This window comes from Phocoena phocoena, chromosome 1, assembly GCF_963924675.1.
Source record: "Phocoena phocoena chromosome 1, mPhoPho1.1, whole genome shotgun sequence".
NCBI classification, from domain to species: Eukaryota; Metazoa; Chordata; class Mammalia; order Artiodactyla; family Phocoenidae; genus Phocoena; species Phocoena phocoena.
In genome coordinates, this window is record NC_089219.1 from 89338497 (window position 1) to 89445504 (window position 107008).

Here is a 107008-nt window from a genome sequence, read left to right on the forward strand (position 1 = left end):
TCTATAATATGTCATGCACGTTTTTTCTCAGCTTCAGCACTATTGACATTTTGGGACAGTTAATTGGGAGCGGCAGTGCTGCAGCATCCTCCCTGTATGCCAGTAGACTGCTCCCATTTGTAACAACCAAATGTGTCTTCAGACATTGCTAATGACCCCTGGGAGGAAAATCAGCCCAAGTGAAGAACCACTGCTGTAAATTAAAGCTGCTTCCTTCAGATTTATTTATTTATTTATTTATTTATTTATTTATTTATTTATTTATTTATTTATTCTGTGGTACACAGGCCTCTCACTGTTGTGGCCTCTTCCGTTGCAGAGCACAGGCTCAGGACGCGCAGGCTCAGCGGCCATGGCTCACGGGCCTAGCTGCTCTGTGGCATGTGGGACCTTCTCGGACTGGGGCACGAACCCGTGTCCCCTGCATCGGCAGGTGGACTCTCAACCACTGCGCCACCAGGGAAGCCCAGATTTATTTTTTTTAATCTACTTAAGTATTCTGACCAAAAATTTTGTCCTTTTTCTTTTTAAATAAAATAAATATTCACATATGAAAAGAGAAAGAGCCTTGAGTCATCTCTAGTTTAAATACTTCATTTAAATATTTCATTCTGAGCCAGAGCTAATAAAGTGGGTTCCTTAAATTGTTTTCGGTACTTGCATATTTATTTTCACTTCTTTTTATGTGCTAAGGTATAATTTTGACACAGCTACTAATTCACAACCAAGTTTTTCTCACTCTCAGCTGAGCTGCTCTTTATTTGTAATGGCTTTTAAAAAATTCTTTCATTTTCCTGATACTGTAAAGTTCTTCCTACACGTTGTGCCCTTTGAAACCAAAAACAACCAGTGAAATTTTAGGGCAGGTACTTTCAACCCCACTCAGCAGATTAGGAAATTTAGTGGAGCCAGGACTCAGTGCATGTTTCCAATGAATCAAATGCTCTTTGCGTTTCATCCACAATAAGTATATTTTTGAAAATATTTGGGTTTTATATTGAGAGAGCCTTCATGAATGGAGAGGAGGTGGAAGGGGAGAGAGAGAGAAAGTTGGAGGAAACTAGCAGAAAAATAAAAACTGGCTTATGAAATAGCATGCGGTGGAGGATGATCAGATCTCACCATTTATGTCCTCGTAGCTACCAATGAGATTTAGCACCTCTGTCTTCCTCTTCCATCACAGCATTGTCCTCCACTCCAAACCCTTCCTTCCCACTCCCTCTACCTCCTACCCTCCCCACTGTCACCACACGTGCACGTAGGTGTGCACATACACACACACATTCACTAATCCACTCCTGACTTTGTGGTCAAAGCCCTAGGTCTTTTTCAGAGGAACCATTGTGAGCATTTTTTGTTGCTTCCAAGTTCTTTTTTCCTGGGACCAGCAAAGAGCCAACAATTCATTGCCTATACTCAAGCCTGGGAGCAAAGAATTTCTGGAAGCACTTCAGGATTCCTGAAGCTTACACTGTCCTGGAATCTTTCATTTGACAGTTGATTGCCTGCTTTTTCAGTCTTCTCAACATGGAGCTCTTAACACAGCCAGAGTCCTTCCAAATTCTGCAGCGTTTGTGCATGGCAAAAGAAATTAAGGAAATTTAAAATAATACGCAATGTTGGGAATCTGATGAGAAACAGGTGCTCTCAGATGTGGTAATACTATAGCTATGGCAATGTTTCTTGGTTATATATAGCAATATGTATTAAAACCCCTAAAAATACGAAGACTAGATAGATCCAGGCATTAGACTTGCTGGACTTGATTTTAAAGAAATCATTATAGGTAGGCTCAAAGAGACCTGTTCATGGCAAGGACACTTACCCAAATGTTGTTACAATAATAAGAAATTATCAAACAGAATAGCAATATGATTGATTATATAAACTATGGTTTACCCATCCAATGAAATACCAAACAAATCATGCTTTTAAAATATATGCCTAGAAAAGTCAGGAGGAATAGACACAAAAATGTTTAGCCATCGTTAATGCGGTTGGGGGCTTTTCATTTCTTCTTTATACTGGTCTGAATATGCCAAAATTGCTAGAATGAATATGTACTGTTTTAACTAGAAAAAGGGCATTTGAAATAAAGAAAATGAGACGAAAATTGCCATGATTATGCAGAAACACTGTTACGTAGAAACAGTTTCCCAAATATCGCACCTGGTGGGTCCGGGGGCCTTTCTGATGCTTGAGAGGTGAGTTGAGTAGAATGAACTGCCTTTACTCTCAATGACACACCCCAACATCTTTCCTTTACTGACCATTTAAAATGGGCAAGGCACTGTGTTCATACTTACACAAGTTATCTCCTTTATTCCTTAAAACAAACCCCTACGTAGATATTATTCTCATTTTTGCAGACGAGGAAGTTGAAGCTCCAAGAGGTGAAGTATACATGAGATGCAGGAAGGATTTGAGCCCAAGGACTCCACTGGCACATTTACCCCCTAAGCTATATTGCTTTTCTGATGTAGCTTTAAGCCTGAGCATCCTCTCTTCTCCAGATCATTTGGAGCAAGAATAAGAGGGTGCAGGGAAAAAGTTTTAGTATATGTCTAGCCTCAATCAATGCAAGAGTTTTTGTAACACAGACTGAACTTCACTTTGCTTTCAATTATGCTCTATAAGGTCTGAAAAATATGAAGTGATGCTGAAGATAAGTTTAAGAATGCAAGATGAGAAATAAAACCTGAGAATATTTTCCCACTGGAAAATTTTCCCATGGGCAATGTAGTTAATACCTCTAATCTTGGAACAAAATATGAGAGTATTTGAAAATCTGTGTAAATACCGACCACGAAAGCATGAGTCTGCTTAATTAACATAGAACATCTGGATGGTAAAAGTTTATTTTATTTATCTGCCAATCTCAAGAGGCAAAATGTCACTACCAAGGTTGGACAAAGCAGATAATTAACACTATAAATTTTTAGTGAGGCTGCGAGTTCTATTGGCTTTCTCTGATGGCATTAAGATACATACACATGCCCACGTAAAGGAACAATATACACTGAGCTAATTGCACAGAGACCTCATTGTTGGAACATTAACCATGATTATTTTCATAGCTTTGCAATTTTGAGAATATAACGGCATACTGGGAGAAGGAGGGGGCATAGGAAGAGGAGAAGGTGGCAGAAAGAGGCCTGAGTATTCCTTTCCACCAATAGTGAACGAGGAACAAACACAGACACCGTGTGGAACAGATACTAATTCACATAACAGGAAGTGGGCAACTTAACAATCAGCTGATGCAGACTCCCTGTGGAATTCCTCTACTATGACTCAGGTCTCTTATTTTTTCCTGTATCTATGTAATTGAAATGATCTCTGGATCTTTTGCTGTGTGGAGGGAAGAAGTTCTGAATGCAAGAGATTGACTTAGTGCGTAATACACACGTTTTAGTATCCAGGAGATAACCTACGCTTTTATAACAATAAAGATCATTTGATAGTAAGGGTTGTAATTTCTGCCAGTTCCTACTTAAACATTCTTTCAAAAGAGTTATTTTATACATGTTTCTTAAACAATACATACTTTATGTAAAATCTAAGAATTAATGTGCAATCTCAAAGTCAGATTCAGTGACAAAATGCACGACCTGAATCTAGTAACACATTTACTCCTCACTGCATATAAGTTGCATGTAAGAAACAGAGGCTGCACTTGTGATCCATGCAGTAAATGTTCACAAAAATCAAGTGAACAACTAGACATCCTTTAGCTACTAAAATTAACCCTCCCAGTCACAACAGATATCCACAGAAATAAAAGCACTGATGGTTACACCAAAATCATGCTGGGATAAGTTAGTCCTGGAAAGGGCTGGTTGGAAGGACCACAAGGGAAGTACTGATAGTCACAAAATTTCCACTCGTTTTTATATGGGATTGAGACTATTCTCTCCTCACATGGCTTTTCCCTATACTACAGGCTTTTGTTGAAGAGGCATTTTAGGCTTCAAATGAAAATAATCATCCTTTAATGAAAAAGCTAAGAAATACTTGTCCTGAGTTTCTGATCCTGGAAACAGCTTGCTAAAGGTCCTTAAGGCAAGTGCCAGGAGTCAAAAAAATTGTAGAACATTATCACAACACTGTAAATCAACTATACTTCAATTAAAAAAATTTTTTTAAATTGTAGAACGGTCTCAGGATGTAAACAATAAAATTGTTGACCAAGGAATCATATCTGCGGATGAAAACTTCTCACAGGAAGACCTATCTGGGTAATACCAGCTTCTTGGGTTTTGAAGTGCCTGTAAATTTTATATGCTAGAAGCCCTAAGCACTTTTTCCCCCTTGTAGAGACTTCTGGAGTAGAAAAAAGTTCATGATGTGCTTAAAAATAAATAAATAAATAAACTGACCATAGCATGAAGAAGCTACTCAAATACCAAGCAGTTTTGAGGTTTGTTTTTGTTTGTTTTACTTTCACATTTTACTTTTGTGGTTGGCATATGGAAAACCAAACTGAGAAATCATAATGTTGGAGTATTTTAAGGGCATGCTGTCATAGATGTTAACAAGCTTATTTATACAATAAGACCTCTGCAGAAAGTGCTCAGCTCGATGCCACATTCCAGAATAGCCACCATTGGTTTCTTTTTCTAAATTGTCTATGTTTACAGCTTTCACAAATACCCCCGAAGTCTTCCCAGTGTGCTTGGCAATGATAAAATTCATGGCAATATCATCACAGTTTTGCGTTTCATCTAACAGAGCATGGACAGCTGCAGGTTGCCTCTGAAAGAGTTCAAGGTATTTGCTATGGAAGAATGAGGCTCCAATCAGCACCAGAGAGTAATGGTCACCATTTCCAAACCCCGGTGCTTGCAGTTCAAAACCTCCGTAACTGTAGACACCAGAGGAAGTAGACACATGCTTTCTTGGAACAAATCCTACAATTTGATCAGGAAATTGCTGAAAAGATGGAAAAAGAACAATTAAGTGTGGCATTTCTTTAAAGCTGACATGGTGAAAGGCAATGATTTACTACAGAAAGAATTAAACTGATTTGTCAGTGTTATTTTATTCCTGGCTTCTACATCTCAATTTCCTTTAACTCCAGACAAATTCATAAATCTATGTACTGATAAGTTTAAAGGTCAATTCATCATAACCAAATCTCTAACAAAATTTCTAACCTCACAAATATTCTCCTAATTTACACATTATCCAATATTAATAAATTCGAGTTACCAAAGAGTCTGGTTTTTCAGTTTGCTATAAGAGAAGTTGACTGTATGAATGATATTTATTACAGGAGATAAGAAGATATAATGTGATTATTTTGAAAAACTGCTTCAATCTCTTAGGCATATATAAAATTATGGATTTACATGTATCATTTTATTGTTTTTCCATGTTGATTTCAATGTTTTTGAAAGTCACCATTGATTTTAAACGATGTTTATTTTTATCTCTTTTCAGCTTGGGTGTCCCTTTTTTAAAAACATAAGAAAAAAATATATATACACACACATATATACACAACACACACATATACAGTTGAGCCTTAAACAATGCAGGGGTTAGGGGCACTGACCCCCCGAGCGTAGTAGAAAACTCGTCTATAACTTTACAGTCAGCCCTCCATATCCACAGATCTGCATCTCTAGATTCAGCCAACCACCGATCATGTAGTACTGTGGTTTGTATTTATTGAAAAAATCTGAGTATAAATGTACCTGTACAGTTCAAATCCATGTTGCTCAAAGATATATAGATAGATAGATAGATGGATAGATAGATAGATATAGACATATATATAGATATATGAGATGTGTCAGGATCTTTGAAGGATAGTATTAAAACAATAATAGTAGGATGAGAGTGACTAAAAATAAAACAAAAATCAGCAAAGAAAAGCAGAGAATCATGGAAAAGAAGCATGAACTTATAGAATTAAAAGGTTTAGTTCAATCTCACAAATAAGTTGAGTTTCATTCATTTACAGAACAGACACTAAACTAGGGACCCACGCACACAAGTCAGGGTGGGTTAAATCCCGTTTCAAAGAACGCATAGTCTAGAGAGGGTATGATACAGATATGTGAACCAGGAACTACCACACTGTGAAAAAGCTGTAAATGCAGCTGTGCAATTCTCAGGGGGGCATCGAGGACAGGATGACAATTGTGCTGCTGGGAAGCAAAGGGGAATGTCAAGGGTTGGGTGTAAAGGCTGGGAGCCTTCAGAGAAGATGTGCCACTTAATCTATGTGATGAAAGAGATTTCACGGATGAATGGAGGTGGAAAAGGTAAAGCACTGCAAGTGGAGGTGATGGGTGAGTGCAAAGACACAGATACCTGTCTGCTCTAATCTTGCTTCTCTCTAGGCCCCAAATCACTACACTATGCAGGGCACTGATGGGACAGAACTTTAGGAGTCAAATTATCTTGCGCAATGGATTGAAACTGTTCTTGATGGTTTTATGAATAAAACCTAAAGTCATATTTATCCATCTTTAATTATGGTTTACTTGGATTGTTCTAATTAACCGCAGTTCTCATATTTCCCCCCACCCTGATATTTTCAGGAAATTGATTTTTTACCTGAAATAGAAATCTCACAGCTGGAGTATTACATTAGAACTTTTCGCCTAGGAAGCTTTTATTTATAGGGCTGGAAAAACTGTTGATATGGAAAAAATCTGTTGATCAGTACACTAGGCGTGAAGCTGAAAACTGAAGTTTTGAGAATGATGATATCTGCAGAGTACTGTGACCACTTACCATTAATACCTAATGTTCTTACATCCCAAGTCGCTAATTAAGGAGAGTTACTATAGTGCAAATTAGACCATTTATTGGGTAGCACAGTGTTTAATTATTGGACAGGGCTTCAAAGTATTTGTATGCAGTTCTGGTTTCAGGTACTTGTAGTGCAACTTGTAAAAGCTGTCTACTATTAACACATATTCAGTAGGAAAAAGGAGTTTTTATAGATACCAGGTAATTTATGCCTGTTTACCCCAGCTTGGAATTTAAGGGGGTGGGGGTGGGGGAAACTGCCACCACAATGGTCCATGCAGAATTATTATCAGTATTATTAATTTTTAAACAATGGTCTCAGAATCAGACTTAAATTTTATGGATGTATAAATTGTTTCTTTCAAAGGAAGTTCTGTGCAATATTAATACAGAAATACACTTCTCATTTGAGATACAGGCGAAAGTGCCTCTGGATTTTAGTCTTTGCTCTATCATATACCAGATCGTTTCCTCATTGTTCTTTGGAAGTCAGTTCTAGCTCTTCTTTCCAATATACCAAATATAAATCAAATACAGATAAAAGATACTGTAACTTTCAGATTAGCTTAACTGAGCTCAGGAAATCTGATTATGACAAATTCATCTATCTTTTAGATAAATACTGTCCACGCTGGTTTGGGTGACTCTCACATTAAACCATGCTGCTCTGGTTAAACACTAGATCAGACTTTATACTGGTGATTTCATAAAGGATGTAGCAACATTACCTGCCACACGGAGAAAGCAAAAACAAGGTCTTGGGTGCTAATTAGCATGTCATCATCTACCATTAACACCGCTGAAATGAAAGGAAAAAAATTTAAATCAAACAGTTTGGAAATGAAAAAAAAGTTATAAGATACAGTGGTGTTTTTATAAGTCATTCAAATGAAGTATTTTCTGAATGAAATTCAGTAAATAAAAAATGTATTCTTGGAGAGATTTGTCTAGCAGAAAAAGTTTTTACTTGAACTGTATTTGATTTTTATAATTTCCTGAGGGGGAAATTATCATGTATTTATCATCCATTATCCTAGAAACTAATGAACCTATAAATAAATAAAACCAAGGTTCTTTTAAGCAAATTACAATCTCAGTAACTGCTGAGTGGGAGGAAAAGGAGGCAGCAAAAAATACATTAAGCATAAGTTAAATGGCATTTTACTAACTTCTGTGATGCAGTAATATGTAATCATAGCATATCTTCTTTCACAATATTAACCTCTTTGTCACTGTTGCAAGATATATGCGATTTCTTCCCCAGGAGACTGCTTCTTGACATCTTGGAAACTGCCCCTTAAGTTTTTCAAAATGCTCTCTTATGATTAAATTTCCCTATTTTCTCCAATTAAGACAAGTAGAAGGCCCAAAAGCCACGCACCCACCCCCAGCTCTGGTTAGCTGCAGCCCTGCCAGACTAAGAACCCAGCTGCAACTCACCATTGGTTTCTAGTTCAGGAAAGACCTGGAGTCGATTTCTCATCCTGTTTGTTGTCTGTACTTTGAAGATCACAGGGACAGGGTGAGGCCCTAGAGAGTTCCATAACTCATCTGGTCCCTTCTCCCCAACATTGTTCCACACCACAATCACTTTGTGCAGATATGGTACTGCCTGATAATGATTTAAAAGTCTCAACAAGAGATCTGTTCTGTTGTACGTCTGCATTATGAGAGTAAAGGAATCCTGGGTGGACTTGCCCTGGGATTTTATTTCCCTACGCAAAGTGAGCATCTTATCTTCTTTGATATTAGGAAGTAAAGCGGTCAAAGCCCCAGCTACCAGCAGTAACACAAGGATTACCACCAAAGAGAAACGAAGTACTCGAATCCCCATCACTCTTCCAGGGAGTTTGCAGATGTGGCAACACCTGGAGTAGAAATGGAAATAAAATGCAGAATCTTAGCATTCTTACTAGTTACCATGTTTTTGTTTTTGCTTTTTTGAGGAGAGAGGTTAATCATCTTTTAGCTGACTCAAGTTCAGTTTACCCTGCCTCTTTGATAAGGTGATTTGGCCTTAGATGAAAAGTACAGTGAATAAACCTTTCCTTCTGGGCCTGCTCACTTTGCAGCTGCAGACAAAGGGTTATCTACACACCGAACAGGAAGAATTAAGCAGTGCATTTTAAAATTTGCCCTCATTTCACTACTAAACATTTGGAACTGAGATTATTTTTTTCAGATGGGATTATATTTTTCTTGGTAGTATACTAATTCCTTAAGCAGCTTTATTGAGATATTGTTGACACACAAAAGTTGTATATATGTAAGGTGTACAACTTGATGTTCTGATATATGTATATTTCAGTACACTAACTTTAAACTTACATTTTGGTAGCAAACTTTTTTCCAAGTGAAATCATATGCAGAACCCTAATATATGAAATAATAGTAATAGCAGCAGAAGCAAACAATTATAGTGGGTTTATTACATTCTAGGCTCTGTACTATGTGCTTTGCGTGTCATAGTACGTGCTTACTCAGTAAATTAAACAAATAACCACTGAGCACTTACTGTACCATGCACTGTTTTAGATTCTGTGAGTATAGCAATGAATAAGATAGACAAAGTCTCTGCTGTTAGTAGCAGAGGAAATAGTAGGGCTAAACAGGTAACAAAGTAAATAAACTCAAAGCTAATTCAGCATGATGGTAATGAAGAGAATAAATCAGAATGACATGACAAGCAAGGGTCAGATTATGGGGGATCTTGTTGGCCTGAGTAAGGAGTATGGATTTTATTCTAAGTGAGATGGGAAGCCATTGGAGGGTTTTGATCAGGGGAGCAACAGAATCCTGTTTACATTTTACTATTATTCCCATTTAATAGTATTTGGATGCTTACAGAGGTTAAATAACTTTCTCAAGGTTACTAAACAACTGAAGTAATGGATCTAGGATTTTTATCCAGGAAAAAAACTCCTGCCAGAGCCCAGGCTTTTTCATCATCATGGGCTGGGGAGTGTACTGCCAGTTTCAAATGTGGGATGTGCTGAGGTAGGGCTCTTGAGCTTCCAAAGCAACCTCTGTCACAGAACATGAGGATCACCAGGTATTGTCATCAGCTCTGGACTCTCGTATTCCTCACTATACCTACAGGATCCGCCTGAGATGGCTACAGAAGAGTAGGCGAACAAAAACCAAGGGATGTGGCCTGGAGATTTATTGGTCAAAATTTTTTGTCTGATCAAAACTCAGTCACAAATGTAAGGAAAGGTTAAATCTCATACTGTTTTACAGATACCCAGAACTCTGATTTCTTGGCTTCCAATACAGTTTCATTATCACCCCTACTGCCTCGTTTTGGAGCACAGTTGGCTTTCAATTGCTGCTGTTGTTTGATTCTTCTGCTCTTTCTGCTTTTGATTTACTTACTTTACTTACTCCTCCACAAGCCTCCACAAGCCTCCACAAGCTTTTGAGGGATGGCCTCATTTTCTATGCTGGCAGCTGAGCCTTCAAATACATCTCAGCACTTTTCCTAGATCTATTCTACTACTCTACTCAAGTACAAAAGCCTGAAATGAGGAAAAAGAAAGCTTCAAGAAATTTACTTATAAAAAGACTGAAAACAAAAATCAACCAGGAGTTTCGAGACATATAAAACATATCTTTAAGAAAAAAAAATAGATCTCTCAGAACCAGAAAGAATGAGATATTATTATTCTTGATGACTTTAATTGACCCATGGTCTATCCACTCTTACTACTTTTAATACAATTTTTCCTCTCAGGCTATACAATAAACAGATACCCTTATCTATTCCTTATTACAGATAAATAATATTAAGTTGGAAAAGACTTCTCACTGCTAACTCACACCTGTGGTGTGCTAACTGTACAAGCCACTGTCACTGTTCTTCCTTGTATAACACTGGTTTATTTTGGTTTCCTTCATGAAAAAGTGCACTGTGTCTGTATGTAAGCTCTTGATTTTGCACCTTGTGGTTTCAGTTGGGCATCTGCAGCTAGGCCACCATTCTACAGACAATCCTAAGACTAGTCTAAATCTTCCTGTCTTAACAGATTAGGTTCCAAACGAAATCTCACTTGGCTATCCAAATGATGTCCGATCAGTCTTCCGTTTTTCATCGAGGAAACTTGGCAGTGGTGGAGTTAAAGTGACAGTCACATTCCCCTGATCTTGTTTCAAGTTGTGAGGCGTGTTTTGTAACTGTAGCAACAGTTTTTCTCTATACAGGTCAGCAAGGACATAGAGAGGCCATATAGACCATGCCTTTAACACCTCTCTTTAAAGTTCACAGAAGTGGGGACTGGAGAATTGCAAGGCTTATAGGGGAACACACCCCATGATGTGATAATGCGCTGAGGCCTGTGCAAGCAAAGGAAGAACTTATTCATAAGGACAAGGGAATGGTCATTGTCATTCAGCAACTCTCACTTTTCAAAAGTCCAGATTTGAAAAGAAATGTTCCCTTGCAGTAATCTTTTTGGAGAGCTTTCAAGGATATTGTCTCCTGGACTTTCTCTGCAGCCTGTTCTGTTAAGAAATTTTGTGTTTCTCCTTTTATCATAGCTTCACTCTAAGATACGAACAAAATGAATTATTTTTGAAGTAACTTCAGCTTTACCATGATTACTTTTCAAGGATGGTGATTTAAGGTTTGAGAGCACAAATCTTTTCACTGTATACACTCTTTTACTAAAACAACATATACTGTTAATGTGGTAAACCAAAGAGAAACCATTATGAATTAATAATCTTGGTTCAAAGGCCTTGATAATCCTTCTAATACTGACTCAAAAGCAGGTCTCATAAAACATATTTTCAGTTCTACATAAAAATGGCTGGTTATAAGCACTCAGAGTTAACAATCCTGACAACTGCATTAAAGTATACCCTGATTAAGATCTTTATGTTCATTTTCTTCAGCTGAGTAGGAGTAACATACTATAAAACTTACATAGCAGTGTCTCTAGTCTCTAAAACAGACATTAATAGCTACCTGGCAGTTTTAGTGGAGAAAAAGTAATGAAGATTCATCTCTATAGCCTACTATAAATATACATTGTCAAAGATAATCGTGAATGACTGTTTCACTTTTATCTATACTTTAAAGTGGGAGTTACCCCACTTTATCTGTCACAGAAATTTCCTCTTTCAGATAGCTTCTAATCCCCTATTTTACTTGTATCAAAAATGTTTTGAGAGATATAATTTATATCTTTGGAAAGACAATGTAAATATTTCATGTAGTATTTATTAAATGATATCGCCTGATAAAATTATGTTACATTTGTAGTCTACATAGAAAAGCAAGAACAAAAACTTTATAGACTGCAGTGCAAGTGGCATCTCTGTACTTTGAGAATAGCTGAAGTCTGGAACTTTATTGTAGGCCTACTGGAAACAGCCTTAGAACAGTATGGAGAGTGGTGATGACTTCATAGCTATCTGGATTTCAGTTTATAGCTTTCTTCTGTCCTTTGTCCAGAGAAGTATCTATCACCTAAATCACAGCTTTGAGTTTTGAATGGGGGGATATGAAAATGAATACATTCGGATAACCTATGTCTTACTTAGAAAGAACCAAGAATTAAAATTATTTAATTTAAAATTATATCTATTGATATATATATTTCCTGGCACCCTGCCTCATTCCAAAAAGGATCTGACAGTTCTTAGTCTATCCCCTTTCTGCCCTTCTTCCATCTATGACTATAGTAAACTAAATGTGACTTTGATAAACACAGTAAATGTCAGCAAAACAAAAATCCTTCTTTTTCTCCTAATCACCTGCAAAATCAAAGATCCCCAGATGATATTTTTTGCACATATGTTAACTTATTTAGTTCCTCATGAGTAGAGAGCACATCCTTTTAGTTATTTTGATATGGTTACATAGCATCTCCTAGACCAGCGGTTTTCAACCAGGGACAATTTTGCTCTCTAGGGAATATGGGGCAAAGTCGGGAGACATTTTTGATTGTTGTGACTGGGGCTAGGAGATGCTATTGCTCTCTGGTGGGCAGATGGCAGTGCTGCTGCTAAACATCCTACAATGGACAGGACAGGCTCCACAGCAAGGAATTATCCAGGCTTAACATGCCAGTGATGCCAAGGTGGAGAAGCCCTGCTCTACATATATTTTACCTTGAACACGAACACTGCTAGCCAAGTGGCCCCTGAAATCCCTACTGCTATGTATTACGCTCAATGAAGGATAAAGCAATGTCTCCAAAACTGCCCCAGTATCTATATGCCTTATGATACAAACACATCATAAACTCAGAAAACTGAAAGAGACCTCAGAGCCCTCCTAAGCCAGCTTCCTTGTTTCATAGATAAAGAACCCAAGGTCCAGGCATAAGGAATTTGCCTGAACTGATGCAGATGCAAATATACTGTCAACAGAAAATCACTTTAACAACATATACATGATCATCAGTAGCCAATCTACGTCCTGTCATTTAGAAAGCTTAGGACTATAGACTGCATGTTGAGTCTATAGTTCTGAAACAGAGGTGCTAAAACATATTGATAAATAGCTGAATTTCCTACAGTATCACATTTGAAAACCAGAAGTTGCTGCAACAGGTCATTTCTCACTTCAAGCTGTTAAGGAAAGAATTTCTGCACTGGTCGCATTAAATTAGAGCAAGTTCTTCTCCTGGCAGCAAGATTGAATGAGCCATTCCCTTACAGGTAAATCAGATTCAAATAAACACCGAAGACAACATTTAAAACAGACAGCAGACACTAAGTACCTGTGTCTCCACCTCCCTCCCTAATCTCACCCTGTTATCAGTAGCAAAGGCTGCCTGTCAGTCCTGGCGTTTTGTTTTTCCCTCCTAAGCATCCTGTACAAAGCATCAAATTGCTTCTCAATACTTCTACAGGCAGCTACTACCAATTAATTAGATTTGCTTTCTCATCATTGATTTAAGAGGAAATAACATAAATATTATGTATAAAGGCTTCTTAAAGCACTGCGTCCTTCAATCCAGCTATTTGTTACTGAGGCAGTGAGGCCTTCTCTACCCTCAAAGTGCACAGGTCTGAATTATGCTAGATGAAAGTTCCTTCTCGTCTTGCATCTTTCTCCAGGAATTGACAATTAATTGTGTGATAATGATGATGGTGGTGTTTGGAGATGACCAAACTTATGGACATATATCAGGGCAGGAGAAGGAATGGCCTTATTCTTAAGAGGAACATCCACGAATTATAACAATCCAAGGAGTCAATGCATCCTAAGAAGAAAGCCTAGAAATAGAAAAACATTTTTAGCTCAGTACAGTGCCATGCAAAATCAGTTCCAGAAATGGGTCAAAAAGAAGCCAAGTACATCTGCAAATACATTACTTTTACCATTCCAGGACACTGAAGCTTTTCACTTGAACTTCTCTCTGTTTTAGTCACAGGAAGATGCAGGGGAGGCAAGATTGTTGGGCAACAGAAACCTGGAATATTCTATGGAACCCTCTCCCTTTTATACAACACTGGTTTTCAGCAATAAACTCACACTGCAAAATCATTTCTCTAAGAGAAACAGATTTCATACACATGAACTATGATTTGTAAATAGCTTTAGATATTAAACCTAACAAAGACGTAATCTTAATTCATATGAGCTTCCTAACTTTATTAGAGGAAGGTCAGAATATCCATAGTAGTTATGTCAGTCCATAAACATTCCTAGGTGCTTACCATGCACGAGCCCAGCACTGTCAGGCACTAGGGATGGTAATGAGCAAGGCCATCAATTCCTGCCCTCACAGAGCTTAGCAATAGTAATGGAAGTTGTCAGACCTCTTCCCTCTTTATGTTACCTAACAACTCAAATCAGTAATGTTTCAAACCTTCAGAGACACGGGAATTAAAATATATCCACCCCATTTTGTAGATGGGCTAGCTGAGACTGAGAATATTAAATGATGTTTCCTGAGCCACAGAAAGAGTGGTGGGTCCAAACAAATTCCCGACTCTCACACTTGACCTACATTATATTTTTAGTGTCTTTCAAGTAGTCTCTGTTTTCAGCTTTGTTCTAGTCTACAAGAATATTTCAACTTTGTAGGTATTGACTTTATACTATAACCTGGAATACTATTTCAATGGATAAGATCTAAAACAGGCAATACAGTATTTTCTAACAGACCCTGGCTCAAGTAAAAACTCTTATTTCCAAGGAAACAAAAAACCTCTATAGGAAACAATTCTTCTCAGATAAAAATACTGGTATTTCACTTACGTCCATAGCAGCATTATTCACAATAGTCAAAAAATGGAAGCAACCCAAATGTCCATTGACAGATGAATGGATAAACAAAACGTGGTATAGACATACAATGGAATATTATTCAGGCTTTAAAAGGAAGGAAATTCTGACACATGCTACAACATGGATGAACCTTCAGGACATCATGCTCAGTGAAATAAGCCAGCACAAAAGGACAAATACTCTATGATTTCACTTACATGAGGAATATAGAGTAGTCAAATTTATAGAAACAGAAAGTAGAATGGTGGTTGCCAGGGGCCCGGGGAACAGAGAAATGGAGAGTTGTTGTTTAATGGTTATAGAATTTCAGTTTTGCAGGCTGAAAAAGTTCTTGAGATTGGCTGCTCAACAATGTCAATACACTTAACACTATTGAGCTGTACACTTAAAAATGGTTAAGATGGCAAATATTATGTGTATTTTACCACAATTTTTAAAAAGCAAAAAAAAAATACTGGTACTTACCTCATTATGGTAAAGTTTTAATTTTTAAAAAAAATTTTCCTTATGGCTTCAGTAATTGATAGGAACAGGCTCTCTTGGCACTATTAAGGGAAATCAAAGAATTTTCTGTGATGTTTTTGTCAATCACCAGGAAATTTTAAAAAAATGCTTTTTAATGCTATCGTCCATAGGCTTTGAATTATTTTTAGAAATTAAAATTTGCTATACTGTGTTCTAAAAACTACATTTAGGCAATTAGGTAGGTGCTACCTGTCAGGTTGGTGCTAACATTGCTATATTTTTTGTTTTCATCTTTCTCTTAGGTATCCAGAAGCAGAATAAACTCACATCATGCTGATGATCTAATGTGTTTACACTTTTGAAACCAGAACATACATGCCATGGAGCAAGACCTCTGAATGCATTAGCAACCTGCACTTGTATTCAATTTCTAGATTTTTAAGTATCTGTAGTTTTATCTACCATCAAAACTACTTTTTTCACTAAAGGTTCATAAGGCATTCAATTTGAAGTACTAAAAAAACTCAGGGTCTAAAATAGGGTTGCAGGTAAATGTCAGCGTTGATTACTGAGGAATGACAGATGGCATCCTTCCTATTCCTTACTCTTGCCCAAAAGGAGCTGGAACCTTGGCTGGAGGTGAGCTTCTGCCCCTTAATCTTCTTGGCTTTCATTTCTCACAGTCCTTAATCACATGTCTAAGAAGTTAGGGATTTTTTCCCCCATATAGTCTGCACAGTTAACCTAATGCAATTAATTAGTAGATGATCTAAACAAATATTTAAAAGTTCAGGGTAGAAATCCATTTATTGGTTTAAAATGTTCATTAATATATCTACCTATTTTATGATCTTATAAATCCATAACATATGAAGGAATTCAGAACTGATTGGAGACCAGCAAGATACTGCATCTGTAATGACCACCTGAATAGACCTGAAGAATCATTTTTGATTTTCCAAACTTATATTCTTTCATGATTCAAGTTACTGAAGGGGTAAAGGGATGGCTTAGCATGTATCTGGGCTCATCAGGTGACAGTTGTTCCTCCTCGCTACACCAAAAGCACCTCTTGTGCGCATCTTAAATATCATTTAGTTCTAAAATCCTGAACTGATTTGCCCTCTCCTCACATCCCGCTTCTTCGGTCCATAAAATTCCTCCAGGGAAAGAACTTTATCAGGCTTTTTAACCTACCTCCCTTCCCCCACCCCGTGCCCAGCACAGAGCTTAGCACATAGTAGACACTCATTAAATGATTGTTGAATGAATGAAACTAACTTTAATTTTGATATGACAACATATACTGGTTAACATATATGGGACAAACATTATTTCAAGATGACAAATCACGTGAGGCATGTCAAACATTTTCCACTCATAGCACTTTTCCTGATTTAGTGTCCAATTTATATTTCTAATAAAATATTTAGTATTGAAGTTGGTAATTATGTCGTCTAGGAATGAAAGATGTGAAGTGGCATTGCCACTTTTTGAAAGAAGGCCCTCACTGGAATAGCTATCTTATATTCTGGGGAGTGAGCAGTGGGGAATTTAGGAGTTCCAGGACCACTGTAACTGAAATTAAACTTCAATTTCTCCAACTTATTTCAAAACTATTTGAAAAAGGGTATTGCAGATTTCTCCATAACCCAGGTGAACAATTTCTCATCTGCAGCAATATAGGGCAAAATGTAGAATTTATTTTCAAAGGCAGAATACAAAAACACAGGCTCAGATGGCAGCTGACCTGGATGAGTTAAGAGAACGCTGGAAACCAGTTGCTGAAATTTAGTTATTTCCATATATGCACGCCCCACCCCCACTCCCAGTTACATCATACTGAAATAAAGCAGCGTTGGAGAAACACTCAATCGCTGTGGAAATATTTATCTTCAACCTAGTTTGTACCCACTTAACGTTTCCCCAGCAGTGCAGTACAGTAAAACTCAGTCTATGGCTAATATAAAAGCTTCCTAAAAATATAAGTAAATGTTACGAATTGAAAATATTTCTATGTTCAAATTAAAATAATGAAATATACGCCAAGAAAGACAAAGACAAAATACTCTTTCCAGAACTTAATTTCTGAAATCTAGCTGCTTTTACACAGCAGTTTAATTAACACGAACATTTAAAAAAAAAATGGTAGAATAAGTAAATTTTATTTTCAAAAATAAAACCACAGAATCAGTACCCCACACACTCACAAAGTTCCAAGAAGGAGTGCAAAACACATATATTCTCACTGCAAAAAGATTTTTAACACGAGAGCATTTTCCTATTTCCTTACCTCGAGTGCAGAAGACTGCAGTGGGACCTAGCCGATTTATTTGCTTCCAGCTTGGTTACGATGAAACGAAAGGGGGGTCTCGCTTGCTCATTTTTCATTTTTTTCCCAAACCCAGCAGCGTGCATTCAACCGGCATTACTCGCTGGATTGATAACCTGGATGAAACGCTGCCCACAAAGAGAGAGCCTGAAGCAGAGGGCAGTCCTGGGTGGCCGCCCCTCCCTTTCGGTGACGCTCCACTTCCTGTTAGACTAAAAAGCCGTTCCCAAGAATCTCGGTTTTGTAGTTTCTAGCCCACCTCCAAAAGCCAGTCCTCCTTTGCCCCATTTCTCCCCCCCAGGGTAACAACTTTTAATCATTCAGGTGACGGACCACCTGACCTTACCCAAACAATTTCCCAGAGAGGCGTTGGAAGAGGAGTTCCAACCACCGTGGGCGCCCAGCACTGGCCTGCAGGGCTCGCCTTTGGCGCTCCGCAAGCCCTCACGTCCCACCAACGAGTCAGTTTTCCCTGCACTTCCCTGAAACTGGTTATGGGGTTCTCACGAGAATTAGAGCCACGGCGGCGGCCTCTGGGATGACCTGGAAGTGAAGGGGACGTGTAGGAACTCGAGTTTTGGGTTATGAACGGATTGAGATTGTCTGGGACGCAATGCCTTAACCAAACCTCAATTTCAACACGGTCTCGTAGGATCTCCTTTTAAAAGACTCTTTTAAATACCTTTAACATTCTTTCGGAAGACATTTATTGATTGCCTCCTGCGTGGCAGTACAGAAAGGTCAGGCACTGTTTTCGGGGGCGGGACGGGGTGGATTACTAGGATTTGGGCGCCCATGGAGTCCATCCAGCAAAACCATTCTTTGCGCTTCCTGCGGACTGGCTGCGAGAGAATATGTCGCCGCCTGGATTCTTAAGCACTGCTCTCTAATGCACCAGGATTTAATGCTAATAGGGGCAATGGCGAAAGGGCAGGCGCTGGACGCCAGCGCATCCGGGAACAAGAATGGTAGGCAGTCGGAGTGGGCGTGAGTGGGCTCACAACCTCCCAGCCAGCCCAGTCTGTGGGTGGCCATCTCAGGATTTTCTTCCTGAGTCCAGGTGGCGGGACTCCACTCCAAGTCGGCCCTTTAGACCACTTAATAGTTGCCAACTCTTCTTGCCCCCAGCAAAACTCGCGCAACGCGACCCTCGTCGTAAGCCCCGCCCCACCGCGCACGCCCCTCCCTCGGCCCCGCCTTCCCTCTTTCCCGTCCCAGGACGCGTTGCGCGGCTTGGGCCGGAAGTCGGCGGGTTCTCCGGTGTGTGTCTGAGTCTGTCTGTCTCGAAGCCGCGCGCGGCCCGGGGCAAGCGGGATTCCCAGATTCCCATCTGAGGCGTCACCACTGTCACTACCATCACCCACGGAGCCACTACTAGAGGGGAGTAGACCCGGCCCTTCGCCGGGCAGAGAAGATGTTGCCCCTGTCCATCAAGGACGATGAATACAAACCACCTAAGTTCAATCTGTTCGGCAAGATCTCAGGCTGGTTTAGGTGCGGGGTGCCGTATTTGCGGGAATGGGGTGTCCGGCAGAAGGGGAAAAGGCCCAGACTTAAGGATGGCCCGAGGTCCAGGGAGGGAGCGTCAGGGACACCCTCGTTCGTGTGAGGACAGGAACGGGTGGACTGGGAGGGTCCTGAAAGGGGAACCCAACCTCCTGGTCCGGCACTCCTCTGACTTTCCCGGCTATTCCCTACTTGTGTCATGCTTAGGTCTATCCTGTCGGACAAGACGTCTCGGAACCTGTTTTTCTTCCTGTGCCTGAACCTCTCTTTCGCTTTTGTTGAACTACTGTACGGCATCTGGAGCAACTGGTAACCAAAGGGGAAAAGGGTTGGGGCGGAAGCAGCGGGTGGGGGAGACGAAGCACTGTTTGCTTAATGCCACGTAGCTCCTCACCAGGAGGTTCAGCTCTTGCCCTTGCCACTACCTCTGCTGCTGAGTTGCTTTCTCATATCCACACCAATCTGGCACGGTTACATTTCTCAAGAGCCGAGGCCATCACGTGCAGCAGTTAAGATTTAGGTCCCCTCTTCCTTTTCCCACTTCCCCCCACTCCGTCAAACCGGAGTGACAAGTCCCCTCCTCATTTTGACAGATGGAGAGAGTCTTTTGTCCTTACACACCTTAGTTTTGTCCACTTTCTTGGAATTGGGAGAAACGCGTTTCCTGCCACTCTGTGGGGGAGTGGCATTTGGGATTCACCCATAAAATTCCGAGAGGGAATATCTGAGATGTTCTACTTAGTTTGTTATTAGGTCTTGAAACCAGGAAGAGGTTTATAAAGGGGATATCCAAAGAAACATGTTTTCATTCTCTTTTAATTTTATGCTGAAACTGTATCATGATTTTCCTTTGGTCTTGACTGTGGTAGAAGATCCCATATAGTTTTCTAAAAGCCTTACATCTCTTGAGTTGATGGTTTTTGGTGTCACCTTTGGTTGTTTTTGTTTTTGTTTTTAACTGCAATGGAAAGAGGTCTATCCAGTGTAACTGTGAAGATGCAGTACTGTTATCCAGGTGTTTGCTGTTGAATAACTTAAGGTCTTATAAAATTGTTCAGCAACGATAAGATCATCTCACTTGTAGGTGTACTGATTTCTCTTTAAATATCATACTCATTTGAGAATCTCATAATAGCCAACACTTCAAAATTTTATATAAAACTTAAGTTTTTTCTTGGGTTTCTTGAGATAGGTCTTGGACCCCAAAATAAGAACATATACCATCTATGCTTTATTTACTATTAATTAAATAGACTTAGTCTCTGTCCTTTAAGGTCCATTTTCAGAGAGAATTGCTGTTCTTGATTTTTATCTCTATTGAGATTGAACAATGACATTAGGTGATACCACCAGTTTTTGTGACATGTATACTTTCATATGAAAACGTGGACTTTTAAATTCAAATTTAAATTAAATTCAGTTTTAAATTCAAATTTAAATTAAATTCAGTTTTATCAAAAATACTCAGCAGATTATGACAGTTATTGGTTTAGTCACCACTTAAGTGTAAAAGGCATACTGAAACATAATAAAATGTCAATATATGTCATAACCATTTTTAATCCTCTGGGAATCCGATATATGTGTCCTGTAATATTAACACCCTTCAATATATTACATGTTAATATACATGTTAAAAGCACTCTATTGTCTTAACTTGTATTGAAATAATCATACTTTATTATAAATATGCGATATTTATATTATATTTTATATTTTCTTTTTCCTAAATTATGCCATATTGTGGTATATGTGCTGGCTGTATTTTGGTTTGCCTACATACAGTTTTGCTACAATTACTTTATATTACAATACATTATATTTCACTATGGCTTTCCATTGCATAAATTACTATGTGAAATGTCTTGTTCAAGGGATTCATATTTGAAGTGCCTAAACCATCTCTTTATGGAAAGTAATTCTTTTGATCTGTAGAGATCCCTTGAGGAAATTACTAAAACCATTGTTTTCTAAGCCATTAATCTATTCATCAGTACATAAGGAAAACATCAGTGATGCATGACTTGTTCTGCCCTCAGGTAGCTTGTTCTTTTAATTTTAGGCCTTTTCTCCTCCAGTTTACTCCCTTTGTGTTATATCTTACAGATTTGCAGTCTAGCTCTGAACCACTGTCTGTCATGCCTAGATTAATTAGCAGGTATACATTTTTATGTTAACCTCCACATCCACAGTCATTTTTCCCCCAGTATTAATTTTTATCAGCTAATTGGGGGAACAAATGTGTTCCCGTTGAAGCCTTGGCAGACTTGGAAATTGCTTGGGCCTTTTCATAATCTGGCTTTTTGTCTTATTTAGACACAACAAATTTTGAGCCCCTTTGTTGACTGATCAACGATTTCTTTATATGACTAGATTATCTCTGTTCCTGAAGGTTCAATTAGATTTTAAGTTCCTTGAGTAAATTTGTTACCAAAACTTGTTTTTTGTTTTTGTCATAGTCATTTCTGTGTTCTTTTGCATTATGTAAAAGTTAAGTTTCAAGATGTTATGAAATGTCAAGGGTTTTTTTCCATTATGGAATTAAAAGATGAAACATTCTTTCTCTTCATGAATAAAGGTTCTTAGAAACATTTGATCTAGTTGCAACAAATGTTAAATAGTTTTGGTTCTTATTCAACACCTTCATTTTAAATAAGAGCTTAATTATACTTGGTTTATATTTTTGTTGGTGAAAATGTGTCATCAGTGGAGAATAGCTAAGCTCTTTGTATATTTTCCCTCATTAAATATCCAGTGCCTTTTACCTTTCTACTAGAATGTAAACTTTATTAAAATGGGATCTCTTCTGTCAGGCACCTTAGTACTTGGTGCATAGTATGCTTAATACATGTTTACAGAATGAAATATTGAAGGAATAATGAATATATGGAATTAATCTCCCTAAACTAACCATGCTAACTACCCCATTTGGGGCAGGGTGAGGGGGACATTAAACCCTTCCTATTCTTAGTAGGAAAATGGTGGGAATACCATATGTGATCTTCCCTTCTAGGGTTCTTTTCCTTCTAGCATTTATTTTCATTTACTTATTTATCGTTGAGTAACTAATCTCATGATAGAATGGTATATGTAAACAATGTGTTTTGTACCATCTAGGATTAAGTTCTTTCTCAAGTTTTAGAAAAACCCCAAATTAGTGATTGCCTAAACAAGATAAAACTTTATTTCCAAAGTGGCTATTAGAGTTCCAGCCATCCCTAGCAGCAGAATGTCCAGAATGAAAAAGTATGTAAAGTGTCTTTTAAGGAGATTTATCTGGACGCTAACACATAACAGTTTTCACTGATATTTCAGTGGCTCAACCTTTGTGACATGTTCATGTCCAGTTGCAAATGCCATATTTGCTCCAGTCAACCAGGTATTCTGCTGAAAGTCAAGGATTTTTCACTAATGAAGAAAGGGAATATGTAGGCTCATGAAGTGGGACTAGAAAGAGAAATAAGCCGGTCTGACCTCTTCTACAGGTGGAAAAGTATAGGAGGCCTAGGGAGTTTTTTACTTTCCAGAGTAGCAGAAGAGCCTAGAAGTACCTGTTATCCAAGTATTTTCTACTATACGGTGATTCTTTCCCAAGTATCTTAATATAGTTTGCTTTCTTTGTTTTTATGCTCTTCTATTTTATTTTTACTTCACTGTCTTAAAATTCTTAATTTCAGTGATACTTTCTACCAAAGCTGTTACAACCATTTTCCCCCTTAGATATAGAGGAAACTCATTTAACTCTAAAGGCAAATGTCTTTGTATTAGCGAAGTAATTATGTGTTAAAGAAATGTTTTAGGCCATACCAGTCACTCATTTGGTCCTACTTCTTATAAAGTATGTCATAGCATATGTTTGTAAAGTACTTCCTTGGTTAAGAAAAAGGCTTCCATTAGTTACGTATTTTTCTATAGCATTAAAAATTTTCAATGTCTTAGACTTTTATCAACTTTTCCCTTCTCTTCCCAAAAGACATTACTTACCAGGTTATGGTTATGACTTTTGCTTTTCTATAGTTTTTTTTTCTACTTTAAAAATGTAGATTTCGATTCCATTGTGCTGAGAATTTTTCTTTAGAGTAAAGGGTTATATGGAATGTAGTGGAGTTGTGGGTTTTTCATTGTAACTCTCATTAGTTTAACAACTTATACAAATATCAGGATTCTAAGGATTTTCTAATTCTTGCTAATTAATCAATAGTTGATAGTTTCTTTTCCCCTTTCTATCTCATGGAACCCAAGTTGATGATTCCCTTTCTTTGATTTTGAATTAATGTCTAACAACCACTGTAAATATTCTGTTAGCCTAGTTACCAGTAGACCTTTAAAAATTTTTTTATTGTGGAAAATGTATATAAAAGTAGAGAGTTTAGTGGACTTCATGTATCCATCACCCAGCTTTAATGTTTATTAACATGTGGCCTATTTTGTTTCATCTGTTACACTTGTCACCATTGAATTGTTTTAATGCAGATACCAGATATAGTATATTTTCTTCCATAACTACTTCAGTTGAGTCTAAAACATAAGAGCCCCCCTTTTTAACATAATCTGATGTCATTGTGACCTATAAAAATTAATAATTTATTAATATCAAATGTCCAGTGAGTGTTCACATGTCCCTTATTAAATAAATTCTTTTTAAAGTTGGTTTTACAAATCAGAATTTAAACAAGATCAATGGTATTTGGTTGATATGTCTCATACCTCTTAATTTATAGGTTCTTTCTCCCTTTCTTTGTTTTTTCCTTCATAGACCTTAAATAAAATCCATTTCATAAGTTTCTTTTGCCAAATGTTCTGTTCACATTTATTATATTTTGCTTCAGTGATCAGGTTTCTTTTTTATATCCTAAGAAGTTTTCTTTATAAAAATGTCCTTAGAAAGTGGTCACTTAAAAAAAATGTTTAAAAATACATTTTAGTATTTAGTGTTTAAAGATAGGAGCCTAAAATGAGGAGGCTGCTTTTAGCAACTAATTTTTTTAATCAAGTCACATTTGATGTGTAACTCATATAACCTTAAATATTCTCTATGCTACCTTTATTTTCTAAGGAATTTTGTGCCATGTAATTTAAGTGATAATTCACAATCAGAAACATTTACTGATATTGAAGATGAGCAGCAAAATTGACATTCCTCATGAACACTATTTTGACATATAATAAGTGAGCAGAGAACTAGAAGTAGACTTTTTTCACATGAGTTTGCCTACATAGTTGTAACTAAGTAATTTTCCAATCATGATATCAGGTTTAGGTGAAAAGATCTCATATCACAGCGCTTTAAGAGAACATGATGTTCTACCACCTCAGAAGAGGAAGTATTATTTCAGGTAGAATCATGTTTTATGTTATGCTAAAAATAAAATAACACTTTAATGACAATTAAATTTACTTAAAGTTTAAATGAAATCAAAATCTCATTTTGATGAGTATTAAAATTGCCATGCTATATCTAAGCCTCTTTAAAAGGGAACTTGATTGCTGTAGTATACAGTAGAAGTTTACCCTTTTCTTGCACTAATATATGTAGATCAATAAATCAGTAACTTTTAAAATTTATATTTATTTAGCATGAAAACTTGCCTTCTTCTACAACTAATTTACAGTTATTTAGAATAAAAGTCATATATATAATAAAACCCTCCAATTAAGAAATAAAAACTTTAAAAACCACATACACAGAGAAAAAAATAAACCTATTAAATATGTAGCCTAATGTCGTTGCTGAAATTGACTTTTAAATTCGGTTATAAAATCTCATGAAATCAAGGCAGGGTGGGTAAAGATTCTCATTGTCAGGTTTTACTGCAACACCACAACAATATTTTATCAGAATAGAGACAGAGTTTTCTTTTTTTTTTTTTTTTTTTTTTTTGCGATACGTGGGCCTCTCACTGCTGTGGCCTCTCCCATTGTGGAGCACAGGCTCCGGACGCACAGGCTCAGCAGCCATGGCTCACGGGCCCAGCCGCTGCCATGGCATGTGGGATCTTCCTGGACCGGGGCACGAACCCATGTCCCCTGCATCGGCAGGCGGACTCTCAACCACTGTGCCACCAAGGAAGCCCGAGACAGAGTTTTCTGAAACCAAATTTTAAAAATAGCTTACCATATCAGTCCTTTATCAGAGCATAGAAAAAATCCTAAACAATGTTTTTATTGGTTTTATAACACCTTACAGAGATATTCTTCGGGTCTTTCATACCTCAAAATATAATTAAATTATTATTTTCAGTGTTAAAAAGCTATTAAGGGCCAAGTGTGTAGTTTTACGGTGATCTAACTATCCAAGGAAAATCTTAAAATAACTAAATCTGAGAGGATTGCTTGGATAGCAAGAACCTTACCTTGTTCTCAGGTTTTGATTTTCTCACTCAGCCTTTTCATTTATTCACTATTTCTTATTCTGCTTTGAGTTGGGTATCAGATAAGTATAGACGATACTTAAACTATCTTATGAATCTATATATAGTTGAATAAAATATACAAGGTTCATGATAAAACTTAAGACATTTTCAAAATACTTTATAATGATTTTTGAGAAATTTATAAATTTTTGTTCCTTTCTGTGTGGGTGAGTAAAGTGCTTTACTTGTTTCTAATTTTATAATTATCCTAAATTATAAGGAAATGTAAAAACTGCTTTTTCAACTTCTATGAAGAATGTTTTTGACTTTTAGTTTGTAGCACTTACAATTGAAGAAAGCTGTAGCATATAACCAAATATTGAGAGCTATAGATCATACTGGGAATACTAGATATTATAAGGTATTCATATTAATAATAATAGTAATAATGGGAATATCGATGTGGCTTTAATGTGACAAGCACTGTGATAAGTGTTTCACGTATATTAATTCAGTTATAACGTTTATGACATTTTTTACTGTCACCTGTTTAAATGATGGCTAAGAAATTGAGGTCCAAAGTAGTTAAACAACTTCACAGTCACAGAATTAATAAATGGTAGAGCTGGGGTTTGAACCCAGATACTCTGACTTCAGAAGTAGTGCTCTTAACCATTCTGATGCTTCTTGCTTTTTAAAGATTGAGCTGCCAATATGCTTGCTTTCAGAAGTTGACCTAGCCTAAAGTTTCCTGATTTCTTTCCTCAGCTCTGTCCAGTCTGCTGATAAGCCAAGTGGAAGAATTCTTCATCTCTGATGCCTTGTTTTTTGTTTCTAGCATTTCCATTTAATCTTTTTTTTTTTTTTGTACTTCCCATTTCTCTGCTGAAATTTCGCATTGATTCATGCATTTTTCCCCACCTTTTCCATAGATCCTTTAATGTATTAATTATAGTTCTGATAGTTCCAGTATCTGGGCCAGCATCTTGGTCTGGTTCTGTAGACTGCTTTATCTCTTCACAACGAGTTATTTTGCTTGCTATTTTTTGTGTTTCTTGAAATTTTTGATCAAAGCCTTGACATTGTGAGTAGAGATCAGTAGATATTGAGGTAGTAGTATTTATGACTAGGAATAGGCATGCATCTTCCGACAGGCGATTAGGCCTTTTGTTTCCAGTATTCTTCATATGCATGTGTCACAGAAGTTCTCTCTTCATGCTCAATGCACCCTCCCCCTGCCGAGCTATAGACTGCTGTTGATTGTTACTCAGTGTAAGGTTTGTGGTGAGGGCAGAGGGGCATTCATTAACTTGACCAAGCCTCAGTCTTAGGCAGGCCCTGTGAGTCTGGGCCTCAAGGGTATGTTTTTTGGTTTGTTTTTCTTTTGTTTGTTTGTTTGTTTTTGACATTTTTTCCTTCCTTTGGTGACAGCTAAAGTCTGTCACATTTATGTAGATGGTCTTGGGTGAGAGTGAGTTTCCTGCTCCTTCTTTGGTCAGAGCAAAACATCTGCTTTGTGTTGGTACAGGATCCTCTGCCCAATAGGATTTCCTGCCCCACCCCCCCCAGTAGCTTTTTTTTAAAGCATGTATAATACAAATCTTTAACATCACAAATAATATGTTGCTTCATGTATCTTGTAAGAACTTTATAATAATACACTTCCATTTCCTTCTATCCTGTATGCTATTATTATTATTAATTTTTTTTTTTTTTTTTTTGGCTGTCTTGGGTCTTCGTTGCTGTGCGTGGGCTTCTTATTGCAGTGGCTTCTCCCATTGCAGAACACGGGCTCTAGGTGTGTGGGCTTCAGTAGTTGTGGTGCACGGGCTTAGTTGCTCTGCGGCATGTGGGATCCTCCTGGACCAGGGATCAAACCCATGTCCCCTGCATTGGCAGGTGGACTCCCAACCACTGTGCCACCAGCGAAGTCCCTGCGTGCTATTATTGTCATACACTTCACGTTTATGTAAACCCTACAATACAGTGTTCCTATTTTGGCTTTATACCGGAGGTTAGCAAACCTTTTCTGTTGACAGCAGATAATAAATATTTTAGGCTTTAAGGGTCATAAGATCTCTGTTACAGTTTCTCCATTCTACTGTTACAGCACAGAAGCAGCCATAGACAGTGTATAAGCAGATGAGCGTAACTGTGTTTCAGTAAAACTTTATTTACAAAAATGAATGGTGGTCCAGGTTTGGCTTGTGGGCCATAGATTGCTCACCCTGCCTTAGACTGTCAGATATGGTTTTTTAAAACAGCTTTATTGAGATACAATTCATATACCTTAAAATTCTTCCATTTATTGTCTACTATTGAATGGCTTTTAGTATAGTATTCACAGAGTTGTAAAACCATCACAACAGTCCATATTGGAACACTTTCATTACTGCAAAAGGAAACCTTGTACCCCTAGCCATCATCCTCCAATTCTCTCATCTCCTGATCTGCCCCAATTCTAGGCAATCACTAATCTATTTTCTATCTTTATATATTTGCCTATTCTTAACATTTCATATAAATGGAATCATTTGCATGTGATCTTTTGTGACAGTTTATTTCAGTTAGCGTAATGGTTTCAAGGGTTATCCATGTTCTACATGTATCAGTATTTCATTTATTTTTATTACCAAATACTATTCCAGCAGTGTGTGAGGGTTCCAGTTTCTCCACCAACACTTGGGATTATTGGGCTTTTTTATTGTAGTCATCATAGTGCATGTGAAGTTGTTTCTCATTGTTTTGATTTGCATTTCCCTGCATTGTAGTTAATTATGCTGAGTAACTTTTCTAGTGCTGATTGGGCATTTGTATGTTTCCTTGGAGAAATGTCTATTCAGATCCTTTGTTCATTTAAAAAATTGGATAATTTCTCTTTTTGAAGATTTTTAAGAATTATTCATATATTCTGGATACAAGCCCCTTGTCAGATATATGATTGGCAGATATTTCCTCCCACTTGTGTACTGTCATTTCACTTTGTTTATATGTCCTTTGAAGCATGGAAGTTTTAAAATTTCAATGATGTCCAGTCTGTTACTTTTTTTCTTTTGCTTGTGCTTTTGATATCATACATAAGAAACCATTGCCCAATCCAAGGTTGTGAATACGTTAGCGTTTATGTTTAGGTCTTTGATCCATTTTAGGTTAATCCTTGTGTATAATATGAAGTAAGGGTCAAAAATCATTTCCTGCATGTGGATATCCAGTTGTGTCAGTGTTGCAAACACTATTCTTTCCACCATTGAACTATTTTGGCATCCTTGTCAACAAACAGTTGACCATAAATGTGTGAGGGTTTATTTCTGAACTCTAAATTCCATTCTACTGATCTATACGTTTATTCTTATTCCAGTGCCACATTGTTTTGATTTCTGTAGCTTTATAATAAGTTTTGAAATTAGGGAGTGTGAGTCCTCCAACTTTGCTTTTCTTTTTCAATATTGTTTTGGCTATTCTATATCTCTTGCTTTTCCATATGAGTTTTAAGATCAGCTTGTCAATTTCTCCAAAGGGGTCAGCTGGGATTTTGATGGAGAGTGAGTTGAATCTGTAGATCAATTGAGGAAGTATTGCCATCTTAACAGTATTGTCTTCTGATCCATAAACATGGACGTCTTTCTATTTATTTAGGTCTTTAATTTTTTTCCAACAATATTTTATAGTTTCCAGAGTATAGCTTTTATACTTTTTTTTGTTAAATTTATTCCCAATTATTTTATTCTTTTTGATGCTATTATAAATGGAAATTTTTAAAATTTCATTTTTGTGCATCACATTATATAGGAATATAATTCATTTTTGTATGTTGATCTTGTATCCTGCAACCTTGCCAGACTCATTTATTAGTTCTAATAGTTTTTTAGTAGAGTCTTTAAGATTTTGTATATACAAGATCATGCCATTTGCAAATAGAGATAGTTTTACTCCTTCCCTTCCAGTCTGGGTGCCTTTCATTTCAGTTCCTGCCTAATTGCCCTTGTTACACCCTCTAGTACAATGTTAAATAGAAGTGGTAAGGGGACGTTTTTATCTTGTACCTGATCTTAGGGGAAAGCATTCAGTCTTTGGCCACTAGTGATGCTGATGTTAGCTGTGGGGTTTTCGTAGATGCCATTTATCAGTCCAGGAAGTTCCCTCTATAGCAAGTTTGTTGAGTGTTTTCATCATAAAAGTGTTGGATTTTGTGAAATGCTTTTCTGCATCTATTAAGATGATTATGTGGGTTTTGTCCTTCATTCCATTGATATGATGTAGTATATTGATTGATTTTCATTTAGTTAACCAACCTTGCATTGTTGGGATAAATCCCACTTGGTTGTGGTGTATACTCTTTTATATATTGCTGAATTTAATTTGCTAGTATTTTGTTGAAGATTCTTGTGTGTGTATTTACAAAAAATACTTGTCTGTAGTTTCTTTTCTTGTGGTGTCTTTTGTCTGATTTTGGTATCAGGGTAATGCTTATACAATGAGTTGGGAAGTATTCCTTCATCTTTTGCTTTTTGGAAGAGTTTGTAAGGGATTGAATTTTTTTTTTTTTTTTGCGGTATGCAGGCCTCTCACTGCTGTGGCCTCTCCTGTTGTGGAGCACAGGCTCCGGACACGCAGGCTCAGCGGCCATGGCTCACGGGCCCAGCTGCTCCGCGACACGTGGGATCCTCCTGGACCAGGGCACGAACCCGCGTCCCCTGCATCAGCAGGCGGACTCTCAACCACTGCGCCACCAGGGAAGCCCAGGGATTGATATTTATTGTTCTTTAAATGTTTGGTAGGATTTATCAGTGAAGCCATCTGGGCCTGGGCTTTTCTTTGTTGAAAGTTTTAAAATTATTAATTTAATCTGTTTCCTTGTTATAAATCTATTTAGATTTTTTTTTGACCCAGTTTTGCTAGATTGTTTCTAGGAATTTGTTTATTTCATCTAAGTTATCTAATTTATTGGTTTATATTTAGTTGTTCATAGTATTTTCTTATAATCCTTCTTATTTCTATAAAGTCAGTAGTAGTATCTCACTTTCATTGCTGATTTTAGTACTTTGAGCCCTTTCTCTTTTTTCTTGGTCAGTTTATTTAAAGGTTGTGAATTTTACTGATATTTCCAAAGAACCAATTTTTGGTTATTGTTTTTTCCTCTTTTCTTCTATTCTCAATTATCTTTTAAAGATACTAAAATAAAGTTATTTTTAATATTTTTACACCTATTTATCATTTTCAGTGATCATCATACAAGGCTAAGTTTCCATCTGGTATCATATTGGACTTAAAGAACTTTTTATTCTTGTAGTTCAGATCTGCTGGCAGTGAATTCTCTCTGTTTTGGTTGTATTAAAAATCTATTTTATCTTCATTTTTGAAAGATATTTTGCTAGATATAGAATTTTAGGTTGACGCTTTTTTTTTCTTTCAATACTTTAAAGACATTGCTTCACTGCCTTCTGCCTTGAGTAGTTTCTGATGCAAAATATGCTATTAATCTTATCTTTGTTTTTCTGTATCCAATTTTTCTTTCTTTCTTTTTTTTGGTTGTTTTCAAGATTTTCTCTTTCTGTTGGGTGTTCAGCAATTTGTGAGGTATGTAGGGTTTTTCCCTTGCTGGTACTTCATTAAGCTTCTTGGATATGTGATTTGTTTTTGTTTTTCATTAATTTTGGGAAACTCTTCAAACATTTTCTCTTTAAATGCTCTTTCTACCCTATTCTTTCTTCTCTATTGCTGAGAATCCAAATACCTGTATTTTAGTCTGTTTGATAGGTTTTGAATGTTCTTTTTTATTTTTTTTTCTTTTTCATTCCTTTTCTTCTTTGTGTTTTACTTAGGATAATTTGTTTTGACCTGATGCTTTCTCTCTGTGTCCTGTCTGCTCAGAAGCCCATGTATATTATTTTTAATCTTTAATACTATGATATTTTATAAGTTTTTATCACTTCCATTTGATTATTTTATAGTTTCTATCTCTGTGGAAAGTCCCTGTTCATTCATAAATTTTCTCCAGCTTTGTACCACGTCCTTTAACATATTAATCATATTTGTTTTAAAGCCCCTATTACAATCTAATCTCTGGGACTTTTCTGCTTCTGATTCTGTTGACTGTTTCAGCTCTTAACAATGGGTCTTATTATTTTGTTTCCTTGATCTTGTTATATGCCTTATAAATATTTATTGAGTGCTGCCTATTATGTTTAAAGAGTAATAGAGACTGAGGTTAGTAATATTTGTGCCCAGAAACGTGCACGCCCTTTTTGTTTTGTTTTGTTTTGTTTTGTCAGCATGGGGGTTTTGAACTTATCTGATCAATAGTTGAGCTGGGCTTTTGTGTTGTGGTATATTGGTAGTTAATGTCAACAAGCCACAGATGTCACATTTTTCCAGAGGCTTCTACCACTTTGTGCTTAGTGTAGGATTTTGAGTACTGGAGGGTTTTCTCAGTGTTCTTGTTTCACTCTCAGTTTTCAGCAAGCCCTGCATACCTGTGCCACAAGGGAGTCTCTCCATGCTCTTGCTTTACTCTCAGAGGTAGATTGCTGTTGTCTTTTACTTTAGGCAAGGCTTTGGGTGGGGAAGTGGGGGAATGAATATTTCATTCTCCTGTTGCAGCCTCAACATTAGGTAGGCCCTTTCCCCCTGAGTGTCAGAGTGGGTGTTATTAATGTTCCTGCCCCTTTCCCCACCCCTCCCCGCAGCCGTGTATCAAGAAAAGGAGCAAGGGTCCTGCACCTCTTCCAACAGCAGACCTTTGCTTTGTATCAGTGTAAGATCCAGGGCCCAAGCTGGCTTTAGCCTTGCCCCCGGTAGCAGATGGCTTTTTTTTCTGTTTCTCTTTCAGTGACAGCTGACCTTAGCTAGTCATCAGAGGGCGGACAGATGCCTATCCTTCTTTCAGTAGCAGCTGGGCTTTTCCTTTGGCAAGGGGTATGAGGGTTTCTTCTTTGATGCTTAAAAATTATCTTTAATGTTTTTCAATATATCATATTTTAATGTTGTCTTTTCAGAAGATTAGTTCTTGATGAGCAGAGGCTGGATCTTAGATTTTTAGAAAAGGATGACTACTATTTGGTTATTATTATAATATGCCAATGTGTTTGTTCTTTTCCAGCTTAGGTTTGATTTCCGACTCTTTTCACATGTTTTTCGATAGCACTGCTATTTTGGCTGGATTGGCAGCGTCCGTTATTTCAAAATGGAGAGATAATGATGCTTTCTCTTATGGGTAAGACTTTTAAAAAACATTTTTATTGAAGTATAAGAAATACAGAAAATAATATATAAAACTCAAGCTCAATGAATTTTCACAATTGAATACATTGTCTAACTTGAACCCTTGAAAACCCCTCATGCCTCCTTCTAGTTCTTTAACACTCACTTTCCCGCTTTCCTAACTCCATAGGTGACTTTTGCCTGTTTTTGGACAATATATAATTGGAATCTACAATGTGTACTTTTTTTTTTTTGCATCTGAGTTCTCTTGCATCTTGATTTTGCCAAAAATTTTCAGGTGAGATTGTTACTAGATAGGGAAATTTCTCAACTCTTAATCTATTTTTTTGGTTTTGTGTTTTTTTGAAGAAAGAGGAAAAAGAGAAAGTTTCAGTATATGAAAATGGTCATGTTTCTTTAGTTTTCTTTTTTGGTTGATATTTTGTTTACTTATTGTCTTCAGCTCTGCTTTTATGTAAAGTATTTCCCCTACTTTTGCTGAATATGTACAATTAACTAAATATTTGGAAAGTGTTTTTATGCCGAAGGGGCTGGTCTCACTTCTGAGCCTAGTAACGTTAGAGGCAGAGTTTGCTTTTTGCCATCTCTGATTGGGAGCAGCAATGGAGTTTCTATTATTTGATTTACTCTGCCTGAGTGTTCTCTCTTTTTTTGAGCTCATAGACTGTTTTACAATGTAATTATATTTATGTGTAAATAAGTAGCGCTCAAAACTAATATTCTCTTTCTCTTTCTCTCTCCCACCCACTTTCTCGTTCCTGCTCCCCCCCAACCTGCTTACTTATTGACTATTGCCCTGTCTCTTCCCCTCCCCTCGCTTTCCCTTGTGAGTGCTGTCTTGCACTCCCTCCTTTCTTTGCTGTCTTTCCTGTTTTCACTCCATCTCTCATTTGTCTCCCCATACTCATACTAATTCTCTCCCTTTTACTTCTAAACTCCCTTCTCTCCTTTCCTGTTCTTTCTTTCTAGTTACTTGGGTCTGTGCTCATGGTCTTTTTCTCTCCCTCTCCCTTCTACTCTCCATTCTCCCTTTCTCCCTCCCTCTCTTCTTTTCTCTTATTCTTTGCTTTCTCCTACTCTTCCTCTATGCTGTAGCACTGTATCGCTGACTCTTTCTCATCCCATCTTCCCCACCCCTTAACCTCTTCAGCTGTAGTTGTTGTTTTTTCTCCTCTCCCTTTCCCAGGCTCTCTTTCTTTCTTTCCCTGATTCTCCTTCCCTGTGCACTTTCTTTCCTGTGCAGTTCCTCTCATTCTCTCTCTTCCGTTCACATCCACCCTCTTACATGCACTGTTTCTTGTGCCCCTGGTTCTCTTTTCTACTGGTGCTCCCCTACTACTTCCTCTTTCTTTCTAGCTTTGCTTTTGTTCTTGAGTAATTACACACTCTCTGCTCCTTGCACGTGCTCTTGTTCTCTTCAGATGTTTATCGAGGGCCCAATATGATTTGAATACTTTGCTACTTGTAATGATATAAAAATGAATAAGATAGGATGTCTGCCTCGGAGGAGCTTGTGGTCTGATGGGGAAACAGTTCTGTAAAAATCCTGTGATAACTATACATTGTGTGACAAGTGCTAAAAGAGAGATATGTGAAATTCTGTGACAGGACTTGCTGATTTGGGGTATAACCCAAGTGATATGATTACTTGTAACATTATAAAAAGTGAGACAAAAAATAGTATTATGTTATATTTATAGAGCAAGAGATCCTGTTTATTTATAAATCCAAACAGCTCAAAAGCTCAGAAAAGAACCTATTCCATGGTATTGTATAATCAAAAGACTCTTAAGTATATTTTGAATTACTAAAGGTTGTATGTGAAGTTATAATTTTGTGTTGGAAAATTAGTAATTCATATATATTTTACATAAAAATATCTAATTAGAGTATCTTATTAAGCAATCTTCCTGGATAGACAGTAACTAACTATAAGAATTTTCCTCAATTCCTTAATTCTTAGGGTATCTATTGTTTTCTATTTAGAATGCATAATCTCCTGGTATAAGATAGTTTTTAGAAATAGCTTTGAATACCTTCAGTACCATAGCAGGTTTTACTGATTCAACTTTAACTAAAATATACGAGAGTAATATTCTTGACATTTTTAAATTTGTTTATCCTGTCTTCTCCTTATTTGCTTTTTTTTCTTTTGAGAAGGGAAAAATTAGGGGAAAAAAGCTGATGTAACATTTGAAACTATTAGTAATTGCTATAGTAGTAAGTAGCAGCAGTAAATGTAGGTGCCAGTATAACAGAATTACACTGAGTAGGCTAAGCCAGTGATGAGTCCCCAAACCCCTAACTCAGTATGATCAGAATAGCAGGCTGACTGCAATAGTAGAAACCATAGGCAGAATCTGAAAGGCAGCAAAAACTTTTCAGTATTTTTTTTATGTAAAGTCATCTCTGTGTATTGTCACACTCCTAATTTTGAAATAGCAAAGCTAGAATAAAAGTAATACATATCTGGGGCTTCCCTGGTGGTGCAGTGGTTGGGAGTCCGCCTGCTGATGCAGGGGACGCGGGTTCGTGCCCTGGTCCGGGAGGATCCCACGTGCTGCGGAGTGGCTGGGCCCGTGAGCCACGGCTGCTGATCCTGCGCGTCTGGAGCCTGTGCTCCGCAACGGGAGTGGCCACAACAGTGAGAGGCCCAAGTACCGCAAAAAAAAAAAAAAAAAAAAAAAAGTAATACATATCTGATAGGTAGATAGATGCATATGTGCATGCTTATATACATATGTACATATATTTGTATCTTTTTCTCCCTGGCTAAAGAATCCACATACCATCATACTAAATAGTCAATAGCACATTCATGGATCGTATGTTTTAATTCCAAGACTCAGTCTGTTCAGGTAAACACAGTGTGTTTGGAAAAGCAAGTGTGTCTAGATTTCACAAGTTTTTCATTTTAATCCTGCAGTCAACTTTAGCAAATATATTAAACCTAATTAAAATCACTTTAGCCCAACAATTTATCAGAATTTATGGAGCACCTACTAAGCTAAGCATTAGGGACAAAAAGATGCCTGAAAAACAATCCTGCCTTTGATCTTGAAATCTAATGGAACTCAAGGACAAAAGGCTTTCCATCAAGCATTAGCTATGGGATTAGAAGGGTGGGTTAAAAGAAAGTGTTTTTTATTTCTTGGACAGTAACACTGTTGATATATTAGATAAATTCCTAAGTGTGGATTGTGGAAAGCAGGCAGTGAATTCTTTGAATTTAATGAAAAAAAAGTGTTTACTTTGACAAATAAGATATTAATTTAATTCACATATATGTATTAGAAGGTAGACATATGCAGTATTTCTGAGTGTAGAAATATACACTATGTTGGAATGTACTTAACAGACAAGCTTCAACATAACCATATGGAGTATATTTTAAAGAGTTTTTTCTCTTTAAAAATATTTTTTGCAGTGAAAATTGTATTATCTAGAAATTAACATAGAAAGCTAGGAAGTCTAGCTTTTTGATGTTCCTGTTACATTGTTCAAGAACCAGAGTCATTAATTGCTGTCAGCACCCTTTAAATAATGTCTGAACATGTAAAACTGCCAAGTTAAAGTTGTTTTAATGACTTTAACTAAGCCAAATATACGTCATGGAAAAATAAAAACTTTCCCCAATGCTTCACACAGGTAGGAAGCAGAAAGCTTCAGAAGCCCATGGAGAAAAAGAGAGGTATTTTAAAAATAGTTTAATTAGCATTATGTGAAGCTAGAATTGAAAAGTTTTTGTTAAATTTATTAATCTTAGAAGAAGAGTGATAGAAATATAAATCTGAAGTTGTCTCTGGGATAATTCAGAAATAATTATGTTTTCCTTCAGTCAAAGCTCCCCTTGCCAAAGATTTGAAAGCTGAAAGGCACAAAGCAGAAGGCATAAGGAGTTCTTAGAAAAGAAGGAATTAACAAGTTATAAAAACCCCTTTTTCAAGGTCTCTTCTTCTACTTTTTATCTTTGTATCCTTCCTTCTTTGCCCACTTATCTTGTCCTGTCCTTCCTTCTCCACTGGCAGCTTGAGATTTACATTTCTGTGAAAGGTCTGTCTAAACCTACTTACTCTAAAAAGGTCTTTTGTAGAAATCTATATATTTTATGGCATTCTGCTGTTAAATATAACTCATAATAAATTTATTTTCTCAATTTTATGCTATATGTACAATAAAACATACTATAAACACTGGGACTTTGTTGGCTGCTTATAACCATATAGTATGGTTTAGGACCTCTGAATATATGTGAATTTGTGATTTGATTTTTAAGAAATAACTTAATTCAGTTGTTTGCTCTTCTTTAGGTATGTTAGAGCAGAAGTTCTGGCTGGTTTTGTCAACGGCCTGTTTTTGATCTTCACTGCTTTTTTTATTTTCTCAGAAGGAATTGAGGTATAGTAGATAATAATTAGAGTCAGTAAATTATGTTTCTATAATGAAAATGTTTACTAACTAAAGATACTTGTAATAGAGCTATTTTTCACACTATCATTATTTATTGAGGCCAGTCTTGGATTAGATAAAATATTATGTGTGTACAGGAGGAACTTATAAAGTAATTGAAAAAATTATATGTGAAACTACTTCAAATTGAAAACAAATAATAGTGCTTTACAAGCTGTGAATGAAGTGTTGACACTTTATGAAAAGTAAACACACAGTCCCTGTAGTGAGGTCTGTTGGAAGAGTTCTTAAGATAGAATGTGAGGATTTTGCCAATGAATCTTGAATGTTTTGTATATTAAAACAAGTAAAGAGAAAATTTAAAGATTAATCAACTGAAAATTAATGACAGTATTTTAAGATTCTGAAGAAGGATGGTTTTAGTCCAAATGTTCATGCTTTTAAATGTATTTATTTAAGAATAGTAACTTACCTTTTCTACAGTATGTGAGCAATGGTTTTATTTTTATTAGCTGTTTTGGCAGATAATTTTGGAGTGATTTTAATTCTGAAAATAACTAAAAATTTAAAAAAATTTACCAGTTGATCAGTCAGAAATTATATCAATGCAATTTGTTTGTATTCTGTATTTTCTAGAGAGCATTAGCCCCTCCAGATGTACACCATGAGAGACTGCTTCTTGTTTCAATTCTTGGGTTTTTGGTAAACCTAGTAGGAATATTTGTTTTCAAGCATGGAGGTCATGGACATTCTCATGGCTCTGGTATGATGGTTAGAACCCTTTGTTTCTTCATTTCTGGTTTCTGTCATAGTCACTTTTGAAAATTGATAATTTTTAAAGTTTAACTTACTATACTGACTTTTAATAAAGAAAGTAATATGTTAATAGACTCATATTAATGTCTTCCTGAACAATTCTTCCCGCTTCTCCATGTCCCTCCCTCTTAGTGGCTTCTCAGAGTTGTACATGTTATCAGCTTGGTGTGGATACTTCCAGACCTCTGTAGCTCATCTGTTTAGTATGATATCATTTATATAAAACAAACAAATATCAAAACCACAGTATAAATCTAGTTACTAAAAAGTTACAGTGTATGGGGGTATGAAATTTATCATACAATCTGTCTTTGAGATCCTTCCACCTGGTATCCATCAGTGTACCTTCTCTTGTTAACAGAAACACAAAACTCCATGGTGTGGGTTACCATGGTTTATTTAACCAGTCTTCTATGGATTTAAGTTGTTTCTTGTTTTTCGCAGTTCCATATGAAGCATATCCTTGTGAACACATGCAAGTGTTTTTCCAAAGCTGTGCTATCCTATGCAGTAGTCATTAGTCACATGTGACTATTTAACTTCACATTATGGTTAATTAAATTTAATAAAATTAAGAATTCAGTTCCTCAGTTATACTAATTACATTTCAAGTGCTCAGTAGTCACATAGGGCTACCATTTGGACAGCAAATGTAGAAGATTTCCATCATCACAGAAAGTTCTTTGAATTGCAGTCTGCTGGAATATGAGTAGAATTGCTGGAACACAGGATATCTAGTTTTTAGTTTCAATAGATGTTAGCAATTTGCCCTCCAAATGACTCATTCCCTTTTACCCCAGCAAAAAATTCAAGTACTAGTATTCTCTCACCCATATCAGAACTTAATATTATGGGTTTAAAACCATTTTGGTGATATTTTGATAAAAATGGTATCATTTTATTTGGTATTTCTTTGCCTAGTAGTGTGGTTGAAAATCTTTCTGTATGTTTTTAGGCCATTCAGATTTTTTCCTTTTCTGGAATTGTCCCCCCCCGCTTTTTTTTTTTTGCCTGTTTTTCTTATTGTTAATCCCCTTACAAGCATTTTTAATATATTTTGTATATTAATTCTTTGTTTTATGTGTTGCAAATATCTTTTCCCAGTCTATGGCTTGTCTATTTAAGCTTTTATATAGGGGTTTTTAATTTGGGTATAGTCTAGTTTTTCTGTCATATATTTTGTGGTATGTTTTCTGCTTTGTTTAAGGAATTTTCTGTCCCTGGGTCATAAACGTATTCTCTTATTATTTAATACTGTGAAAACTTCGGTTTTATGGTTTTTTCCCATCGACTTTGGTCCTTCATCTGTATGTAATTTATTTTTGTGATGGGGTGAGTTAGGACTTTTTTTTCTCGGTGTGAATGAATAAGCAGTTTTCTAAGCACCATTTATTAATCTGCTCTTTACATCATTGATATAAAAGGACACTTTTACCCTATATTAAATTGCTTTATGTATCAGATCTGGCCTGTTTATTTTTGGCCACCCCACTATCACACTGGAATAATTGCTGTAAACTTTATGTTTTAATATCTGGTAGGGTTAATCCCATCTCTCTCTCTCTCTCTTTTTTTTCCCTCCAAAGTTGTTTGGGCCTGTCTTGCTCATTTGGTATTTTTCATCAGCTAGTCAAGTTTTATGAAAAATCTTTTTGGGATTTGATTGGGAATGCATTGTCTTTATGTTTATTGCAGAGAATTAACATCTTATATTCTGAGTCCTTTATTAAATTGTCTTAGGCACTTTAATAAAGATCTTTATAGTTTTCATTTGGTTCATTTTTAGGTATTTGAAAAGTTTTTCTCACTATTAAGAATGAAAACAATTATTCCTGCTTGTCTTAATTACATAGCCAGGACCTCTAGAACAATGTTCATTAGAAATACTTATAGCTTATATCATTGTGTCAACCTGGATAATCACCTGGGTAGCTTTTAAAGAAACGTTGATGCCCAGGTTTAATCCCAGAATATTTACATCAGAATCTCTGGAGGAAGAGACCCAAACATCAGCATGTTTTGAAGCTCTCCAGTCAACTTTAGTGTGCAGTAAAAGTTCAGAACCATTGCTTTAATAAAAGAACGCTGCTAAAGTTTTACCATTGGGTCTGATGTTTGTGGTCTGTTTCTGATAAAACTGGTTTATCAAGTTAAGGATATTTCTTTATTTTTCTTTTCTTTTTTTGTTTTTGCGGTACACGGGCCTCTCACTGTTGTGGCCTCTCCTGTTGTGGAGCACAGGCTCCGGATGCGCAGGCTCAGCAGCCATGGCTCACGGGCCCAGCCGCTCCGCAGCATGTGGGATCTTCCCAGACCTGAGCACGAACCCATGTCCTCTGCATCAGCAGGCGGACTCTCAACCACTGCACCACCAGGGAAGCCCTATTTCTTTTTTTTCTGCATCTATTGAAGTAATCATTTTTTTTCCTGCTTTAGTTAATTTAAAATTAGTAATTACATTGATAGATTTTCTCATGAGGAACCGTCCTTAAATTTGAGGGTTAAAATTTAGGTCTGTGATCCATTTTGTGTCAATTTTGTGTATGGTGTGACGTCTGGGTCCAATGTCATTTTCTTGTATATAAATGTCTGCTTTTCTCAATAGAATTTGCTAAAAGATTGTTTTTTTCTTTGTTGAATTGTCTTGGCACCCTTGTCAACAATCAATTGAGAGTTTACTTCTGGACTCTCAATTCTGTTTCATGGACCTATATGTCTGTCCTTAGGGCTAGAACCACACAGTCTTGATTAAGGTAGCTTTGGGGTACATTTTGAAATTGGAACATGTGAATTGTCCAACTTTATTCTTTTTTAAGGTTGTTTTGGCTACTCTGGGTCTCTTCTTGCATTTCCATATAAATTTTAGGATCAGTTTGTCAATTTCTGCCCAAAAAAAAGGCAGCTGGGGTTTTGATAGGAATTGTACTGAATCTGTAGGTCATTTTGGGAATTATTGTCATCTTAACAATGTTAAGTCTCCTGATCCATGAACATGGGATGCCTTTCCATTTATTTGTAGCTTCTTTGGTTTCTTGCAACAGTGTTTTGTAGTTGTTAGGGTACAAGTCTCACACTTCTTTTGTTAACTTTACTTGTAGGGCTTCTTTTTTTTTGCCTGCCATTATCAGTGGGATTGTTTTCTTTGGATTGCAAAATGGGATAAGGGATACAGCTCATTTTTGTATATTGATATTGTGTCCTGCCACATTGCTGAAATAGCTCATTATTCTAACAGGTTTTTGGTAGATTCTTTAGAATTTTCTAAATACAAGCATACCTTATTTTATTGAGCTTTGCAGATTTTGCATTTTTTTACAAATTGAAGGTTTGTGGCAACCTTGCATCAAACCTATCAGCACTATTTTTCCAACACCATTTGCTTACTTCATGTCTCTGTGTCTCATTTTGGTAATTCTTGCAATATATCAACCTTTTTCATTATTATTATGTTTGTTATGATCTGTGATCAGTGATCTTTGATGTTACTACTGTGACTTGCTGAAGGCCCAGATGAATGCCAATCTGAATGCCTTTTTTTATAACTTGTCTAAATGCCCTGGCCAGATCCTACAGTGTTAAATAGAAGTAGTGAGAATGGACATTTTCTTTTTCCTGATTTTAGGGTGAAAGCATTCAATCTTTCTTTATTAAAGATGACTTTAGCTGTGTTAGCTATGGGTTTTTCAGAAATGCCCTTTAGATTGAGGAAGTTTTCTTTTTATTCCTAGTTTACTGGGCGTTTTCATCATGGAAGGGTATCGGATTTTATTAGTGATTTTTTTCTTTATTTTTGAAGATGATCAGTTGGGTTTTACCCTTTATTCTATTAATATGGTATATTACATTGCTTGATTTTCAGATATTAAAGCACCTTTGCATTCTTAGGATAAATCCCATTTGGCCATGGTTTATAATCCTTTTGACATATTGCTAGATTTGATTTGTTAGCATTTTGTTGAGGACTTTCGTGTTTATATTCTTAAGGGATATTTGTCTGTAGTTTTCTTTTGATATCTTTGGCTGGTGTTGGTATCAGGGTAATACTGGCCTTATATAATGAGTTGGGAAATGTTCCTTTCTCTTCTGTTATTTGGAGGACATAGGTAGGGGAGAGTTTGTGAAGTAGCGGTACTTTTTAAATGTTTGGCAGAATTTACTTGTGAATCCTGGGCTTTTCTTTGTTGGTGGTTCTAAAATTATTCAGTTTTTTTGCTTGTTATAGGTCTATTATGATTTGTGTTTCCTATTGAGTCAGTTTCAGCAGTTTGTGTGTTTCTAGGAATTTGTCCATTTCATCTAAATAACTTATTATTGTTTATAGATATGTATTTAAAAGTATGCCTTTTTTTTCTCATAAGATCAGCAGTGATTTTAGGAATTTATGCCTTCTCTCTTTTTTTTTCTTGGTCAGTCTAGTTATTCTTCCCTTTGGTTTTGTTGGTTTTTCTCCATTGGTTTTCTTGTCTTCATTTCATTTTATTTCTGCTGTAATATTTATTACGCACTTTCTTCTCCTTGCTTTTGGGTTTAATTTTTTTCTTCTTTTTCTAATTTTTTTAAGGTGGAAGATTAGATTATTGATTTGATTTTTTTTTTTTTTTTTTAGCACAGGCATAATAACTAAACATTTTTTTCTAAGCATTGCTATAATGTAAGTTTGGGTATGTCATGTTTTCATTTTTGTTCATCTCAAAGTATTTTTAAATTTCCCTTCTGATTTCTTCTTTGATCCATTATTTATTCAGGGGTGTGTTTTTTGATTTTTTTCATATTTGTGAATTTCCCTAATTTTCTTCTGTTGTTGATTTTTGATTTAATTTCATTGTGATCAGATGACATACTTTTTATCATTTCAAATTTTAAAAGTTTTGTTGAGTCTTGTTTTATGACCTAGCACTTGGTCTCTCCTGGAGACTCTTCCTTGTGCATGTGAGAAGAGTATGTATTCTGCTGTTAGGTGGGGTGTTCTGTAGCTGTCTGTTAAGTCTGATTTGTTCATAGTTGCTCAATCTTCCGTTTCCTTGTTGAGCTTCTGCCTAGTTATCTACTCATTATTGAAAGTAGGGTATTGAAGTCTTCAACTATTGTTGTTTATTTTCCCAGTTAATTTTTTTAGTTTTTGCTTTATGTATTTTGGAGGTATGTTGTTCAGTTCATATATTTCTATAACTGTGGGATATCTTCCTGAGGGGTTGAACTTGTTATATAAGATGTTCTTTTTCTCTCACAATAAATTCTAGCTTATTGTATTATGATAGCCATTATGGCACACGCACGCCATAATGCATGGTATTGGTATACTTTTCTTTCTGTCCTTTTTTTGCGGTACGAGGGCCTCTCACTGTTGCAGCCTCTCCCGTTGCGGAGCACAGGCTCTGGACGCGCAGGCTCAGCGGCCATGGCTCACGGGCCCAGCCGCTCCACGGCATGTGGGATCTTCCTGGACCGGGGCACAAACCCGCGTTCCCTGCATCGGCAGGCGGACTCTCAACCACTGCGCCACCAGGGAAGCCCCTTTCTGTCCTTTTACTTGCAACTTATTTGTGTCTTTGAATCTAGAATTTGCTGACAGAATACAGCTGGATCATTTTTTTTTAAATCCATTCTGACAACCTCTGCCTTTTGATTGGGGTTTTTTAAAAATTTACATTTCATGTAATTACTACTAAGGTAGGATTTACATGTGCCATTTTAATATTTGTTGTCTGTATCTTTTGTCCTTTTTGTTACTCTGTTCCTCGATTCTTGTCTTTTAAATTAAATAGATATTTTTTAGTGTACCTTTTTAATTCTCTTCTTTCTTTTACTGTATATTTTTTAGTTATTTTCTTAACTGTTGCCCTGGGGATTACAAGTATCATCTTAACTTAAAACAGATTAATAGTAACTTAATAATTCAGATTAATAGTAATTTAATAATACACAAAAACTTTGATATACCTTGATCCCCACCTCTCTTCTTTGTACTATTATTGTCAGATGAATTACACGTTTTATGTTTTAAGCCCATCGATACAGTTTTATAATTATTGCTTTATGCAGTTGTCTTTTATTGGATTGGCCAAAAAGTCTATTCGGGTTTTTCTGTAAGATGTTATGGACAAACCTGAACGAACTTTTTGGCCAACCCAATAAAATGTATAGGAGAAGAAACAAGTTACAAATAAAAAAATATGTTTATCCTCTCTTTCGTAATTACCTTTACTGGTGTTCTTTATTTTTTTGAGTGGATTTGAGTTACTGTTTAAGTGTCCTTTCATTTCATTTGTAGGGAATACTTCAGTTTATGTGGAAATGTCTAATTTTTCCTTATATTTAAAGGAGACTTTAGTTGAATTTAGAATTCTTGGTTGAGTCTTTTTTTATTTTAGTTTTGTCATCCTATTGTCTTTTGGCCTCCATGATTTTGTGGTGAAGTCAGCATTTCATCTTGTTCAAGTTCCCTTGTATGTGATAAGTCATTTTTATCTTGCTATTCAAGTTTCAAGATTTCTTTTTGATGTTCATCCATTTGACTGCAATGTCTTTAGATATGGCTCTATTTGAGTTTATTCTACTTGGAGTTTCCTGAGCTTCTTGAATGTGTAGATAATATTTTTCATCAAATTCGGGGAGTTTCCAGCCATTATTTCTTCAGATACTTTTTCTCTTTCTCTTTCTCTTCTCTCTTTGAGACTCCCTTTATACTTAATTGGTACACTTGATGTTTTCACAGGTCTCTAAGGTTCATTTTTCTTGATTTTCTTTTCTTTCCCTGCTTTTCAGAGTGGATAATCTCTATTGATCCATCTTCAAGTTTGCTGTTGTTGCAGCCCAGATCTGTGGTTGAGCCCTTCTAAAGTGGATATTTTATCTTAGTTATTATTTTTTTTAACTCCAGGGTTTCTGTTTGGTTTTCTTTTCTTTTCTTTTTTTTAAAATTTATTTTATTTATTTACTTTTGGCCGTGTTGGGTCTTCATTGCTGCACACGGGCTTTCTCTAGTTGTGGCGAGCAGGGGCTACTCTTAGTTGCGGTGCGCGGGCTTCTCATGGTGGTGGCTTCTCTTGTTGCGAAGTACGGGCTCTAGGCATGCCGGCTTCAATAGTTGTGGCACGTGGGCTTAGTTGCTCCGTGGCATGTGGGATCTTCCTGGACCAGGGCTCGAACCTGTGTCCCCTGCATCCGCTGGTGGATTCTTAACCACTGCACCACCAGGGAAGTCCTCTGTTTGGTTTTCTAATAGATAGATAATTTCTGTTTCTTTGTTAATTTTCTCTACTTGATGAGTCATCATTATTATACTTTCATCCTTTAGACATGGTTTCCTTTAGTTCTTTGATCATATTTATAAGAGCTGATCTAAAGTTTTTGTTTATTAAGTTCAAAATCTGAGTACCCTTCAGGAGTATTTTCTCTTGGCTGGTTTTTCTCCTGTATATATGGCATACTTCTTTTTTTCCATGTCTTATAATTTTTTTGTTGAAAACTGGACCTTTTATATTAAAATGACACTGAGATCAGATTACTTCACCCTCTCAGAGTTTGTTGTTGCTGATATTATTGTAGTTTTTATTTCTGTTGTATGACATCCTTGGATTAATTCATTTCCTGCAGTGTATGGCTATTGAATTCTCAAAGCTGAACTCTGAGTCTGATAGTTATCACATTGAGATTAGAAATTTTTTTCAGGGAACTGAAAGTTTGGACAAAATATTGACTGTGCTCTGGACATGGTGCTTTTAACAGTGCTTCAGAAGAAATTAGATCTCTTCACTGTCTGCACAGCTGCTGGCTTTTGGCTATTCTCAACTGAGCTGAGGCAGGAAGTGGAATGGCATAGCCCCAAGTTAAAACATCAAGACCCTACTATCTTACTGAGGTTTGGTAGTTTCTTGGGTAGATGATTTTCAGTTCCTTTTGTGGTTTTGGTTAATTGTCAGAGTTCTGAAATTTTTTAGTTGTGTTCCACATATTTTTGTTGTTTCAGGAGAGCTAGTTTGCCCACATCCTCTGTCCACCATTCTGGAAGTTGATTTCTCCATTATTCATGATTTTTCATGTAATGCAATGCTGAATTTGATTTTCTGGTATTTATGTAAATATAAGTGATATTTTTGAATTAGGTAACATCCAGTCTTTTTCTATGCTTTGGAATAGTTTGTAGAAGATGTTTCTATGATGGTTTAGTAGTTTTTAGGTCTGCTATGGAGAAATGATTCCCCACTATTTTGTGCTTTTTTTCCCCTAAGGATTCTACCTGCTTTAATTTTACTGGTCCTTTTACCAAATGCAGCTGCTTCCCTGCCTCTGTCTTAATGTGACCATATGCATGCATTGTTTTATCTTTGTTAGTATGTATAATAGTACTTGGCAAAGTTTCGGCCAAGATTTTGTTTGTATTATTCACTGCTTTATCCTTAGTGCCTAGAATGATGCTGTAACATAATGTGTCCCAAATGAATGAATGAACAACATTGTCTAATCTCTTTAAATATTTCTGTGTACTTCTCACTTATTTTCATCTCCAGTAAAGTCTACTGCAAATGAAAATCTACTTCCTTCCATGCTTTTATTTCCTTCCTGTACTTTATACTAGAAACTCAGTATTGTTTTAGTGAATCTGTAGCACTTTCTACAAGTAAATCGAATCTGGTTTTAGAGCTAATTCTTTTCACTAATGTCAATATTATTGTAACCATTAAATAATATATTTTTACATAACTTTTGTTCTAACACTCTTTGTTTTTAGGCCATGGACACAGTCATTCCCTCTTTAACGGTGCTCTGGATCAGGCACATGGCCATGGAGATCATTGCCATAGTCATGAATTGAAACATGGTGCTGCACATAGCCATGATCACGCTCATGGACATGGACACTTTCATTCTCATGGTGAGTACAGCCTAAATACTTTCAAGTGGACAGTTTTTTAAATAAGCAGAAATTGCGTAGATTAATTTTTGTAGTTGAAATAATCTGTTAAAAATATTGCAATCAAGTTCCTTTCTAATGAGTCAGACTGAATGGTTTCCTGGACTAGTTTATTTTTAGTATATAATGAAATTAACTTGGCATGGGCAGTGAATGTAGCTTTTTTCAGTGAGTTTATTATAATAAAATGCCACTATTTTAAATGAGTGTCAGTGAATGAGGAACTATTGCATTTTAGCAAATGATTTTTTTGAAGTATACTGAGGCCTTTTGTGCCATATATAGGCTTATAAAAATATGACAGTTTTCAATTTTTCACATTTTTCTTGTAATTTTGATAGCTATCACCTGATATTTACCTCCATGTTTCCTTAGAAATCTTTATATGCTAACTTATATAGTACTGGGTACTAAATTATAAGGTATTTATCAACTTAATTAACATTGTATTTTAAAATTATATTTAAATAGTTTATTCACGAAATTTTAGAATATAGGTTAATAGATAGAAGCTACTTAGGTGATACCGTTTGATTAATCTTTAAATAAATTATATGCTTAAAAATTGTCTGTACTTGGCACACAGACAAAATCCTAAAGCTTTCAATTTGAAAATATGAAATGGACCTTATAGATTGAATACTAAGCTCCTAATTTTTTCAGTCTCTAACATTTGCTATATTTTTGTAACTATTACACTGATATGCTTTAAAACCTGCGTTTCTAAGTTTTTTGCTCACATGCATCCCAAAATAATTTTGAAAAACTGTATATTGCTCACATTTTTAAGATGATTTCTAAAAAAATTTGTTTAAATAATTGCAAAGAATGTAATTTCTGATACCTTATAGATTATATTTTAGAATGAAACTTCCATATTACTTTTGAATATAGTCAGTCAGTGGACTCTAAATGCCTTAGTGATTTGAGACCCACTGTCACCCATTCAAAAATGCATAAACAGTTATAAATTTTACAGCATCCTGTTTCTCCTCGAATTCTTATTTCTATTCCACTTCCTTTCCAGAATTTTATAAAATGGAGTATATTTAAGTCCTTAGTTGACCACCTGTTATATTTCTTGGCAATAAAATATGTATATAAATTAAAATATTTTATTTCTTAGGAACACAAGACAACATTTAAACATTTCTTTTGGTTGGAGTTATTGTAGCGTTTACTAGTATAAAGTCAATGAAAATAATTCTATTTTGATTTTTGATATGTATATAAACATAAAGCAACATTTTATTTGAAATACATATCTTATTTTATATGGCTGTGTTGGGTCTTCATTGCTGCACACGGGCTTTCTCTAGTTGTGGCAAGCAGGGGCTACTCTTCGTTGCGGTGCGCGGACTTCTCATTGCGGTGGCTTCTCTTGTTGGGGAGCACGGGCTCTTGGCACATGGGCTTCAGTAGTTGTGGCACATGGGCTTAGTAGTTGTGGCCTGCAGGCTCTAGAGTGCAGACTTTGTAGTTGTGGCGCACGAGCTTAGTTGCTCCATGGCATATGGCATCTTCCCAGACCAGGAAGATCCCAAGATATTGATAAGATATATTCAATATCTTATCGAACCCATGTCCCCTGCATTGGCAGGTGGATTCTTAACCACTGCATCACCAGGGAAGTCCCTGAAATGCATATCTTAATGATATGACTAGAAGTCTTTTTTTCCTCAATTAGTTTATGGACAAATAACACTTATTAGCATAAAACAGGTTTGGCATCAATTCTGTTCCTATTTTCCATCCTTATAATGTAAGTATCAATACTAAGAAACTTTAAGGAATTCTGTTATAGCAGTTTCAGTTAATTCTTTGAACACCTTCAGAATTACATTCCAAAAATTACATAACCTATCACCAAATGTTATTTTTATGACTTAAATATAAGACATGACACTATAAAACTCCTAGAAGAGAACACAGGCAAAACATTCTCTGACATAAATCGTACCAATGTTTTCTTAGGTCAGACTCCCAAGGCAATAGAAATAAAGGCAAAAGTAAACAAATGGGACCTAATCAAATTTATAAGCTTTTGCACAGCAAAGGAAACCATAAACAAAATGAAAAAACAACCTACAGACTGGAAGAAAATATTTGCAAACAGTGAGACCGACAAGGGTTTAATTTCCAAAATATACAAACAGTTCATACAACTCAATAACAAAAAAACAAACAACCCAATTTAAAAAAAGGGCAGAAAACCTAAATAGACATTTCTCCAAAGACATACAGGTAGCCAATAGGCACATGAAAAGATGCTCAACATCACTAACTGTTGGAGAAATGAAAATCAGAACTACAATGTATCACCTCACACCACTCAGAATGACCATCATTAAAAAGTCTACAGATAACAAATGCTGGAGAGGGTTTGGAGAAAAGGGAACCCTCCTGCATTGTTGGCAGGAATGTCAGTTGGTACAGCCACTGTGGAAAACAGTATGGAGGTTCCTTAAAAAACTAGAAATAGAGTTGCCGTATGATCAGCAGTCCCACTCCTGGGCATATATCTGGAGAAAACTCTAATTCAAAAAGATACATGCACCCCAATGTTCATAGCAGCACTGTTTACAATAGCCAAGACATGGAAGCACCCTAAATGTCCATCAGCAGATGAATAGATAAGAAAGATGTGGTATATATACACAACGGAATACTACTCAGCCATAAGAAAGAATGAAATAATGCCATTTGCAGCAATGTGGACGGACCTAGAGATTATCATACTAAGTGAAGTAAGTCAGAAAGAGAAAGACAAATACCATATGATATCAGTTATATGTGGAATCTAAAATATGACACAAATGAACTTACTTACAAAACAGAAATAGACTCACAGACATAGAAAACAGACTTATGGTCCAAAGGGGAAAGGGGGTGGGAGAGGGATAAATTAGGAGTTTGGGATTAGCAGATACAAACTACTATATATAAAATAGATAAACAATAAAGTCTTACTGTATAGCACAGGAAACTGTATTCAATATCTTATAATAAACCATAATGGAAAAGGAAAAAAAAAAGACTGTCTTTATCTCGACCAACTATGTATAGACAGAAATCTCATGCTCTGATTGGGAGCTGCATTTTTAGAAGAGTTACACTTGACTATCAGGATTTTCAAGGTAGCTCCATCTTTCTCCCCACGCAGCAGTGCCATATTAAGTCAGAAGTCATTGTGTAGCCTTATGCTTTTATACTTCTTCTGGCATTGTTACAGTGTTCCATCAAAGATGTAGTAACAAGGGTGTGTCCACTCTTTGGTGCTGTGGGCCAAGAACCATGACTGTTAGTCATGATCAAAAGCTCGTCAGTCCACTTGATGATCCCATAACAAACATTGCTGATCTTTTACATTGTTTACCTGTATTTTCTGCTTTGATGTTAATACTGATTAGTAATCTTCCAAGTATAAAAATTGCATTATTTTTTCATTTCGTCATTATAAAGGCAATATGAAAAAGTATTTTTATCTCTTCTGTATGAAAAGCTTGCTGCGTTCATCTAGAAGCTATTGGGAAACTGCCATAGTCCAGTTTTCCTGGATGCTGTCCTGGCTTCATTTCTTGGTCTTCTTATAATATCAAGCAGTAGTTTTATTTTTTCTGGATTTTCCAATTGTAAAATTGGTACAGCAGGCTCTGTAAGGTATGTTATGAATATTAGAAGACTCAATGTTTTTATTTACTGTTTTTTTTTACTAGATTGCTTAATATAATAATTTCCTAAATACTCTGTACTGTTGATGCAGTTTGAAATTTCCTATGTCTATCTTCATTTAATTACCATATTAAATTTTAAAAATAATTTTGTAGGTCTGATGTGGCTATATAGTCATGCATCCTTCACGATACATTTGAATGAAAAGTACTCTGAGTTGCAAAAATTGAATCAGGAATGAAGACATGTTTTAAAATAATTTAACTTAACTCTCTACAGATGGCCCCTCCTTAAAAGAAACAACAGGACCCAGTAGACAGATTTTACAAGGTATGACAAGCAATTTGTATATTTCTCAGTTTTATGAAACTGGTTTCGTAGTTTTGAGCTATCTGAAATTTTCCTTTAAGAAAAATGTATAACACAGTATTTGTGTTTAAAATGTTAGCCTTCCTAGTCGATTTTTTAATATATACTATTAGGTATATTAGCAGATGTTCTTTTAACTGTCACTAGGCTGTTTTCTCAGATTTAATAAGAAGATTAAAATATTCAGAAACTATACTGCTTAAATCTAAATAAATACGCATGCCGGTGACTCTAGTAACACCGTAATATTTAGTAATAAATATATTAGTAATAAATAATAGTATGTTTGCCTTTGTAGAATTATTAAATAATTTTTCCAAGAATAACATTCAACATGTATTTATGTTGTGGAAAAATTTAATGCTAAAAATGTAATGCATCCAAACTCAAATAATGTACAGAGCTAAGAGTGAATCCTAATGTAAACTGTGAACTTGGGTCATAATGATGTGTCATTTGTAACAAATATACTACTCTGGTGGGGGAGGTTGACAATGAGGGAGGTTATGCCTGAGTTGGAACAGTGGGCGTAAGGGAAATCTCTACCTTCCACTTAGTTTTGCTGTGAACCTAAAACTGCTCTCAAAAGTAAAGTCCTTTATATTTTTTAAAAAACTAATGCAAAGGGAGATCTTTCTCATATCCATAGGCATCAAATGATGACACATAAAGAGGACTTACATATTATGTAAAATGATATATTACAGAATTTACAAGCTAGAGAAAATCAGTCTTGTCTACGAACTATGGTAGTTTCTTTTTTGGGATGTGAACCAACCTTTGGCTCTGGATTTCCATATAAATTTCACTGTCATAGTTCCTAATTTGCAGCTCCCCATCTTCCTGCCTTTATTAACTTTTGACTGCAGTCTGACTTTCTCACTAGCTTGTGATCCAACTTCAACTGGACTTATTTTTATTTTCTCCTCTATTCTTTGATATAGTTCTTGCTTTTTATTTTTTCACTGTGAATATGTTCCTCCATACTGAAGAGCTTATTTCAGGAGGCTTAAATGTGTCTTGTAGTGACTAGTTTTCCATTTGTGAAATACACAGAATTGTTTTAGGAGAGCATTTGCTGAAATAGCTTGTAATCATGCATATGTAATGCATCTGTATCCAATGCTACAAATTTAGCCTTGATAATAAGAATTTAGTTTTAGTCTTGGAAATCATCACAAGTTGAGGGAAGGGAGGTCAGATTTGCATTCCTAATTATCTTTTATACAAGCTGTTGTGAAAATTAGCTTGTATTTTCAGAGTATCCATTAATTTATGGTGGCTGAAGCAGCCCAGTAGAAAGCTGAAGGTTAGGATAACTTCCAGGTACTAAAACTTTTCCATATAGATACACATGAAAAACTGACTTTACTGAATTTTTCAGTTATTTGCTGCATTTTCAATATGACCCCTGGCTTTGTAGGTTCTTGGGCAGTTAAAATATCAGTATCCTACCAAGTCTTTTTAAGGGTTTTATTTTTTATATAAGTTAAACATGTTAGTTTAGATTTCTCTCTGTAGTGATTTTCTTCTTGAAAGAGTTACTGGAAAGTAAGAAGGGCTTAGTTAGTTAACGACATTTGCTAGTAAACAGTTTTCAGGTCAGCAAATAAGATGTAGCCAGGGACTTGCCAGTCAAAGGAAAATCAAGAACCTTTGTTCTTTTCTTTTTCCTTTTCAGTGTTTAGAGCTGCTTTCAATTCTGGTCCTACGAAAACATTGATTAAAGAATGTATAAAAATTTAAAATCACATATCACTTAAGAGTTTTGAAGGTTAGGGACCCTCAATCCACTTCCATGTGTATCTTCCTCTGGTTTTAATTTTAAAACTTAAAGTGGTCCCAAAATTTATTAACCTATTTAATTCTTTGTTATATGAAACACCATAGAGAAATAGAATATTTTTTTAATAAGTGTGCTTGTAACATATTTTTTGTTATAGAAAAAAGAGCTGTTAACTTTTTGAAGAGTTGTTGTAAAGGTCAATGCTGTGTACAAATGAAAAAGCGTATTAGGTACTGAGGAATCAGTTACATTTGGTATTAATACATGATATAAAATTCCACATTAGCAGATCGATTGAAGCATATTTTCATAGAGTGTGTTAAGATTCAAGTGTATTAAGTGTATTCAAGTGTATCAATTCAAGTGTATTAAGATTCAATTAACAACTTGTTAATAGTCCATTTTTAAATTATTAGAAAGTGTCTTCAAGTTTAAATAATTCTGTTTTATACCTAAAACATAATTGGGTTACCTTTAATTGCTTATTGAATAATAAAAAAGAAAAATATTTCTAAAGTACACACATGGTTTCACACATTAGATATTTCTTTTCAGATAGAGTAGTTGATGCTGTTGAAGAATGTTCTATTTCTAGCAACATGTGGTTGAGGTTTGTTTAAGATACAGTGTTTTGCTATACAGTAAATTTTACCTCTTACAGATCTAAATGTTGAATAATTTGTCTTAATTAAAATTTTTTTAAATAATGTATACTAAATTTTTGACATTTTTTAAATGGTTTTCCAGTCAAGTATCAATTATTAAATGTTAATATATCTAGGTTCTTGGGCAGAGTATCAGTATCCTACTAATGTAATATTTAATTATTAAAAGTTCAAAATATATTTACGTCCACTTTAAAATATTCAAATCTCTACTTTCTTTCATATCAGGTTTGAGTTTAGTGTGTAACTTTAGGTAGCAATACCTTCAGGATAATTACCAGGATTAGCAGTATGGTCCATAGGAAATTCTAGTCTCAAATGGTAATAATTTTAATTACCAGCAGAGGGCTCTGTGTGTACATATATTTGTAGTTATAAACAATGTTTTCTTGACTGATTCTTTCAGCCTAATGCAGTTTTCTTCTAACAAAGTATTAATTAACTTCTGGACTCTTAACCAGAGATGAATGTGCACAAAAAATTTTTTAAATCAGTTATTTCTCTACTTCTTCATTTATATTATAGCAAAATACTAAGGATCATTAAGAGCAAGCATAACTTCATGAGTCAAATATTTTAACCCCTGCTGTTTTTTAAAAGGAAAGATTATTTCAATTCCCAAAGGTACTATCAATATTACTTCTTTACTAAACAGTGAATCTGCATTCTTACTGATTTTCAAATTGCTAGTTTTTTATATATAAAATCAAGAATATAGTTTTAAGAAATGTTTGCATTTTCAGTTGATCAGAAAATGTTATTTTGATTTTCATTATGTTTTATTTCTAGGTGTATTTTTACACATTCTAGCAGATACACTTGGGAGTATCGGTGTAATTGTCTCTGCCATCATGATGCAGAATTTTGGTCTAATGATAGCAGATCCTATTTGTTCAATCCTGATAGCCATGCTCATAGTTGTAAGGTAAGTGTTGGTATGTTACTTTCAGGTATTAAAATGAGAGGTGATAAATATACTACTTAAATTACAGATCTAAATTATTATTATGTTGGGGGTTTTTTGGTCTTTAACAAATTTCTACATAGATTATTTCTCTTTTCATCTTACTGTTTTTTTCTGTGTTTACCTAGGGTTTGATATTTCTTTTTGGTGTTTAGTAATTCATCTTCTGTAAATCAAATCAGTAGTAATTTTCTTAAATCCAACACTATATCTGTAGAGTAGAACATTGGAAATATAAAATGTATTAATGTTAGAATATTATTCCTTTGACATCTGTCTTTTGCACTATCAAATGCAAAAGAATATTAAAATCTCTTCTAGAACAATTTTTAATTTATAAAGTTATATTATCATTGCAGAAGTCTTATAAAATTGCTTACTGAAGCATATTTACGTCCTTCTCCCTATCTAGATTATAAATTCTTGAGGAAGAATCTATCTTTTAGCTCTTTGGCTCTCTGTTGCCTGTCACAGTACCAATGTGTATGTAAAAATGTGTGTGAGTGTGTATAAATTCTCAATAAATATTTTCTGAATTAGTGTATGGTTACTATCTCTTAAATTTCTGTCAAGTTATTTTATTATTATTTTAATTTTTATCAGAATAATGGAACATTATGTGCCTTTATTTCACAATCTGAATTATTTATATAGATATGTCTTGACTGGACTGTTTTTGTCTAATTTATCCATATGATTTTACTGTTAGTAAAGCTATCTTTATAATGATAGAAGAGCTATTAGAGGGCAGACTGTGATGATTTTTATAGCTTGCAGTTGAATAGAATAGACTTTAAAAATTACAATGGAATTATAATCTTATAAATTAGTCATAAATGTAGGTTTTCAAGTTTTTGCTTAAAAAATAGGATACAGTATACATTTTAAACATGCAGATTATTTTAAATTTTTCTTTAAATTATTTGTACTAGGAATCATCTCTGCTATGTAAAAATCTTTTATAAAACTTGGAATCTCCTTCTTCATCTTTGGAAATCTTACATATTTCCTTGAAAGTTCAGCTTGGATTCACATATTCTATGAAACTTAACTCCTGATAGATTTGGTAACTTACATCTGTACCTCTATTTGCATGTTCAGTGTTTATTTTATTTTGTGTTATAATTTGTGGCTGCTTCTAAGACTTCTTAGAGTAGGATCTTAATCTTTATTTTACTTTGTCTCCACTCTTATTATCCTAATTCTCCTATCATTTGTTGCTTGGAAGAGATTGACCTTTCTTTCTCCCTCTAATTTCTTTCCCACATTGTGATCAAAGTGATCTTTCTTTAATGAAGATTATGGTACATGGAAAAATAATCTTGCTTTAAATCCTGCCATGGCTTTCTTGCCCTCAGGATAAAGTCTGAACTCCTCAGTAGGCCTTCACATTGGTACCCATTTATCTCTTCAGTCTTTCTCTCACCCTGTCTCAATTTCTATTCTGGTCTCCAGCCACAGTAAATAACTCAGTTCCCTGAAAACATGTTATGAGCTTTCTGGATTCTGAGCTTTGCTCTTGTTTCCTCTCTCCAAAATAAAATACTTTTACACTGAGTACCTTCTCCTTTCCCCTTCACCCCCACAAGTACATAGGTAACAATTCTCATCCTTGAGATTAGATTTCAGTTTAAATGGCACTTCCTTGAGGAAGCGTTTCCTGATCGTCTGCCTCCCAGGAGGGGTTAAGCATACCTGTAGCACCGCCTGCTACTCCTCTTGTGGCATTTACTAACTATGTTGAAATAGCCCGTTTTATTGTCTTCCTTAAGCTCCTCCATAAGGGCAAACTGTTTTTTCATTGTTGTAAAGTCAGCACCTAACTCTGCCAGGCAAAAGTTGGTACATTTTCAATTTGAATCAAAATAAATTCGTGTTTTTTCAGCCTCAGAGAATTATTTTCTCTAATCCTAAATTGGGAATTCTTACTTAGCTCTAGTCCCATTCACTTGTTCCACAAATATGAATAAATACACACAGAGGACAAGAGAACTTTTTTTTTCTGAAATATAACACATTAAAAAGCTACACAAATTATTTTCAGCAAATATTTATTAAGTAGACCCTCTCACCAGGGTGGTGAAAGGACAAGATAACTTACTGTTTTGCTCTTACATTATAGTAAAAGAGAGAGACACAAACAAATTAATCAATAAACCACTCAAGTATCTAGCAGTTAATTGTGCAGAGAGTTAAGATGGGATGTTAGTGACTGAGGTGCCATTTTAGATTGAGTCATAAGAGAAGACTTCTGAAGAGGGAGGATTTAAATTGAGATCAGAGTGTTGGAGAGAGCATTCTAGTCTAAGGAACAGCTAGTGTAAAAGCCCTGTAGTGGAAAGAACATTAGCACTGAAAGTTGGTCATTATGGCAGAAGTATAGGGAGTAAGGGGAGAGTGCTTTGAAATAAAGCCGGAGGGATAGGCCTGGGAAAATTAGCCAGGGTTAGGAGTTTGGATTTTATTTTAGGTGGAGGAGGAAACCATAGGGGGTGACATTATTTGATTTGTATTGTTAAAAATAATTTTGGCTGCTTTGTAGTTAATAAGATTAAAAGGGGGTAAGAGGGCACACAGGCAGACCAACTAGAAAGCTATTAAAGTGGACCAAATAAGAGGCCAGGGTCCCTTGGTCTAAGGTACTAATAATCTAGGAGGTAGAAAGATGTAGCTAAAGTTCGAAAATGCTTTGGGCCTAGAATTAATAAGATTTGCTCCTAGATATGAATGTTTAGGTGAAGGGTTGAGTGAAAGGGGGGAAATTAAGGGTAATTCCTAGAGTTTTTACATGAGCAGCTGGGTGAATGAAGGTTCCTCTACTGAAAGAGGGAAGACTAGGGGAAGAGTTGTTTTATCTGATTCAAAGGGCATTGCTCATCAGAAGTTCTGTTTTGGTTGTTGCTAGGTTTGAGGTCTCTCATAGACATTTATATGGTGATCTCAAGTAGGTGGTGCAGGTACAAGTACAGAATTCTCGGGAGCACTCAGCTGAATATAAAGGATTGGAAATAGTTCACATATAGATTTAAAGTCATGGAGTATCATTTATCTGTCATGAATTCCACAATTCCTACCCCTTCCATTTTCCTGGAAAGCAACCCTCTTTTCTGCTGAACCCAATTTAGCTAAAGGGAATAATGCTTCAGGCAGCTACAACCAACTACAGTTGGCTTTCAAGATAAACCGATAAAACTTAGGTGTTATCCTTGTCTGAGTCCTACTGACCTGTTTATAAAACTTTTTCTCAGTAGTTTACATAAATATATATTCTCAAATTCATATAATTTGATTCTTTTTCATTTTTGTTAAGCTTAACATTTTTACTTGTTCTTTTCCTTTGTTCTCATATCAAAAGTAATACATGTTGATTGTAAAAAACTCAAACATTGAAATGTGCAACTTGTCTATTGAAATGTCCTTTCAATCCCACCACTTGGAGATAAAGCAGAAAACTTTAACGAATCTTTAAATCATTTAACAAATGTTTTAGTGCCCACTCTGTGCTAGTCAGTAAACAATATAGCAAATACCCTACCCTCATGGAGCTTATATTCTAATAGGGGTTATAGTCAATAAAGCAGATGGACATGCAAATAGATAATGTATGTCATATAGTGATAAATGCTATGAAGTAGGGGAAGGGGCTGTATTTTAGAAGGGCTTGGAAAGTCCTCTGCATCGTTTGAGGAATGACGAGAGGGGAGTGCAGTGAGTAGGGCAGAGAGGTGGCAGGTATATGTATCTAGAATTTGGGGAAGGGGTTGAGGGGAAAGATAGAAATTTGGGTGTCATCAAGCTGCATGGTATTTAAAGCCATGAGATTGGATGAGTTTGCCCAGAGAATGAGCACTGATAGAAGTGGCTGGAGGACTGAACCCTAGGGAAGGTGGGGAACAGAGGCAACTCCAGCAGAGGAGAGGAAAGCGGAGTGGCCAGTGAGGAGCGAGGAGACACATGGGCGTGCCTTGTTTTAGGAGCCGTGTAAAGCAAGTGTTTTAAACAAGAAGGAATAATTAAGCCTATTAAATGCTTTTGGGCTGATAATTGGTAACTTAGGTAACATGCCCAGAGGAGTGATGAGAATGAAAGCCTGATCAGAGTAGCTTCAAGAGAGAATGGGAGGGGAGGAAATGGAAGTAACTGTAGTCAACTCCTTTTCAAGGCCCTTTGCTGTAAAGGGGAGCAGTGACTGCTGGCGACACTGAGAGCTCACTTTGAGGTTTGTGGTCATGAATTTAAAGTGAAAGCAACCAGCACAGTTGTGGTTTTTTTTCTTTTTCTTTTTTTCTAGTCTTGTTCAGCTACTTGGTAAAAGGTATGGAATAGGCAGAGAGCTGGATTTAAAAGATCTGAGGTTTTGTTGGGTGAGTGTTTTGCTGGGTGAGTTTTGGGTGGTGTTAGTGTCCCATGTCTATAATCCCTGCCTTGCTCCTTTCTCACTGGCAGAGTGAGAAAGGAGCAAGGCAGGGATTTTAGACATAGGAAACTAAGATTTAAAGGTAATAATAGATTCTGAAAATGAAAGTGATGGGAGTGGATTGGATTGGAATTCTGGGAAAAGTGTTAAAGATGGATTGGGGGAAGAAATCAGAAGTAGGAAGGTTTATTGAGATGCTTGAAACTGAGATCTTAAGGTCTAAGGTCTGATCATAGGGGTGGATCCAGGAAAACAGCATCATATAGAGGCCAAATGTTGGATGGATTGTTCATGTGGATATTTCAATTAAGAGTAATGAAAAACGTAGAGATGGAAAGAGAATAAGCCTGTTGCTAAACTATTCAGTGACTGAAGGGGAGCTATCAAGAATTGTATCACTAGTAATTAGGGTGGGTAGAAGGTGGCATAATCTGATGGCATGGGCCTTAAAGGAGCTGTGTTGGGGAGAAGTAGGAACAGTAGTAGTGATAAGTGAGGAGGACATTTACCTCCCCGTAAGTCCCAGTAGTACAGGGAGTGTGGGAGAGAAAGTGCTGTGAGGAAAAGTGTCCTCAGGGGATAGCCAGTTTTCAGGTAGAGCATGAACATGCTGCGGCTATTTAGAGGGGAGGCTAAAGATTTAGTGAAAATTACATATTTAAAAGTAGTTTTTTAAAATTATGGAAATAGTTATGTTGATAAAGAAACTTGGTAAAATATAAAAAAGAATAAGGGAAAAAATTACCCATAGTTCCACCAGCCAAGAGAGTTATGTTAATATTTTTATGGGCTTGACTTTTTAATTCTGAGTCTCTTTTTATTTATATATATATATAATATATAGTATTTTTATCTGTATCATGTATACAAGATTATATTCTGAGTAAGAAAAATTTTTTAGCTTTTTCTGATAATAAATATGTAGTCATTATAGAAAACTTGGGAAATGATGAAAATATAAAGAAGTCAAGAAAGATCAGTCGGGATCACAACATGCAGGGGTCACGTTATCACTTTAACAGTATTTCTTTAGTCATTTTTAGGCCTTTTCTTTTTTTCCATTATTGAGTTTCTACTACATGTGCTGATTTATTAAGTTTGGTCAGTAGTAGGGCATTCGCAGGTTCTAGATGAAAGATAATAGTACAGTTATTGTTTTAAGTCAATAAAGTTTTGGGATGATTTATTAGGTAGCAAGGTCTTAATTCAGTGACAATAAATGACAAGATACAGGGCAATGCATAAGTATGAGTCATTATTGTAAACAGTCCATGTAGGATGGGGGGAAAAAATATATATATATATCCCTAAATGTTAATTGGATCTCTCTGGGTGATGTAATTTTAAAATTCTGCTTCTTTCCTAATTTTTCTAAAGTAAATCAATAATTGTGACTTTGCCTTTTAAAAGCATATATATATATATATATATATATATATATATATATATTTTAATGGCAGGCAGTAAAAACCAAGTTAGCTCCAAAGTACAAAATTAAGACATTCCAGTTCAGTCTGTTTTTCTGTTAAGAAAGCAAACTTATTTTACTTAAATATTTACATGATAATGAAATATTTGCAAGCAGATAACTTTGAGACACTTCTCAAATTGATTAAGAGTTTGTCTAATTAGCCAAAGCTAATTTTAGGAAGTAGATTAAAATTTTTAAGCACTCAACAAAATGGAGTATTAGAGAAGTAATTTTCCTTACCGTTAATTTTTTCATATATTCTCAATTCACTAAAAACAAGAGAAATAATGGTGCTCTTTATATATTCTCTAGATCTAAATGTTCCTCAATTGAGAATGTGCCATGAAATAGATGTCTGTCCCTTCTAGACTGCCCAGTGTTGCAGCATCACTTTCAAGTGAAAGTGATTTCCTAGAAAAAGACATCTTTTTCTCTAAACATTTCCTAACATGCAAAGGGTAATTTAAACTTCTGTGTGAAACTCGGTTGTACTGTGATGGATTTTTTTTTTTTCCCAGTGAAAAGCAGGAGATTGAGTATAAGAGCAAGAGTATAATCTTTTATCATCTGAAAATATAGGAGATTTCAGTGTGATTTCACTTCCCCCCCCCTTAGTAAGTTGAATTGGAATGGAAAGTGGGTTCATAACTTAGAGAACAGAAATCTGAACAATTAGTTGTAGCTTTGAATTGCACTGTGATTTAAAAGCTACATAAATCTGTAGCTTGATTTTTGATTCACTTAAATAAAAAGGGTACCTGTGCATGATGGGAAAAAATACATAAACAGGATGCAGAAAAAAGCTTTGTTACTGGTGTGGTATTTCTGAAGCCTTTTTTTTTTCTTTAATCAGTTTTCTGCAACTCAGAAGATACTATCTTGTGCTGCTTTGTGACTTTCACTAATCATTTGTAAACACAAAGAAAACTTTTCTTAAAAAAAGAAATTGTCTTTTTGTTAGGGGTAAAAGTATTTCAAACAATATATTTATTTATTATCATATAGAAGGAAAAAATAGCCCAGCTTTTAGAAGCAAACCAAGGTACAGGCTTTAGAAATAACAGGTAGTGGTCATAAGCTGCAGTATGAAATGGAAAGAATATACAGTAATGAAACAAAATTTATAAAGTTGAAATTCTAAATGATTATCTAGATGGTTATCATTGTTCAAGAATACAGGATTTGGATCAGATACTGATTTTGATAAACCTTGTTGATTTTGTGGTTAAATAGATAATTATTTGTAGCCTATATTAAGTCAAAAAAGCATTTTTTTAAACAAGTAATATGCTACCATATCTTCAAATAGTTATATATATATGAGAAATTACAGATTTTTTTTTCGAGAATGGTTTTGGGTGTTGCCTAACAATTTCCTTTGTGGTTTGTCTTTCAAGTGGTTATAATTTGTGTACTATACTTTTGGGACTAAGATAAAGATAAACAGTTTCCCAAGATTTTAACTTGCTGTTTGTACTCATATTGTAAAATCAAACATATGGGAATATTATTGTATGGTAATTGTATTTTTTAATCACATGTAAAACCATCATAGTTAGTAAGAGCATTTATAAATACTGAATAGTCTAACAGCTTTTCTCAACCAGCATTCTGGGAAAGAATACCCTAATGCCGTAAAGTATCCATTTGTATGCAGCTATTAACTTCACCTCTGCATCTAGAAAAGTACTGGTTATGTACTATTCTTGCGGGCATTGAGAAATAGTCACTGAAATCATTTTGTGTTCAATGGTTCAGAAGAGGGATCCCAATTAAGAAAGGCTGGCAGACAGTCTTAGAAATATTAGAAGGAACAGAGCAAGTGTGGTAATGTATTAGTGATCATAAGCCAATAACATTAGATAAGAGAAAGTATTTGAGACTTAAAAATTGGAAAGAAGAGATTATTCTTTTATGTAAAATATATGACTATATTTCTTTAAACCCTCTAAGACTCAATGGAAAAACTATGACAAACAGGTAATTTAGTAAAGTTACAGTTGCAAAACTAATGTATAAAATTAGTACCCTTTATATATAAGCAAAATCCATTTGAATGTTACAATTAAAGAGAAGACACCGTTTCAGTAGCAATAACAAATAGAGATACAATGTGTAAAACTTGTAGGAGAAAAGATTTAAACACTTCTGAAAAACAAAAGTAGACTTGAACAGAGCCTTTTTTTGGTCAATTATGGTGTTTTTAAAGAATCAACATTATAAACATGTTAACTCTTATTTATAAATTTTAAACTATTCTAATAAAAATACCAACAGGTTTTTTTTTCTAGAGAGGAGGTAATAAAAGTTGAATTTAAAGTTTCTAAGGAAAAACGAAGAAGCAGGAGGAATAGCCAAGAAAACCTTGAAAAAGAAGATGTAAAGTGTAAAGCCTTCACAGTTTTTTTTTTTTTAAATATTTATTTATTTGGCTGCACTGGGTCTTAGTTGTGGCACGTGGATCTTTGTTGCCATGTGTGGGATCTTCCATTTGGCGTGCAGGATCTTTAGTTGCAACATGCAGGATCTAGTTCTCTGACCAGGGATCGAACCCAGGCCCCCTGCATTAGGAGCATGGAGGCTTAACCACTGGACCACCAGGGAAACCCCAAGCCTTTACAATTAAAATAGTGAGATGCCTAAAAAAGCAAACAGACTAATGGAGCATATTAGAAATTCCAGAAATAGATTTATATGCAAATAGAAATTTTATAGGGATAAAGGCAGCATTTTGAGTCAGTGGGGCAAAGATGAGCTTTCTACTAACTGGATAACCAACCATGTGGAGAAAGATAAATTTGGAACTGTACCTCATACTGTTACCTGGATAAATTCTAAATGGATTGGAGCTCTAAAAGTAAAACTGGAACCCATGCTAATACTAGAAAAAAAGCATGTCTGAATTATTTTTACAACATGGGAATATTAGGGGAACAGCTATGGCTCAAAACCTAGAATCTGAGAGAAAAGATTGATGAATTAAGTTACATTTAAAAAAAAACTTTGGCATAGAAAAAAAGAGCACCATAAGGGAAGTCAAAAGGCATAATCAATTGGGATAAATATTTGCTACTTAGATCATAAAGGGCTAACCTCCCTAATATAGAGAGCACTCTTAAAAATAAAAATTAAAGTAAAAGCCTGATCGAAAAATGGGCAAAAGTATAAGGTCATTTAGTTCAAAGGAAAAGAAATACAGATGACTTTTAAACATGTAAAAGTAGTTAAGCCTCACTTATAAAAAAGAAATGCAAATTAAAACTATATTGTAACACCACTTCTCACCAATCAGGTGGATAAATATCCAAAAATTTGCATAATCTTTTGGCAAGGCTGTAGGTAAAATAAGTACTCTCATACATTGCTGATAGAAATGAGAGTGGTACTATCTCTGTGGAGAGAACTTTGACAAACATCTAGCATAATTAAATGTATGTTTACCTTTGATTAAGTAGTCCCACTTCTAGGAATGTATCCTAAAGATAAATTGGCAAAAATACATAAAGATATATTTTAAGGCCATTCTTTGTGGCTTTATGTGTTTGTGCCAAAGATTGGAAAGAACACATATGTACATCAGTAAGGGACTTCTATGTATCCCTAAAAATAAAGAATAAATGGAGACAGGAAGTATAATCAGCAAGATGGCATAATAGGAAGCCCTAGACTCTCTTTCCTCCATGGAGACAGATTTAACACAACAAACTGACAAAATACCTCTGTGAGAAATCCAGAAACAAGTTAAAAGTTTCCTGCACACCAGGCTAATTAATGGAAAGCCAACCACATGGAGGCTTGACAGGAAATTCATGACACTCCCCACTTTCTCCTCATAACCACTCCCACCACCCAAGCCTGCACATGGTGGACTGTTTGGGAGGAAACCTCCAATTCCCATATTCCTGCGGGGGGGAAAGGAGTTTAACATTAACTGACTTTTAGGGTGGTGCTGCCTGAGAGATTTGTCTTGGTTGTATCCAAGTACTGACAAAAATCGGTGCCTTGGTTGGGCATCCCTGGGAATAGACGTCAGTTGTGCATTACAGTCTGCAGTATCACAGACAGACACTAGGTGGAACTCGAGGACTGTGATTTACTACAGCTCCAGGAGGCAGCAGTATTGCAGATAGACACCAGGAGGAGCTCTTGAATAGGAGCCAGCATCCTTTTTCAAATAGGAGGTTACATGCGCAAGCTCAGAGAGGGCATGTACCAGAAAAGACTTGAGAGGTCTCCTGAATCTCCAGCCAGGCTATATAGAGTAAGTCCTCCCTGCATGAAACCAGACCACAAAATCTGGAAAGTTGACTGATTCTTAAGGTGCTGAAATCCCAACAATGAAAAATAAGACATACAAAGAAACAGCCAACCATGGAAACAATTAGATATCCAGAAACCAAACCTGAAAAAAGGTGACATATGAATTGCCAGGTGAAGAATTCAAAATTACCATCATAAAGATTCCCAATTAATTAAAAGAAAGCACAGGTAGACACTAAACAAAATCAGGAAAATGGTGCATGAACAAAATGGGAATATCATCAAAGAGATAGAAACTGTGGAGAAGAGCCAAACAAAAGAACAACAATAACTGAATTGAAAATTTCACTGGAGGGCCTCAACAGCAGATTTGACCAGGCAGAAGAAAGAATCAGTGAGATTGAAGGCAGGACTTAACAAAAATTATTGAGGCAGAGGAGTAAAAGAAAAGAAGAAAAAAAATGAGGAGAGCCTGAGGGATTTATGGACAAGCAGAACAATAAATGCATTATGGGAGTCTCAGAAAGTAAAGAAAGAGAGAAAGATGCAGAATACCTAGCTAAAGAAACTTTCCCAAATCTAAGAAGAAAAACAGATATACAAATTCAAGAAATGTAAAGAACTTCAACTTGGATAAATATAAAATAAAGAAACCTACACTGAGGCACATCATAATCAAGCTGTCAAAAGTTACATATAATGTGAGAATCTTGAAAGCAGCAAAAGAAGAGCAACTTGTCACATGCAGTGATAACCACAAGGGAAATATTAATAGAATATACACAAAGGGGAAATGAGAAGGGAACCAGAACATGTCACTACAAAAAATCAATGAAACACAAATGAAGAAGTAAAAGAGGGAAAAAAGGTGAAAGAGAGATGAAAAAGCTACAAGATAGACAGAAAACTGAACAAAATGGTAATAGTAAGTCCTTCCATGCCAGTAATTATATGTAAAGGGATTAAACATACCGTTTCAAAAACATTGACTGGCTGAATGGATTTTAAGAATAAAAGATTCATCTTTATTCTGCCTACAAGATATTCACTTTAGCTATAAGGACTCACATAGACTAAAAGTGAAAGGGTAGCAAAAGCTACTTCGTACAAACAGGAACCTGAAGAGAGCAGTGGTAGCCATACTTAGCCAAAATAGACAACAAAAACTGTCACAAGAGACAAAGAAGAAACATTGTAAGGATAAAAGGGTCAATTCACCAGGAAGATACAACAATTGTAAATACATATGCTGCTAACATGAGAGCACCCAAATATATAAAGCAAACATTGACAAAAAGGGAGAAATAGACAGCAACATAGTAATAGTAGGAGACTTCAGTACCTTAGAGGAACTAGGAAATCAACCAGTCATTCATTAGAGACTCAATAGGGAAAGAGAAGACTTGAACACTATAGACCAGTTGGACCTAACAGGTTGTTGTTGAGCCTGACCCAACTACAGCAGAATACACATTCTTCTCAAGCGCACATGGAACATTCTCCCAGAAAGAAGATATGTCATGTCACAAAAGAGGTCCTAACAAAATTTAGAACATTGAAATTATATAAAATATTTTCTCTGACCACAGTGGAATGAAACTAGAAATCAATAGCAAAAGGAAAACTTGAAAATCCAAAAATATGTGGAAATTAAACAACAGGCTCTTTAACAACCAATGGATCAAGGAAGAAATCACAAGAGAATTTAGAAAATATATGGAGACAAATGAAAACAAATAAAAACACAACATACCAAAACATATGGGATTCAGCAAAAGCAGTACAAAGAGGGAAGTTCATAGCTATAAACACATACATTTTTTAAAAAGGAAAGAAAGATCTCAGATCAACAACCTAACCTTACAGCTCAAGGAGCTAGAAAAAGAACAAACTAAACTCGAAGTCAGCAGAAGGAAGGAAATACTAAAGGTTAGAGCAGAGATAAATGAAATAGAGAATAGAAAAACAATAGAAAAAAGTCAACAAAACCTAGAGTTGGTTTTTTGAAAAGATCAACAAAATTGATAAAACTTTGCTAGACCACCTAAGAAAAAAAAAGACTCAAATATCTAAAATAGGAAATGAAATAGGAGATATTACAACTGATATCACAGAAATAAAAAGAACTATAGGGGACTACTATGAACAGTTGTATGCCAACAAATTGGATAACCTAGAAGAAATTGATAAATTTCTAGAAACATACAACCTACCACTGCTGAATCATGAAGAAATTTTCAAGATGTGAACAAACCTATTACTAGTGAAGAGATTGAAGCAGTAATCGAAAAACTCTCAACAAAGAAAAGCCCAGGATCAGACGGTTTCACTGGTGAATCTTACCAAAAATTTAAAGAAGTGATAGTACCAGTTCTTTTCAAACTATTCTAGAGAATTGAGAGGAGAATCCCAAACTCATGATGCCAGCATTAACTGGATATCAAAACCAGACAAAGACACAACAGGAAAACTATAGACCCAGTATCCCTGATGAGTGTTGATTTAAGAATCCTAAGCAAAACAGTAGCAAAGCAAGTTCAATAGCACATTGAAAGCATCATACACCATGACTAGGGGAGATTTATACTTGGAACGTAAGGATGGTTCAACATAATGAAAATCAATCAGTATTATACACCATATGAACAAAATGAAGGAAGAAAAGATGTGGTCATCTCAAACAATGCAGAAAGGTAACAAAATTCAACACCCTTTCATGATTAAAAACACTAAGAAACCAAGACTAGAAGGAAACTACTTCAACATAATAAAAGCTATATGTGAAAAACCCACACCTGGGGAGGAATGAAAATGTTTCCTCCAAGATCAAGAACAAGGCAAGGATGCCCAATTTTCCCACTACTATTTGCCATAGTACTGAAAGTTCTAGCCAGAACAATCAGACAAGAAAAAGAAAAGGCATACAAATTGGAAAAGAAATATTACAATTATCCCTGTTCACACATGACATGATCTTATATGTAGAAAATCCTAGATTACACATACACACAAAAACTGTTAGAACTAATAAAAGAATTCAGCAAAGTTGCAGAATACAAAATCAGCACTCAAAACCCAGTTGCATTCTTATATAATAACAATGACCAATCAGAAAAGGAAAATTTAAAAACAATCCCATTTACCATAGCACCAAAAAGGATAAAATACTTAAGAATAAATTCCACCAAGGAGGTGAAACATGTGTACATTGTAAACCATAAAGCATTGCTAAAAGAAATCAAAGAAGATATAAATAAATGGAAAGACATCTCATGCATGGATCAGAAGACTTCAATATTGTTGAAATGTGTATGCTGCCCAAAGTCATCTACAGATTCAGTGCAATCCCTATCAAAATCCTAATGACATATTTTTTTTCAGAAATAGATTTTTAAAAAATACTAAAACTTGTATGGAATGTGAATAGACTATGATAGCCAAAACAATCTTAAGAAAGAAGAACAAAGTTGGAGGCCTTACACTCCCTGATTTCAAAACATAACAACAAAGAAACAGTGATTTAGATGGTGTGGTCCTGGCATAAAGACAGATATATAGACCAGTAAACTGAATAAAGAGCCCAGAAGTAAACATTTGCATATATATAGCCAAATGATTTTTGACAGGGGTGCCTGGACTACACAATGGGGATAAAGCAGTCTCCTCAACAAATGGTTTTGAGAAAATGGATATCCACATGCAAAATTATGAAGTTGGCCCCTTACTTTACACCACATAAAAAAATTAACTCAAAATGGATTAAAGACCTTAAACATATGATCTAAAACTATTAAACTCCTAGACAAAAACTTTTCTCCTAGGAGAAAAGTTTCAGAATATTGGTTTTAGGGATGATTTCTTGGATACTAACCAAAGAAGACAGGCAAAAAAAATAAAAAATAGACAAATTGGACTTTACCAAGCTTAAGAACTTCAGCTCATCAAAAGGAAAAATCAGCAGAGTGAAAAGGCAACCTATGGAATTGGAGCAAATAATTGCAAGTCATATATATCTTGTAAGATGTTAGTATTCAGAATATACAAGGAAAGTCTACAACTCAACAACAACAACAAAATAAACCAATTTAAAAATAAGCAAAGGATTTTAATAAACATTTCTCCAAAGAAGATTTACATCTGGCCAATAGGCATGTAAAAAGATGCTCAGTGTTACTAATCACTAGGGAAATGCAAAACAAAATGATAAGACATCACCTCACACCCATCTGGATGTCTACTATCAAAAGAATAGATAATAAGTGTTGGCAAGGATGTGGAGAATTTGGAGCCTTTGTGCACTGTTAATAGGAATGTAAAATGATGCCACCGTTATGGAAAGTTAAAAATAGAGTACCATATGATCTAGCAATTCCACTTCTGTGTACATGTCCAAAAGAACTCAGAGCAGGATCACAAAAAGATATTCATATATCCATGTTCATTGCAGCATTATTCACAATAGCCAAGAGGTAGAAGTAACCCAGATATCTGTCAACAAATGAATGGATAAAGAAAATGTACATACATACAATGGAACATTATGTAGCATTTAAAAAGAAGGAAGGTCTGTCACACATTACATTATGGATGAAACGTGGGGACATTATGCTAAGCTAAATAATCCAATCCCAAAGAGCAAATATTGTATGAGTCTACTCATATGAAATATATAAAGTAGTTAAAATTGTGGAAACAAAGTAGAAAGGTGGTTGCCAAGGGCTGGGGCAGGAGGGATGGGAATTATAGTGTTTAATGGGTAAAGAGTTTCAGTGTTGCAGTGTGAAAAAGTTCTAGAGATCTTTTGCACAACAATGTTACTTAACACTACTGAACTATATATTTAAAAATGGTTAAGATGATAAATTTAGTGTTACATGTTTTTTACCGTAATAATAATAAGAATAAAGAATAAGGAATAGCTCTATATGGTAATGTGGCGTTATTTTCAAGATGTATTGTTAAGAAAACAAAATAGCACTTGATATGTAGCAAATGGTATATAGGAGTATAGCATAAGAGAGGCAAAAAGTAGCACTATTACCTTTTCCATAAGGAGAAGAGATACACATATAATCTGCATGTTTTCTTATAACTTTGAAAAGAAACACAAAGAATAAACCAAAAACAAATATGATAAATATAGTTACCTCTAGGCAGAGGGAAGGGATTAGAAGTGACTTTGAAGTATATTTTAAATATACTTTTGACTTCGGAATCATAGACATTTTTAGCCTTTAAAAAAATAAAAGTAAAATTTAAAAGGTTGAAAGCATATTAAGTTTTTTCTACTCTTAATTTACTCCTGCCAAAAGAAAAACTATTCGTCCCTTTGATTATTCATTGTTCATTGTTAATTTGTGTGTAATTAATTTGAAATTCTCCACCACTAGGTATAGTCTGCACTTGTTACTCTGTTCTCTTGCTTAGTTTATCCTTTGAAAACATGATTTCTATTCCTACCTCAGTAACTAAATATTTTAATGTAGTCAGCATCCAATGTAGCACTGTAGCAATTAGAAACCTACTTTGAGATATTTAATAAAAATTATACTCTCACAGTGGTATTTTAAGTTTAATTTGGGTAAGCAAATAAGAGTACTTTTTCCTTTGCTTTTCATTTCCTATGTTAGGTTTGCTTCTCAGACATGTGACTTTGGAAGTTATCATTGAGGATGGGTCCAGAACAGAAACCAGGTGTCAGGGGTTTGCTTCTGTTCAACTTTTGACTTTACCAGTCAGCTCTCAGATGGCAGAAAACTTTCATATTGTTATTACTGATCATCTTTTCCAGAGCTTTTAAATTTCTTTTTGTGGTCCAGGCCTCCTATACACTTTGAAGGTTAGCATTTCCTAATGTCAGAATTCTCCTTTGGGTAAAGGTGTTTTGGGAGCACTAGCAAAGCCACCCTGATGACTTAGTTGGAAGGAGTCTTGCAGAGAAGTTAAGAGCATTTACTGTGGAGCAAAACTGCCTGGGTTCAAATCCTGTTTCTACTTTTTATCTGTGTGACCTTGGACAAGCCACTTAGCCTCAATTTTTCATCTTTAAAGTGGCAATGATAGTTGTATCTTCCTCATAATTTGCTATATGTGGATTAAATAGGTTAAGATATACCAAGCCTAGAACAGACCTGCCACTTGGCAAGCATTGTGTGTTAATTGCTTAACCTAAAACCAGATAGACACTGTTTAGCTCAGATTCCTAATAGCCTTGTAGAACCTAGGTATTTGATCAGCACTCTGGTCCCATTCCTCTTGGATTTTTCGTGCTGATCTTAAGGCCTTTTTGTTCTGAGTTAAAACTTGTGATCACTGAAGTGATTAATAAATATTTCTTGCCCTCTTATCTGGTTTTCCTAAATAAAATCCTGTTTCTTCACTTCTGTACTTTTTAAAATGCAGATTTCCTTAAAGAGCGTCATCTCCTGCCTTTGTCCATCTTAGCCTCGCCACTGCTTTCAGTGAGTTGCAGAGGTAATGGGGTGGTACCTCCAAGTCTCATGATCTTTTCAATACAAACGTTACCATATTTAATAAGAATAAGAAGATTTCTTCCAGTCTTCTCTCAAAACTATGTATATCTTGTGGTGCTCTTTGTCCTCGTCTTTTTCTTTTTACTCCTTTCACCTTTTTCTCTGCTTTTCCTTTTTTTTAAAAAGTTATTTATTTATTTTTGGCTGCCTTGGGTCTTCGTTGCTGTGCGCGGGCTTTCTCTAGTTGCAGCGAGCGGGGGCTATTCTTCATTGCAGTGCATGGGCTTCTCGTTGCGGTGGCTTCTCTTGTTGCAGAGCACAGGCTCTAGGCACGCAGGCTTCAGTAATTGTGGCACATGGTTTCAGTAGTTGTGGCTCGTGGGCTCTAGAGTGCAGGCTCAGTAGTTGTGGCACACGGGCTTAGTTGCTCCGCGGCATGTAGAATCTTCCCGGACCAGGGCTCGAACCCGTGTCCTCTGCATTGGCAGGTGGATTCTTAACCACTGTGCCACCAGGGAAGTCCTCTCTTCTTACTTCTTTTATTCCATTGTTTTTTCCCATTTCCCTCCCTCTTGACAGGGTATTTATGAATTTTCATTCATTTTTCTTATTTATTTGCACCTTTGCTCTTCATAGATACATATGTGTCACTTAGTAATTTTTTTTTTACTTATATTGTTGGTGTGATTTTAGTTTCTTATTTATGAGAATATTCTTATTCATTAGAATAAAGAGCCTTTATTAAGATAACAAATTGCACATCAAGAGCTGGGAATGTTGATTGCTTCTGCCTAAGTGTAATTAATTCTTTCTCACCTATACTTGAATAGAGAATAAGATACTTTTGCTTCTATTTATTGGAGATTCTTTTGGGGAAATGACTAAATTGAGGGGCTCTTTTCTTGTTTTGTTATTTAGCTGTTATTGTGAAGGGTTGAAAGTCATGTCAAACAAGGGATGTTTTACATTTTAATAATCTTCCTCTAGTGTTTGAAATTTTAAAATAGACTATGCATTCAGCAGATATATGTCAAGCACTTATTATATTCCATACACTGTGCTGGGCACTGGGAATTAAAAGAATATAATATGGTCTCTGACTCCAGAGGGCTCAATCATGATGAGACTCTGCAGTGTAGTGCAGAGAGCTTTAGTCTTGGAGTTATCCCACCCAACTCTGCCACTTACCAGTGTGTAACAAAGAACAAGTTGTCTTAATCTCTCTGAGATGGTTTTCTTTTCTGTAAAATGAGGGGGTTGGCCTAAATGATCTCTTATGATCTTGCTTACATCTGTGATTCCAGCATTTTCTGAAAGTTACTTAAGGTTGTTGTGAGGATCAAATTGGAAAAAATTTATTAAATACTTTAAAAACTATTAAGTGTTGTCTAAACAAAGACATTACTATTTACTAACGACATTATTTACTAATGGTTTCAGTCCAAAGACCAAATGCATTAAGTGTTATAACTAAGTTCCAGAAGTTTAAGGAAAAGAATGACCTTTTCATGACTTTGGCTCTAAGTTCTAGGGGTATTTTAGGATATCTTACTGTCTCCATTATTGAGTAAAGTAGGTACTCTGTAAATATGCGTTGATTTAAACCATAGGTTTCAGAAACTCAGAATAATTATAAGGCGAACCACAATTCCTGTGGTTCTGGGTTATCTTTTCTATATTAGGCTCATGAAATTCTGGGTTAATGGGTAATTGTTTTTTACTACGGAATCATTGTATTTGTGTAAATATGACTGCATATTTACAGCTTGTCATAGGACCACCATGTCTGAATGCAGAATACATTGCTTTGGGGGGCCAATTTTCTTTGTTTTTTTGTCCACTAAACATTTTCGAGTATATGATATATACTAGACCTTTAAATTTATGGGTTCTTTTATAAAGTACCGCTACCTATACGCTTGTAGATTATAAGAACCACTGGTAATATGCAGGAGGACTTAAGCCCATTAGCCAATTCAAAAAAGTTGAATCAGTAATTATTTTTTAATTATTATTAATATTTGTTCTCAGATCTAAGTAATAGTTTCAACTCTCTGAAATTTTTTATTGTTAATGATTATGATTATCACCAGTCTGTTCTTCAAAAGTTTTCATAATGTATACCCTTTTCTTTGGTTTGGTTTGTTTATAATTATTGCTAGATAATTTTATGTACTGTTGAAATGGTGAGACTCACTAAATATGCTGCTTTTGAAGTAAGATTTAGTATTTTTTCATTTACAAAGTTACTGGCAATAAAGAGTAATAACTGTTGCTTATTTAATCTGCTAACATTTAAGCTTTCATATTAATTTTAAGTGTATGATTGTAAATTTGATTTATCTTCAGGTTTTGAGGAATAAAACTATTACCATGTTTTACTGGTGAACTCATGTACCTAATGACTCATTCTTTTTATATATGCTAGGAAAATGCTATTTCACTGTTAAAGCTAGAATTGAGTTAGTCAGCCAGAAGTGAACCTCTAATTGTTTCCAAATGCTTACTTTCTGGGTTTGGATGCAGCTCTAAGTCTTAGCTCAGTCAGGAATTTGCTGAGTTTGTCTTTTTCCCCATATCCTTTCATTATGGCTAGATAGATCCATGCTAAAATCTATTTTATGATTCCCTATTACAATAGTTAATCAGAAAAATATGGGCGTAAACTCCTGAGCTAAACACAATTTTTAAAAAGCAAAAATAGAGTTTCTACAGGTTTCTTTTACGTTTTTATGACCTCTGAGATTGTTACAGAAATTGGCTTTGGTTCTAAATTGCTTATCACCATGTGATTTAGCAAAAGCACCTTTTTCTCCCCACCCCAGTTTCATAACCTCGTTATATAGCTCCTACATCTGAAATTCTTAACAATATTTTAAAATTATTATTGGAGAAAATTAGTGTGATGCTTCCATGTGCTTTGGTGAAATGCTTGCTGCTGTTGAATGTAAATATTTTATTAAAATTCTACCTAAGTAGGCAACCATTCCAAATTTTATAGTATAACAAAATCAGTAAGAACCTGTTGATACACTCTCTATATATTATTTCCTTATACATATCAGTTATATCTTTTATTTAGTTATTTTAAAATAGATGCTTGCTTCTAACATTAATTTTATTATTAAAATACTTATCTTGAATTGTGTTAAAATGAGTGATCTCTAAATTGTCTGTTAATTCTTTTTTTATAAATTTATTTATTTATTTTTGGCTGCGTTGGGTCTTCTTTGCTGCTCGTGGGCTTTCTCCAGTTGCGGCGAGTGGGGGCTTCTCTTCGTTGTGGTGTGCGGGCTTCTCGTTGTGGTGGCTTCTCTTGTTGAGGAACATGGGCTCTAGGCGCACGGGCTTCAGTAGTTGTGGCACGTGGGCTCAGTAGTTGTGGCTCGCAGGCTCTAGAGCGCAGGCTCAGTAGTTGTGGTGCATGGGCTTAGTTGCTCCGCAGCATGTGGGATCTTCCCAGACCAGGGCTTGAGCCTGTGTCCCCTGTGTTGGCAGGCGGATTCTTAACCACTGTGCCACCAGGGAAGTCCCCTCTGTTAATTCTAATAGTGTGTAATCTGTGATCATGGAACTTCACCAGTTCTAGAATCCTCAAACTAAGTGCCACAGGTGAAAGTAAACTTCAGGAGAAAAAGGGCCATACTAGTTGTTGTTATTGTTGTTGTTCTTACAAGAGCGTAGCAGTCTTTGAGAGGCAACACACGTGGGTTAACACAAAAATTTGAACAAAGGTTTGGATAAATTTGTAGATGGTTATTTTGGGTGACTTATTAAGAGACTGTATTAAGGGAATGTCTTTAATGTTTTAAAGCTGATCTCCTTAAGGATTATTTTAGATTGGACTCAACTCTTTTATATTAATTGTGTTTTAGCTCTTTGCAGGGAAAGCTAGACTAGCCCTAGGTATTCTAAGACAATAAATATTTTAAAAGTTGTTTGCAAGGTGATATTTTACAACTATTGCTTAAGTAATATCATTGCTCATATTGCACGCCTTCTGTTACAGTAGAGTCCATATTCTCTTCTATTCCTTTTTCCCCCACTTTATTTTGAAAGTTATACTTTTTATTTTTAAAGGTATGTTTAAAAGTAAGTTGTCAACATACTAATAAAAAAACCGTTCACCAAAAGTTCATGGGAAGTGAAATTGGATACAGGCTTTTAATCTACAGTTGTTTTGAATTCATATGTGCCTTCCTGCAAATGGTGGGTCCTAAATAAGTGTTTGTTGCCTGATTTCCATTGATCTCTACAGGCTTTTTCAATAGTTGTGAATTTCTTTGAGGTAAGGCATTGTATATTTATCTTTTTATTTCTGGTGCCTAGCACATGTCTGGCACATGGTAGGCATATAGTAAATGTTGACTTGAACTTTTCAAAATTGAGTTTGGAGTCAAAAGACCTGTTCTTACTCTTCTAGCTCTCCCATTCACTAGCTATGTCCTTGGGCAAGTTACTTTGGTGCACTAGGTCTCCATTTCCACAACTCTAGAGTAAGATTCCATCTGATTCGAGAAAATCTGATGCCAAGCAAAGCATGTAGTGCTTAATTATTGCTTATTTGTATTGATTGTGTAATAAAATCCATTTGCAGGATTGCCTAATTAGTAATAGATTAAATTCATTTGCAAAGTGTATCTTATTTGATGATGCTGTTGTGCATTGTTGTTGTTGCTATTTAGAATATAAAGGCAACTTATATTTTCTTTCATTTCCAAATATATTCCCTCTTAGTATTCCTTGTAGATTGACCATTTTTTTCTTATTGAATGAAAATAAATTAAAGATGGAAGAAATTGCCTAGATATTTAATCTACTTCCTCATTCTATAGATGAGAAAACTGATGCTCTGGAATGTTATACTATTTGCCTGAAGCTATTTAATGGCAGAATTAGAACCCCAAGTCTCATGATTTACATTTGAGTGATTTTTCCACCTCAGATATCTCCAGATTATTAGGAGTTTCTTGAGATAAAGATTGGAGAAGAAATGATCAAAATAGCTAAATTTAGTGGGCACATGGAAAAACTTTTCTTATTGTCGGGGGGGTGGTGATGTGATGATTTGGGATATTGGGATTGACATATATACACTAATATATATAAAATAAATAACTAATAAGAACCTGCTGTATAAAAAATTTTTTTAAACTTATTCTCAAACAGTTATTCTAGGGGAACCATTTTTTTGCCTCATTTTCTGAGAAGTACAATAAGGAAAGTAGGAAAACATAAAAATTGTGTAAATTAGATATATAGAAACATTTAGGGACTGATCCTTTCTTTTTCCTGAGAAATGAGGATGGAGAGAGGAAAGAAAAAATGTAATGGTTGAATTATGCCTTATTATTCTACTGTGGTGTTTTTCTTTGCCTTTTTGTAAATCCAGGGAGTCCTCGCCTATTTAATAACAGCACAGTAGATAGAAACAGACACTACTCTTCAGGTTAGATGAAGGAATAACCGATGTTCTTTCACTGTCAAAATCCTTAACCCCGATTCCAGCTGCTTTCCACCCATTTTTCCTCCAGTGTTAATATAGGTATCACAGATTTTTTACAGGAGCACAGAGAGGACATTTATACAGTTTGGAGGACAGTTTGGGATCAGGGAATATACCCTAAAAGGGGTGACACTTGAGATTTTAAAGAAGGAATAGAAGCCAGATTACAGGGCAGTTTAGGGACATTCTAGAGAGGTTACAGCATGAGCCAGAGCATGAAAGGAAAAACAGCAGAAAGTGAAGTACAAACATGCTTACGTTATAGAGAGCTTAAAATGTGAAGCAAAAATGATAGGACGTGAAGCTAGAGGAGGGCAGATCAAAAAAGTATACCATGTGAAAGAGCTTACACTTAATCCCCTAGGCAGTAGGGAGCTCTTAATGGATTTTTTTTAAATGGGGAAGGAATAGAGTCAGATACTGATTTTAGGTAGATTAGTCTAATGGCTTTGTAAAGAATGGTTATATTAGTTATCTATGAATGCGTAAGAACTTAACACAAAAACCTCGTAGCTGAAATAACACACATTATTATCTTTGCCTTGGTTCCGGAACCTGAGCGTGGCTAACTGGGCTCTGGCTCAGGGTCTCTGACAAGTTAACAGTCAAGGTGTCAGCCAGCTACAGTCATTCCAGTACTCATCTGGAGGAGAATCCACTTCCAAGCTCACTGAAGTGGTTGTTGACGGTATTGAGTTTCTTTTGGGCTGTTGGACTGAGGGTCTTAGTTCCTCTCCAGAGGCATCTCTCAGTTCCTTGCCCTGGGCCTCTCCATGGGACAGCTCGTAGCGTGGCAGCTTTGAGCAAGCAAGTGAGAGAGCAAGAGAGGAGGGTGAACAAGATGGAAGCCAGAGTACTTTAATTTAGAATTGACATCTTGTCATTTTTGCCATACTTTACTCATTAGGAGCAAGTCACTAGATCCAGCCCACACTCGAGGGGAAGGGATTACACGAGAGCATGAACGCTAGGGAGGCAGGGGTCATTGGGATCCATCTTTAAAGCTGCCTATCACAGCAGACTTAAGGAAATAAGACTAGAGGTAAAGGGACCATTTAGGAGGCTGTTGTAATAATCCAAGTGAAGTGATATGGAGATTATTGTAGACATGCGTAATAGAATGACAGGGAGGGGATGGAGTTTAGAAGTGTTTAGAATGTTAAGTCATGAGAACTCGGTGATTTAGAGCATGAGCGTTTTAAGGGAGAAGAAGCAATTAAAGGTGGCATCCAATTATTCTTGGCTCGTAAATCACTGTCTGACTGAAGAATAATTTCATTTGAATGTGACTTAAACTCCTGTCTACACTGAGCTTTTATATTCATTACTGCTATTCTCTCCACACTTTTAGTTTTCTAAGCTTGCCCTAGGTGTTGCTTCCCTGGACACCAGTTTCTAAATATCTCAATATCTCTCAGTATCTGTTTAATTTTCCTATTTGTTTCTCTTCCTGTTTTTACCCTCCCTATCCAGATACTTATCACTGTACACAAAGTATGGAACAGTCTCCTAATTTCTTCCCTGGGGCCTTTCCTTTCTTTAATCTAGATTCTAAAACATCTAATATCTATGCATTTATCATTCATCTAACCAACAAGTATTTATTGTGGGCCCACTTTGTGACCAGCACTTTACTAGGCCTCCTTGGGAATATAACAGTGAACAAGACAAGCATTGTCCCTGTTCCTTTGTGTGTTCATTAATATCTTCTCTTTCTTTTCTGTCTGTCAGAAGTACTACTAATCTTTTAAGGTACACTTCACCTTCTGCCTTCCTTAAAAGGTATATGTTTTGTTTTGTTTTGTTTTTCTCTCTGTCTCCTATAGCTATAATCAGGAGGGGTTTTACTCTAGAAATATTGAGATACTACAAGTTTAAAAGGAAGAACTGGTTTAAGCTATTAAGTGTAATGAAGCTATTCTTGACCTTCCCTCTCAGTCTGCTTCAAGCAATAGAGCAGTGCCTCACCCCCTGACTCATTGGACTCCCCCTGGAGAGCTTTTTAAAAACATAGATGCCTCAACTCTCCCTCAGAGATTCTCATTCAATATGTTAGAAATGACAGCAAACAAGACTCTAAGGTGAATTTGATATGTAGCTGGTTTAGAAAACTACCTCATTAGAGTCAGCCTCACCATTACACTATTAATTGCTTTGTGTGCATTTAACCATCCAAGTAGCCTAAAGCCATAATTTCCAAATACTGGTTGAGGACTAATTACATCAGTTCATACAGATTTTGGGGCCCTATCACAAGAGGTGCTGATTCACTAGATCTGTGGTTATATCCAGGCTTCTATTTTTTTTTAATAATCAATGAAGACCGATATATAATCGGGTTGGAAAAACACTGGACGAATGAACTTAATATGCTGTATTAATTTTTTTTGTATTTTCCTTAACAGTACTCTTCAGATAAATGAATGTAAATATTTGATAAACGTTAAGGACCAGTTGGCCATGATATGCCTTATAGATTATCCTTGAAGATTCTAGCCATTTGAAGTCATATTATAAATGACAGTTGAACGACTGCTGTGTTTAAATTTTAGATGCTCCAGTACTATTCAGAAGCATGTTTATTGTTTCATACATTGATACATTTCATTTAGCTCTTTTACTTTTACTTTAAAGAATAACTTATTTGTCCCATGAAAAATTTGGAGCAACGGCTGGATTCTTTTTCCTCATATTATTCTGACAAATCTTTGTTAGATTCTAATGGGAGGTATATTATTACTTTCTTGCAGGATGGGATTGTCAGAATGTGGCTTTAATAAGTTTGATGTCTTCCTTTTCTATAGTGTTATTCCTCTTTTAAGAGAGTCTGTTGGAATATTAATGCAGCGAACTCCTCCCCTTTTGGAAAATACTCTCCCTCAGTGCTATCAGAGGGTAAGTTTCAAAGCTTCCAAACCATTGGGTTTTGGTTGTTTCCAAGCTGTTAGGGGTTATAACTTTTATAAATATGGGTAGCATGTGTGTATAATTTAGTATTTCTGCCAAGACTAAATGCTGACCATGAATGCCATTTATATGAACCAGAATAAAATCATTGGAAAATATTGAGCTTCACTAAAGAAAATGTGGTAGAAGTTGTCCTCATCTAGAAATCAAGCAGCTCTTTTAAAATATAAATATAAATAGCAGATGATATAAGCATTTCTTCAGCATAGATTTTGTGAGCTCCCCTTTTATGCCATATATTCTTCTAAGGTATTAGGGGTGTAATGGTAAATAAGGTAGTCAGGGTCTATCAAAGAATTTATGGTCTGGTGGGAAAACACAGGCACTAAACAATAAATAAATAAGAAAATATCAGTGATGATTACTATAATAGAAATAAAACAAAGTCATGTGAGACATGGATGGCTATGTCAGATTTATCCAGGAAGTCATATTCAAGGAAATTGAAATCTTGTTGACAAGAAGGAGCCAGACATGAACATCTTGGAGAAGAGTGTTCCAAGCAAAGGAAAATGCTAATGCGAAAAGTTCTATGACTGGAACTAATTTAGTGTGTTTGAAAAACAGGAAAAAAAAAAGCCATTGTGGCTGAAGCATAATAAAGGGAAGAGTGGCTGGAAAGGCTGGGGAGAATGGCAGAGGACAGATCATATAGAGGTTTTGGTCTTACTAAGAGGTTTAGATTTAATTCTAATCACTGGGAAGCATTAGTAAGCTTTTAGGCAGATAGAGTGTCACAAAATGTAAGTTTTTAAAAGCTTATTCTGCTTGCTATTAGAGAATAAACTCTAGGGAGAATGAAAGCAAAGAAAACCAGTTAAGAGGCTGTTCTAATCTGAAAAATCATGGCCTGGACTACAGTGGTAGAAGTGAAAATGGAGCTAAGTAGATATTTTGGATAAGTTTTTGGAGATGGATTATATTAGCAGAGGGGAGAAAAAGTGTTGAATCGCAACTAGGTAGATGCTAATACCATTTGTTGAGGTTGATGCAGGTGTGAGGGTGGAAAAGCCTCCCAAATCAAGAGTTCTATTCTGGATATGTTAAAAATGAAATGCCTACTGTACATCTAGGGGAAATGTCACTCAAGTGGTTGGATATGCAAATCTGGAGTTTTAGGGACTGATGAGAACTAGGGGTAGTTTGAGTCATCAGTATATGACTAGCATTTAAAACATTAGGATTATGTAAGGTTACCTTGGGAGGATTAAGCTCTAATCTTTAGGTCAAGCTTCCACTCCAGATTTAGAGCATAGGCAGGAAAGCCAGGAATGGGAGCTGGAAAACCCAGAAGAAGTTGAAGGAGGAAGTAATCAACGGCGCCAAATATTTCTGTGAGACAATTACAGTAGGAACAGAGAAGTGACCATTGATTGGGATCATGAACAGCATTAATGGCCTTGATAAAAGCATTTTCAGTAGAGTTTGGAGAAAGCATGATAATAGTAGATTAAGGAGAAAATGAATTGGGGAGGTAGAGATAGTGGTTATAGTCAACTTTTTTTAAGAAGTGTTGTTAAAGGGAACAAAGAAATGAGCTGATAGCTTGGCTGTAGATATAGTAACAGTGGTGAGGGAATTTGTTTTTAAAATAAGATGTTTTAAAACAGCATCCCATAGAACTTTCCCCAGTAATGGAGATGTTCAATAATCTACATTTCCCAGTATGGAAGTCACAAGGAACATGTGGCTATTGAGCACTTGAAGCTTAATAATTTGAGCTATAGCGCAACTAGTTTTTAAACTTCATTTCATTTTCATGTATTTAGTCACATGTGTTTAGTGACTTCTGTATTGCACAGTGCAGTTCTGGAGCCTGTGTGTTACAGGAAGAAATTGATGGCATGGTAGCGAAGCAGGTTACTTCACTACCTGCTGAAGGAATGAAGGTCTTGAGAAGGTGAAAAAGGAGAGAACCCAAAGCACTATGGAGGAATTCATTGTAGATAGGAGCCAGGGGTACTGTATCCCCCAAGGGAAGACAGAAAGTGCTGAAAGAGATGAGGGCTGACTGGTGGATTTGGTGGTGCAGGATAAGGGATTTCCTGTGTGCTTCTATTTTCTCTTTGATTTACAGGGCAGAGTAATCATGCAGAGAAATTAGAAGACCAGAGAAGAAAAGAGAAGGTATAGAATAGTCCTTTATGAGATAGGGAAAGTGAAGTGCTGCCCATTTGACATTTGTGGTTTTATGATTTTAAGGTAGGACCAGTCAGCATAGTTGTGGAAGAGAAAGGGGCAATTTATTGAACGCCTACTCTAAGCTGGTCCCTATATTAAGTGATTTACATATATTGTTTCTTTTCTTCACATTAACCATACAGGGTAAGTTTCATCTTCCTTTCCCTAGGAAAACTGAGTAAAATTGATGTTTGAGGATTTAAGTATCTCATCTAAAGTCACAGATGGTAGTGGCTGAATCTGGATTCAAATCCATATCATTCTGGCTTTAAAAGCTCATGCTCTTTCTGTTAAACCACACTGTCCGAGCAGGAAGAGCGACACAGATTTTCATCTGTAGCTACACTTTCCCCACTTTTTTTAATTCGAGTAAAGTTAATGCCAGTTTCTATAAGACTCATTCCTTAACTTATGCTTTAGGATAACTGCAGGAATGTGCTTGTACTGCTATATCTGTGGAGGTAGAAGAAATCTGTTCAGTCAGGGTGTTGTTTCCCTAGCAGTATACCATTTCCATTTAGAAAAGTGTGGAGGGATATCAGGTTCAAACCACTGTGTCATCAGAGTCCTGAAAGAGGAAGAGGAAGTGCACCTTGACCTCTTTCCCTAGTAAAAGCAGTTTTTTTAAAGGGCACAATGGTTATTGTCTCACATTTCCCACCAAGTGTCTTGGAGCTTATAGAAAGTGATCCTACAACAAATTCTGATAAAAATAAATATTTTTGATAAATATAAGTTCAACTTTTTCTTAATTGGCAGCCCAAACAGATTACTTAAGAATCAGGGAATCTCAGAATTCAAAAAGATCTTATTATTCATTTGGCCCAGACTTCTATCTGTTGGAAGAATCTCCTTTGCAACATTCAGTTGGTCTTTCGGCTTCTTGACTATTTCCAGGAATCGGTAGTTAGCCCCTTCACTGAGTAACCTCTTTCTTTTTTAAATTGGTGTAATTGTTATAAAGATCTTTTTAACTTCTGGGTTCTGATCTTAGTTCATCTCCTCTAGATCTATACAGAGATATTGAACAATAGCGGTGATTTGGACATCTTTGTAAAGATTTTCCTGATCTTCAAGGGAATACATCTAACGTTTTTTCCTTAAGCGTTTTCTGTACGTTTTGGGTAGATAGCTTTTATTAAGTTAAGGAAGTGTCCTTCCAATCATAAATAGGGGTTGAATTTTATTAAATAATTGTAATGCTTTTATTGAAATGATTATGTGATTTTTCTCCTTTGCTTCACTAATTGAAGAATAACAGTAATAGAGTTTCTGATGTTTAATCTTTCCCTCTTGGGATAAACCTAACGTAGTCATGATATGTTATTTTTTAATATACTGTTGGAGTTAGCTTATTTAATTCATAAGAGAAATTAGCTTATGATTTATTGTCTTTATCTGGTTGGGGATCAAGATTATTTCTTATATGAGATAGCACCTCTTTTTTATTTTCTGGCAAAACTAAGAGGTTATGTTAAGTTTCTTGAAAGTCTGCCCTCTGGGACTGGGGGTTGGGGGGGGCTTTATGAAAGAGAACTTTTATTACCTTTTCAGTTTTTAATGGCCCTTTTATATCTTCTGTTTTTTTTCTTATATTACAGCATTTTCTGTATTTCCAGAAATTTATTCATTTTTGTCTAGATTTTTGAAATTGCGTTTTTTGTTGTTGCTTTTCTGATTTTATTATTTATTTTTTCCAGCTTTAGTGAGGTAAAATTGATAAATGAAAATTATGTATATTTAAAGTGTACAATATGTTGTTTTGATATACATGTACATTGTGAAATGACCATGGAACCCTTCATGAATTTGCATGTCATTCTCGCACAAGGGCCATGTTAATCTTCTCTGATCGTTCTCATTTTAGTATATGTGTTACGAAAGCAAAGACCAAAATTGAATTTATATTCATTTTATATATATACATGTACTATTTACTGAGCAATTACTTGGGCCAGGCTTAGGTCCTTACAGTTTTAGGTGCTGAGGATACAAAACATAAAAGTCGAAAATAAATCCCTGCCTTTATTGAGCTTGAGTTCTGCCAGAGGAGACAGGCAAGAAACAATATAAATAACATAGTAATGTAGTGTGCGACATTATATGCCGAAAAGTAAAACAAACCAGAGAAATGTAAAAATAAAAGCATTGTAGTTTTACATAGAATAACAGTAGAAGGACCTCCTGAGAAGATGGCATTTGAGTCAAGACCCAAACAAAGTAGGCGAGGCAGAAATCTGGAAGGAAAGACACTCCAGGCAGAGGGAATAGCAAATGCCCTGGGGCAGGAGTGTGCCTGACTTTTCAGAGTGGTGAAGAGGCTTCTGTAGCTGAGGAAGAGGGAGCAAGGGGAGGAGTAGTAGGAGATGAGGTAAATAAGGTAAATAACAAGGGGCCACATGATGTGGGTCCATGTAAGTTATTGTGAAAGCACTGGTTTTTGTTCAGACTAAGATGGGAATCTACTGGAGGATTCTGAACAGAGTGAAAGCATCTGATCTAAAGTAACAGATTCTTACTTGGGCTACTGTTTTGAGAATAGATGAAGAGGTGCAAGGCTAGAAATAGAGAGACCAGTTAATAAGGTATTATAATGATCCAAACTAAAGTGGCTTCAACTAGCCTGACAGCAGTAGAGGTGGTAAGAAGTGTTTGGATTCTACTCAGCTGTAGTATTTTGTACACTCACATATTGATACATTCATATAGTATTCCGTTTTATGGTTTTTAAAATCTGTTGTTTGTAGTTCTTTTCCTTTTTCATTTTGTACTTTGTTTAATTGCATGTTCATTTATTTTATTTTTTTACCGCCATCAGAGTTTGTCTTGCCAGTGGTTGTCAACCTAAGGGTGTGGAACACTTAAGGAGCCACTGGAAAAACTTTGAGACATCCCTCCCTTTTCTGGTTGTCACATGAGTTGGGGAAGGGTATATGTTGGCATGTAGTTCCCTGGGTCCTGGGGATGCAAAGATCCTGTAGTTCCTGACACTTGTACACGATGAAGAATCATCCTGTCTAAAACATGCCCCCATTACGTACGAAACACTGACTCTCTAGCTCGTTAATCTTTTCAGAGAACTAGTTTTTTGATATTGTGAACTCTGTCATTTCTAAATTTGTGGATCGTTGATTTCCATCCTTTATTTCCTTCCGTTTTATTTCTTAAGTTGACTCTGTTGTTTTTTTCCTAATTTCTTAGCTCATTTGTATTTGTATTTGTCTTCTGATCGATGTACAGTTGACCCTTGAACAACACGGGTTTGAACTGCACGTTCTACTTATACATGGATATTTTTCAGTAGTAAATAACCACAGTACTGCATGATCCATGGTTGGTTGCATCCTCAGATTTTTGACTGAGAAGAGGGCTGGCGTCCCTAACCCCTGTGCTGTTCTCGGGTCAACTGTATTTGAAAATGTGAATTTCACTTAGGCGCTCTCTCAGCTGTGCCCCACAAATTTTGATATGTGCTCATTTATATTTCCCAAACACCTGTCATGGTACCAGCACATAGTAAGTACCCAGTAGGTATTTGTTAATCAATGCAAGCCGCCCCCCCCCACCAGGCCACTTTTTTCATTAGAGAGTAGAATCCATGTTTACTGATGTGTTGCATGATTTAAGTTGGGTGTACTTATACTTGAGTTCATGTTAATATGTGCTCTTTATATTTTAGGTGCAGCAGTTGCAAGGAGTTTACAGTTTACAAGAACAGCATTTCTGGACCTTATGTTCTGATGTTTATGTTGGGACCTTGAAATTAGTAGTGGCACCTGATGCTGATGCCAGGTGGATTTTAAGCCAAACACATAATATTTTTACTCAGGTATGATTTTTTTACTAACTTCTTTTAAGGGTCTAGGAATTTATTGTATCTACTAGTCTTAAAAAGATTTACTATTTAACATATTGAATATATATATACTACACTGTGAGGTAAGTGTGAAAGTTTTTTTCAACCACAGAGTCAAATTTGGGAGATCCTTACTTCAGTGAATGCTGTTAATGAAGATAGTCCTGTTTACTCGTTGTTGTACTGATTTGAGCTCCTTTAAGAAAAAGTCGATTCTCCCTTACTGTACTCTCCTTATAAGACATGTTATATGATATTTGAAGCTAGGAATTCTAAGGTAGCATTTGGAATAAGAATAATGTCTGGTCAGTGGCGTTGGCTAAAAGCAAACTATGTTAACATTTTTGTTGATAGCAAAGCCATCTCTACTTCTGTGTCATTTAATGGCTTAATACGCTGTTGAGTTTTTCTTAATTCTGTATATGGAATCACGAATTAGTCAGTGCATGACTGCAACCAAATTATATCAGGTAATGTTTATGCCATCATGAGTTGACATAGTCAGTGACTGATAAAGTAAAAGTGATTTCTAGGTTATTCTGTATATACTGGGAGAATAAGAACATCATGTCAAGACTATCTGAAGAGAGAGACCACAGATTTTTTTTTTTTTTTTTTTTGGTCTAGCTTGCTGGAAATATTTGGCAAAAAATCTAGATGTTGACACTGCTTCCAAAATTATCTAACACATAAATCTAATGAGGAAACTGATTCCATGCCTTAAAAATCTGTGCTTCAGTGTTCATTGAAGCACTATTTCCAATAGCCAGGACATGCAAGCAACCTAAGTGCCCATCGACAGATGAATGGGTAAAGAAGATGTGGCACATATATACAATGGAATATCCCTCAGCCATAAAAAGAAATGAAATTGAGTTATTTGTAGTGAGGTGGGTGGACCTAGAATCTGTCATACAGAGTGAAGCAAGTCAGAAAGAGAAAAACAAATACTGTATGCTAACACAAATACTGTATGCTAATACTGTATGCATATTTATGGAATCTAAAAAAAAAATGGTTCTGAAGAACCTAGGGGCAGGACAGGAATAAAGACGCAGACATAGAGAATGGACTTGAGGACACGGGGAGGGGGTAGGGTAAGCTGGGACGAAGTGAGAGAGTAGCATTGACATATATACACTACCAAATGTAAAACAGATAGCTAGTGGGAAGCAGCCGCATTGCACAGGGAGATCAGCTCGGTGCTTTGTAACCACCTAGAGGGGTTGGATAGGGAGGGTGGGAGGGAGACGCAAGAGGGAGGGGATTTGGGGATATATGTATACGTATAGCTGATTCACTTTGTTATACGGCAGAAACTAACACAACATTGTAAAGCAATTATACTCCAATAAAGATGTTAAAAAACAAAAAAAATTTGTGCTTAAAAACTGACCCAGCCCTCCTGATGTGATGCAGTGGGAAGTACACGGCATGACCTGTGTGGCACTCTTGCCAGAAATGGTTAATGTGAATCCCGTCACCTTGTGGACTGTTACCCTGGATTCTTAAGAAGTGTCAGTGTCATGAAAGGAAAAAAAGGAACGATGGGGGATTCTTCTAGATTAGAGGAGACTTCACAATTAAATGCAATGTGTGGCCCTTGATTGGATCTTGGACTGGGGAGAAACAGCCACAGAGGAAACTATTGGGTAATTAGAATATGGACCACACAATAGCTCATATAATTGTGTAGGTGTTAAACTTCTTGGGTACGATAATGGTATTGTGGTTATAGAAGAATGCTCGTATTCTTAGGAGATACATGCTGAAGGCTTTAGTGGCAAAGTATCAGGATGTCTAATTTTCAAATGTTTCAGCAAAAGTAAAAAGGATTATAAATAAATACATATATAGAGAAATAAGGCAAATGTGGCAAAATGTTTGCGATTGGTTTACACAGGTGATGGGTAGATATGCATTTATTGTGCTATTCTTTTGACTTTAAGCCTTTTCAAAATAAAAAGTTAAAAAATAAAAGTTTGGTGGCTCCTCATTGCCACCAGGATAAAGCCCAAACTTTCTAGCATGACACAATTAACTTTTCAAGCCTCTCTCCTACTATTATTCATTGCCATGTACTTCATACGCCAGCCCCACCAGACTATTTACTTACCTGTGTGAGACAAAAATCCTACTCTAATGTAAAGGTCCAATTCAATTGTTACTTTCTCTCTGAAGCCTTAAAGACCCTTCTAAGCATCATATAGATAGAGACAGAGAGAGGGACAGACTGACAGTTTAAATTCAGGACCTTAGCATAAATTAAACGATCTCTCTTCTCTAATAGAGGTGTATGGTTATGTTCCTTTGGAATAATTAATGAAATAATCTTATAATGTAGGCAACAGCCAGACGTCCTCTACTACAAAACAATATGCTGGTACCACTTATTTACTCTAGACATTTAAGAACTGTCTTTTCTTAACAGACATTATAAGAAGTCTGTACCACCATGAGTTTCATAATGCAGCATGCAAAACCTTCACAACATGTCTGAATCCTTCTCACACCTCCTCCCTTTTTCAGAGGCAAAAAGGAGAACATGACTAGCAACAACCTTGCTTTTCACTGCCATTTCTAGGTCATTATTCTCTCCTTCAGTCTCGATTTTCTCCTAGTTATACCATGTCCTTCCACCCTCACAGTCTGAGCTTCTGTCCACCTCTAGGATACCTCATACTGTCCGAAGACTTCGGCACATAAGTCACTTAATTTTCCCTCTGAGAAGGAATGCAATTTATAGGTTTAGAAATGTGTGAGCAGCTGTGTCTGTGCTTAGAACTGCTGAAGTTATAATTGAAGTAGGTGGAGGGAGGTTCTTCTGGTAACCTTAGAAATCTTGGCTTTTAAAACGGCTGAAGTTGAAAGTTTACTCAGCTGCCTCTTTGGTTTTGGAAACTGTATTTGGGTTTTGAAAATTTTAAGCTCTAAAACATATTTTAAGCCTTTTTATCAGCTAAGGTCAAGCCCACTTGATTTCATTCCTTGCAGAGACTAGGGACTCTCTTAGGCTTGCAGTGAAAATGGTTCAACACATTTTTCCCAGCGGGCAGAGAGAAGTCATCCTTCTCATGATTTTCATTCCATACATTTAATGATTATAAAGTTGTTTTGTGATAGTTGTTTTGGTTCTGACATATGCAAAACTGAAGTTTTTTATTAATTTATTTTCCTTTACTGCTTATGCCCTAGTCATGCATATTCATTATGCTATGAGTATATCCAATACCTTGCAGTAACATTTGCAATTCATGAAATGAAATTAAAATTTTTTTCCGTTTTTTAAAAATTTTAAATTATATCTTAATCATAGATTTTACTTATCAAAAGTAGTAAGGATCAAATTGCTCCATTTTTAAGAAAAAAATTAGACTAATCCTTTAAGTACATTTCTTGTAGAAAGACTTGAAATACTGGTGGCCTTAGTTCCAAAAGAACAAAAGAAGGATTTTCTCAATACTTTGTGGTTCTATGACATTTTAATGTATTTTTCTTATAGCTGATCTTAAATTGGAATTAAAATTTTTTTTTTTTTGGTTAAAAAGTTCTTGTTAAAATTTATATGGGGTTAGCTTTGAAAAGGTTAACATAAGTTTGAGAATTATAACATTTTGTTTTGTTTTTAAAAATATAAGCTTTGCGACTGTTTTAGAACTGTACATTAAGCATGTCTTTTTATTCTCCTGTTCCATAGTTATCACTTAATCATGAATGGCTAAGGCAGTTGGCTTGCTATCACGAATATAGAGCAATACTAGTGAATTGGTAGAAGTCTCTTCAGTACTTTGATTCCTTTGGGATTATTAGTTAAGTGATAATCCAGTTTTTAAACTACAGGATTTTTTGTTGACATAGAAAAAGTCCCTCTCCTTTCCACCACATGCACTAACTTTTTAATGGGAACAGATGAAATAGAAAACTTATTCTTTATGTTTAGTATATGAACAGGAAGTGGATGTGGGATACTGGATGAGGAAGACAATTTATCATTTATGTTTCTTGTTTTAAACTGGCTGATATCATCTGTTAATTTTTTTAATACACTTTGGTTAGAAATAAAGTTTGAAGGAAAATCTAGAATATGCTTGGGTTCATTACCCTCCTCAGTTCCACACAGCAGAAAAGACAATCAAGGCTAATTCATATTATTTGCTCCTTGATAGAAATTGTACCTTGATATCTTCCATCTTCTCTTCTGCCTGTTTCTGTTATACCTATTAAGTCCTGAACCCCTGGCTTCCTGCTTCAGCTTTCTGTGCTCTATTTTCTTGCCTCAAAATAGAAGTTAACACTGATCGCCAGGAAGGAACCAAAAAGCCTCCTCACTAACCCAGATGGGAGTTCCCCCAGATTCAGGACCTCCCACCTGCACTGCTGTCCTGCCTGCGTGATCCCTTCCTGTCTCTGACAGTAGGGAATAGGAGAAGCTCTCTGTGCCTTTCCGGGTGGCTAGCTAGTTTTCCACCCTTCCTGTTTGTAGGGAGTTTTAATCTTTTATAATGATTGATTAGTTTTAATTAATCCACAGGGGTTAAGTGTCCATTGGTTGATGGTGGTGGAGATAATAACAGCAGCAGCAGCTAGCCTTTTTGAGAGCCCACCACATGCCAGGCACTGCGATAGACACCTAACATATTAATCTACCTGCAGCACAGGTGGGGTATTCTCCCCAGTTTACAGAAAAAGGAACCCAGACCCAAGTTATTGTTCATGACTTGTAATTTCATCATAGTAAGTCACTATTTCACGAATTCTGAGATGATTCAGTTTTCACATGGAAGAGTAAGGCAGTTTTTCAAGAATTCATTTTTAAGGGATAAAGACTAATATTCTACATTGAGTCAAAAATTAAAGTAGAAGGCTTCCCTGGTGGCGCAGTGGTTGAGGGTCCGCCTGCCGATGCAGGGGACGCAGGTTCGTGCCCTGGTCCGGGAAGATCCCACATGCCGCGGAGCGGCTGGGCCCATGAGCCATGGCTGCTGAGCCTGCGCGTCCGGAGCCTGTGCTCCGCAATGGGAGAGGCCACAGCAGTGAGAGGCCCGCGTACAGCAAAAAAAAAAAATTAAAGTAGAAAGTTTCTGCAGTTTTTGAGAATTGGTAGAGAAATACAAACAACCCAGTAATTTTCTTTAGCCGTATTCTTGTTTGTTTTTCTAAATTTTTACTGCTGATTTGTCTTCCTTTCCACAACAATGAGTATTTATGGAGAGTATTCTAAGTCTATGATTTCAGGTTAACACTTATTTTCTTAGAAGCATGGATGTTAAAAATAACTAGCTGTCTTTCCAACTTAAAAAAGTGTTAACTGAATTACGGTTTATACATGATTCTCAGGATATAAGACACAACAAGTATTCTATGGTTTTCACTTTTTTTGAGGACAACCCTCAGCCGGCTTTAGAGTCATCCCAGCGGCAGGTAGAATATTTAATGGCACTGGGCACTGTTTTGATCTGCTGGAGTATTTGTCATGTCTTTGTTGTGTGGATAAACTGTAAAGAAAACCTAGTTTGCATTCAGGAAGTAGGTGACTTCCTAAAGGAGTCTTTGGAAATTCCACTTTTTCTCTCTACATTGAAGGCAATTGAGAAAGGAAAATGGGAAGCTGGAAGACTTAAAGGTGTTCCCATCCAGCCAGATGGATGAAACAAAATGACTTTTTCTGTTAGACTGGGCTTTTGTGTAAAGCAGTAGGCCCTCTGGGGAAAGATATCAGCTTGAGTAATTAACTTGTGATTATGCAAAGATCAATTTACCTAGCCTCTTTGTTTTTCCTCTTTCTTTTTTATTGCCTTGGGCTACCTCATTTCTTATTACTATCTTCACTGTATATGGGGGGGAGGATGTTAGGAAAGTGGCAGATAATAATGGGAGCCCAACTTATCTTGTCCATTTTTCTTTCATTAACAATTTTGTTAAAGAGAAAAGAAATTAAGCCAGTTTATTTGGGCAATAGTTGTTTTCTCCTAAGGTTAAACACACAAGAATTTTTCAGAAGGGCTCCTAAGTACAGTTATTACGGGGCCCATCTGAGTTGAGTAAATCAAATATAATCAATCATAATAATTTGTTTTTTATAGCATGTAAGAATCCTTTCTTGTATATTCACATATGATCCTTGCAATAGTGCCTGATATGTAGCAAGGATTTATTAAATGTTTGTCAAATACTGGATGAATATATAACATTTTTGTGAGATAAGTAGGATTGGTATTTATCAACACTTTTAAAATTAGGAAAACTGAGATTCTGTTTCAGTTTTTAGCTTAAAATCATACAGATGTTAAGTTCTTTTTTCTGCCACAAAACTCTTTGAGTGAGTGCAATTCAATGTATTTTCAGAGAACTTTAACTTTACCACAGCAAGGATTTTTCTTTTCTTTCATTCTTTTTTTTTTAATGAGGCAAAAACGCTAGCATGTTTTCTGTGCTGGAAAGCTACTGGGGTCTTTTCCAGCTTTTTATTCCACTAGAGCAGCTCCTGACCCCTTAGACATTCATTAGTGCTGGGCAGAGCCCTCCAACTGGAATGCTAGAAGAAAAGCCATGGTAGAAAGTAATGCTTTCAGGAGCCCAGAAATTCCTGGGAGAAGGTAGCGTTATTATTTTATCCCCCACTCCGGCTTTTCTTTCTCTTAGATGTTCCACTTTACTCTTCATTCTATGTTGCTGACAAGAAAGTGCTTAATTGTAACCGATTGTATGCTTTAATCTTTAAAAATTGTTTTTTTATTTGAAAGAAGGAAATTAATAGAATTTCAGTTCATCCAACAGGTATTTATTGATCATTTACTGTGTGCTGGGCACTACTTGAGGTTCTGGGAGTCAGCAGCAAAAGACAGGACAAAGTCCTTTTATCTTGGACATTATCATTGGAGAGTAACAATCAACAGCATCACAGCAAATAAGTTTTATGATATATTAGAAAGTGATAATTGTTATAGATAGGGAGAGCAGGGTAGGGAGACTGGGGGTGCTGAGGCATTTACCATCTCTTGCACCAAGCTTTGTTTTTGTTTTTTGTTCTTTTGATAGATAGAGAGAGATAGATAGATAGATAATATCTATCTCATCATCTCATCTGACATACTATATTTACTTGCTTGTTTATCATCTCCCCTCCTTCCTAGTTCCCAACAGCTTATCAATTCCATGAGGGCAAGGGTATTTTTTACCTATTTTGTTGGCTGTTGTATTCCCGGGGACAGAAGAGTGCCTGGATTCCAATAGATGCACAAAATGTATTTGTTGGATGAATGAATTGAATGCATTTTTTAATAGGGTGGTCAGGATAAGCCTCACTGACATCTGAGTAGAGATATGACAGGAAAGGGAGTATGTCATGTGGCAATCTCGAGGAACATTGTACCAGGCAGAGGGCCCAGTGTGGCTGGAACAGAGTCAACAAAGGGAGAGAAGTAAGAGATGAGATCAGAGAGGTAATAGGGGCCAGATCATGGGAAAGCTTTGAAGGCCATTGTAGGACTCTGGGCTAAGGACTGAGGAAGGTAAGCTGTTGTAGGGTTTGAGTGATGGAGTGACATCACTATAGTTGCTCTACTGGAAACAGACCAAAGGAGGGCAAAGGTAAAAGAGTGAAAACGAGATCAGAGGCCGTTACAAAATGTAGGCAAGAGATGATAGTGACTTGGGCCAGGGGATAGCAATGGAGGTGATGTAAATTGATCAGATTCTGTATTTGCATTATTTTGAAGGTAAGGCAAACAGGTTTTGCTAATGGGTTGGGTATGAGAGAAAGAAAGGTTTTTAAGTTGCAGCATTGAGGAAGGAATTGAGCCCAAGAAGATATAGGATCAACAGTTTAGAGGGGAGGAAATAGGGATTAATTTGGCTGTGTTTCGATGCTTGTCAGACATCCAAGTAGAACTGTCAGGTAGATGGTAGGTAGGTTCCAGTCTACAGAAGGTGTGAGCATGTAGACGGTACTGAAAGTCTGGATACTGGGTGAGACCATCTAGGGGACAAGTGTCAAAAAAGAAGGGGTCTGAGGACTAAGCCTTTGGGTATTTGAGTGTTTAGTATTCAAAGACAGGAGGAGAAACCCACAAAGGAGACTGAGAAGGATTGATAAGTGAGGTAAAAGGTCAACCAGTGGGTATTCTCTGGAAGCCAAGAGGAGGAAAAGTGTTTCAGTAGGAGGAGGTGATTGTCCGTGTCCTTTTTGCTGCTAGATGAATTACTAAGATGAGGACTGAGAATTGAGCGCTGGGCTAAGCAATTTAGAGGTGACCTTGACAGTTTGGGGAAGTGGTTGGCAGCAAAAGTTTGGTTGAAATGAGTTCAAGAGAGAAGAAAGGAATTATAGATAGCAAATATAGAAAAATTGATAAAACAGGAGAGGTGGGGCCAATTTTGAGATCAGTGTCCTTGAATAGCAAGTTTATATCCAAAATTGAAAAGAGGAGTTGGAGTGTAAAGTAAATAACCAGTAGATGGTTATGCTTACTTCAGTGTTTAAAATCGTTTATCATAGGAAGATTTAGACTGGATAGATTTATGATTTTAGTAGCCAACTAGTCAAGCACTGTGGTGTTTTCTAGCAGAATAATGGTAGCTGGGTAACCTCATTTTTCCAAAATTCACTTGGGCAGGGCATGTGATTAGTGGCATAGCTTTCTTTTGTAGGGCTAAATGGAGAATCTTTTTTGCAACTTATTAACATACTTGTTTCTAAAATAAAATTATTGGCACTTTATGATGAAAAATGGAGACTTCTTTCCCAAAGACAGAAAAGGAAAATAATTCTTCCCTTTTTCCAAAAAAAAGAAAAGAAAAGAAATTTTTCTTCCTACTACTTTTCTGAAATTTATAGTCTATTATTGGTTTGTTTGATTTTCTAATTTTTATTTTTTTTTTAACTTTTCAGGCCGGAGTGAGACAGCTTTATGTACAGATTGACTTTGCGGCCATGTAAATGAATGAAAAGAAATTATGCTTTTTGGGGGACCTAATTTTTTCTGGTACTGTAAAATCCTAATCATGGTACCTAGCTTTTTAAAAAGAGAAATCATCACTACAACTCCCCAGCACCAAGTAGACCAGGCAGAGTCAGCCGATTGTGCTCTGCCAGGAGTTTACAACTAAGGGATCAGAATTAAGAGGATCTCTCCTGGACTTTTGGTCTTCTGTGCTTCTTCCCTCCAAACCATTTTGATTTCTGAGGTTTCTAGTTTTGTTCCAGGGTATTGTTTTCTGTTTGTTTGTTTCCTTTTTTTTTCATTTCAAATGCCCTCACTCCCACCTCTCATCCTAGCCAGTAAGAAATTCAGACAGTGGGCCTCTAATCATCTGGAATGTCTTCACTGAAGCTGCTGGAAACCACTGCTTTCATTCCCAGAAAACCAGTGTTATTTAAAAAAAAAAAAAAAGAAAAAGAAAAATGGAAATCTGCTTTATATGTAATGTCACAATTGTTGACGTTCTTCAATATAACCATGTTTGTAAAATTGTTTGTACCTTGCAAACTTATGAACCAAACCATATTGGGTTTTCAAAGTGCCTTTGTATCAGAAAATGTATTTGCCAGCATAGAAATGTACCATCAAAGGTCATGTATATGTTTTTTTTTAATGGGTATTCTGTATTCTGTACAAAATAAGACTCTTGTTAGTAATGTATACAGATGTCTTTTTGTGTACTTGCAGCATAGGTTTAGATATATAAAAATCTGCCTTTTATTGCTTTATCCCATCAAAAAATAAAAGGTGTTATTTTGCTTTTTAAATCAAATTCAGTTATTACATTAAATTATTTTGTGTACTGTGTTTTCAAAACTTTGCAAATGCTTCTGTTATACAGATGGGTGTTTTAACTTACTTAAAACATCTGCTAAATTCCAAATTTCTATAAAAGCTACTGTGTCTGTGATAAACTTTCGTATATCTTTCCTTGCTGTTTTTATAGATTCTATTAATGAAAGGAAAAGGCATGTAGAGTGAAGGCAGAAATGGTTGTGACAATGTTATTTTGCTTTTTCATTCTTCAAATGCCAAGTCATACGTTTTCCTGTGCAAGTGTTACACAAATACAGTTGCTTTCAGGAATCCTAAAGCAGCATTTTATTGACTTTGAAGTATTGAAGGTACTGAGTAAATGTGGTAACATAGAACTCTTCCTAACACAGGTATCTTGGAAGTTAATAAATAAGTTGATTTCTAGGCTCTTGTGTGTTTGAAAAATAAAGTTGCAATTTGAGATAAGTGCTTGAATGTTCTACTTAAATATTCTCTGTGTTTTATGAAGAAATTGTTCTGAATAGACATTTTCCCATTGTACTTCATTTTATCACAATGTATATATTCCCTTTTAACTGAAAGGGAAAAATTTAAATTGCTGGGGGGAAAACCCTGCAGGATGGAAATGAATGTTTAGAATGTAGATCAGTAATAAGCACTTTTTCACTGATGTGGCAGAAATCACTGTTGATTTTGTCTAAGTTTCAAGGTATCTGTTTCCCTATTTCTGACCTACAATTTATGAAATATACTGTGTTAGGAAAACTATAGACTGCTTTCTTCATGCTTTTCTGAACTGCTGCAGATTGCCATGAACTGTTGATAGTCCCCTTTTTGCAGATTAAGTAGTATTTTCAAAACATTTTTACTTACTGCCAGGCAGTTCTAAAGCTAAGAATTCCTGCAATAGAATGCATTTAACTGAAACAATTGTTAAGATGTTTCAGGATGGAAATATAAAAGGAAATGTCCTGATAATGGTACTGCTTTTTCATTATAAGTAGTCACTTGGAAGTTTGCATCCACTACCAAGCCTGATAGAAGCCTGCGATATTCTATAGGTTTTGGCATATTGTGTAAAATGACAGACCTAGAGGAAGGCGGGGATTTTAGATGTGTGCCTTTAAAAACTAATTATGTGACATTGTACGGATGTTTCACATACAGAGATAATTTTTGCATTGGCTGTAAAATTCACAGTGCACATTGAAGATCCAATTCTGCCTTTCACTGAGGCCTCCATTCCAAGTGAAGTTTCTTGTCAAAATATGCATCACTTTATTTAACTACGCTCTCAATACACAGTGCATGAGTATGGTTTTTTTCTTTGATAAGGAATAGAGTATATATATATAGGACATTTGACTGAGATGAAACTCTTAGTTTTGCACCTGTTACAAGAGATCTCCAGTTCATATCATTTAGCAGGTTGGCCTTAACATTTATGCTTTAATGAAATGTTCTTAAACCTGTGTGTGCAGCAGGACAAAAAGGAATTTTTTTCTCCCTTTTAGGAAATACTTTGTCTTCTCAATGTTCTTGGCACAGATGTATTGCTAAAGTAGATCATTTCACTGAGAAATACTCCTTGATTATTATTATAAATTTAGAATGTCCCTATTGTTGGCCGAATTCTTGGGGAAAAAAATCTGAGTATAACTTTGCTGATATTTTAAAAACCAAATATTCTCTGGAGAAAAAATTTGTATTGCTCAGGGAATGTTTACCTTGCCAAGTAAACTTCCCCAAAGAGAAATATACCTATACTAGTTTTGTGTTTTTAAATCTAGATTATATTGATCGAGATGAAGGGCTTAACCTATGTATGGCTCCCTTATCTTGCTTACTCCTTGTGCACTTTTGAAGGACAGTAGCTAGTTTATCTGTAGCTCAGTGTTCCTCACACATCCCCACAGCATCTTCTGCAGAGGCATAAGGAAGTGGTAACAGATGTTACTGGCATTTCCCATGTACCTGGAATGCTCCAGCGTTCTTCAGAGCCTACTGGTAAACACCAATAGCCAAAATACTGTGAGTTTTGTGCACCTCTGTAGAGCAGCCAAATCGTTGACTCCAGATGCAGATGATCAGAGTTCTATAATGTTTTTACCTACCATGGTATAATCTGTTTTACAGAATTATTAATATGGTAGCATCCTCTTATATAATGCTGGGATTTAAGAACAAAAATAATTCATTGCTTAGCATAGAATTTTACATCCAAGGAGACTGTCCTTAGAAGCAGTCTCTCATTCTACCTCTCACTTTACAGATGAGAAAATTGAAGCCCAGAAATGCTGTCATTTATTCAAGGTCACAGAGATAATTAGTGGCAAAGCCAAGACCAGAATCCAGTAAGTTTTCTGACTTACTGTGCTTTGTCTCCAGTGTAATTCTGTAAATGTGTTGAAGAAGCATTTTTAAATAAAGGACAGCTGACCTCCATTTTTGGTACATTAAGGCACGTTATAAATGGAGTTTTTTTATTGTCTTATTTTTCATAGCTAATTATGAGATTTAGAATATTATTTCCATAGTATTCTTTATGAAATATATGATTAATTTTTTTACTCTTTTTTACTCTTCTGGAACCAGTTTCTGATTTTTTTAAAAAAAATAGTGACAGGTGTGCATTGGATACTTTTAACTTGTGAGTAAATTTTTCTCTTAATTGCCCAAGACTAAATCCAATTTAAGGATTGTTTAGTTTCTTTATTTTGTTTAAATTCTGTGAATTGGTGCTTTTTAGAAACCAGGCTAATTCATAGGTCATATCATTTCATCCTTGTTTTCAGTCACCAGAGAGCTCTTGAATTCTTAACGTTATTCTCAGAGCCACACAAAATTGGGCATTAAATGTTGTATAGAACAAAACAAAATTTTTAATAGGGTAAAATTTTGAAGTCTTATCAGAATCCCAGATGTTAAACTGCTACTTTCAACTCTTCATTAAAAGCATTACCTTGAGAAAGTTAAAAAAAAAAAAAAAGTTAAACTTTTTTTCTTTCTGTCACTGTCTTCGAAACAAATTATTTTTCACTTCACCAGAACTTTGACAAAAAAGGAAATTATTTTATTCTTTAAAGAACATTCAATAAAAGTTTTACTCCTAGAGGATTCTTTCAAGACACAATCCCCAAAAGCCTTAGGGATCCAGACCTCTATCATAGAATCAAGACAATGAAAAATTATGTATCAAAAAAAGTATTTGCAGAGAAGTATAGTTCTATTTAAAGGTCAAATCGATGTCTTTGATGAGTGTGTCTTTGGTTTATGTTTAACCATTTCCTAACTACAAATTATACAGGAAGGGTGGGGTTACTTTTATTAAGTGTTTATATATCAGGCTCTTTGTATGGCCTTTTTCATGTTATCACATTTAAAATCCTCATATTTTTATAAAGAAAGATTTTTCCATGATTTTGATCCATAGATCTTTTTCAGATATATTTTATCTTCTGATTCTCCTAACATTCTTGTGAGGAAGGAATTAATTCATAACTCCATTTTACAGATGAGGAAGCTGTTTCGAGAGATTGTAAATGACCTAACTGGGGGATAGCCAGTGGTAGAGCACTGACTCTAGATCCAGTACTTCTTGGTGACAGCTACTCTTTTTTGTATGTCATTCTACAATGATTTAAAGGTCCAAGAAGTTGTAGCAGATCTAAACACACTCTCCTATAAAATCATGAACCATCACCATGAAAAAATTGATATAGGGGAATAGTTGTTATATATACATTGGTTAGACTCATTCCTTCTTTGGATGCTCTCTTACTCTTATTACCTTCGCCATTTAACTTAAACTGTGCAGGCTAAAAAGAGCAATCAGAGCTCTTTTAAGCACTTTTAAGAACTTTTAAAAAAAAAAAGTAAAAAGTTTTTTTGACACAGGGTAAGCTGCTTAAAAGGGACTGATTCAATAGTGTCAGCACCAGTGTGTGAAGAGAAACTGAACTCCTGGCCAAGAGACATTAACCTAGTTAGTAGGAAGTTGTCTTCCGAGAAGTACAAATAATTTTGCACTGCATGAGAGGGATACATAGGATTTGATTTACAACATTACATTTTATAGACACCTTTTCAAAAGGAAGAAATATATTTCACAATTAGTAGTAATCTATGCTTAAACTTAATAATATTTAACTTTGAACTCTTCCCATGGCTTTGAAAATTTAATATTTGTAATTTTGATCCTGATGGAAAGTCTGTAAAAAAGAATGTCTTTGTCTCATACATCCTATTGTCACCACACTTAGCATGAATTTACACTTAACGCACTTAGTAAATGTTTGGATAACCAGTGAGTAAATATTGTAGACAGCAGTGGATACACAAGTAAGGACTGGGGACAGGTAAACCAGTAATTTACTGTTTATTACAGAAGACATCTCAGCTTTTCTTTGGCATTTTTGCACAAATAAGTGAGTTTATATTCACTTTGGCCATTTTTTTTTTTTCAAGTAGCCCTCTAAGCTAGCTGCTCCTTCATTTTAATACAGGAACAGTGGAAATATCGAGATGTTTTCCATTTTGCATGCTGTTGGACAGGAATTTCGTAGAACTGGGACTGTGGAACCTGGGTCACTTGAATTTTTATATTTTGTATAGCCAAATGAGAAACCACACTGTCCTTTGTTTTTATAGAAAATTGCCATATTCCTATTACTTTAAGGACCTGTGTATAACATTCTATTTCATTTATCCCAGATGTATTTTCATCTAAAACTCTTTCAAAGGTATATCTTGAAGGTACTTCTATAAAAACAACACTACATGTATTCATTAAGTGATTTAAACATTCCTAAGATAGTTTTTATCTTCTCTGTCTTTTCCCCTCTAAATACTAAATTTCAGTAGAGCTTCTCTTTATTTCTTTACTTATTTTCCATCTCTTTTCATTGCTTCTGCCAATGTAAAACTTCCCTTTTTCACTAGTGGAAAAAAAAAAGCTTTATTTTGAATTTTAGTATTTGAGTTTTATGTATCATATATCCTGCATCGATTAGGCTCAATGAAGATTCTGTTCTGAACTAGACATATCCTGTCAAGAGCTTGCCAAGTAATCAGATTCTCATTGCTTCCTCTAATAGCAAATTCAGTGATATCTCTGCCCAAGTGATATTTTGCCCCAACATATGTGACTTTGATCAATACACAGAATGGGTCTTTTATATCAGAAATACTGTGAATGAAAAATTGCCAAATCCTATTCTAAACACCCCTACAACTCTTTACCTCCCTGTCTTTAATGGTTTCTAAACATATGGCCAAGTTTGAATTTCGGTTTGATTCCTATGGTGAAGAGTATGGCATCAAAACATTTCTAAATAAACGTTTGAGTACAAGGCTAGGTTGGAATGTCAAAGACTATGTTGTAATTTGGTTTGAATATGATAAAGTGAGCAATTATGATTTGCCTAAGAACAACACAACAAATTCATAATGTATATTTCACTTTTTTCTACTTGAAGACATTCATGTATATATTTTGTTTAACCTCAGATGTATTTAAAAAGAATGATAAACTATTGTATCAAAATTCTTCCAATAAAATTTCTGTTTAAAAATGTTTACCTGAATTGTGTCTATTAGTTTGATGAACTGAAAAGAACACTGTGAATTTAACAGTTATTGGAACAGATTCTGGAGGACTTAAGGAATGGAGGGGAAAGAATGATTCTCAGGGCCCAGAAACAGCAAAGTTGATCAGGAAAGAGGAGATGGCAGGAGACTTGGAAATGTCTTGACATTGTGAAGATCCTCATTGTGGATCCTCAAACTCATTATTTTACCTCATAAACAAGTCTTAAAGTATTTCCAGACATTACCATTAACCCCAAATTGTTCTCTCACCTCATTCCCTATGATCTCAGCTTATAGGAAATGAAGACCAAAACCATCTGACATGAGCCTCCATTATCCTTCCAAATTTTTTCCCTCTAATCAGAAGAAATTCTTTTATTTCAGTAACTTCTCCACAAAACCCCGGATCCCACTCATCCCACTTTCTGAAACATACTCTTACAATGCAATCTTTGCCACACAATGAGGGCTTCATCCTCAGGGTGTCTGTTGTCAAGCATCTTACATGTGCTTCTTCCACTTCCTTTCTAACCATTTCTGTAGCTCCTAGTAATATTGCTTCACTCCTCCCTAGTTTGTGGAGTTAATCAAAGGCCATCGGTGGCTTGATTCTTGTCACAACTGTGGCATAACTACCAGCATCTCAAATTCAACAAAAAGAGAATAATACATTTACCTTTCCCACTCAGATCTCTTTTCAACTACCATTTCTGTCAGAATTCCTTACAGAATTCTTAGAAATCTAAACGTCGCCTTTGCCACACCCCCGTTTCCTGAATCCCTATCACAAAGTCCTCCTCATTCTGTTAGGGGAACCACCGACTGAAACCGCCCACCCTGGCCAGGTATCACAGCAACCACTTGCATGAGTTTTCCTACAACAGGAGGTCCTGGTAAGGAACGCAGAACTAACAAGCTACCACCAACCGGAAGAATTCGGGAAGGGTCAAAAGGAGAGAGGAGATGCCAGTCCGTTTATGTCCTACCACCCTCCCAGAATCCTCCTCACTGGAATCCATCTTGGCTGAGCGATGCACGCGCCACCAGGAAGGACCCGGAGGCAGAGTGACTGGCCAGAGACAGCCCAGAAACTAAACTAATTACCGTAAACCCGAGCCGGCAAGCCACGTGGCAGAGCAGTTCTCCTGGGTTCCCTTACCCTGCTGCTCTCCACCCAGGCGCCTCTTCCCAATAGTCTCTTGCTTTGTCAGCACACGTGTCTCCTCGGACAGTTCATTTCCGAGTATTAGACGACAGCCCACTCTCGGGCCCTGGAAGGGGTCCCCCTCCCTGCAACAATTCTTTGCAAATCTTTTAAATTCACCTTTCCATTCCCACTGCCCTACTCTAGTACTTCATTGATAACTGTACGCAGAGTCACTCTGAGGAACTGTCTGACTTCCCGTCTATTCCATGCCCAGCTCTAGCCACCTCCATTTCAGCACACACACACACACAACACACCACAAAAACAATTCTGGCCTCAGGCAGGAAGACAAGGAATTTCTGCTGAATCAGACTACTGTCCAGGCCCTTTAAAAACATTTCCCCTAACCTGGTTTCCTGATTACCTTCTGCTTGCCCTCCTGCATAGTGGACTTTGACCTGCTAGAGCTACAGCACCTGCCATGGACTCCCTGCCCTGCCTTTCCTGTGTTCTCTGGAATTAGCCTCTGGCCTAGTGGAAGTCCACAGTGGCCTATCAACGCCCCTTTAGAGCAGCCTCTTCTGTTTACATACAGGTTTAGGCAAGTTATTTACTAAAATAGTTCACTACCCAATCTTTCTTTATCTAGAGTTTTTGGCTTCCCTCCCCCCAGAAGCCACCCTGTGTTATACTAACAAAGTAAGCTTCCCAGTTTCCATTGTGATTCCTTCAGCTCAGGAATCGAGTGGCTGTCTAAATGCTCATCAAATACAAATTCCTCTGAACAACTTTAGCAACTCATAATGCTTTGCCTTCCCTCCTTATTCAATCTCATTTCCCATGATATGGCAATAAGCAAACTTCTCATTACTCTAGACCAGAGAAACAGCAAAGAGAGAGAGAAGCAAGCAGGTCTAACAGATGTAGATAAAATGACAGCAATTTAGTATTTTTCATTCTGTATGCAGAAAAGAAAAAGAAAACATCATTTTAATAGGATTCAATCTCATTCAAACAATCTGTCAGCTCATCCAGCTCTACTTCCAGACTTTAAAAAAAAAATCTACCATGAAGTTCAGGCTTAGCACAAGCTACCAACATGTAAATGAATAATTCTACTTTATCTAATAAATTCCTATAACCAATAGGAGTAATAATGGTAACAGTGTGACAATACTCAAAGGTATCAAGTCTGGCACCGTTTAAACAATCGATATTTATTGAAAACAATGGATGAATTATGCTTACAATATAAAGGTTAGCACCTTTTTGAAAAATGGTTCTGTATGGATTGTTAAAGTGAATTGTACTCTTTGAAAGACAGTCCCTGCTAAAGTCAAAGGATTGAAAACAAAATAATATGAAAACAAAAGCATTCCCCAAAGTATTTCCTGACTTTAGGTACATATAATATTTTAAAAGGGTGACACTCACTGTACAAGTAAACAAGAAGTTAAGATTCACATCTAAGCATAGGTATAGTTTCACAGCAATTAGAACCCTGCCATTTGGCCCGGACTTTTGAAAACATTGCAACTGCTTCTAAAATTATAAATAAGGTCTGTCTGATTAGCCATCACTGTTTTCCACCCTAGGCATTAAGTTAGATCAGATTGTTGTTCAACTTTACAGGGGTTATCTGTCCTGTATGTACATCATACTACTTCCCCTTGAGCAATAATTTGCACACAGGTCATACTGATTTCCTCGGAACTTCAAACCAAGACAAAGTTACTACATTTGTAGTTATATCATTTGGAGCAAAGGCTTCCCATTGGCTTCCAAAGACTTCCCCTAGACAATCCTGTAGTAGTGGCCAGCAACTATGGAAACCCACAAGAACTACAACTGAGAGATGAGAATTTTTCTGTTTGACAGAGTTATGATTTCAAGAGGGTAGCGAAAACCTCTCTTGCTTTTTTCCTCTATCCCCACTCCATATAGGTCAGGATGTAGGCCCAATCATGAAGGTATGAGACACAGAACAACAGAGTAAACAGAACTCCAAGTTTCTGGCCAGAGGACTAAGAAAGGGAGCCTAGGGAAGCAGGAAGTAGTGAGGAGATCATAGAGAGGGAGGAAAGCAACGTTGTAAAGTTGATTATGAACCCCAAAGTTCACTCTCAAGTCACTAATGCTTGGATCTGATCCTATTTAGCATACCAAAAGAACTTCAGAACTGAACTATCCAATTGACTAGGTCCCAGATTGCCTAGGTTCCAGACCAGGTCACATAAATCTTAGATCACAAGCACTGCAGTTCTTGAAAACTGAACTGACACTGGAACCACAGTCCATAGAAGGTGGACTGGTGACTGCATTCTGCATCTCATCAGGTTCATTGCCTGCTAAAACAAAAAGAATGCCATTCACCATAGAATCTAAACAAGACCCAGAATCTCATGATATAATATTCAAAATGTCCAAGCTACAATCCAAATTACTTGGTAAAGTGACACAAAAATTTCAACTTCCAGATGAAAAACAATCAACAGATACCAAGGCTGAAATGACATCAATGTTGGAATTATCCAACAAAGACGTTAAAGCAGCTATTACAAAAATGCTTGAACAGTCACTTACCTTGCAACAAATGTTAAAATAGAAAATTGAAGGTATAAAAAAGAACCAAATGGAAATTTTAGAATAGTAACCAAAATAAAAACGTACAAAATGAACTCAACAGCAGAATGGAGAAGACAGAGGCAAGAGTGAGTGAATGGTACTGGCACAAAACCAGAAATATAGATCAATGGAACAGGATAGAAAGCCCAGAGATAAACCCACACATATGGTCACCTTATCTTTGATAAAGGAGGCAAGAATATACAATGGAGAAAAGACAGCCTCTTCAATAAGTGGTGCTGGGAAAACTGGACAGGTACATGTAAAAGAATGAAATTAGAACACTCCCTAACACCATACACAAAAATAAACTCAAAATGGATTAGAGACCTAAATGTAAGACCAGATGCTATAAAACTCTTATAGGAAAACATAGGCAGAACATTCTGTGACATAAATCACAGCAAGATCCTTTTTGACCCATCTCCTAGAGAAATGGAAATAAAAACAAAAACATATGGGAACTAATGAAACTTAAAAGCTTTTGCACAGCAAAGGAAATCATAAAAAGGATGAAAAGACAACCCTCCGAATGGGAGAAAATATTTGCAAAAGAAGCAACTGACAAAGGATTAATCTCCAAAATATACAAGCAGCTCATGCAGCTCAATATCAAAAAAACAAACAACCCAATCCAAAAATGGGCAGAAGACCTAAATAGACATTTCTCCAAAGAAGACATACAGATTGCCAACAAACACATGAAAGGATGCTCCACATCACTAATCATTAGAGATATGCAAATCAAAACTGCAATGAGGTATTACCTCACACCAGTCAGAATGGCCATCATCAAAAAATCTACAAACAATAAATGCTGGAGAGGGTGTGGAGAAAAGGGAACCCTCTGGCACTGTTGGTGGGAATGTAAATTGATACAGCCACTATGGAGAACAGTATGGATGTTCCTTAAAAAACTAAAAATAGAACTACCATATGACCCAGCAATCCCACTACTGGGCAAATACCCTGAGAAAACCATAATTCAAAAAGTGTCATGTACCACAATGTTCATTGCAGCTCTATTTACAATAGCCAGGACATGGAAGCAACCTAAGTGTCCATCGACAGATGAATGGATAAAGAAGATGTGGCACATATATACAATGGAATATTAGCCATAAAAAGAAATGAAATTGAGTTATTTGTAGTGAGGTGCATGGACCTAGAGTCTGTCATACAGAATGAAGTAAGTCAGAAAGAGAAAAACAAATACCATATGCTAACACATATATATGGACTCTAAAAAAAAAAAAAAGGTTCTGAAGAACGTAGGGGTAGGACAGGAATAAAGATGCAGACATAGAGAATGGACTCGAGGACAAGTCCATCAAGTCCATACAAGTCCACTGTATGCATCACTCTGCATACAGTGATGAAGCATACATACACTGCTGAAAAAATATTTGAAGAAATAATGGCTGGTAACTTCCTGAATTTGGTGACATAAACCTACAGATTCAAGAAGCTGAGCAAACCCTCAAAGGATAAACCCTAAAATATCCACATGAAACGCAACATAATCAAATAATTACAATCAAAATTCGCAAGCTTTATATAGATATCAAGAAGCTAATTCTAACATTTATATAGAAAGGCAAAAGAACTAAAACAGATGCAATTTTGAAAAAAGAAAGAAACTAGAGGAATTACACTAGCTGTTTTTTAAGGTTTACCATAAAACTAAGAAATCAAGACAGTGTAGTATTATAGAAGGGAAAGAGACATAGACTGACAGAATAGCAAAGAGTTCAGAAATAGATTCACACAAATATGGTCAAAACAAATATGGCCAACTGATTTTTGACAACAGGGCAGAAATAATTCAATAGAGACGGTCTTTTTAAACAAATGGTGTTGGAGCAATTGAATATCTATATGCAAAACAAAAACAAAAAGAAACAAAAGATGAACCTTCATCTAAAACTCACACTTCATAAGAAAATTAACAAAATGTATTACAGATCTAAATGTAAGCTGCAAAACTGTAAAAATTTTAGAAGAAAGCATAGGATAAAATCTACATGTCCTAGAGTTTGGTGATAGGTTCTTATACATGGTAACAGCAACATGATCTATACAAAAAAAAGTAATAAACCGGATTTCATCAAAATGAAAAACTTTCGCTTTGCCAAAGACATGGTTAAGGGAATGAAAGGAGAAGCCAGAGGTTGGGAGGAAATATTTGCAAATCACAATCTGACAAAGAACTTGTATCCAGAATTTATAAAGTACTGAAAACTTGGGACTTCTCTGGTTGCCCAGTGGCTAAGAC

At 35.9% G+C, this 107008-nt stretch overlaps 2 protein-coding genes and 1 non-coding gene across 3 annotated transcripts; 1 reads left to right on the top strand and 2 right to left on the bottom strand.

The window, feature by feature from the left end:
- Window positions 1-2842: 2842 nt before the first annotated feature.
- EXTL2 (exostosin like glycosyltransferase 2) lies at window positions 2843-18330 on the bottom strand. Its single transcript, XM_065881313.1, has 5 exons — window positions 17769-18330; window positions 15476-15555; window positions 8206-8633; window positions 7494-7564; window positions 2843-4932 (listed from the first exon to the last, which is right to left on the bottom strand). The coding sequence occupies exons 2-5, from the start codon at window positions 15478-15480 to the stop codon at window positions 4444-4446; spliced, it is 993 nt and encodes a 330-aa protein (XP_065737385.1). The 5' UTR covers window positions 15481-15555; window positions 17769-18330; the 3' UTR covers window positions 2843-4443.
- A 716-nt stretch (window positions 18331-19046) lies between these two features.
- Window positions 19047-95362, top strand: SLC30A7 (solute carrier family 30 member 7). Its single transcript, XM_065873730.1, has 11 exons — window positions 19047-19301; window positions 19521-19622; window positions 32766-32879; window positions 37198-37285; window positions 37934-38060; window positions 46845-46988; window positions 50979-51029; window positions 54309-54444; window positions 79415-79505; window positions 85438-85587; window positions 94505-95362. Exons 1-11 carry the CDS (start codon window positions 19222-19224, stop codon window positions 94550-94552), a joined length of 1131 nt encoding a protein of 376 aa, XP_065729802.1. The 5' UTR covers window positions 19047-19221; the 3' UTR covers window positions 94553-95362.
- On the bottom strand, window positions 83544-83649 carry LOC136140595 (U6 spliceosomal RNA). The gene has a single exon (XR_010657635.1). It is a non-coding gene; the product is annotated as a U6 spliceosomal RNA (small nuclear RNA).
- Window positions 95363-107008: the final 11646 nt, after the last annotated feature.

What these genes read in the sequence shown, in the direction of transcription:
- EXTL2 (XM_065881313.1), bottom strand. An exon ending in TCCTGAACTAGAAACCAATG is followed by an intron (nt 7,565 to 8,205) that starts GTGAGTTGCAGC and finishes CTTTCATTTCAG; the next exon opens with CGGTGTTAATGGTAGATGAT. An exon ending in TTGCTTTCTCCGTGTGGCAG is followed by an intron (nt 4,933 to 7,493) that starts GTAATGTTGCTA and finishes CCATCTTTTCAG; the next exon opens with CAATTTCCTGATCAAATTGT.
- SLC30A7 (XM_065873730.1), top strand. Translation starts at nt 19,222, where the DNA reads ATGTTGCCCCTGTCCATCAAGGACGATGAATACAAACCACCTAAGTTC. An exon ending in TACGGCATCTGGAGCAACTG is followed by an intron (nt 19,623 to 32,765) that starts GTAACCAAAGGG and finishes GTTCTTTTCCAG; the next exon opens with CTTAGGTTTGATTTCCGACT. An exon ending in TGGACACTTTCATTCTCATG is followed by an intron (nt 46,989 to 50,978) that starts GTGAGTACAGCC and finishes AACTCTCTACAG; the next exon opens with ATGGCCCCTCCTTAAAAGAA.